This window comes from Mustela lutreola, chromosome X (assembly GCF_030435805.1).
Source record: "Mustela lutreola isolate mMusLut2 chromosome X, mMusLut2.pri, whole genome shotgun sequence".
NCBI lineage: Eukaryota > Metazoa > Chordata > Mammalia > Carnivora > Mustelidae > Mustela > Mustela lutreola.
Window position 1 is genome coordinate 5,908,199 of NC_081308.1, and position 144,179 is coordinate 6,052,377.

Below are 144,179 nucleotides of genomic sequence, written 5' to 3' on the forward strand. Positions count from 1 at the left end.
TTGTAAGAAGTCAATGGTAACTACTGGTCCTTTCACTGTCATTTGGGAGTCAAGAAAAAGGTCGCAAAGGACAGTTTAGGACACTTTGTGCAACTTGTCTCTAATGCAGACACAAGAATGAGTGAACGTGGGTCACCACCTGAAGAATTTCAGAACAAAAATTTCCTGAGATTGGAGGTAACAAACCCAGAAACGTTAGCAAAAGGGCTGAACATCTCCCTCTGAAGCATGGTGTACTGCAAAACCTAGCAGTCGGGAGGTTTCCACCGTGGGCAACACACTGGATGTTCTGGTCAAACACTCAACTTCTCTCGGTCATCAAGAGAAGAAAGTCTCAGGCAAGATAAATTTTAAGGTTCTCTCCAGTGCGGAGATTCCAGGATCCCAAAAACTCTTTACTGCATTGGCTACATCTCTATCCGCAACTAACTAAACACTGTGCCCATGTTGAGTGTCACTCTCTTAGAGTAGCGATGGAGCTGCTATTTTCTCAAGTGGCTTCCAGCACCAGAACTCTGACATTTTCCATTCATCAGTATGGCCCAGTGTAAGAGGGTGACTCACTGACTGCTCCTTGGGATCTGGCCTTGGACTCAGCCAACCAAGTTGCCTGACCTGTTTTGCCTCTTCTGGGGATAGTCTTGTTTGATGAGATGGACATGCTCTGCAAAGATTCCGTACAAGGACACAGCAACAAATGATCAGTTTTCCTACCTTGTTTTTCCACATCTGCATCTAAGTCAGTAAGAAACAAGCACGGCACTCAATGATTCTTGGCTTGGGTACCAATGGTCTCTAGGAAATGCATTCTCAGGGCCAGCGGAGGCTTGGTTTCACTCCTTCCCCCATAAGCAAGGAATGGGGGAGGGGTATCTTTGGCTTCAGAATCCTGTTTGGCTGGTTGAGAATTCTACTTTGATCATTTTTATTCATTCCGCAATGTTATTTCTTAACAGTGATGCTCTTTGCATCTCATTTTGGGACTCCACTCACACTGATCAAGATAATGACATTCTCAGCAAGCAAAAGATACCATTTCTGAGCTTAGTATTTTTCTAGGACAATTTGTTAAAGCAGATTTTAGGGGAGGCTAGGAAGTGGGGGAAGCACTCCAACTCGTGTTGCTGTAGCAACTTCTACCAAAGCTAATGGTACACTTGCTCTGCTTCTTAGTGCAGTTTTACTTCTTAAAATATCGATTTTTATGGTACAGAGATTTAATTAGCCAGGTCTGTAGAGGGGGAGGATTTTTTTTTCCTTTCTCTCTCTTTAGGTGCTGGAAGGTCAGACTGAGACAAAGCCTCTTCACAGACACAGTAACTGGCGTCTCAACAGCCATTCCAGGGGCACCTGGATGGAGCCAGGTGTGACCTGTATGAAGGCCTCCTACCTACCCTAGAGATCAGCACCGTGAGCCCTTTGCTAAGAGTAGTGAAGACAATCATTTGGGGACTAGCGGGGGTCGAAATCACGATGCAGTTCTCAGCACACAAGCTAAGAAGTTACCTGGCACACTTGCTCTGTACCACTTTGCATGGTTCATTCCTTTCGTGGAACCCTTTTAAACTGGCTGCACAGGTCATGAAGCGTTGCAGGACCAGTCTGGGACAACTGTCCAATGTAAGCAGGCACAGAGCAATCACTCTCTGCAGGGCAGTGGGAAATGCCCTCCAGGTGGCTGAAGGCAGGTGCTGCCAGCAGAAGGCATGGGAGTCGCAATGCAAGCCCTCAGGAGCTTTGCACAAATGGAAGCAAAGTGTCAACCAAGGACATAACATGCCCCATGAAAATATACATCCAGCTCCTCCCCATCCACTGTATCCGTCACATCACTGCCAAGGAGATCTTCAAAACTGGGGTTCCCGGTCCTCAACAATCAGCAGAAGACTCCCACCGCCTGTAGAATAAAGCTGCATTCTGCATGGAACTTGCAGCCTTCCTCCACGAGGTCCAACCACGTCACCACCGGTTCTCTTGCACAATCCTCCCCCAACGTACACACACACCACGCCCGGTCTCCAAAGCCATCTGGCCATCATCGGGCCTCCAACTCTTGCCATAGTTCGCACATCTGCCTCCACCATGTTATTTCTAGGTTGGCCTTCCGTGTTGCCCGGAGACCTCTCCAAACTGGCAAATGCGTCTCAGCCTTCACAGACAGCTTGGGACCCCACTTCTTCCAAGAAGCTGATCTTGATCCTTCCTTCCTTTGGCCCCTTTTACCTCTCTTTTAGTATCTGTCATCTACTTGTGCGCTGGCCCTTTTGCCTTCCAGCTACTATGAATTCCCCAAAGGTGGAGACGGAGCCTTTTCTACTCCACGTTCTCCCAAACCCTACATGAGTGGTCTGCACAAAGTAACCCTCTAGAAGTACCCGCTGGGTGCACACACCTACACACACAACTCACAGATGTGGGCATGTGTGAGTGTGTGTTACATGAGTGCCTAACTCTAAGACCCAGGTAGGCTTTGGCCATTGTGGGAGAGACTGGACTAGGTTTGGAGCCAGGTGGAACTCAGCTAGGAAGACTGCATGAAGAAGGGATTTTGAGCAGATTTCCTTGTTTTATAGGAAATAATCTGTTCTTCAAGAAAAAAAATAAATAAATAAAGCCCATTCCAAACCCAGAGGAGCTAGCATGTGTATAGGCTAGAGGGCAAGAATCGAGGAGTCATGTGAAAGCTGGTCTGCCGGAATGCCAATTGTTCCCTGAGATGTTAAACACATTTGAGGAGAATGAAAGAAGATTTTTAAAACATCCTCTTCTCTTTACCTTTCTTTTCCCCATGAAGGCAGCGTAACAGAAGGAATCAGGGTTTGGGAGCTGAGTGACCTATTCATAAAGCCCACTGTAACTGTTCACAGGTGTGACACAACTTGTTTAATTTCTGCAAGCCTCAGTTTTCTTATGTGCCAAATGGGAGCAATACCTTAGAGTGCGGATTCAATGATGCAGAGAATTGCCTCGAACGCTACACACGGGCAGACAACACTTACCTACATGTTACTCTACTGTGTCATAACTTAAACACAAAGAAGAATTTTACTCCAGGGGTTCCTGGAAGGCTCAGCTGGTTAGCAACCAATTCTTTGCAGATCATGGTTGTGGTCTCAGGGCTGTGAGATGGAGCCCCATGCTGGGCACCACACTGGGCTGCAGCCTCCTTAAGATTCTCTCTCTCTCTCTCTCTGTCCCTCCCGTCTCCCCTCTCTCTTCTTCTCTTAAAAAAAATAAATTTAGGGGCGCCTGGGTGGCTCAGTGGGTTAAGACCTCTGCCTTCGGCTCAGGTCATGATCTCAGGGTCCTGGGATCGAGCCCCACATCAGGCTCTCTGCTCAGTAGGGAGCCTTCTTCCTCCTCTCTCTCTGCATGTCTCTCTGCCTACTTGTGATCTCTGTCTGTCAAATAAATAAAATCTTTAAAAAAAATAATAAAATAAATTTAACTCCAACTCAAAGCAAATCTCAACAATACCTGTACTTATTAAAGGAAACTCCTTTACTATCTTAAATGTCTCTCTCCTTTCATGAACTCTGTTTCCTAAAGTGGTGGCTATGATGGGTGCATTAGGGGGGCTTAGTTGGTAGAGTGTCTGACTCTTAATTTTGGCTCTGGTCATAATGTCAGGGTCCTGGGATGAAGCTCCACATTGGGCCCAGCGCTTGGCTCAAAGTCCACTTGAGAATCTCTCCCTCTGCCCTTCCCCCAAGTCGCGCCTGGGTGTGTGCTCATTCACTCTCTCTCTCTCTCTAAAATAAGTAAAAAACCTTTTGGGGTGCCGGGTGGCTCAGCCGTTTAAGCATCTGACTTCAGCTCATGATCCCAGCAGCCTGGCATCAAGCCCTATGTCAGGCTCCCTGCTCAGCTGTAAGCCTCCTTCCCTCCCCTTCCCCTTCCGCCTAGCTCGTGCTCTCTTTCACTCTCTCTCTCAAATAAATAAACAAAATCTTTAATAAATAAATAATATTTTTAAAAAGTGGTGGCTATGAGCTTCAAGGACTGTGAACCCAGCTTGTAATTTATAGGTGTTAACTCAGGCTGACCTTGAGGCAAAAAAAAAAATTTTAAATTAGCTCAAAGAGGTCTGGGTGCCTGGGTGGCTCAGTGGGTTAAAGCATCTGCCTTCAGCTCAGGTCATGTCCCAGGGTGTTGGGATCGAGCCCCATATCGGGCTCTCTGCACAGCAGGGAGCCTGCTTCCTCCTCTCTCTCTGCCTGTTTCTCTGCCTACTTGTGATCTCCGTCTGTCAAATAAATAAAATCTTTTAAAATAAAATAAAAGTAGTGGTCACAGTGGGCCTAGTGACTCAAATGCAAAGAACAGAGCATGGGAAGGGAAGACACTGTAACTTTATGGTGCAGAAGGCTGGCAAGTTCCGTCCTCAACCAGTGAACGAGGCCAGCATCAGTCATGATGGTGCAATGCGGACGTCATGGACCTCCGAGGGTTCCCCGCCCCTCCCATAATGGGATGGGAACAGCCCTTCTCTGCGGTGTAAAGGCAGGAGAGCTAAAGAAATACAGAACACCAGGCTTCAAGTGGTTCATGTGTGAACAAATGAAGTGATCATTTGGACAGTGGTAGAGTTAACCTCTACCTTCTGACCAGACATGGTGCAGAGAAACAGTCCAGACAAGGCTGTTTGGGGCCCTTACAGAGAACATCTGCATAGGCAGGAGGGCTGTCCTATCCCCTGGAGGATACTGAGCAGCATCTCCACCCACGAGATGCCAACAGCAACCCCACAGCATGAGACAACCAAAAATGCCCCCAGACACTGCCAAACGTCCCCTGGGGTAGGAGGAAGGGGCACATCTGTCTCTGTGCCTCACACTTTTTACCTGGTTAAGAAACCCTCATAAGAAAACTGACCTGCCTAACCATCAAAGTCAACGTCATGGAAAACAGACAACTAAAAACAAGATGGAGGTGGGGAGACCAGTGTAGATAACACGAAAACCAAACGCATTCTGGACACATGACGAGCCATCACTTCCTCAGTGTAAAACAGACTTCTCTCACAGATGTTCTACTCATTAGCTCATTAGAACAGCTCCTACGTTTTCAGGGATATACCAATCCCTGAAGTTACCCCGAAGATGCAGCTTCTGAATCTGCAGGTCTGGGTGGGGCCTGAGTATTCACACTGCTAATGGGATCTGCCTCCTCAAACCACACGTGGCCCACACCTAGAGTAGGGCTCACTGGAGGAAGCAAAGTCTACTGATAGAGGAACAGAGAATCAGAATTCTCTTCTTCATAAAATGGTGCTTACCAACTGGCTTTTATTTGTTTAACATACATAAGTTCAATGGTTGCTGATCTATCTGCTGTGGGTTTATTATTTAAAAATATACATATTTAAGGGCACCAAGGTGACTCAGCCATTTAAGTGTCTGCCTTCAGCTCAGGTCATGGCAGAGTGCTGGGCTCTGATCCCGCTTAGGGCTCCCTGCTCAGCGGGAAGCCTGCTTCTCCGTCTCCTGCTCCCCCTGCGTGTGCTCTCTAGCTCTCCGTCAAATAAATGAAATCTTTTTTTAAAAAATAAATTAACAGGGGCGCCTGGGTGGCTCAGTGGGTTAAGCCGCTGCCTTCGGCTCAGGTCATGATCTCAGGGTCCTGGGATCGAGTCCCACATCGGGCTCTCTGCTCAGCGGGGAGCCTGCTTCTCTCTCTCTCTCTCTCTCTCTCTCTCTGCCAGCCTCTCTACCTACCTGTAATCTCTCTGTCAAATAAATAAATAAAATCTTTAAATTAATTAATTAATTAATTAACGAATAAATAAAAGTTAAAATAAATAAATAAATACTTGAGACTAGAAGTGCCTGACTGTTCATCTACCATGACTGATGCTTCTTTCTTTCTTTTTAAGGAAATGAGAATAGCACACTTATTACCTACAGCAAGTAAGCTCCGATCTTTAAATTCAACTTAATCAACTGCATCAGTATTTAAAGTTAAAATACTTGGGAGCGCTTGGGTGGCTCAGTGGGTTAAAGCCTCTGCCATCGGCTCAGGTCATGATCCCAGGGTCCTGGGATCAAGTCCCACATCAGGCTCCCTTGGGAGCCTGCTTCCTCTCCTCTCTCTGCCTGCCTCTCTGCCTATTTGTGATCTCTGTCAAATAAGTAAATAAAATCTTTAAAAATAAATAAAGTTAAAATATTTGGAAAGTGTGATGAAAGTGTCAAAATAGTTTCCACAAAACACCAAATTTTTCTAAGTTCTTTCTTTTCAAATATCTTCTGCATTAAAGAAAATGTGGCGGAAACGCAAAATAAAATGAAGGCACAGCACAATCGTTTAAACTGACCTGCTACTGACCTTTTTAAATATTTTATTCCAGACCTTTTCCACCTGCAGAAGGTGGTTGTTTCTGCCATATAAAGTAGGGTATCCTTTTTCCCTGACCTACTAGCAGGAGTCCTGCTCTACCGTATCGGAAACATCACAAACATGTCAACAACCCGACGACGGTCCATAATCACACGTAGCATGCCACCCTCCGACGCGCGAGGGCGCGGACACGGAGTGCTCCTCAAACACTGCCCACAGACAACGTGATCAGCCACACCCCTCTTCGGTGTGTTGATCACAGCTTCACGAAACTCTGAAATGACTGGAATGCATTCCTCCTCCTCACCCCGAATGATCTGGCCTGGAGCACCTGGAGTGGTTCTAGCTGTCAACATGCTGACGGGCCTGCGATGTTCACGATGCCCATCCGCTATGCAGACGAGCGAGGTGCACCCTGTCCATAAGGGAATGGGCCAGTCAGTCCTTGTCTGCACTCTGGCTCTCTCTGGTCAGCCGGTGGGTTTGCTGCCCCCTCTGACTCTCAAAGTTGGGAGGGATCTCCATACCCAGCCAGCAGAAGTATGTGTAGTGCCCATAATTTAACTGAGTAGTTTCCTCACCACATACCACTTTTGATACAGCATCTTTGGGTTTTTCCCTCAATCTCCTCCTCACCCCCTACCACCAGACAGTCTGCTCTCTGTGAATCCCCCAGATGTTCATCTTCACACCAACACCTGAAACTAGGTTCTCCAAGACAATGCAGTTTTGTTAATAAGCAGCATATTTTAAAAACAAAACAAAACAACAACCAAAAAAAAAAAAAAAAATCAGCAGTGAAACAGAAAACTGAACCAGCTCTGACATTCAGACCGTGCTGCTGACTCTAGGCCAGGGCTAGTGGAGGAAAAGGGAAGAAAGGCACTTTCTGCACTCAACAGATTTTCAAGACCAAAACCCATACCCTGAAGCGAACCATGCAAGTGTATGTGAAGAAGGACCTGCTTACAGGACTTGACAGAGAGCCATGGGGGTCATTTGTTCCTTTACTTACTTTGAGGAACACTGCACAAAATACCAGGGCAGACTTCAGAAAGGTTGATTCTAAGTTTGGGTGTTTAAAAAGGATAGGATTTGGGTAGCCCAAGGAGAAAGAGGGGAACATTCAGGAAATAATAAATCCTCACCTTTCATTTCTGTTCCTTGCCTGAATTATCTGGAATTGGACCACACTGGGTGGTTCTACCTACCTGATATAAAATGTATCTATGAGTCAAATACAAATAAATGCACAGATACCCATCACTCCACTGCTTTTCTTTGCTGAATGAATCGGTTTTCTTCATTTTTAAAACTGATGGAAATGAATTTCCACATAAAGAGGGCAATCCCAGGTCTCCTGGACAAGGTGTCCAAAGTGCCAATAATCAAGCCTGTTTCTCAATGGCCCAGGGAAGGAGGGACCACCTGCCCCAGGATCACCTGGGGAGCTTGTTATGCGTGTGGATTCCTGGATGCCATCCCAGACCTGGTGAATGTGAATCTTGGGCAGGGGCCAGAGAATATGCATGTTTAACGAGCTCCCTTGGGGATTCTTGTGCTGAAGGGAAGGACTACAGGTTTCAGTGTCTGGAGATGAGATCAACAACTATGGTGCCGGGTGTCATAAAATGCACCTCAAGGTTCCAGAGCAAGCAGAAATTGCCCGTGGGTCTTTAAAGAAAGCCTTGAGTTAAAGGAGTATTTGTAAGATCTCTACTAGGGTCTGCCAACAGTGTATCTGCTGTTTGACAGATGCAATAATCCCTTTTTGATGTGCTTCATAAGAAAAGGCTGAGGGAAGGAAAACAGGGCATGGGGAGGCCAGAACGGCACTCAAGCCAGCCATCTGCAGAGAATACAATAAGGAGTTTTCCACTGCCATCTTCACAGCTTGGTCCTGCCGGGAAAGTCCTCTGCTGAGTGCTCCACTGTCCTTGGGCTGGTGACAAGGGACACGCTGGTGGGATGGCCTGCTCATTAGCAGGCTGTTTCCTAGGAGGAGAACACCAGTGAAGTAGCTGAGAGGACTTTTTTTTTTTTTTTTTTTTGAGAAATTATTTATTTGTCAGAGACAGCCAGAGAAGGAACATAAGCAGGGGGAGTGGGTGAGAGAGAAGCAGGATTCCCACTGAGCAGGAAGCCCAATGCGGGGCTCAATCTCAGGACTCTGGGATCATGACCCGAGCCAAAGGCAGACGTTTAACAACTGAGCCACCCAGGAGCCCCAAGAGCACTGTCTTACAGCAATCCCATGAAGCAGTCCGTGAAGGTGCTGAGATGAGAAACCCAGCCTGGTGGCTTCTTTGTGGGAGGCAGAAGGTGCTGATGCTGAAAGGCTACATCAGAAGTATCGGGCTTCTTTGCTCTCCTCCGGAAAGGAGCTTCTCAGAGGAATTACATTAGGAACATACGTTGCAAGATAACTTCCACTTGCAGGGTCTGTTTCTGAAGACCATTCTGTGGAAGGTGTGGAAAAATTCAAAAGGAGCCCCTGTTCATTTTCTCACAGGTCAAACTGTTAAAGGGCGGTGACGTCCCATGGTCTCCTCTGCAGCTGCCTGTCCTTCTCCGCCTGTTGTAAGGACACTCTCCCTGGGTGTAAGGCCTGCCCTTATCCTGCATGATTTCACCTGGATCTTGACCTTAATACCTGAAAGTACATTTGCAAAGAGACTGTTTCCAGATAAAGTCACATTCTGAGGTTCCAGGTGGACATGAATTTGGGGGGGGGGGGGGTCACTATTCAACCACTACAGAAGGGATGGGTGTTTGTGAAATAATTCACTACATATAAGGAAAACTTCCTGAGTTTAGGTATGACCAGTTTCTTCTTTAAATGTTTGGAAGAATTCACCAGCACACTTACCCGGCCCTGGAGTTTTCTTTGCGCGAACATTTTTAGTTATGGATTTCATCTCTTTAAAACACAGTACAATTCAAATTTCCTATTTCCATGTTTTCTCAGAAATTCATCCTTTCCATCTAAATATGGACATACATTGGCAAAAGGTGGTTTTCTTTTTAATGCCCAGCATGGGTGGAGTTCTCTCCTCTTTTCCATCGCTGAACTTGGTTTCTGTTATCTCCTTTTCTTTTCCTGATCAGTCTTTCCAGGGATCTATAAATCTTAGGAGTGCTTTCAAAGAGCAAGCTTCCAGCTCTTGGATCCTGCTTGTCCCTGCCTCACGGCACGTCTGACTCATACCTGAGACTTCCCTTGTCCCCACACAACTTACCTTCCCTCTAAGATTCTGGAGAGAACCCCTGAGTGAGCATTTTCTTTCCAGATGCTTCTTCAGCAGAGGTGGACAGTTTGGAACTTTGTTGTAGCATTTTATGTATTTATTTAGTTATAAAAACTTAAATGTATATAAACTAATGATAAATATATGACATTTACTTTAGATCTTTCTTCATATAATTATATAATTAAAATCAAACTAAAAATTATACTATATAAATCACATTACATATATATCACATATGTATATGTAAATATATATATTATGCATACAATATTATTATAAATCTATCTGTAAATCTTACTATAATATAATCATATAATTATTTAAAATATAAAAATTATGTTAATTTAAATTATATATAAATTTGCATACATATTTTATATTTATTACTATTTAGCATATAAATTATTCATATAAATTTATGTATTGTGCAAATTTACATGTCTGTATTAATTTAAATATATTGATTTTTATACTGTTATGATCCTTTATATAAAGATTAACATAACCTATGCTGGATTACTGTCATGCCTTTTCTGCTGGTTTTAAAAAAATAAAACATTTTTTCATGGGCTATAGGCACTAGGCTTCCCATACTGGGAAGTCTGTGCCACCTCCCAAGAGTGTTAGGAAAGTATGACACTATGTTTCCAGGAGGTGAAATAAGTGGTTATTCTGCCGTTGAGGAGAGGAGACATCATAAACTCAGCAGCACAGCGTGCGAGGCCCTGTGGGAGCTCGGTAAATGTTTAATGATGATCCCTGACGTTATTTATCTCCATGCACTTTTATGTGGCTCACTTTGAGATGCATTATATTCCCAAATCCAAGGAAATTAACAGAATTTCTGTAAGAGTTCAGGTACACATATCACCAACAGGTAAGTGGGGGAAAACCCCAGGGAATTCTGTCCTTCTCTGCCCCAGGAAAGTGCAGATGGTGCAGCTTGGCTTTGCCTAGCCAGCAATCACCCGCCTCCTAGGAGCTCCTGACACTATGGGCTCAGGACTCTCTCTGCACCGTCTACACTCAGGAGCAAACCTGGGCGATTTTACTCTTGTATTTCTGTACTGATGTATGGAATCCAATAAAAAATGTGAAATGGTGTGAAAAAAGTCCTCAATGGATGATGACGTTCATTGCAAATGATTTATCACTGGCAAGAAACTGACTGATCTTCATCAGATGGGAACATAGTATTTGCAGGGCACTTTCTTACAGAGAAAGGTAAGGAAATGCAGGGGCAAGGGTGGGCTCTGAAATGAACATGAAGTCCTTCTACCACAAATATCTGTCCTTCATGTAGGTTTGGGAGAATAATTTCATATGATCAAAAAGAGAGAGAGAGAGAGAGAAAAGACCATGCCTTGGTTTTATGACAGAATTGTTTTTTTTATTCTCCCAAATTGAAAATACTCAAATTTTTAGGAGAGCTAGCACATTTGAAACAAGAAAGAAGAAGGCGGGACTGAAGTGGCAGATTCCTGATATCCCTAATTATAGATGGGAGGAAGAGTAGTTGTTCACTTACCTGAATAAAACCAGCAACAACAATAAAACCACAATGAGCCTACACTATTCCCGCCATTACCTACTCTTCATTTCAAATGAGAAAATGACAGAATTTTCCATTAAAGGTCACGGTTTTGCAGCATCATTCCTCATAGAGTACGATGCCCATTGGTGGAAGATTTTGGAACTGTGGTTACAACCTGACCTGTAATTTCTTTGTTCATCGTTAACTACAATGTTGTCAGCCCCGTGCTGACTTATCCTGGGACAGAAAAAGTTACTCTTGGTTTCCATGATGGTTTATTTCTCACTCATAAAATGTTCTAGAGGCAGTCTTGTCCAGATGACTTGGGCCACCTACCAATCTATGGCTTGGCCTTCTTCAGCACATGGCTTCTGGAGTTGCCATGCTTATCAAGACCAAACAAGCAGGCAAGGTCATAGGAGATCTTCATGGGTGGGTCCCATGTACAAGACTTCTACTCACATTCCAATGACTGGTCCTCAGTTATGTGATCACAGCCAACTGCAAGGGAGGCTGGGAAACGGAGTTCCCAGAAAGAAGACGACAGTGATCAGCTAGCTAGTTGTTGCTACACCCAAGGTTGACTGGCAAAATGCCTTCTAAGCAAGAGGAAATAACAAAAAGCAACACACTAAGTGGATCTTCCACCATGCATTTGGAAAAAAAAATATATTTAACTCTCCTCTGTCCATGTCACTGGTAAATTACAGTTCTTTGTGGTGACCATTTGAGCAATCATGAGGTCTACTTTAGACTCATTTCTCAAATGAGCCAAACAGAGGAGAGATCATCAGAAATACGTAGAAAGCATAAATCAACATAGAGCTCACTTTGAAATTTTCAAAACAAAAATTCAAACTCTGCAAACAAATAATGCAACTGCATATTTCTATGAAGAAGGAAAAAAATCCTGAATCTGACTTCACAACAAACTCACAAGTTAACACAAAATGCACTGCAAATGAAAGAGCTAAAACTATTCAATTTCTAGAACAGAGAAGAAAAAAAATCTTTGGGAAACTGAATAAGGTGAGGATTTCTAAAGACAATGAAAGGCAAAATTATTTTCTAAAATTTTAAAATTGACAGTGTCGAGGTTAAATTTTTTTTGCTCTTTGAAAAACACAGGTAAGGGGCCCCAGGGTGGCTCAGTTAGTTCAACCTCTGACTCTTGGTTTCAGCTCAGGGTTGTGATATCGAGCCCTACATCGGGGGGGCTAGGAGCTGGGCATGGGGCATCCTTAAGATTCTCTCCCTCCCTCCCCTGTCGCTGCTCTCCCGAACTCATGCTTGCTCTCTCCCTCTCAGAAAACAAAACAAAATAAGAAGTGAAAGACACAGTTAAGAAAATGAAAAGGAAATTTTAGACTAAGAAGTTCTTTGCAAAACATATCTGACTTACATCCAGAATATAAATGTAACTCTTACACTCAATAATGGGAAGACAATCCCATTTTTAATGGGCAAAATATTGGAATAGGTATCTCAAAAGACAAGGTATAAAAACAAGCAATATGAATATGAAAAGATGCTCAAAATCATGACTCATCAGGACAATCCACATTAGAAGTTCTTACATACTTACTGGGATTGCTAAAGTTACAGACTGCCAATAACATGTACTGAGCAAATGCAGAGCAAGGGGACCTCTCCTACACTGCTGGCAGAATTGCAACGTGGCTCTTACAAAGTTAAATACACAGTTATCACATGACCCAGTCATTGTACTGCTAGTTATTTAAACGAAGTAAAAGACCTGAATGGGAATTATCATAGTGGTTTTATCCGCAATCTCTAAAACATCAAAACAAACCAAATTATTATTCAACAGGTAGATAAACAAATGGTGACACACATCTGTAAAACTGAATGCTTTTCAGGTATGAAAAGGAAAGGACCACTGACACGTGAAAAAATATGAGCATTATGCTAAGTGAAAAAGCCAGATGCAAAAGCCTCATACTATGTCCTTCCAACTATATGACATTTTAGAAAAGGCCAAACTGTGCACAGAAGGACTCCACAAGTGGTTTAATGCTCTGCTGTGGCTATCTTTAAGCTCTGGAAAAAAGGGCTCCACATTATCACTGTGCACTGCACCGCGCAAGTGATGTAACTGGTCCTGCTTGGCTTGGCCAATGCAGTGTTTTTTTAAAATATGAGCAAATATAGATAGTTCTCACACATAGGTATTTCCAACGGGCCTGAGCGTTCCCAATTTTTTTTTTAAGATTTTATTTATTTATTTGACAGAAATCACAAGTAGGCAGAGAGGCAGGCAGAGAGAGAGAGAGAGGAGGAAGCAGGCTCCCTGCTGAGCAGAGAGCCCGATGCGGGGCTCGATCCCAGGACCTTGGGATCGTGACCTGAGCTGAAGGCAGAGGCTTTAACCCACTGAGCCACCCAGGTGCCCCTCCCAATTTTTTTACACCCAGAGCTACTTGAAACATTAACATCAATTACTGCCTGACCCCAGAAGACATTTGAGTTTTCCAAACTTGCAAAAGCATGTTGGCCAGCGGCTCTCAGAAACCACTAAAAACAAAAACAAAAAATAAAGACATACATGTAAGGAAGAATGGGTTAGCCAAATTTACACTCACTCCCCTTCACTCTCTATTTCAGTGGGTTGAACTACAACCACATGTGCCAAGGCTTCCGGGAGATGTGAAAAGCTCAGCTTGTCATCCCCCAGGATAAGTCCAAGTGTTCCAAAGACCCACTGAAATTTTTGCTTTCTGTCTGGAGTTGTGTTGGCACTCACCCACAAAGGCCCCGGTGTGGTATGCTGAGAGAGAAAAATGTAGTCTCCTATGCGGGAGAATCTTACGGCTGTTGGCTTCCGAAAATGTGTCTTGTGGTAAATGGCTTCTTCATACCCCCACTAAGTCTCTGGCTCCCTTTTCTGGACATTTTATATATAAGGTGACCACCAGTCCCAATACCTCTAGAATCCCTGCAGTCAGCACAGGTTCGTGAAATAAAAAGAAACCATGTTGTTAATTCCAAAGAACAATCAACACCTGGAAGAAACAAATCATTCTCAGTGCTGGGAAAAAATGCCTTCGCTATATTTGACAACAAAATGGAAGGGTTCATATTCAAATTGGCAGAGCTAACTTCCTGCTGAAAGCCACAGAGTGATCCCCAGAGTGACATACATTCCTGTCAGTGAGAAGTGCCACTGACAATGGTATAAATGAGTTTCCATTAGAGCCAATGATGGAAGCCATCAGGAAGTAGAACTGCACTGCCAATTGCTTAAACACAGCTCCAAAGGCAATTTTTAGTGCTTGAGGAGAGGAGTGCTTTTTCATCAGGTGAGCGTTTTTGAACTGATGCCAAGATTGATGCAGCAATTTCAGTGGTAAATTCTGATAGCATTTCCAAATTACCTGATGTTGTTAGCCATTCATTCTCTGCAGCCCTGCCCCTCCGCATCAGAAGGCACTTCACAAGCACAAACTCATTACTCCACCCCACACGACTGGGAGGTAGGTGGGTGGGAAGTTGTTATTTTCCTTGTTTCACAGATTTCTAAAGAATGTGAGGGTGCAACGGGTTGACATGTGTTTTATTTTTGAAATCACAGAGTTGCTATAGCGCCATCTCCACGGATGAGGGGAGAGGAGTTATAACTGAACATATTTCCATTCAAGGCTCATCTCCTCATTCTTCAGATTCACGGCAATTCAAGTCACACAGACAGCATTTTATAGTCCCCAGAAGACGGGTGAGCAGACCTGTCGGCCTCTGAAGACTGGCACCAGCAGACCTCGAAACCACGGCAAGGGCAAAAATTATACGTATTCTTTATGCCTTTAAGGAAAAATGTGTGTGAGAAATGGACAGAAATAAAGATTTCCCTATGTTCCAGTTGGTATAGAGCAAACCTGGAATAATCTAAGAAGGTTAGACAGCACTGCATTATACAGCAGAAGGCAGATGGTAAGGTCCAAGTCTATTATTAGAATGAGTGTGTATTCATATATGTGCACGCTCGTGTCCGTGTGCGTGTGAGTGCACATGCGCACGCGTCCTGGCAGCCATTTAAACTTACTCTGTTAGGGACTATCGAACTGATCCTTATTTCCCAAAACATCTTCTTCCAAATCATTAATTGGTATGATAAATGATTTTTCCTCAAAAGCATTCTTTTCACTAAATAAGTCATATCCTGTGTTCCAGTTACTCTGGTAGCATAAAAAACCATCCCAAATTTGTTCACCATCTGCAGTTTGAACAGGGGCTGGTGGAAACAGCTCATTTCTGCTCCTCCTGGTCTTCCCGGGGGGCGGGGGGAGGCGCAAAGGCTGAAGGCTGGCATCCTCTGAACGCTTACTCGTTTGTTTGCAGGGGCATGCTGACTACCGGCAGAGACCTCAGCTAGGACTCTTGGTTGCACAACTTAGCCATGACCTCTTCGTGTGGTGTGCGCTTCCTCACAATGTGGTGGCTGAGTTCTAAGAGTAACAGAAACAGAAATGGAACAGAGATGGCAGCCATGCTGGATGTTATGGGCTAGCCTAGAAAGTCACACGACAACATTTCTATCCCAGTCTATCTTTTTGAGGTGACTGGGTTCGGGAGAGAGGGAACAGATGCCACCTCCTGCTGAGGGACGAGAGTTCAGAAACAGAAACCTGGCTAGAATCCATGGTCTCCACCATGCTCACAGCGTGGTTATCTGAATGCAACATTCTATTGCATTTCCAAGATGCAAGTAGTTGGAGACAATTGTGGAGCCACCAAAAGAGAGAAACATCACCCAGAGCTCCCTCAGGACCCACACATCGTAAGACTAAAGCAGCCACACGTGGGGGAAAAAATGTTATTTTCTGTACAGCCACCCTCAGCATTAGTATAAGGCAGTGCAATCTCAAATTCACCAGAAAACTAAGCATGAACACAGATATTATCGTCTCACAGTACACATCCAATGTCTTTGTCCAAAGAAATTAAAATGAGACACTGCAGTTGATTTTACAAACCAGTATTTCCTTTCCTGCATGCTGGCACTAAAGCAGCGAAGAGTGATTTTTGATTTGTTATGTGCTAAATATTTTAATTACATTTTGAAGCAAGCAACATCCCAGAAAAGACAAATAGTCAAAGACAAAGGTAATTAATTCTTGAAGGTAACCATACTAATATATGCATTTTTCATAGTGGAAATTAATTATTCTCAAGACAACTTTCTTTTCCCTTGTAAATTAGGACATTTCTCCCCTAATTAGTTGAAATTGCCTGTAGGAGATTATCACCACCGAGCTATGGAATTTCCTTCAGCAGGTAATTCCAGTTATCAGAATGAGTTTAAAATAGAAAGCAGAGTCTTGGCTAGGTTTGTTTCTGCTCAGTGGGGTGTAGAATAAGAAATATAACTGTCTATGATTAGGTAGGGATTTGTACCCTGCAGTCATGTGTTCAGTGGAAGCATTCACTAGAATATCCTGGACAAGACAGCAATAGAAATGTGCTTTTCTCATCATACTACCACTCGTTACCATGCCAAAACAGTTTAGGCTAAGATTGAAGGGTCTCTTTTCTTGTGTGCTGAGATCGCAGGAAAGAATGAGCCATGTGTTCATTTGGCATGTTGCTCAGATAACATTTAATCTAGAGCTATCTACCAGGTCTTCCCTCTGCTCCTGAAGGCAAAGCATCACTTATCCTCCTTAAAAACCCCAGTAAGAGCAAAAGTATGAGTGAGATAGCTTCAGTCCATTTGTAGAAACCAAGCAGCTCTTGGTCAGCATTTTCTCAGCACTAATCATCACCTGTGGTGGACTCTGAAGCCCAGTGAGTTGCTAGTCAATTCAGACTTGGTTGATACAAGAGAAGGAGAAGGAAAAAATAAGGAAATGAGGGAAGCCAAGCCAGTTCATTGGCATCATACAACATCTGAGGGCAGGAACCACAAAGCCTTATGAAAGCAGATAGTAAGCAAAAAGTATGTTAGGATGAGTGTACATTCATATATATGTGCATGCATGCTTGTGTAGTCATGTATGTGTGTGCATGCAATACTAAAATTGGGCTATACCCAGCCCAATTCTCAGTGCATTACATCATAATAATAAATAAATGTCCCAAGAATTAACAAATAGTGAATTAATGTGTGTCACTTTTGTCTGATTTTTTTAGCAACTGTTTTGGAGTTTAATTATCCACTCATTCACCAACTATATACTAGGTGATTACAGACAGTCTCCAACTTACGATGGCTTGACATACCGATTTTTCTACTTCACAACAGTGCAAAAGAGATCCACATTCTGTAGAAACCATACTTGGAATTTTGAATTTGGATCTTTCCCCAAGCAAGCAATATGTGACACAATCCTCTCTTATAATGCTGGGTGGTGGCAGTGAGTTACAGCTCCAGTCAACCATGAGATCACAAGGGTAAACAACCAATACACCCACATACACTCTGTCTCCACACAGTCATTCTGTTTTTCACTTTCTGGACAGTATTCAATAAATTACCTGAAACAGTCAACACTTTATTATAAAATAGGCTTTGTGTTAGAAAACTTTGCTCAACTATAGCATAATGTAAATCTTCTGAGCATGTTTAAGGTAGGCTAGGCTAAGCTATGATGTTCAGTAGGTGAGGCATATTACCATTTTCAACTTATAATATTTTCAGCTTACAATGTGTTTATCAGGACATAACCCCATTGCAAGTTGAGGAAGATTTGTATACAATGATGAAGAGAGTGGGCATCATCCCTGCCTCATGGAACATAGATTTCAGCAGAATTACGTAGCTTCTACTCAAAGTTATTTATAGAAACAGAGATCAAGTGTATGAATATTTATTTCAAACCAATTGGCTGTAACTTGTGTTCAAGTTGCTTGACAGAATTTTCTCTCAAGTTGGTTTCAATGTAAAGACCTAGAGACTGCTGGAGTCAGTTCCAGTTTTAAAAATCTTTTATAGAATATCTATTTTTTTTTAAACAAGACATAATCTCTTACAAAGCAAAGAGCAGAATGCTGTAACACCTGCAGGCTGTCTTCCTACATCAATCCTGCTGCAGGATAATGGAAGAAAATGAAGCTTTCAGATCCAAGGCTTTCCTTGCTGGAGCTGTATGAAGTTAAATGAATGTGGATAAAACCAAAAGAAAAACTGTGTGCTGCATGATTCTGTTTATGTGGTTCAAGAACAGGTAACACTAACCAATGGTAATAGAAATTAGAACAATAGTTACCTGATGTTAGGGACATGACTGAGAAAAGGGCATGGAGGAATGTTCCAGGGTGCTGGAAATATTCCATAACATCATCTCAGGGGTGTTTACACAGATATAGACATAGGAAAAGCCACCTGGATAGTATACTTACAATCTGCATGTAAGTTACATCGTAGTGGAAAAAACAAAGCATATGGAATGAAGACAGACTCTATGCATTGACATCTCCAGGATATGCTACTGTTCCATGATAAAGCAAAGTGCAAAGTTATACGTATAGTATGTTATCCTTCATGTCTGAGACAAGGGGATTAAGAATATATTCACATATTTGTTCTTGGATGCAAAAGAACCATAGGTTAGATAAACAGAAATTAATGTGACTGGCTACCCACAGGGGGTTGGGGGGCATGGAAAAGGATGGGTGAGAGGAAATGGGGTAGAATGGATAGGGGGAAGCAACACCTCTCTGTATAGATCTTCTTATATAGTTTTGACTTTTAGAACTAGTTTAATGTTTCACATACTCAAAAAATTAATAAATAACTAAAATCAATCATGATAGTGGTGGTATTGGGGAAAGGAATCCAAAGTGGATGAAGCAGTACCAAATGAGCTTAACTGTATCACAAATAACGTAGCACACTGAAAAACGGAAAGAACGGACTTCAGTAAACTTGGAAAACAGTAGTGTGACTAAATGCTAGAAGACTGAAAAGACAAAAAGAAAGGTGCAGTTCAGTGCGACTAAATACCTGGTCTGACTCAGTTCAAGCCCAAGGCAGCCCCAGACTGGCCCAGTAACATGAGGGACCAAACCATACACATAAGACACAAAGAGAGCCATTACAGATGACTAGACTGAAGGCAAATGCTACTCAGCCACAGCAGTAGAGTGCATGCAACACATATAGAAGATACCTCTGAAGTGACAGGTTCTGCTAAACAGGGGACATTGCACTGCAGGGCACTATAGGACCTCTTCTTTAAAAGGCCACTACTATCAAGAACAGGACAGAGAGCTGACATTCCTAACAGAAAAACAGACACAGAGAGTTAGATAAAACAAGGAGACAAAGGAATATGTCCCAACTGAAAGAAGAGGCCAAAATCACACAAAGAGAGCTAAACAAAAGGGCGATAAGTAATATGTCTAATAGAGAATTTAAAGTAATGGTCCTAAAGATACTCACCGGACTTGAGAAAAGAGTGGAGGACACCAGTAAGATCTTCAACTAAGAGGCAGAAAACATAAAAGAGAACCAATCAGAGATGAAGAACTCAACTGAAATTTAAAATACACTAGATGGAATAAAGAGTAAACTGGAGGAAGCAGAACAGATCGGCAACCTGGAGTACAGAATAATGGAAAGCAATTGAGCAGAACAGGAAAAGGAAAAAATAATAATAAAAAAATGGAACTAGACTTAAAGAACTCAATGACACCATCAAGTGTAATGACATTCACATGATAAGGACCCCAGAAGGAGAAGAGAGGAGAAGGAGGCAGAAATTTTATTTGAAGAAGTAATAGCTGAAAAGATCCTGAATCTGGGGAAGAAAACAGAAATTCAGATATAAGAGGCACAGAGAGCCCCCAACAAAATCAACCCAAGGAGTTACACAGCAAGACACACAGTAATTAATGGGGAAAAGTAGTGATAGAGAACTTTTAAAACAGCATGAGGGGCACCTGTGTGGCTCAGTCAGTTAAGTGTCCAACTCTTGCTTTTGAATCAGGATCACAACCTTAGGCTTGTGAAACTGAGCCCCGAGTTGGACACTGCACTCAGCAAAAGCTGTGCTAAGAGGGAAGGTTACAGCAACACAGGTCTACCTCAAGATTTCGAGATGTACTATAAGGCTAGAGTCAATAATATAGTAAGGTACTAGCACAAAAACAGACACACAAATCAATGGAACAGAATAGGAAATCCAGAAATAAACCCATGATTATATGCTCAATCAGTCTCCAATAAAGGAGGCAAAAATATGCAATGGGAAAAAGATAATCTGTTCAACAAATGGTTTTCGGAAAACCACATGCAAAAGCTACATGCAAAAGAATGAAACTGGGGCGCCTGGGTGGCTCAGTGGGTTAAGCTTCTGCCTTTAGCTCAGGTCATGGTCCCAGGGTCCTGGGATCGATTCCCGCATTGGGCTCTCTGCTTGGTGGGGAGCCTGCTCCCCCCTCTCTTCTCTGTCTGTCTCTCTCCCTACTTGTGATCTCTCTGTCAAATACATAAATAAAATCTTAAAAAAAAAAAAAAAAAAGAATGAAACTGGATCTCTCTCTCACATCATACACAAATATAAACTCAAAATATTCTTAAAGCCCTAACTGTGAGACCTGGAGCCATTAAATCCTGGAAGAGAGCACAGGAAGTAATTTTTCTGTCATAGGCGTAGCAACAATTTTCTGGATATGTCTCCTGTGGCAAGGGCAAGAGAAGCAAAAATAAACTATTGGGACTACATCAAGATAAACAGCTTCTGCGCAAAGAAACAAGTAGCAAAACTGAAAGAAAACCTAGTCAGATGGGACAAGATATTTGCAAATGACATAACCAATAAAGGGCTAATATCCAAAATATATAAGGAACTGACACAACTCAACACCAAAAAACCCCACAAATAATCCAATTAAAAATGGGCAAGAAACATGAATATTTTTCCCAAGAAGACATACAGATGACTAAGGGACACATTAAAAGATGCTTAACATCACTCATCATTAGAGAGATGCACTTCAAAACCACAATGAGATACCACCTTATACCTGTCAGAATAGCTAAAATAAAAAATAAGAGAAACAACAAGTATTGGTGAGGATACGGAGAAGGGGAACACCCATGCGCTGCTGGTGGGAATGCAAACTGGTACAGCCACTCTGGTAAACACTAAGGAATTTCCTCAAAAACTTAAAAATAGAATTATCATACAATCCAGCAATTGCACTACTAAGTACTGATCCAAAGAAAACAAAACAAAACAAAACAAAAAACCCTATGTTTCCTGCAGCATTATTTACAATAGCCAAGTTACAGAAACAGCCCAAGTGTTCATCAAAAGATGAATGGGTCAAGAAGATGTGGTGTGTGTGTGTGTGTGTGTGTACAATTGAATATTACTCAGCCACAAAAATGAATTAAATCTTGTTATATGTAATAATATATGAACCTAGGAAACATAATGCTAAGTAAAACAAGTCAGAGAAACAAATACCATGATTTTACTTATATGTGGAATTTAAGAAATAATGACAACAAAAAAAAACAGAACAAAAAAAAAAAAAGAGAGAGAGAGAGAGAGTGAGTGAGAGAGAAACCAAAAAACCAGCCTCTTAACTACAGAGAACAAAACCAGAGGGGAGGTGGGTAGGAAGGTGTAGAGTATATTTATTTCAATGAGCACTGAGGAATGTACAGAATTCCTGGATCACTACAGTATACACGTGGAACTAACATAACACTGTATGTTAACTATACTGGAATTTCATTTTTAAGTTGTGGAGGCATGTCACACAGACACAGGAGCCTAGTTAAAAGATTTCCCAATGACCAAATGTGGGACAATTTCTGCAACAGCCACAGCCAAAAATATGGACAGTAATAAGTTAAAACTCACAGAATGAAATTATTATTTTTTTAAAGATTTTATTTATTTATTTGTCAGAGAGAGAGGGAGAGAGAGCAAGCACAGGCAGACAGAATGGCAGGCAGAGACAGAGGGAGAAGCAGGCTCCCTGCCGAACAAGGAGCTCGATGCGGGACTCGATCCCAAGACGCCGGGATCATGACCTGAGCCGAAGGCAGCTGCTTAACCAACTGAGCCACCCAGGCGTCCCTCACAGAATGAAATTATTAACCATGAATGCATTACTAATAGACCAAAGGGGGGAAAAACTATAGCTCTTCCTTATCAGAGTCCCAATTTAATAAATGAAGAAGGAATGAGGGAAATAGAAAATCACTATTTGCTTATACCATAGTAATACCTGTTCCAGAAGGAATAATCGATGAATGCTAAAATTAGTGGATTTTTTTAAATATAAGAAATAAGATATCTCAGAGTGTGTGGGCAGCTCAGTTAGTTAAGCCTCTGCCTTCAGCTCAGGTAATGATCTCAGGGTCCTGGGAACAAGCCCCACGCCAGGCTCTACTCAGCGGGGAATCTACTTCCCTCTCCCTCTGCTTCTCCCCCAGCTCCTGCTCGCTCTCTCTCTAATAAATAAAATATTTTTTTGAAGATTTTATTTATTTATTTGACAGAGATCGCTTCTTGGCCTTTTGGCTAAGATCAAGTGTATTTATTTGACAGAGAGAGAGCACAAGCATGGGAAGTGTAGCAGGCAAAGGGATCCAGTCATGTCCCACAAAAGGACATAAGTGGGAAAAGTACTGAAATATGAATAAACCCTGCGGGCTAGTTAACAGTAGTACACCATATGTAAACTCCTCCATTTTCATTATGGTGCTATGGCTATGTAAGATACCAACATTTCATAAAGCTAGGTGAAGGGATACGGGAACATTTTATACTAGTACTGAAACACTACTACAACTCCCAAATTATATGAAAATGAGAAGATAAAAAAATGCTTTTTCTCTAATGTACATGGTTAACAGTCTCTGGAGAGGCAAGTGCAATATTGGAAAGGACGGCACTTGCAGTGAGATCCTGGATCTGGTATTTATCTAGCCATGTGACTTCAAGGTAGTCGCGTACAGCGACTAACCCTGATTTAGACCTCCAGCTGTTGGGTATTCACCAGGATCTCCATTTTACAGATGGTTCAGCTGAGGCAGTGTATATACAGTGTTCACCACCCAACACATGGTATTATTACTACAAAGGATTGAGGAATGCGGTTATACAAGCGAACTCATAATTTACATTATTTTTGCAATAATTTCAATGATTTTATTAAGAACTTCCACACCCTCTGAGAATCCAGGGAAGAGCCAGGGATGCAGTGAGTGGAGAAGAAAAGGAAGATGACATACAGGGGAAGGTAGAAGGTCTTAAGAGAAAGAAGTAGGAGCTTAAAGAAGGATTTTCTCTTCACTGCAATAAAAGTTAATTTTCATTATCATAAACAATAAGCCACTGAACAAAAAATAATGTAAGAACTACGTTCCTTTTTTTTTTCCTTTTCAAACTGGGATTTTTCAAAAAATATATATCTTCACACAATGCAGTTAACAGAGTAATGGTTAATGTAAAAATTGGATTCTGCATGACATTTAATTACTGTTTCATCATTTCTAATCAATCACAGTAACTGATAATGATAAGGACAAATCAATGTCCCTGTAGAGGTCACCCAAAATGTAACCTCTTACCTGGTACTATTTGTAGAAACAAGAGTCATCCTGACCAGGGTAGAACTTAACTATCTGGAAGCAATTTTAGATCAACAGGTGACAGATGGCTAGGTAGGTGACAGATGGATGGATGCATGGATGGACAGACAGACAGATAGATCACCATTGCATGTATGTGTGCGTATTACTGTAAGAGTCATATAAAATTCTTGGGTAGAGTCATACCCAACTAATAAAAGTCTGACCTATCACCCTGATCAAAATTACTATATCAGAAACATTCATGCATTCATTCATGTAGTTACAAAGCATATCTTCATGTAAACACTCAGTGTGCACAGGTCTAAGAACAAGGAGCAAAACTAATTCCTGTTCCATCAAGGTTCCATTCTAGTGGAGAAGACCGAGAAAGAGATAAAAATACACATTAGAGCAAGTTGAAATGAGCACTATGAAAGAAAAGGAAGCACAGTAAAGGGAGAGAGCCTGCACAGAGAAGCTACCTGAGCTACAGTGGTCAGGAAAGTCCTCTTGGGAGAATAAAGGGCTGTGTGACTATCTGGGGGAAAGCGTTCCAAGTCAAGGGCACTGCAAGGGCAAAGGCTGGAGGAGTAGACTAAGCGTAGTGAGCCTGACCAACAAAGAGAAAGGCATGTTGCTTGCTCGCGTCGAGAGAAGAGTAGATGAGATAGTCAGTGGTCCCACCACTCTTCTAGCAAGCCAAGGGACGCCATATACATCACCAGGGGATGTGCACATGCATATCGTCACTGAAAGACTCAGATTAAATTCCTGGGTAGGCTTGCTCAGGAGAACCTGAACAAACCCATAGGTAGCCAGACTCCTCTGTTTTCTCTCTGGAGTCCACAGTTTCCTGAACCCCAAGGTAGCCCAGAAACAGGGGTGCACAGGGCTTAAGGAAGGAGAAGCTCTTGGTTTACTGAGACTCTCCAAGTGTAGCTTTTTTTTTTTTTTTTTTTTTTTTGCTTGCTCTGTATTTCTGGCTTTTTACATTTGACTTTCTTATGGTATTTTCAGACAACACAGCTCTGTTTGTGGAAAAGGTTCAGGGCCAGATAGAATGGAAAAATGTAGCTTGCTCTGTTTATTTATAGGCCCAGCTCTTTTAAGGCACTGATGCTCACAGATCTCCATCCATACCTGCAAGTGGCAAAGGGAAATGAGGTTGGAGCCAGGCCTACCTCCCGAAGCGTCCAAAATGTATTTAAAGCTATTTTGGAGCCAAGGACATTTTCCTGAATTCGTTCCAAGCTAGAATGAAGATGCTGACACATGATATTTTTGCAAAATATGCAGGTTCAGAAACGGACAGACTTAACACGGATGTCACTTATGAAGAGCCACTTGGTGAATCTTTGTTGCACAAAGCCGCCACCTACAAGCCAAAAACAATAGCGTAAAGAGTAATAATGAAACAAAGCTGGCGTGGAAGCTCTCTTGAAGAAGGCCAATTTTTAGTTCGATAGCAGTGACTCTTGGAACTCAAAAGGAAAAATAAATTCCTACCCACACAATCTGCATTGTTCCTCGCCTCCTCATGCTAATTTTATCTCACACTTCAAATACATAGTCATTTTTTTCCCTATCACAAGTGCAAGGTGTTCATTCTAAAAATAAGTTGTCTGCATTTGATTCCACAGTTTCTTCTTAATGATTGTTATTTTTTAAGACTATTGGTTTACCTGAAGCTATCGTAAAGAATTAGAAATATTCAATTCCAAAATTCTCTTGAGATGTGTGTGTTGTGTATGTACACACATTTGCTGTCCACTAGCTCTGTTCAAATATGTGATCAAATATTTCTAGGAAGAAAAAATAATAATCAGACTTATCTGCTGCATGCAGATCTAGAGCTAGAAAGTCCTTTTATTACCCCCTATCAAGGGCCATGCATAACTAAGAACCTCATCAGACCCAAATGCCACTCAATCAGCCAGTCTTTTTTTAAAAACTGGGCTGTACAATAAACTCTCCTGATTATTCACTGCACAACACAAAAAAAAAAAAAAAAAGTTCAGGCGGGGCACCTGGGTGGTTCAGTGGGTTAAAGCCTCTGCCTTCAGCTCGGGTGATGAGCCCAGGGTCCTAGGATCGAGCCCCGCATCAGGCTCTCTGCTCAGCAGGGAGCCTGCTCCCCACGCCCCCCCCTCCGCCTGCCTCTCTGCCTACTTGTGATCTCTGTCTCAAATAAATAAATAAAATCTTCAAAAAAAAAAAAAAAAACATTCAGGCATATAAGTATCTTTGGAATGTTTTGGTTCCACTGGGTGACAAGTTACGTGGAAGCAGCAGCAGAGTCAGACGTAGAAAATACAGGAGGGAAAAGAAGGGAAGGAGAGAGAGGAAAGAACAGGGGTTAAGCCCCAGCTCGCACCAGAAGCCCCTGCAGGGTGTGTTACCACACGGAGTACTGGGCCCACAGCCACAGTTCAGATTCCGGGGCTGAAACCGGAGACTGTGTTTCTAACAAGCTCCCAAAGGATACTGGTGCTGACCTGCTGACCCAGCTCTGACTTGTAATGAGAAAGACGAGAGGGATGAAAACAGGAGGGAGGAAAGAAGGAAGGGGAACTGAGGAGGGCAATGCAGGGTGACGCAGGGGACAGCGTGGGAATCTGTCACCACCATGGTGCGCTGAGAGGGCCAGAGCAGATACAACAATGCACTCGAGCAGACCTCGTGATTTGGGGATCCTGCCCCTTCAGCATCCTGGGCTCGGCAAGTCACTCAGCCCTGGCCAGTGAGAAGGCCATGGGACATACGAGGCTTCTAGGAAAGCTGCCCACTAAGCCCTCTGTCCCTTTCTCCTTCTTCCTGCCCAAAGACCTGAGCCAGGAGGTGTTGCTGCCGTTCTGTCGACAAAGGCATCCTCCGGTGCCAGGTGGTACAAAAGATGGCCCTGATGGCATCATGGAGCCACAGTCCCAGCAGGCCATCAGCATGTCCTCTCTCCAGCATCACGGTGCGCAAGAACCACCCCTCTACTCAAACATCTCACCAGTGGGTTTCCCACACCCTTCAGCGAGAGGATGCCAGCTAATACAAAACTGGCCAGCTGCTTAGTAGGTGCCTGCCACTGTGTGCCTACTTTACAAGGATTCTCTCAAATCATAATGATTTAGTTTGCACAAAACCTGGGAGTTCTCTGTGATGGTCCATCTAGAAATGTGCTAAGCTACTACCTGATTCCAGACAAAGCAGCACAGGACCCCAAGGTACAGGACCCACAGGCAATTACTGTAGCACAGTGGCCTGTACGAGAAGTAAGAACAGCTTGTGGTGGAAGACCCAAAGCAGCCTCTAAACAAAACCAGGTGGAAGGACCAGGAACGTTTTCTGGAGACAGAGGCCTCTGAGCTCAATATTAAAGGATGAATAAGAACTGAACATATCCTGGGGGCCCTGGGTTAAAGTCTCTGCCTTCGGCTCAGGTCACGATCCCAGGGTCCCAGGATCGAGCCCCACATCGGGCTCTCTGCTTGGTGGGGATCCTGCTTCCCCCCACCCCCACCCCTCTGCCTGCCTCTCTGCCTATTTGTGATCTCTGTCTGTCAAATAAATGAATAAAATCTTAAATAGATAAATAAAAAAATAAAAGAACTGAACATATCCTGAATGCTTTTAATGATTGCTCTTTGAATGTGATGGCAACCCCAAGTGAAGAGGAGAGAGGGGAGAACGTTCGCTGGACGATGGCAACAACAGAACGAGACGCGCAGCAACTACATGAACCACCAACAGAACGAGACGTGGCCAAGTAAGTGCACACATAAGCAGATGATGGGTAGATGGTGCTAAGGAACAATGTGTCTTGTCGGCAATGGCAAGTCAACCACAGTGAGCAAATCCCTGCCTCCCAAACTCGTGACCACACTGGGCTACAATGAGACAGTCCTCGTGGGAAAAGTGACCCTAAGGCCACCCTTCTGCCAGTAAGAAGCTGTTAATTTGACCCTCCTGCCATGACTTCTGAGAGCAGGAAGAGATTCCCACAGGCAGGAAACCCCTGCAAACAAGCTAGGGGGTTAGTTGATATGTTCACTTCAAAAGTCCTTGGGTTGAAACTGTCCTAAAAGAGTGGTGATCACCGACAAGGAAGGCTGGAGGAGAGAGATGCAAAGCTCCCTGGTCAACGCAGAAAGGAGTTCAGTCAGTCCCATCTAGGGCACCAAGAACATCTGTTGCAGGGTTTCCCTGCCTATAGTTCCCCCCAGTTCTTGGTCACGCCGCTATGAAGAATGACGAGGTAGACCAGACGGAGTGGTGAGCAGGCAAGCAAAGTCTACTGGGTTACAGTATAAAGCTCCAGGAGAGGTAGGGGGTTCCAAGAAGGCTGCCCTTGGAGTTTCTAAGTTTAGGGGGTCTTATGAGCTCTGTTGCAGAACTATCTTAAGCAATCAGGGTGTGCTGAGTCGTGCCAATCGGGGCTTTGGTCACCTGTCTACCTATTAGACTAATGTCCATGTGCTGATGGTCTTTCTTTTCGGCTGACACTTGGGAGCTTATGTCTTAACTGCCCCTTGTCCATGATAACTGACAAATGCTTTGGGGTTAGTTGCCTTATTTTAGGATGGCTTCACAGAAGTCATTTCTGCAAAAGCGGTAAAGCAGAATGTTTTAGTACGGTCCTGTCTAAACTACAAAACAGGTGGTCAGGGCTGTTTGATCTTGGCTGTCCTGACGTACTTCTTATTTTCTTGTTGGAGACCCCGGTCCTGACTGCCTAACTGTCCAACTAACTCCTAACACAGGGCCATTTCGGGGTGAAATGGTGCCCACGTCATTGCTCATCTGAGACGTGGCTGATTCATCAGGCTTTTAAGTCACTTTAAAAATCTTCACTAGCCCATTGATTATTAAACAACATATATCCACAGATTATTTCATTATGATGGATTCTTTTATAACCTTTTTTTTTTTTTTTTTTTTTTTTAGATTTTATTTATTTGTCAAGGAAAGAGAACACAAGCAGGGGGAGCGGCAGGGAAAGGGAGAAGCAGGCTCTCCGCTGGGCAAGGAGCCCCACGCAGGACTCGATCCTAGGATCATGACCTGAGCCGAGGGCAGACATTTAATGGAATGAGCCACCGAGGCTCACCGAAACCATTTTAATGTGGATGGCTACAAATAGAATGAGCCTTCGGATGGAAAGTCGAAGAATGTATCCTACAAGAGACAAAGCAACTTCCAGCCCTAATTGGGCCCCAGGGCTCACAGTGCCATAAATCTTTAGCTCTGCGCCTGCTGCTTTTATGCTGTTACTATTTTGTTAACTACATTTTTCAAATTAATTGCTTTTCTTAAACACAAGTGAAATGGATGCATGCCAATGAAAGAGTAACAGTTGAGGAAAAGGTTGAAGATTTTGAATGTCTTCTATGCAAAAAATAGGAGTGAATTTGTGCATCAGCTGGGAGACAGTAACTCTTATTTGTAAATAATACCAAAATATTTCTTTCTAACATAAAGTTGAGAAAACCGTGCAAATCTCTGTCCTATGATAGGTGGTTGTTGTTGTTGTTGTTGTTAAGATTTTATTTATTTATTTATTTATTTGGGGGAAAGAGAGAGCAAAAGCAGGGAGAGCAGCAGGGGGAGAGGAAGAAGCAGGCTCCCTACTAAACAGGGAGCCCAACTCAGGGCTTGATCCCAAGACCCAGGGATCACAGCCTGAGCCAAAAGCAGACACTTAACTGACTGAACCACCCAGGTGTCCAGTCCTGACCCACAACAGAGACTTAGCTATAGACTTTAGTAACTGTCTGAGCATCATGTTTTGGTCTTGAACCTTAAAAATAAAAGAAACAATTTAGAGACTTATGTTGCATTTGACCCCCAAAATTATGTTACTAGGTTGCATCAAATTGCGGGTAAAATATATCCCCTTCCTGTACACTAGCACACAGTAAAACAAACAAAGGACTTTGAAAACTGTTACAAAGTTTTTTCTAGATAAACTAGAATTCCTTATCTGGCACTGTATTCAAATCAGGTGACAAAACTTTGTTCCTGCCCTGAGGACCTGATCTCCAATATTTATTACTGGCTATCTGTTGCCCTGAGGAGTGGGGGCAGCTTGGGTTATTTATTTGCCTGTCTATCTGAGGACCCACAGACAAGTTCTAAGAACAACGAGATCCTGGAAAATAAGGAAGTAGGCTTTAATATTTCATATTTAAATTTTAAAATTCTAAATAATTTAACGTAATTATTTTCTACCATTGACATCATTCACAATACGCTGGGAACCAAGATAAATGCTTTACACATATTATGATTTTCAATCCTTAGAAACCTGGTAAAGTCAGCACTGTTGCCCCTGTCTTTAAAGATGAACAAACTCAAAAGACACCGAGAGGTTCATTCCTTGCCCAAGATCACAGAGTCAATAATGGAAAAATGAGAATGCAAACTCAGCTGTGTTTGATTCTAAAGTTCTGGCTCTTAACTGACATTTTATAGTTTCTGAATATTTTCACCTTGGGTCCGCAAACTCCTGCCCAGGGGCCAAAGACAGTGCACACAACATAAGGGGAGGTGTTGGGAGGGGGAGAGGGATTACTCTGATTTTTCTTACAGAGCCTTATCAGCCACAGCGAGTTAACTAAAGGCTCAATTACCTGTGTAAGGAGCAGAAAGATCTATTATATGCAGAAAATCTTCATCCTAATGAAATCATTAGCTTCAAGAGGAAAAGGAGTTGTAATTTAAACTTCGAGAGCCAGGAGTATCTGATGGCTTATGGCATTACATAAGCCTATTCTAATCTATTCTGCTTCTGAGAGGAAAAAAAAATTCTGTTATCCTGTTTTAAGTGTCAGATGAAAACTGTGTCACCCAACACAGCCTGACTTACATTCTAGAAATTAATACGGGGGGGTTTTTTTGGGGGGGGAGGGGTTTGTTCAACCTACGTTGTAATGTACGCCTTGCCAAGTGAGCTTTCTCTCTTCAGTAATATTCAAAGCCCAAGTAAGCAACAGGACAGAGACAGCCCGGCATGTTTGACCACCGAGAGAAGAAGGAAAAACATAAGAATATTTCGTGCCACAAAATTAAGTTGTGAAAGATCCCAATGTAACACATCAAGAGACTCTTAGTTGTCGGTGGAATTACAAACAAAACAAAACAAAGAGATCAATTCCTGCTTCTGCTTCCACAGCCATTCAGTTGTTCTCCTGTAAAAGGTATCGATCTGGGCTCATAGCTACAGCAATCACTCGTCCATTACAGCCAGCATTTATGGCTGAAAGTTCTGCTTCATCTTTCCCAAACCCCGCTCCCCAAAAAGTGCTGTATGAAATAACCCTGGTGTCAGGAGGGCACAAGTAGCTTTCCTGATCAAAGGTGAAATGGCTCTCCCGTTTCCCCTCACCGATGCTGTGCACGTGCAACATTCCTTGCAGACCGGCTCCCGAGCTCCCCACCCTTTCTGGCCCCCGACCCCTTTCTTGGGTCATTACAGAGTCACGGCTCCACGTCCTGTCTCTCACAAGGACCAAATCCCAAATGTGGCCTAACTGGGCCTGCCCAAGGAATCGCATGCCCGAAGTTAAACAGGGGTCATCGCTCATGGAAACATCTTCAGTACATTTCATTTATTTTTTTAAACATCTTATTTATTTTTTTGAGAGAGAGAGAGAGAGAGAGCACATGAGGGCTGGGGGAGAGGCACCCCTCGGTCCATTTTAAAGAAACAGTCCACTTGGCACTTGCAGTCTTGTAACATAGCATATAGCTTACTTCTTTGTTTTTGCCATCCATTGTCTCTCTTCCCCTGCCAGCACCCAGAGCCACGATCCTTGAGAGTCTCTGTATCCTTTACGCACTGACAAATCCATCCCAAGGGACAGCACCGGGCCTGCGAATTCCCGGCAATAGGTGCTCCATAAACATGTGTGGAATCAATGTGTGTTAAATGTGTGGCGACTTCCCATTCGTAGTGTAGGTATTTTCAGTAGTGCCGCATATAATCAGAATACGTACTTGTGCCTCTCTGGGGAATGATGACAGCTAAGACTGCAAAAAGGAAATAAGAGAAACAAAGGGCCCGCTGCTAATATCAAGAAAATACGTCATCCTCCATCCACACAGCAAGACAACAGATGACTAAGTGAAAATGGCCAAGGTCAGGTCTCGAGGACAAATGCTGGGATTTTCAGGTCCAGTGCTATCTTCATGCAGGCAATATCTGGGGTCAGTGGAATGTTTTATCAGTCCCACAGAGGCAGCAACTCCTGGTATCATCGCTCATTTCTGTAGAGTTTACAGAGTGGAACTCTCCATATTCTTTGGGTTTTGAGACCTTCACTTTCGTTACTTAATAGGATGCTGCACATAGCGCGGCATTGTCAAGAACATACTAGCAAAACGGGTTAAATGGTAGGGGACAGTCCTGTTTGTGTTTCTGGGTCTAATAACGGCATCCTCATCTTCACATCCTTAATGATTCCTCATGGACCGCAGGATAAGAGCTGATTTCTTCGTGTGGCAACCTGTCTCAGTTCTCTAAAACATTCTGCGGCCATTTATCTCCACATCTGAGTTTTCAGACCCTACCCCCTTCCAACTTCCTTTTCACATGGATCTTTAAATATGGGGCTCCATCCCCATCTTCATGAAAAACTGAAAGAAAAGCACATTCAATAGGTCAGATTTTCATGAACCTCTGACCAATAATGACTGATTTTTTTAAAAAATGAGCAAGACCTTCATACCTGGCACTGAGTTTAAAAAGAAAAAGAAAAAAGGTAAGAAGGAGAGAAAAGCTTTTATTTGAGTTATTTCACTTTATTTTTATTGTTTTTGTTTGTTTGTTTGTTTTTAAGTAGGCTCCATGCTGGGCCTGAAACCCAACATGGGGCTTAAACTCACCAACCTGAGATCAAGACCTGAGCTTAGACCGAGAGTCAGTCCCTTAACCCACTGAGTCACCCAGGTGCTCTAAATTGTTTTATTTTAATATTCAAAAATTCCATCACCATGAATATAAAGCAACAATCACTCAGTAAGTACAAGTGCACCTCACCCAAGAGCAGACAAGGATGGCAAATAAACACACGGAAAGACCACCAGCATCTTTAGCCATTAGGGAAGTACAAATTAAAATCCCAATGAAATACACTATTAAATGGGTAATTTTTTAAAAGATTTTATTTATTTATTTGAGAGCAAGAACATGACGGGGGGGGGGGGGGGGAGGGATGGAGGGAGAAACAGAAGAGAGAGAGAGAGAAAGAGAAATAGACTCCCTGCTGAGCAGGAAGCCCTACAGGGACCCGATGATCATGACCTGAGTTGAAGGCAGAGGCTTAACCCACTGAGCCACCCAGGCTGTCCTAAATGGGTAAATTCCTTTTAAATGATAATACCCACTGCCAAGGGCAAATTGTGAACCAACTAGGACTGTATCACTGGTAGTAACATAAACAACACAGCGACTCCACAAACCAGTCAGGCAGTTTTTTACAAAGCAGAACATGCAGTACGCACATGACGTAGGGGTCACTCCCCTACATACGTGTGCAAGAGGAATGAACACGCTGGTCCACACAGAGACGCAGTTACGAATGTCTACAGGGACATGATTCATGATCAGCAAGCCTGGAAGCAATCCCGAGTTCCTCCACCGGCAGGTGGATACACGAGCTACGGTAAAGACATCCACTGCGGGATAACACTATCCAGCCATACACACAAAAGGGCTCTGAGGCACGCGAAGGAGAACCGGAGAAGCCGTGAAAGCACTGTGCTCAGGGAAAGAAGTCAAGCAGCAAAGCCTCAAAATCTATTCACTTGTATGAGACTTTAGAAAGGCAAAGCTATGCACAGAGATCAGACCAGTGGTTGCCAGACACTGGGACAGGGAGAGGCCTGAGTGTAAGGGCAAGACAGCACTTGGGCAGGATTGGGATGGTGACCCCACAGCGACTCGCCACTGTCAATACTCACCAAACCGTACCCTTAAAATGGGTGCATTTTACTGGAGGTAACTTACACATCAGTAAAGCTTGGCATAAAAAATACTTCATCCATCCATAGAAAGAAACACAAGAACCTTGTTATCGAATCATCAAGCCAGAGCTTGTACTTGCCATGTATGTTTATTTGTCTATTTACAAATGATCTACCAGTACCCATATCAGTAAGTGATGTCTCACAGCAGAGATACGGACTTGGGAAAACATCTGTTATTAATGAACTTGGACATAAAATCATATTTCCCATAGTTTTCTTGGTAATTTGAATTTTTTTCCTTTTCTTTCTTTTTTGCTCAGCTTCTTGGCCGATGGGGACAATGCTGTGATGTCACAGTATGACAAAGAACAAATACAAGCTGACCATTTCGTGGGGTTCACTTGTATATGAAGGAGTACTCTTTACTCCAGTAGGTTCTGTCTCTTCAGACATCTTTTTAAGCTACTCAAAAATGTTTCAGTGTTAGTTTTACATAAACTCGATGTTGCCTCTAGATTCACTTACCTGCCTGCGGGTAAGGTATAGTACATGCCAGTATGTTGGGTATTTTCCCAGCAAATTACCTCCCATCTTCCTTCTGACTTGGGATAGCTATCACGCAGCGTGAAAGTGAGCACTACTATTGATCTGTATGGCTGTTAATAATGCAGACTTTCTGATATCAACATTTACTTTTGATTCTTAAAAAATGTTCTAATATTTTCCTCCCGTGTGCAACAAATTGCTATAAACATCCTCTTTGGAGGTTTATATTCACCCACTTTACAGAGCCCTACTCTGGTTGGCTTCTTCTGAATGTACCTCAAGATCTTCCACAAACTCAATTTCTTTGCCAAGTCTTATATATCTTCCCGGACCCATCCAATCTGACATGCATTAGTCATGCCTCTGACGACCCTTTTCCCACGTATCTTTCCATTTATTGAAAGCCATTTTTCCCCCCGTCTATTATCAGTCTAGGACATTTCTTAAGAACATTTAAAGAAAATTCTGCCGTATTTTTTCAGGGATTTCCAGAAATGAGTGCAAATAGTCTGCTAGCCTCTTCTGGGTAATTAATGTCCTTAGTCCCACTTTTCCAGGCTAGGAGTTTTTTCGGTTTCCTTTCCTGTCACTTAATGGAGTGTCAGGATTATTATGCCCCCCACTTTGTTTGATGACCTTCATTGTGTGGAGCTCATTAAAACTTAGGGATTCCCCATAGTCAGCTCCTGACAGGACCTATTTGCCACTTCCCATTGCTGTGTTTAATCTTTAAGTTTTCTGTTTAATTTCTAAGATGTTTTGCTGTAAGTCTGAATCTGTAAGTATAAACCAGGGTTTTTCAACTCATCCCTATCAATATTTGGGGCCAAATACTTTTGTATTGTCAAGAGCCGTCTTGTGTATTGCAGACTGCTGGGCAGCACCCCTGGCTTCTGCCTACAAGACATCAGTAGCTCCCCCCCCCCCCACACCCCTGCAGCTGTACCAACCAAAAAACATCTCAGACATTGCGGAGCATCTTCTGGGAGCTGTGATCACCGTGTCGCATTGAGAACTGCTACTATGAAGTGACCCTCTCCATTTCAAAAAAACCCTGGCACCAACAGCCTGGCTGCTATCACCAATGAGAATAATGACGCTGTTAAATTTGTCAGCAGGTTGCAAGTAATACTCAGAATACAAAAATTTCTTGGGAAAAAGGAAATACTCCTTTTCCTAGGGAAGGCTAAGAAAGTCTTTCTTCCCACCAAGAAGATGTGGTAGGACACTGTTTCAGGCATTTACTCCACTTCTCCAGAAAAGTGTCTCCGAAAGAAGAGCCATCCCTCCCAGAAACGAGCTCACCTTCCCCTCCACCTGGGGGGAAAGGGGCAGGCCGCACCAAAACCCTTCATGTTTCTATCATTTGAACAGTGGGCGGAACAATGCCACTGCCCATCTCGCAGAAGCGATAAGAGGATTACAGGAGTTAAGGTAGGCAGAGCATCGGAAACATACTATGTCGTAGTAACGGCTTCTATAAGGAGTAGCTCTTAACATCATTACAGCCAGAAACTACCACTACTCATTCACTTTCTCGTGGTCTCATTTCATATCGGTTAGTACTCACAGACATTCCCTCCAGACATTCTGCTAGAGCAATGTCACTGTTCCCAAGGTTAGAGGCTGTAAGGAGCCGATGAGGATAATGAAAGTGCAAATAAGATGACAAGGCACCAGAAGGGGGCACCCAAGTGTGCCTAGAGGAATCCAGGAGGGCTTCTTGGAGGAAGTGATAATTCAGCTGAGACCTACACGACAACAGGCTATTTTCTAGGGGGCAAGAAGAATGGAAGGCATTTCACTAGGAGATAAGACAAAGACTAAGACCGAAAGTCCTAGGGCACAAGGCAATGTGACATTTTTAGGAAGTCACTGTCAGTGAAAAGAAAATGAGGGAATTTGTGGAAAATGAGACTGAAGAGCAAGCGAGGGCCAACTCACGCCAAGCCTTGCATGGAAAGTGTAGCCTTACCCAGAATGCACGGAGAGCACAAATGTCATGGGATGTTAACAGCTGATGTGTGGGAGGGGCAGGGTCAACCAAGACCATGGGAAATACTAGGTCAAACCTAAATGAGTTCTTGACTTCAGGATTTCCCGAAACATTTAAAATGCCAAAGGTGGTTATGAGTTTCCAGAAAGAAAAATTCTAAGCAGCAATTCCCAAACAGAACAGAGCTCTGAAAGGGATCCAGACTCTGAAATATCGCCGTGCAAATGAGAAGACATTAGAGACTGTTTAGATAAAGGAATTTCATTGTCAGATCTCCACATGAGACATGTCACTCTAACCCGACCACGGACGGATTAAATGGAATGGGAGTAAGCGGGGAAGCAGGAGAGAAACAGGGAGAGAGACCCCTGCAATATTCCACAAAGGATAGCAACAGGCCCAGTCAAGGCTGGGGGCAGCAGACGTGGAGAGGGCAGAATGCCCTGGAGTGGTCTTAGGAGGCGGGAATGATGTGTGGTGGGTAATGACTGGGTTGTGAGACAGAGGGGGAGGTACAGGCAGATCACCAAATCTCCACCGGAAGCAGCAGGTGACACGGTGGAACCGTCACCAAGACAGAAATGACAGGAATACCTGGTTGGAGGAGGAAGTGAGCGAGCGGAGTTCCAGCACATGGAGACTGGGGCAGTCTGCCCCTCAGGCTGCAGACGGGAAGCCAGGAGCCATCCACAGAGAAGCCCGCCGCAACCCCAGGTATGCACAGGGCTGGCTGGGAGAGCGCTGCCCAGAACGAGGAGGGGGTGATGCAGCCCACACATGCAGGACAACACCATTTCCACGACAGAGAGGAGGAGGAGCCTGCGAAGCATGTCAGCGACGAAGTGACGTGAGAAAGCAGAGCGTGCTGCCATGCGCCCCCATAGTTACAAAGACAGGAACAGCTTCAGAGAGAGGGGAAGCTCGGAAGAACAGCAGACGTCCCATACCAGACGCTCTGACAACACCCCTCCTGGGGAACAAGTGTGGGAGCCTTGTTCAGCGGCTCTCAAAGCTGAATGTGTCTCAGAATCCCCTGGAGGCTTCTGCAAACCCATACTTGGGGAGCCCACCCCCAGAATGTCTGATTCACTAGGTCCTACCTGATGCCAATGCTGCCGGAGAACACACCTCGAAGAAAAGGAACCCTAAACTTCCTTTAGAAATGAGGGCTGAGGAAAACAAAAATGTTTCATCGTTTGCTCTCTCAGGCCCTCTGATTCCAGAGGATGGAAGTAATTCATTTTTTTGCATTCTTATTCCAATTTCACGAGCCCAAATCTACCACATTTCACCAAACATAGCGGGGTTGACAAAACGTAAGACACATTGTTTATTTAGGTAATGCTAAGAAGGAGAAAAGGATACCAGTAATTATGAGATGTGGTTGACTGTAAGCAGCACGCTGATTTTAGAAATATGAAATCTTGCCGATATGTACACTTCAGAATTGGTAAAACGTGGCCAACCTTCTCTTCTGGGGCCATCTTGGAAAAGTCTAATTAGAAGCCTGTGCCCCAGCAGGAAATACAATTCTATGCCTCCCCTGCTTTTCATCTGGTGGTTTACACAACATATCAACATAGACCTCCCAGATCCAAGGGCTTTGCTCCTCGTAAGTAACTGGGTTCTTCACCTGTACCCCTCACAAGCATCTAATGCCACACTGCCCCGGTTCTTCAGCAGCTCTCAATACGCACATGCCAATGTGCAGGGACATTTCATAATGAGTCCTGCATTTCCCACATTTACCAAGGAGTATCAGTAGCTATACCCAGAATGTTCCAGCCCAGACAGCCTAGTACAGAGAAGATCCATTCAAAACACGCCATTGCCATAATCAGCAAAAGCTCAAAGAAAAAGAACACCTTCACACTTTTTTTTTTCTCCTCATCACCAGGAGAAATCCGCCTAAGTGTATATATGATTAATTCATTATCTCTTATAAATAATCATTACCATTTATTAGAAACGAACTGCATGACAGATGTTTCTACCTGTATGTACTTTCTCAAAAGAACCACTCAAGGTAGATACTTTAATTGAATATAAGTCTCAGATGGTAGTAGACCCAACATTCAACAAACAATAAAGCATTAATTTCCAGAACATAAAATTTCTGTACACAAGCTATTTGAATACTCCCTTAGCCAGATCCTGGCCAGTCCACAGACAAAATACCTCAGCAAACCCAAAAGCACAAGTGACCCTTTCACCTTTTGTGGTACCTAAAAAAAAATGTCTCTCATTCCAGTGTACGAGAAACACCATAGGAAGTCAGAGTAAAACCCCTATCTCTATTCTTTCAGGGGTCCCACACTGCGACAATTCTCCTTACCCCTTTGGTACCCCTTGGCTCTCAGACATGCAAGTTGATCTGTCGACTTCAAAGGGATACCCCAAAGCCAGGTATTTCTGGTGACATTATGCTAGAATAAATAACTACATTTTATCTCCAACATGCCCTTGTACGATGGAACAATTTATATATGTTCTGAAAAGCTTAAAAATGGGTCCACGGAGGTAAGGTGATCAGAAACAGAGCTGGCCGTAAGTCTATCTGTGGAGACCCTTCTAGGGTCTAACCTTGAAGCCATACTTCCTCCCAGGAGACCCACACCTAGAAGGAGCCACAGCTAGAATGTTCTTACCCAGGGAGCTCCTTCCAGAGAGGGCCAATCCGTGACACACCATTAACACAGCAGACAAAGGTCAACCAAAGAAATACCTTATACAAACAGTCGCCAACATGAAGCCTTTTTCCTGAGGAGGGTGCTTTGAAACGACAGGCGGGCAACCTGATCCCTACCTGAATGACTCAGGGGAGAGTCCAGTAGTAGCAAATCTTCCAAGAGGGTCAAAATTGCCTGTTATTTTTAAAACCTGAACCTTAAAATAATTCCAGACCCCTCAGCCCCATGTTGCATTGCCAGATAAGTTATACACATGGAATTGATTCCAACAATCTGCCAAAGAAAGGGCGGGGGGGGGGGGTGTCCTCTCAAATTTGGCAATGTCAATTTCCATATGGAAAGAGTTACTGGAACTCAGCAGAGATGGAGGGAGGGCGAGGGGGGGAGGCGTCCCCTGAGCCAAGCCCTTCTGTGCTATCAGGCACGCAGCACCCAATGCTGCCAGAGCAGGAATCCCTTCCTGCGGGGTAAGGCAGACTCTGGCAAAAGCTTATTTCATCCTTTCAGGGTGGCGTCCCACGTTCGGGGTTTTTGAGGTTGCGCTTGCACTGGCTCTTGTTCCGTATATAAGAGCTTCTTCTAAATCTGAGAGTCATGAGTCTTTCGTATTAGAGCTCTGGTATTTGGCAAGTCATCATCAATAATCGTTTGAGCCTGAGCTACCTGCAGGATTTCAGTGCTCCCACATGTGGGAAAATGCTGACCCAACATCTGTTTTCCAGTAAGAGCCTGTTTTGACAAAATTTGAAAGTACATCTGTGTTGCCCCCAGGTGCTGGAAGGTCAAGCGACAGATCCCAGGTCATGCAGAAAACGCGGCTCCCTTTTAATTAGCTGCATTCTTCCTGGAAGGTTTCAAACGTAACTGGGCTCCAGGAAACCAGAGAAGAATGAAGTCACTACGAGAATACCCACGTTTCTCGGGTCTGGCTGGCTGGAAGACATTTCTAAAAAAGTATCATTCCTACAGTCTGCTTCTGCGTTTAGATATGGCTTTCAGGTTTCCTCTGAAATTCAGTAAAACCGCGCAGGCTCACTGAAATCATCCTCAGCCTTCCCCAGTTCACTGCAATTGCCAAATGTATTTACAAAAAGCTGATCCTATCCAAATCCTCAATACTGGACACTGTGGCCTAAAGACGAGCAGCAGCTCCTGGGAGCTTGTTAGAAATGCAAAATCTCTCTCCCCTACCTCTGAAAACCTTCCACTGCATTTTAACAAGTTCCCCAGGTGATGTGTATGCACCGATGAAGCCAGTGGACAGCAAACTATGGGTGTGCAAACCAAACTGGTACTGCCTATTTCTGTAAACAAAGTCCTAATATCGTGTTTATTTATTTGAGAGAGTGAGCAAGAGAAAGAGCACAAGTAGGGGTATGGGCAGGGGGAGAGAGAGAAGCAGACTCCCTGCTGAGCAGGAAGCCTGCCGTGGCGGTCAATTCTAGGACCCCGAGATCAAGACCTGAGACGAAGGCAGATGCTTCACCGACTGAGCCGCCCGGGCGCCCCGCAAACCAAGTTTTAGTGAGACAGAGCCAAGCCAAGGCCGTCCATTTGTCTACGCTTGCTCTCGCACTATAATGGCAGATTGAGAAGCTGCAGATACGTACCCCCTGGTGCTTCACAGAAAATGCTTACCCACTCTTGATCTAAACCTTTATTGTTGGGGGAAAGGGCGATGAAGCTAGACTCCTCAAACGTTGAGGGCATAGCAGGAAGGCACCATGACGATAAGGGAGGCAGTCTTTCCTTTTGATAAGATATCTGCTTGACTCATGACATAATGAAAATCATCAGGGAAATTTCTAGCCTCCTTCAAGTTAACTTCCCCAATGTCCAGCACCATTTTTTGCCCCCATGAACTGCCAAAGAAATAGGGTCTGCCCTTACGAAATTTACAGGCAGAGAAGATGTAGTTAGTGAACTTAACATGGCATCACCTGTACAACTAAGGAATGCATTAGAAGGACACAATTTTTTAATACACAGTCCTGCTTACTTAAGGTATATGTGATAGGGTTAAAGAGAAACCCCTAGAGAAATAGCAGGTGGGAAGCTTTTAACAGAAGCCACCACCGCCCCTATAGGAAGGGCTGACGGACAGACTCCATCTCTCCACACTTCCTTCTTTTCCCCTCCCTCTGCCTTTGCCCAACACTTGATTTTGAAGTCTACCCCTCAAGACATCTGATGAGATGCCCCCTATAGTTCTGGAAGACATGAGAAGACTTTCAAAAGGAGCCCCACCTCTGGGGACCGCCCCACATCACTCTCACTGAAGGAACCTGGCCAACACTATACATACAGGGTCCTGCTTAGGACAGCAGCTGAGGGGCACCTGGGTGGCTCAGTCAGTTAAGCATCTGTCTGCCTTTGGCTGAGATCATGATCTTAGGGTCCTAGGGTCAAGCCCCACGTCAAGCTCCCCGCTAAGTGGGAAGTCTGCTTCTCCCTCTCCCTCTGCCCCTTCCCCTGCTTGTGTTCTCTCTCTCCCCCTCTCCAATAAACAATAAAATCTTTAAAAGAAGAAAAAGAAGAAGGTGGAGGAGGAAGGGGGAAGGGGAGGGGGAGGAGGAACTGTAGCTGAGGAAAAGGGGCAAGTCCTAAGGAGGAGATCCCAGTGACGTTTGCATATCCACAGGCATGGTGCCTTCTGGGCACCTCCCCATGCAACACCACAGCCCACACTTAGCCTGCAGAGCCTGTTGCCACCTTGCAGAGCTCGGTGTCTCTGCTTAGATGCTAATGGTCTGTGGGGAGGTTAGCCTGTAGCAAACTGTAGATGATCCATCCTGATGCGCGGTTTTGGTTATTCTCAAGTAATCGCTGCCTTAGAAAAATAATAAGTACTAAAAAAATTTTTTTATTGCAAAGTCTAAAACGTTCAGGTAAGAGCCGCAGAAGTCACACCACAACTTGGATGGGCAGCAAAAGCACCTGGTGGTAATCCGTAAGTAATCATACCTCCCTCCCCCGATGCGCTCTCTCCTCGGACCCCCACTAAATGGGCAAGGAAAGAAGTCACCCTTGTGTCCAACCCAGAGCAAAGCAGAGTCTCATCTAATAATCCACGCTAGGGATTCCCAAGGTGTGGTTCCCAGCACCCCCTGGAAGCATGTGGGAAATGCAGAATCTCAGCCCCACCCCACACCTGCTGAATCAGAAACCCCAAGGGAGGGGCCCTACCGTCTGAGTTTCACAAGGCCTCCGGATGATTCCGATGCACACTCAAGTTTGAGAATCACTGATGAGAAAATCCCTTCAAGTAAGCAAAGGCACATTACATTCTAATAGATAGCATGTTCCTCTCTTTGATTTTCTCTCCCGTGTGTGTGTGTGTGTGTGTGTGTGTGTGTGTGTGTGTGTGTGTGTAAAAGTCTGGAGGCACCGGGGACCTTTTATCAGCAAATGAAGGGGGAGATCCACAGGTGTCTGTCCTCTGCCCTCCACTGTCCCAGGTGCTATCCCTCGTCCACCTGGTGTTGCTTTCTCAGCAGACATGGGAAGCTGAACTATTACTCAGAGCATCAGTTGGCAAACTTTGTCAGCAAAGGGTCAGAGTGAACACTGTCAGCTTTCACAGGTGTATAGCCGTGGTCACAACAACTCAGCTCTGCTGGTGCTGTCCAAAAGGAGCCACAGACATAATGAATGGATGAGAATGGCTGCGCTCCAACAAAACTCTATTTATAGAAACAGGTCACGGACCAACGTGGCTCACACACTGAACCTGTTTGCTGAACCCCGAGTTAGCTGCTGTAACCCCGTGAGCTGCCGTAACAAACAAGCCCATCCATCTTGACAGCTTCTTGGAAGTTTGGTCTTGTTCCTGTTAACAATCCAGGGCAGTCCAGTATTCCGAGTGGTCAGAAGAGTTTCCTCCAAGGATAATCTGGACCCCTGGGATCCGGCCCCCTTCTTGTTCCACTCTCCCTGACCTCTTCCCAAAGGGACACTTACACCCCATCCGCAGGGATGAGTCACTACACCCCACCTCAAGGCAAACTAGTCTGAAGACGGACACCCACTTCCCAGCAACATCTCCACACTCCCGAGGGGAAAACACGGATTTTGGTGAATATTTAGTCATTCTTTTCCCAAAGAGTAAAACAGAGTGGTGGCTAGAGAAAGATAAGATGTTAAGGAAGAGCTTATATTTTATAAGGTAAATGTGATGTGCATGTTTCTATAGGTGAAAGCGAACCAAGTTACAGGGACAAGGTGAGTAAGTATAGAACCGGAGAGGAAAAACCACCACTTGGAGCCTTCAGTTCTTACTGATACATAGGCAAGAGGGCTGAGGTAAAGAAGCAGAGGACGTGTGCTCAGAGAGTAAGATGCAGGAATCTGCAATGTCCCTTCCATTAACATTAAGCCCGAGTTGCTGTGGTACTAAGATGAAGTGGAGAAGACCAAAAAATGGGAGGTCAAGTTACCAAAGGTTGAGACTAGACGGGTACTGCCTTTCTAAGCAAGCCTGTGATAAAATCCCATTTAACCAATGAAGTAGGTTGTCCAGTCTTAGCCATGCTACAGCATCTTACCACTTGCCAAGAACAGCCTCAAGGGGACCAGACAGGTCCACCATACCCAACACATCCAATCCCACTGACCAATTCATAAATTCTCTGAGATTGTCATTCCTTAACATTGCAATAGCCGCACAGTTAAACTCTCCATCTTTTGGAAGATAACAAAATACATCAAGGTTACATGACCCAACAGTTGTGAGCTTGGTATTTTCTCAAATGAGCGGAAGACTTACATCCATACAAAGACATGCGCACAATGCTTATAGCAGCTTTCTTCGTAACTGCCAAAACTTGAGAGCAACCAAGGTATCCTTCGGTAGATGAGTGGGTAAATAAACTGTGGTACGCTCAGATGATGGAAACTCAGTCCCCAAAACAAATGAGCTATGAAGTCATGAAAAGACATGGAGGATCCTTAAATGCGTATTACGAAGGCGAAAGAAGACAAGCTGAAAAGGCAACATATATACTGCACAATTCCAATGCGATGACATTCTGAAAAGGAAAAACGAGGGAGTCAGTAAGAAGACCAGTGGTTACGGCAAAGGGTTGGACGCGACAGGGAGGGATGAACAGGCAAAGTACAGAGGACTTTCAGGGCCACACAGGAGAGTCTTAGTGGAAATCCTCTGTAGGAGACAATAATATGCTTATGTGTCAGTACACAGTTGTGCAAACCCATAGAAGGTACATCAGGAGAGAACCCTAATGTGAACACTTTGGACTTTGGGTGACTACGACTGTCAGCGCAGACGCACTGACTGTAACAGATGTTCTACCCTGGGGATACTGGTGATGGGGGAGGTTAAGAATGAGTGCAGGCAGGGCGTGTGCGAGAAACGTCTGTACCTTCTGCTCAACGGTGTTATCAAGCTAAGACTGCTCTAAAAAATAAAGTCTATTAAATATGTGTGTATCAGTCTTTTCCTTCATTTATCAACATGCACATAATTTTTTTTTATCTGTCAGGTGGAGCGGTCGCTGGAAGGCACTGTGGCCTGAGGGAAGGAAGGTGAAGGGCCACTCTGAGAGGAGGGGAGCCGGGGAGCACTAAGATGCACCCCTTAGCCTCCATCGCTGCCCGAAGTAAAACATGCACCAGATAGTGCCATCGACGCACCGATCGGCTTCATAGAAAGCTGGATTCGGCGTCTGTAAAGAAGTGAGATGAAGTCTTCACGGCCTGTAAACAGACCTTCCCATGTCCCGTCTGGGATCTGGGTACAGTTCTACATACCAAAGGCCCTTGCCAACTGACACTGCGGATGCATGACAAGCTGTACTTTGAAAAAAATCATATTTGAATTGCACAACTTCGAATAAACTAGTAATAAACCAAATAGCCTGTCTCTTGGAGAGGCGGAGAGACAGAAGGGTCAGGAAGGGAAATCATAAAATAAACAACAAATCACCGCTATGAAAATTTATACGGCTCACTCCACCTCTGAAATGAGAGTTCAAAATAGAAATACCCACTCCTTAACACTGGTTATGAAAACAAGATGTGTCTAATCCGTGAGTTTACTGGATACCATTATCCAACCACGCTGTGTATTTTTCCATGATAGATCACGGTTTCATTTGTTGCCTCCTCCTACACAACACATATGTGAGAGAAAATCTCATTTAGATGATGTTTTGTCTAGAGCGGCTTCCTAATAAGGCAGATGCAGAGGCTGCAGTTTCAAAGGCTCACATCCAAAAGCCCAGGGCTCATTACCTGTACCTGGGGGAGCACGACACAGATGTATCCCATGGGTGTTTACGCAGGACACAAGCACAAAGTTCTGCCCGCTTGGCCAGCGCACCCGAGCAAACCGCCTCCCACCCAGCACTGCCCCCAGCACCTCTAGGAGCTGGCTGGGTGGCCAGGCAGCAGCTGTGGAAGCAGCCTGACCACCGTGCCGAGTGCCATCCTCAGACAACGCCAACCTGGGGGCCGGTGGAGACGACCAGCACAATGACCATGTAACTGCAGCGTCCACACAGCGGAGGAAGGCCTGGCAGGAGCAGAGAAACTAAAACACCCGATCCTTTGCAGATGACACAGTACCTGCCATGGGGTGGGGGGGCAGGTTTGCAAAAAACAAACAAACAACACAAACTAAAGCTTTAGTTCCATACACCATTTTCCCTTCACTTTTTTGTGTCTCACCTTTTCATTAAAAGTGCTCTCTTTTTCAGAGAAATAATTAGTGATGAAGATTCAGTACACTTTATATTTTTTTAAGATTTTATTTATTTATTTGACAGAGATCACAAGTAGGCAGAGAGGCAGGCAGAGGGTTGAGGGGGCAGGGAAGCAGGCTCCCTGCTGAGCAGAGAGCCCAATGCGGGACTCGATCCCAGGACCCTGAGATCATGACCTGAGTAGAAGGCAGAGGCTGAACCCACTGAACCACCCAGGCGCCCCAATTCAGTACACTTTAAAACAGTGTTTAAAAGAGAAAAGGGGGGAGAGCGCCTGGGTGGCTCAGTGGGTTTAGCCTCTGCCTTTGGCTCAGGTCATGATCTCAGGGTCCTGGGATCGAGTCCCGCATCGGGCTCTCTGCTCAGCAGGGAGCCTGCTTCCTCCTCTCTCTCTCTCTCTCTCTCTCTGCCTGCCTGTCTGCCTACTCATAAAATAAATAAAATATTTTAAAAAAGAAAAGAGAAAAGGGGGCCCAAATGGATTTTGGCTTATGTAAATTGACTTCTCTGAAAAGGAAGTCACTGCAATTTGGACAGGGTAGTTTCTCCCTGTAAAACACAATCCCATTTTGCTGACTTACATGAATATTTTCAAATTTATAAAGGTTATATGTACATAGAAAGGAGAGGGCCAGCCAGCTGGCTTCAGTCGGCAGCGTGTGCAACTCTTGATCTCAGGATTTTAAGTTCAGGGGGTGTGAGGATTACTTAAAAATAACAAATAGAAAAGAAAGAAAAGAAAAGGGAAGGAAGGGAGGGAAAGGGGAGAGAAGCGAGAAAGGAGGAAGGAAGGGAGAACATTATTACATACTATCAAAATTGATGCCTGCAGTGCCTGGCTCTACTGGTAGGGCACAGAACTCCTGATCTCAGCGTTCAGTTCAAGAGCCACATCAGGAATACAGCTTACTTTGGGAAAAAAAAAAAAAAAATCCTTAGAATGAAGGAATCTTCCTGCCTAGTCAAGTTTTTGCAAGGTGCTTCCTAATTTTGCTTCTCCTTCCCTGGCTGTAAAACTTGAAGCCAACAGAAACTAATTCTAGAAGAAAATTCTAGGTGAAATTTAAAGCAAAATAACATGAAAAAACTTCGTATTCATTAGCTAATAACATAGAAATGGACAAAAAATAAATAACCTGTGGAAGAAAACCATAAATCAGGAAGAATGCTTCCTTCTCTTACAAAGGAATCACATTCTTAAAAATATTTATCAACAATGCCACCACATTATTCCTCATTCTAAACCTAAGTACTCAACGTCACTGCCATTGTATTAGTTTCGCAGGACTTCCGTTACAAAGTAGCACAAAACAGATGGCTTAAAAAAAGAGAAAAAAAAACAAAAACAGAAATTTACTCTTTCCCATTTCTGAAGGTGAGAAGTCCAAGATGAAGGTGTTGGCAAGGTTGGCTCCTGCACCAAGTGCCAGCCTCATCATAAGGCTCCCCTGCCAACAGCCTTGGCTCTGCTCGCCCACCCCACCCCTTTCCACCCCAAACCCACCTCTGCACTTCCACTGCACTGAGCTACTCCTCGACTTGAAATTCTTGATTCCTCTTCACCTGTTAAAATCCTTCAAGGGTCAGTTCAAAGATCTGTCCTCTGAGGAGACCTCTCCCACCCACCACCCCGTGATTCTCTCCGTTTCAGCTCTCTGCCTCCTGACTGCCCTGCAGCACTGAATGACTTGGGTTATGGCTACCATCTGTCTTCCTGACCACAACGGAAGTTCCCTCAGGCCACAGCTCTGTAACCCCATAAAACTGAGCTCACAGTGAACACTCCAGAAAACACCTACTGGCCGACTGAAGGAAGCAACGGATCAATGTGGCTGAGAGGAGTCTAATGCAGTTACGAAGTTCACTCAAATAATGACACTTTCTAAGAAAAACATCCATGATTTCTTTCCCTCAGTTCTTGGTCTTTGCACTGCGGAAGGACTCAGCAGGACAAATCAACAGATTAATAAAAATAGCCCTATTTGGATATCCAAATGGAAAGGGACCGCACCCCTTACAACGATGACTATGGACCTGAAACCATGAGTTTTTAGGATAGCTGTATTCTCCAGTGAGTGTTACCAACAGGTGTTTCCATGACAATACAAGCTCACATGACAACAACATGAGCATAATTGGAGGAAAAATGTCAAAGCGAGACAGGATACACCTAGGATTCCTTTGATACTAAAGAGGTCTTAGCAAGTTCTTGGAATTTATAGATATCACCGATCTTTGAAGTGCTGGGTGGGAAGACAGTCATGCCACACTTTTCCTGCTTCTCTCTGCCTGCAGTGCCCTACCTTGTCTTGCCTGTCTTGCAAAATCTGCAGTGTTTCAAACTGCACCTTGTATCCTATGCCATCCAGCCTGGAGGGTCACCTGCCCTGCCCAAAACAACTTCCTGGTGCTTAAAAGCTATTCCCCTAATTCACTGCTTTGAATTCTCAGATGCGTGGTTCATGCATTTCTGTTGCAAATGCCTCACCTTGACTGCAAGCTCCTTGTAGAAGAGAGACTATATCATGGGTCTTCGTATCTCTGTAGGAGCTGTCATGCATCTGTATCTCCTTACTCTGAAATGTTTCCAACTTCAGCTAAAAGTAAACAGCAGAAGCCTGAAGTTTTCAACCATTCAACTCTCTCCCTGCACCCCACAGGCTTAAAGGACTGCTGAGCAAATCAGACTGTAAATCTGAGACAGCAAGCCATCTCTCCACTGCCTAGCAGACCTAGCTAGGCCAGGTCAACAGCAATGAAGACAAAAAAAAAAAAAAAAAAAACACCATGATAAACACCATTAAATGTGAAGGCTGAAATTTTCCACTAAGGCAAAGCAAAGCTTTCCCATGACAAAGTTACTTTAAAATCCTGTTTTTATTTCTGACACGTAATTATTATTACATAAGCTGGGCTGAGTGAATTTATACTTTTTTTGAAATATAGTCAAGAAAAATTATAACTGTAATAGTAAGTGTAAATATTTAGAAGGATTAGGATGTCAAGCATTCTACTCTAGTACAATGTGCTGAAAAATTGGTTATAATACTGCACTCAAATGTGGAGACATTTATTATTCATTTGTGGATATATATGTATATATCTTTACATATGTATTACCAAGTATACGTATACATACGTATACTTATATACGAATATACATGTATATACATGTACCACAAACACAAACATATGCTTCGGTTGTTCTGCTTACTTATTTAAGATCAGTTTATTCCTTGGATTATCAGAGTTTGGGCAGTGGCTTCACTTCCCACCTTTATAAAATCCCACCTTTATAAAAGCCGTAAGTCTTTGAGAAATTCCAGCTAGGCTTTCCATAGTTGAATCTCTTACTCCCGCAATTTTATAAAGTGTTTTGGGTGGGGTTTTTTTTGTTTCTACTATTTGAAGTTGTCTCTGTCCTCATGTTCTTTCTATGGGATCCAGTTCCCCCTCCCCCACCACCTTACAAAGTGAGTGTCCAAGCCAGTCAGGGTTTAACCATCCTTGTTGCTTGGGTTCATGGCCTTCTAGAAGAGTTGGCCATGTTATTTAGAGTTTGAGCCATAAGACAGATGAAAAATACAACTGATGACTGGTGACAATATCAGATTTATATCAAGAAGCCCACAGTGTCTTTCATTGGTATGACAAGGTAAAGTTAAGAACAACAAAGAATACCACAAAGCAATGCAACGGACAGCTATGAACTCATTAAGGAGGCAAGAAATGAAGAAGTCCTCCGAAGCAGAAGGACCATGTCTGATGAAGGAGGAGGTTATGTTTAGGCACGCAACCTTGAAATTAAGAGAGCCAACCATGGGGTGCCTGGGTGGCTCAGTGGATTGAGCCTCTGCCTTCGGCTCAGGTCATGATCTCAGGATCCTGGGATCGAGCCCCGCATCGGGCTCTCTGCTCAGTGGGGAGCCTGCTTCCCCCTATCTCTTGCCTACCTCTCTGCCTACTTGTGATCTCTGTCAAATAAATAAATAAAATCTTTAAAAAAAGAGAGAGAGAGTGCGCCAATCTTGTACCCTTCCTACACATAATGTAACTTTTCCTAGCATCAATAGGAACTTAAATCATCCTTGATTTTTATTGTAACCATCACTCCTGACTTCAAAGCTCTCCATTACAGAAGTATGGTGACCCCAAGTTATAAAATCAAGAAAATCAAGATTGCATCTTGCTTTATACGGCTTCCCCAGGTCTCTCTAGACTGGAGACATGCAATGCTTAATATGGTACACAAATATCTTGATGTGGCTTCTTCCCCAGAGGCACAGTCAACCTTCCTTTTTAGTCAAATCTCCCCTGAAGGCTTCTGTGCCATAAGCGAGCATTTTCCATGCTCTGGATGTTCAGCAGCCCAGCTCCTCTCCAGGGGCCTCCCACCAAGGAAAATGCAGCAGCCATGAAGCAGAGCCAGCTTCGTTGCAGGACCTCCGCATGCAAGCTCAGCCTCCTGTCCCACCAGTGTCAAGTTCCCTGGTTCTCTGACTCATCCGGGCTCCACGTTTTCATCTCCCCCCAAATCACTTCCTGTGCCATTTGCTGACAAGCCATTCTGGACCAATCTCGGCACATCCTGGCAGAAGTTTGGCATCTGACCCCCTCCCACCCACCCAAGCACTGCCTGTCACCACAGCAGCTGAGGGGCACTTGCTGTCCTGCAGCCCAGCCCAACAAGCCCTGCCTCATGGGGCCAATTCCAGGACAGAGGGGAAGAGACGCTGTGCAGCTGCCCAAGGAGAAACCATCACAGCTTTCAGCACGGAGTGATCAGCAACTGGCACGCTCATGCTTTCAGACTTTAGCTTCGGTATGCTCTGATGATCTCTTACTACAGAAAAGCCCTGTGGTTTGGAGGAAAACAGTATGACGGCCACACACATGCACACACACACACACACACACACACACACACACACACTTCTCCTTCCAACTTATTTCCAGGAAAGTCTGAAAGCCCTTTGGGTCCCAGAAAGGATGAATGTATACTTATGTTCCATTTCAGTAGGTTGACCTTCCATGTGATTCTGACTTCTAATACCGTTAGGATAATAGGGAGAATTTCCAAACTCTGTCCTTTGCAGGAAGGCAGACAGCTCCACTGTGGGGCACAGAGGTTTGTCTCTGAAGCCTGGTGCATCTTCAAAGAGATCCTGAGAAGAAATCACTCTTGATCCCCTGTGACCTGACACTACACATGGCTGTGCTGGCAGTTCCCTTTGTTCCTAGAAACCCCAGGGTTCCTGAATAAACAGCGAAAGAGCTTCTCTCACAGTAGATCATTTATCATTTGTAACAATTTAGAATCCCTAAAGTCAGCTTTAGAAAATAACTTTGTTTCATTTTTGAATTTGAATATCAGAGTGGCAAACCTTTGAGGAATCCCCTTCCAATCACTCACTTCAAAATCATCTTGTATCTTTCAGGAAGAATCACGCCCTGAACTACACAAACACACAGGCAGGGCTCACACAGATGTTGATGGCAGCATGATTCACAAGAGCCAAAAGGTGGGCACAACCCAAATGTCGATAAAGCATGAGTGGATACACAAACCACACAGGATATATTCCATGCACTATTACCCAGCCCCAGAAACAAACAAAATATTGATAACGTGCTACCGTGTGGACAAACCTGGATGCTCAGGGAGAGATGCTCAGTGACAGGAACCAGACACACAAGGATAAATACTGTGTGGTCCCACTGACAGGCAAGACCCAGAAGATGCCAGCCCACGGAGACAAAAAGGAGGCTGGTAGTTGCCACAGCTGGGGGGAGGGGAAAAGACGGAGTCATAGCATCTAATGTTGGAGTGATGAAATGTTCTGGAACTAGACAGAGCAGCTGATTGTCCAACCTGCTGAATATACTACACCCCAATGAACTGTTTATGTGAATTTTACCTCACTTTTTTTTAGTTCATGATTTAAAAGGTATGACACAGGTTTTGCTACATTATCTCTGTCCTAAGAGAATTTATGTTTTCTGGGGGTTTTTAAAGATTTTTTTTAATTTATTTATCTGACAGAGATCACAGGTAGGCAGAGAGGCAGCCAGAGAGAGAGGAAGGGAAACAGGCTCTCTGCTCAGCAGAGAGCCCAATGCGGGGCTCGATCCCAGGACCCTGGGATCATGACCTGAGCCAAAGGCAGAGGCTTTAATCCACTGAGCCACCCAGGTATCCCTTATGTTTTCTTTTTTGGGAGAAACCATTCAGCCCACACTGTGTCACCTTCTTAAAAGCCTCTCAAAGGATTCTAAGAGTAAGTGGTTTTAAGGGGGGGAAGATTCCCTACCCTATGGACCTAACACCCGAAAGCAAAAATAGTTGCAATTTATCTACCCCAAATCAAATAAAGGGAACAGAAATTAAGATGCACTGGTGGACCATTATAGGTGGATTAAAGCACAGGGATTTGAAATTTTACCAGGTAAAGAAAATGATATGAAGATACAGTCCCAGGCTACTGAAAATACAGCCTGCGGAGACCAGTAGCATCAGCATCACCCGAGAACTTCTTAGAAATGCAGGATCTCAGCCCCACCCAGAACTAGAGGATCAAAATCTGCCTTTTAGCATAATCTCCATGCATCCCCACTGTCCATAAGCAGTCCACAGCCCCCTCCTTGACATTGTGCTATTTTTTTTTTACTATGTTTTCATTTTAATTGCAGTGCAGTAAACATAAAGTGTTGTATTAGTTTCAGGTGTACAACACAGTGATTCAACACTTCCATATGACACCTGGGGTTCATCCCTGTCACCTATTTGCACCCATCCCCACACCCACCTCCCCTTGGGCGACCATCAGTGCATTAAGAGTCTATTTCTTGGTTGTCTCTTTCTCTCTTTTTCCCCCTTTTTTCATTTGGTTCTTAAATTCCACATGTAAGTGAAATAATATGGTATTGTTCTTTCTCACTGACTTATTTCCCTTAGCATTAAACCCTTGAGATCCACCCATGTTGTTACAGATGGCAAGATTTCATTGTTTTTTGATACCCAAATGATGGAAGCAGCCCAAGTGTCCCTGGACTGATGAATGAATAAAGAAGATGTGGTATAGATATGCAATGGAATATTATTCAAAAGTTGTATTATTTTTGCATTCAACAAAAAGGCCGCTATGTCCTCCAAAAGATGTCTTCACGAACCTGGCAGCACCCGGCTCCTGCCCTCCCTCCACGCCACCTAAGACCGTTCTGTGCTGCACACCACCCTCTCACCGGACCCTACAGAGGGCAAGACTCTGTCAAGCAGAGCTACACAACCTAGGGACCTGCACAGGATTTTCTAAACTCATCTTGACCAACCAACCAAGAGTTTCTTCTCCCTGGAAGTGGTTCTTTCTCCTTCCTCTGCCTTGCCCACTGATACACAGACCGGTCAGTGCTACTTCAGGCCATCTCTTACTCACAGTTCTCACAGGCAGAGTTAATGGATTGGGGCAGGCTGAAGAGAAAGACAAACAGAAGGTTTCGGAGCCCTCGCTAGCAGAAGGATGGCATTTCCGTGTTGACATGGAAAAAGCAGTAAGAAAGGCAAGTCTGGTAGAGAACCCAGAACATGAAGCAATGCTACAATTAGGTATGAGTGCTGCCCTGTAGGAGTTTCCGCTCATGGTAATTACCCCATGCCCTTCTCCCGGGAGGCTCTGCGCGTTCTGACAAGCGGATCACAGCACTGTTACGTGTGCAGATGCAAACCCAGAAATGTGGGAGTGTGCAACTGGATTATTGCATTAAATGACCCTTGGGGCTACTTTTGATGGCAGAGACTCTGAATGCTTTGTGCGTAGTGTCAGGTGCATAGAGTGAGACACATGCTTAGCTGCTCTCCAATCGCGTGATCTGACACTCAAGATTACCCACAATCTGATGTTCCTTATATCAGGAAGTAAGTAAATCAACTGGCATCTGGGAAAAACAAAGAGCTACATCTGGAGAAAAAAAACAAAACAAAACTCAGTGCCTGCTTCAGGAGAACAGATGCAATAATCATGTGTATGTCTATATGTATACATACATCATGAAATTATATGTATACATATCTATATTATGAAATTATATTACATATGATTATGTAACATTATATAATATTTATATACAAATTATAAATCTAAGCTCACATTTGTTAAAATTCTACAATTATAACAATAATATGACTATTTTACTGCATGTAACAAATATAGAATTCTATTAATATTAATTTTAACATAAATATATGTTAACGGTCATCCCTTTATACATATTCTATAATATACATTACATATTATAGAATATAATTATACTTTATGTGGTATAATTATATCTATATTTTATGTAACATTTGTTATATTTGACAACTATATGTAATATATATTACAGAATACATATACAATCTGTACGGTCACTAATATATTTTACTAGTACATAACATAGCCTTAAAAATTACCGAATCATAGCAACGCGTCTATATGTCCCAAATTAATTCCTGACCCATCACAGGCAGCCTACCCACCCTCTTAAGCCCCAGGCTAACACGGAGCTATCCTTAGGGTACATTACGAACTCATTCTTGAACAAGCTCACATTCTTCACCTGCCCCCACCGTTCCCTTTAGCTCACAGAAACATGTATCCACCATCCACTTTTACATGTTTAAACATAATTTTTCCACTATAGTCATCCATTAACTTGAAACCTCAAAGAGACGCAGACTCTTCATCTGAACACCATGAATGGCTCTCGAAGACTGAACCCAGTGTAGAAGAGAGATGATCAACTAGCAGATGAGAACTGGGGCACAGCCCTCTACATGTGCTGGCTCAGGAAGGTCCTAGACGGCGACCATGAGGAATGAGCCAGAGGGTGGAGTGAGGCCATGATTTTGGATGACCAGACACATACAAGACCAAGTGCACGTGAATGGTCATTAAAACAGGAATGGTTTCTCCATGGGCACCATTTTGTCACGTTATATCCTATCTTCACAAGCCCAACATGTGTTCATCTGGGTGGTCTGGGGCTATAAAGAACTCACCTTCCAGATACACCAAGGGAAAAAGAGAGGGCATGGAGCCTTGCACATGAAGGTGTTGGGGGGCTAGGACTGCAGGTGACGTATGCCACTGCAGCCACATCCCACCAGGCAGAAGTCAGGCACATGGCCATTCCAGGCGCATGCCAGGAAAACTAGGAAATGTGGCCTAGCGGAGCGCTCAGGAGGAAAACAGGTACAGCGAGCCTCTGCCACAGACTACCAGCTAGGGACCACAAAGACAGGTAGATCGTGTAGAAAACGCTCATGGAGTAAAGACCTTTTATGAAATGGTTTGACCCAGTTAAGGAATATCTTTAGAACTACCACCATCCTCTCAACTCTGGGCTTGAATTATAACACTAATCAGGTTGGGGGGATAAACTAAAACCAGTGAAATGCACACTAGGAAATATATGATGAGTTGGAATTAACTACTCTACAGATGCAGTGTTAGCTGCCAATGCCATCAATGACAAAAAGAGAAAACTTTAGCTCTGAGTGCCCAGGCAAGTATGCCTGATTTGATCTCGATTCAGACCCACTTTGTCTTTTAATGTCCTGCTTCTCCCAGCATAGTCCTTAATGCTAGGGGTTAGCGAACTACAGCCCACAGAAACATCCTGTTAACTACCTGGGTTGGTGTGGTCCAAAAGCTAAAAATGGCTTTTACATTTTCAAATGGCTGAACAAAATCAAAAGAACCATAAAACATCAAGTCCCATTAAAATTAAATGAAATGGAAATTTCACTGTCCATCCATGGAGTTGTACAGGAACACAGCCACGTTCATCTGTTTAGATGTCGTCGATAGCTGCTTTCATACTACAACAGCAGAGTTGAAACCTTACAACAGACTGTATGGCTCACAAAGCTGAAAATATTTACTATCTGGCCCTTTACAGTAAAAGTTTACCAACCCCTGGTCGAAGCCAAGCTGGCTACTTTCTGCTGTCAAAAACTGTTGTCAAATACACAATGTTTTCACTTCGCAGGATGCAGTATGTTCCGTCCAAGCTTTTCAGTGTATCTGCCGAAACCAAGTAACAGGTTGGCAATTCTTCCTCTACTTCCCTTGCTTTTGCTGTTCTTATCATCAATCTGGACTACACAGGAAGCTCGGAATACAGAGCAGACACACTGCACAGGGAGGGCAGGAAGCCACCTCTGCTTTTTGACGCACGAACTGGAAAAGAGTTTGCTAAGCCTCAAAAGGTTTAAGCAGAAAAAGAAATGCTCAAGCCAGTGAATGATCTGGAAGATTTCCCACCATTTCTTCCAAGTGCTGTCCTCCATGACTATTTTCTACATTTTATTTATAAACACCACTGGTCCCCAACTATAGCAGCTGGGATTCAAAACTTCCTTTGCCGGTAATTTATCTCACTATTTTATACACACCCTACATAAGCTTCCTAGGGCTGCCATAACAAAGTCAAAGCCAGCATTACTCAAGTCGGTCTGAATTCAAAGCCCGAAATAATCCCCACTAGTTGCCCATCTTTCCAGCACTTTCTCTACCCTAGGATAAAAGGCCATGAATCCACTTATTTCCCTCTCCTTCCCCACCACTATACAGAGACCTACTGGTTCTATCCAACATTTTCTGATCGGTGGGTCCTTTCCCTCCACCCAAACAAACTATCTACTCTCTTCTTCAATGTTCCTCACATCCAGACTCTAATTCCTAAACTCAACTTTGTTTCTCATTTACTCTTATGTATAATTGACATAACCAAACTGAGCAATAGTGCAACTAATAAAGACTATACAGACACACTTACATCTGCTAAAGTTCCGTAATTTATCACATTTTTCCTTCCTGCATCTAACCAACAGCCTGCCCAGCAGACCCCTCCGAGCTGGCCAGACCCCCGGGCTTGCTTCTGCAGCAGCTCCATTACCGCCCCCGCAGGCACGCTACAGTGTCCCCAGCCTGCTTGGCAACTCAACTTCCCCAGCGAATTAGTCAGATTACCATGGTTTAGACAACTTTTGTTGTTCTTGGTAAGCGGCTATAACTGGATGAGGCCACATACTTTTCATGAACAGTTAGGTCATTTTTGATCCTCTGGCCACTATTTACAAGAGGTCTACCAAAGACTAATCTCTCAGTTTTGCAAGTTTCCACAATGCCTACATCAATGGGCAATCACTTGATATAAACAGCAAATAAAATCCTCAAAGCTTCAAGGTGCCCCCCAAATTTATTATTATTAAGTAAATACACTATTACAACTCATCCCCTGTAAAGTCATGAGCCAACTCCTATTAAGTAGTTATAAATTCTGTTATAAAGTGATTACTCCTTTCAAGAAGGAAGAGGAAAAAAAGGCAACATTTGCTGCTAAAATTCAGAAACTGGAAGTAATGCCAACAGCTACCAAATGGTAGGCAGGTAAAACAAAGATCAAACATTTTGTAATTTAGCCAAGACCCTAATCCAAGTTAACTCATAACAATGAATTAATGGGCACAGAAGGTTGTCATGGTGACCTCATTTGGGGTTTACAGCGTCTAGATGTCAGATGACGCATACGAGACGTGACACTGGAATACTGCTGAAATAATGAACAGCGGGCATGTCTGAGATTCCTGGCATCTCTGACCTTCTTAAATTTAAATTACCGTTTAAATCCACCTGAAAATATTCAAGATAGCACTCAGTCCTCTTGATTTATGCTAACAATTTGATTATCTTTCCCTACTCTTCCCAAAGCTAACCACATTTGAATATACTGAACGGCTTAACCACCTCAACAGATTTCTGATCAAAGCAAGTGTGAAATAATTTTCCCAGCTTTGTACAGCAGAATTCTTTATGCAGTAAGTCAACAATACGGAGAGGAGATAATGCAATTCAAAGGGCGTGAAGACAGGGCTTATAGAAGAGGCATTTGCTAATATTATCATGTGAAATTGTTTCTTTTGTTTTCTTAAGTCTCAGCTGGGAGGCAGCAGCAACTGAAACAATGTTCTCCCAGTGTAGCAGGGTATTTAAAATGCTTTAGAGAATGAAATTATTTTCTAATCATGAAATCCACTAGACTGTGGAACAGCATAAGAGAACTCACAGAATGTCAGCAGCTTTGGGTCATGCTGAACTCAACACACCGGGGAGTATGAGGTGCCCTGCATTAAATCACCTGAGGCCACTGCTGTAACTAAAGCAAGCGAGCAGCCCTGGGATGAGAGAGGGAGCACAGCAGCCCGATTTCTGGCCTCCTGGTTGTGCAGCTAATGCAGACAGAACAGCTGAGGAGCTTACCAAATGGGGGAGCGGGGGAGGCAGGCAGGGAGGTGACACATGCTGGAGAAGAGTAGGAATGTCTAGAGTTTAGAGTAGAATTCAAAATGTTCACCTGCAAAATCTTCTTAAGTCTGGACTCTCAAAACAAGGTGCTGATCATGAATAATTATAATCCCGACTTGACCTGCAGTAAACTGCAAGACTTTTACCCTGACAGCGGAGACGTGACACACTGAGCATCAAATGAACGGGCAATCCAGACACTCTACTGCACGTCCTTCACTCAAGTGTGGGTACGTAAGTTCTTCCTCTTGCTCAGCTCTGTGGTCCCAGAATGGGATCCCAGCCTGGGAGGAGAGAAAGAGGCCTCAGGTCTGCAAGGTGCGCAGCATTCCCCTTCGAGCCCCAGATCCCAACTTCAGCCCAAAGGAATCAGCAAGGCCTAGAGAGGGCTCTTCAAACACAGAGGGCAGCCCCACCAGATTCGATGCACGTTTCTAACAACCTCCCCTCCCCTTCCCATCTTTCCAGAACCAGCACTTAATTAAATCCGGCACAGGGAAGGTCTTCAAGACTCATCACAAGCTCATCACCCTTATATGCTACCTTTTGATTCTGGTCTCTGGTGTTTTGCTGCTACACATTTTCGTTAGTACCTGTCTGATGACCACACATCTGAGATGCAGATGGGAGGGAAGCTGTCTAGGTTAGAATCACAGCTCCTGGGTTACCGTGTGTCCTGGAGCAAGTCTCTTAACTTCTCCGAGGTTCAGTGAATGGAGAGAACCTTAGTGAGGACATCAAGGCAGGGCCAAGAAGGAAATGGAGAGAAGCCCTGTAAGGACATCATGGGGGCGAAGAAGAAAGTGTGAGGGGGCAAGCAGAGCACTGAGACTGCCTGGTGTACGAAGCATCCAAGAAATGTGGAGGCTTCTGTTCTCATTTTACCAGCTTGTCCTATGACTCATATATACGAGCAATAAATTGACCTCAGTGGACTGTAATTCCTTAAGGCACTCAAATCAGCCACTGCTGCGTTTCCATGGCTCTCTCCCTGCTAGATACATAGTTTAGAGTCTCCTTGGTTCAGATGATGCGAAGCACAAGTAGAGAGAGTATTATTCTTTTAGGTTTAAGAGAAAAACTTAGTAAAAATTTGAAAAAAAAAGTATGGGAAGAAATCTGAGAAAAGCTTAAGGACTAAATGTTACATCTGCAGGAAAAACATGGTTATGCATTAAGGTAAATACTGTACCACAATTCACCTGATCGTTTGAGGGCTGCCTAGAAGAACAGGGATTTATTAGCATCTGGTTATTTTTTAAAGGCCAGAGAGAGAGAAAGGACAGAGGTAGAAGAAGGGAGGGAGAGAGAGAGAAAGGAGAGAAAGACAGAAAGAATGAGGCAAGAAAGAAGAGAGAAAGAAAAAGGAAAGGAAAGGAAGCAAAGGAAAAAGAGAACAGTATCTTAAAGCATCAGCTGGTCTTTCTTTACAGACCACAAAGATGGTGGTGGTGTGGAGCCGGTATGTTTTGCCCCATGCACGAATGTGTTGCTGTTCCCACCATCTGAACAGCAGTCCGAGACCTGAGGACCTGGAGACACAGCGGCCCAGGAGCACCTCCATGCTAGAAGCGGCTGCCCTTCCCAGAAGCCTGGAACAGGCTTCTGTGGCTGCTCTTCCCAGGAGCCCTGGACATCTGTTAGCTCAGCCCTACTCCCTGCTTGCCAGGCAACAGACACCTCCCACCCAGAGCAGGAACAGGAGTGCTCTCAGAATTGCTACTCCTGTTCTATAGAGTTAGGTTCAAATAACGTCTCCTCCACAACCAGTATGCTCCTCTGGACCCATTAACTGTGAAGCGGCAATCTGGCAATCTCGGATCTGGAGACTCAAAATCCTTTCTGGTTACATAGAAACATTATAGCGAAAAGTGCCACAGTAGGAAAAGAAACAAAAACCAAAGCACAAGAGAGATTACCACAGATAATGTATCGTGACTAAACATAATCACACAAACACAGATCCACGCACACTTGTGTGCACGCACATGCATACACATCACCATGAGTATGCATATACATGTGTGCTGCACAGCTATGTACACGCATGCGATCTCACAAGTACACACACATGCACGCACGTACACACACACAGGGGCCCACTCATATACGTGTGTGCTGCACAGCTATGTACATACATGCGATCACTCAAGTACACACACATGCACGCACGTACACGCACACAGGGGCCCACTCATATACATGTGTGCTGCACAGCTATATACACGCATGCGATCACACAAGTACACACACATGCACGCACATACACACACATGGGCCCACTCATATACGTGTGTCCTGCACAGCTATGTACACGCATGTGATCATACAAGTACACACATGCACACACAGGCGCCTGCGCGAACACACACGGGCCCACTGTTAAACAACGAAACTCTTAGACTGCAGTGGCTCAGATGGCTTTACAGCCTGAGTAAGCGAAACAAAATCTCAGCCTACAAATACCTCAGTTACAAAAATCAAAACCAAGAACAACCAATTGCAAGCAGCCAACGAGGCTTGAAGCAGGAGCCAATCAATAGTTTCCTTGCTTTGCTCTTGCCTCTTCTTCAAAAAAGTGTCTCCTTGAGTGCCTGTCAGGGGAGCTCTCCCAACTATTTCCAGCTTGGCTATGCCTGATTTTACACAAATAAAGCCTTAAAATTTTTAACATCTCGCAGTTTATCTTTTAAGCACACACGTGTACACACATATCCACACCACATGTATACATACAGCCACACATATTAATGTGGCAAACTCTTCCTCAGCAACTAAGAAACTGAATGAGCGGCAGATGTCAAAGGCTTCTTGCAAAGCAGAGGTCACTCTTTAAGATAACGAGCTCAGACAGTAACATTCTAAAGACTAAGACTGTGAACTCGGTTCTCCAGGATCCTCCTGTCACTGATGGCTGCCCAGCAATGAGCTGTTGTGTGTGTGTGTGTGGGGGGGGGGGGGGGGACACCCATCATATGTTCTCCGTCCCAGTGACAGCCTGGCTTTCTCAAGCTCTTAAAAAGCACAAGGAAGGGGCGCCTGGGTGGTTCAGTGGGTTAAAGCCTCTGCTTTTGGCTCAGGTCATGGTCCCAGGGTCCTGGGATCAAGCACCTCTCAAGCCCCTCATCGGGCTCTCTGCTCAGCAGGGAGCCTGCTTCCTCCTCTCTCTCTGCCTGCCTCTCTGCCTGCTTATGATCTCTATCAAATAAATAAATAAAATCTTTAAAAAAAAAAAAAAAAAAAAAAGGGACCACTCCTGCGCTCCCTGAGCAACAAAGAAACAAAATTAGATCAGCTCAGGAGCAGTGAACAGGGACACCTTTCTCTTCCCCTCTTCTCTTTACCCCAGGAACCAGTTCCTTCTGCAGGCAGGCAGGTGCCCAGGTGCTGCCCAGGTGTGGAGAAGAGTGGGAAGGCCGAGGAGAGTACATTCTATTACCTTATTCCCCATCTGCAGACCAGAGTCCGAGCCACTGGAGGTAAGCAAAGAATTCATCCTTAAAAGGCTGCGGGATGCCTAAGGAGATCAAAACCCTGGTAAGCACACTGCCTTGCTCCTCCCCCTTCAAGTCTTTCCTCTTATGTAAATGTATTCCCAAAACAAAGGCCGCTGTGCTTTCCCTGAAAGAACACCAAGGGAACCTGCTAGCAGTCTTCTGGGTACTTCCGCAAACATCTGGAACATCCCTATTAAAACCCGTATCTGCAGGGCCCCAACAGGAGGCTGGGAGTGAGGCCGGATCCCCTGGCAGACCCTGAGCAGGGCCTTCAGCAGGCTTCTCTTCCTGATTTCTGTCAAACCGTTTTACGGAATCAGACAGATCATCTTGTAAACAAAACCTAATTTTCAGAGTCAAAAGGTGAAAGTGAGAGAGTTTTCATTTTGTTGACTGGTATGGTTTTAAGCAATGAGACAAGGAGAAAGCTATGTCCATGTAGTTCTGGTGCCCAACATCCAGCGTTCTGTGACGCTTCCTGTGATTTTAACACCATTTTTAAAAAAGATTTTATTTATTTACTTGACAGAGATCACAAGTAGGCAGCTCCCAAGACCCTGGGATCATGACCTGAGCCCAGGGCAGAGGTTAAAGCCACCCCGGTGCCCCAACACCATTCTTGTTCTGCATCTTCAAAAGTTAAGAAAATGAATCTTGGTTCATGACAGGTTAACATGAAACCACAGCTATCCATCAACAGAAAGGGGAAAAGAAGCCGACGAACAGAAGCACTGCCTTTTCAAAACCGTGCGCGCACACGCATGCACGTGTATGTACGTGTGAAACCCTTTGGGGCAACACACCGTTTCGACACTTTCTCATTTCAGAGATGATGGGAAAGGTTTTATTTCACTTTCCTCCAACAGTTCATGATATTTTAACAATAATCGATAATCACGATGAAGAGATAGTTCGTACTCACTGTACAAGGTAAAAACCTGGAGTGACACTGGTGTAGGAAAGGACCTCGTTTTTGTTTTAACCGCGTTCCATGAATGCGCCGGCTGAGCCACGGTGACTGGATTCGGTTAGATGCCAGTCCAGGCTCATCAGGCTCGGTGCCTAGTTGCAACGCAGCGCGTGCTCTTTGACCCGCCCCTTACAACCACATTCGGGTTCAATAATGCGGTGATTTAATGCAATGCAACCAAGAGATCACAATGAGGACAAAAACAGAACAGAATGGAGCAGGCATCAGGACTCCCTGCTATCTCCCACCTCACAAAGGTGCACACAGCTGCAGGTCAGTAAATGCCCAGGGCCCCAGCCAGCCCCCACAGAGGCTTCCCTACTCCACCTGCCCCGCCCATAAGTCTATTACCTGCCAATCTCTCACTCCAGCCCATGAAAAAGACACAATGTTTCACCTAACTGTATCTCTGCATTTCTGGCTCCTGGGCAGGGTTTCAACAATGTATCTTTGCCACTATAAAGGAAACACATGTCACCGTTGATCCAGCACAGGGAGGGGGAAATGAAGCTCGAGGAAACCAGAGAGGGAGAGAAACCATTAGAGACCTAGTGTCAGGAAACCAACGGAGGGTCGCTGGAGGGGAGAGGAGTGAGAGCGATGGGGCGGCTGGGGGATGGGCATGTGGGAGGGTATGTCCTGTGATGAGAAATAGATAAATAAATACCCCCCTCCCATAAAAACAGTTACAGCAGCACCAAGGAGACTGAACAGTCCATTCCACCAGTGTCCATGTCTGCGCAGACACAGCGGCCCACCGCACCCTTCCAGAGTGTCCGATCACGTCGGTGGGGAAAACGTGTGGGTCCTAGAGCTAACTTTCACTTTTTTTTTTTTTTTTAATTTCGGATGTACGTTTTTTGTCACTTGCATCTTAAAACCTTGCTGGAGCGTTTCTGAGCTCTCCCGCCACTCTGAGGATTCCGAATCAGGAAGCACTGAAAGGTACTCAGGGACACAACACATACGGAGAAGTACTTACTCAGGTGTCAGATGGGAAGGACCCCGTAAGAGCGCTTTCTCGGAGCACGGACATCGTCACAGCCCGGCCACAGGGCGGGAGGCTCTGCAGGCACCGGCGGTGGCCTCAGCTGGGTCCCCAAGCACCAAGGACCCGTTTCTGCTTCTGTGTAATCCGCGGCAAGAAAACTCGGTGCAAAGCGACAACGTGACCATCAGGCGCCACACTTTCTGCGGCCCAGCGATTTGGGAACGGCCGGCCTGGGTCGCTGTGGCTCAGGGATCCCCGTGAGGTGGCCTTGCAGACGTGCAGCGGGGCTGCGGTTATCTGAAGGCCTGATCGGGGACGGGGCTGGGGCGGGAAGATCCCCCGCAAGACGCGGGGTGGACGGAGCTGGCCAGTCCGAGACGGCCGAGGTCCAGAGGCCGCGGCTGTGCAGCGCAGAGACGTCTTCGCCGAGGCTGCTTCTGTGGGTTCACGACGCGGGACAACTGTCCTCCGCCGCGCGAGGGACCGCAGGGGGAGCAGCCCCGTGTAGGACCCGGCCTCCACAGGACCACGATCCCACCGCGGTTTCCAGCCTAGGCGGCCCGTCCTCATACTGTCGGGGTCAGTGGTCAGCCACGTGCAGAAAGCTGCCCAGGACGCGAGGGATGACTGGGCGCCGTCCCGGAGGGTGCGCGTCCCAGGGCTTCCCGGGAAACAGCTAGAGAACGGCCAGAAGCCCACGGTCGGCGGGGCGGGCTCCTGGATGGAAGACGGAGGGTCGCGCCCGAGGGTCGGGCTCAGAAACGGGCTCGTGGTGAAGCAGGGCGGCCACCCGCGCCAACGTGAGCTCCCGCGCGGCTGCATCCAGCGACGGCGGCACGTGACGCGACCACGACGATGGGGCACATCAGAAGCCACGCAAGCCTTCGGCCGCCGATCGCCGGGAAGGACTCGGTCTGGCCGCGGGGCGCACCCGGCAGCGTCCCCTCAGGCGGGCAGCGTCCCTTCAGACGCACAGTGTCCCCTCAGGCGCGCAGTGTCCCCTCAGGCGGGCAGCGTCCACTCAGGCGGGCAGCGTCCCTTAAGGCGGGCAGTGTCCCCTCAGGCACGCAGCGTCCCCTCAGGCGGGCAGCGTCCCTTCAGGCGGGCAGTGTCCCCTCAGGCGCGCAGTGTCCCCTCAGGCGCGCACTGTCCCCTCAGGCGCGCACTGTCCCTTCAGGCGGGCAGTGTCCCCTCAGGCGTGCAGCGTCCCCTCAGGCGCTGCTGCTCAGGCCCTCGCGCCCGAGGCGGCAGCTCGCCCAGAAGCGTCCGGCTCTGCGCGTGTCTTCCACGCGGCGCCTCTGCAGCCTCCGGTCTCCGACGCGGTCTGGAAAGGGACAGCGCGCCCTGGGAGGCGGCAGCCCTCAGCCCTCAGCCCTCAGCCCCTCGGGGGCAGCGCCGCGGTGGAGGGTGCGGCCACCCGGAGGCCCCTCCTTCCGGGCCAGTGTCCCCGCAGGGGCGTCCAGGGACGTCGGGGGACGCGGTTCTCCCTGGTGGCGGGGCTGCCGTGAGGGCTGGGGTCAGCGGGCAAGCCCCAGGCACCGCGTCGCCTTCTGAGGTGCACGCAGTAAGGGAGCGGGGAAGCAACCCGGGGCGCTGAGGCTGCTGGGAGATGAGGCGGGCTCGCTCTGCCGCTGAGGCTGCTGGGAGGTGAGGCGGACCCGTCCTGCCGCTGAGGCTGCCGGGAGTCAAGGTGGGCGGGGCCCAGCCACCACCACCTGCTGGTCCCTGACCGCACCTGGAGCGCGAGGCTTGCCACCTGGGCGGATGGAGACTTAAACTGTTTCTCGGGTCCCCACCAGGCTGCCGTTCACCGACGCGGTGCTGGTTCTGGAATTCCCCGGGGACTTGCACTGGTCTGGGCCAAACGGTCGCTGTCACTTACGGCATGGTATCTGTGTTCGAGGTCGAAGGAAGAAGTTAGGGTGCACGTCCGCTATCCCTTGCATCGAGAAAGCAAAAAGTCCCCTGCAAGCCCCTAGAACATGTCCATGCATGGCTGATTGCCCAAACAGAGGGGAGACCAACCTCAGCGACAAGGGAGGCGGACAGGAGAGAAAAAGGGCAAAGGCGACATCACGATTCGCCCCGTACCGGGGTCGTCCACAGACCCCTCATTCCTCTCGGTTTTAGGACATGTGGCTTTCTCACAATGACACGTCAATACAACTTCCCCAAAGCTTCTTTTCCAGAACGAAAGTTCTTAAGTTCCATCATGGGGGGGAGGGAGAATGTAGATTTGATGGGGGGAAAAGGAGATTACTATTTCCACCATTTGACATGCACAAAGCAAAATGCTAAAAATAAAAAAAAAAAAAATTAAAGGCTCTAAGAAAACTTTGGAGCCCATGTGGCACCTACTGAACATTCCAGACTCCATCTCCTTCATTCTTAGGAAGAGAAGAATGATTTAATTTACCACGACAATGTGCTCTATTAAAACATCCATTTTTCCAGAAGCCGCAGAGAGCCTTGGGACATCATTCCAGCTAATGAAACTAAAGTTTCATTCCAGCTAAAGTAGGAGACTCCTAGAGACTGTGGGGAAACTCCTTCCTCCTGCCATCCCTCTTTCCCTGCATCCTTCCTAACCCCTTTCCATTCATCCCTCCGTTCCTCCTGCACTCCATTCCTCCTTTCTTCTCTGAGCCTAAAACACACACATTTGGGGATGCCATCTTGCAAGTAGGAGGCAATGAGCATGAGAATTAAAAGGACAAGCTCAAGAAACAAGAGGAAGAAGACAGTCTGGGACGCTGGGGAGAGTGTGAAGTCACGGCAGCAGCCTTGGACTGTGTCTGGATCTTTTGTAATGTGAGAAGAAATTAATTCCTGCTTGGTTAAAACTGTGAGCCCATTTTGTCACACGTAGCCAAATCCCACCATAACTGATAGGATTAGCCCAGTATTGCCCAAACTCATCGGGACACAGAAACTCTTTTTCCCTGTAGAATCATTAACCACATCCCACAGAATTGTTGTTCTGTTGAGCATATTTTAGGAAAGACTGACCTGGTAGCATCTGAACAGATTTAAGTGGGAGAAGGAGAGCAGCTCCCCTACCACGATGTTTTAAGGGCCCATGTGCTACTCCTTGGGTGGGTGGGTGGAAGGGGTGCCGGGGAGAAGGGAAGGAGTTTTAATGGAAAATAACTCAAAGAATGAGAATCAGAAATCCTGGAAGCATTACGTCAAAAGCGTATTAGTCACCTTTATCTTCAGAACACAAATATGTTCAATGTTATGCCCTACTGTGAAATTTATAATGTAGCTTTCATTACTAATTTGCCTTACTTGGACAAGACTGAGAATTTTTAAAACATCTTCCACGAATGACATATACTTCCCAGCTGGTTGCTACTCCTGCCTTCTTCCACCTACAATAATTCAAAATAAGCACCAGCTCTTTATGATTATTATTTTATGAATACCAATAGCATGGAAGTCAGGGAGACAGGGTGCATGTGCTGAAAAGAAGATGAGGGCTTCGGCGCTGTCCTGGAGCTGTACTGTCCAAGAGGGCAGCCACTGGCCACACGCAGCGACTGAGTACTTGAAACATCGCTGGCCTGAATTGAGAGATGCAAGCAGTGTAAAATCCACGCAGGATTTGGAAGATCTGGAATGAAAAAAAGAATGCAAAATACCCATTAGTAACTTATTTATTTATTATGGGCTGAAATGCTATGATTTTTGATATATTGGATCAGTTACATATATTATTAAAATTCGTTTCATCTGTTTTTTTATCACATTACTTTTCTTAATGACCCTGCTAGAATATTTAAAATTACCACTATGGCTGGCATGGAGGCCAGCATTCTATTACTACTAGACGTGTTCTACTAGAACTCTGTCCAGGCGCTCTTTTCCCATTACTGGAAATGGGAGGGAGGGAGGCTTTGGAGTTCAGTTTTCCCCACCCAAAACCTGGGGGGTGGGGGGTGATTGCTCCCAGTTTCAGATCAATGAACTGTCATAAAAGTTACGCATTTCCTCTTTCCCTCTTTTGTGTCTTAAGAAAAACAGTCTCTTGACTATTTTCCTGGGGAGAACACTGAACTTGGAGTCCGAAAGCCTGATTTGAGTCCTGTTTCTGCCACTCCCTGGCCAGGGAGTTGCTAATTTTTTAGTATCAGTTTCATATGGGAAGAGTCCATATTTGAAGTGTGTTAAAGAAAACCCTACCTGAATGTGAAGCCGGCTCTCAGTACACACAAGGTGCACTTGAAAGTGAGGGGGTTTAGGGGTGCCTGGGTGCCTCATGCGGGTTAAGCCTCTGCCTTTGGCTCGGGTCATGATTGCAGGGTCCTGGGATTGGGCCCTGCATCGGGCTCTCTGCTCAGCAGGGAGCCTGCTTCCCCCTCTCCTCTCTCTGCCTGCCTCTCTGCCTACTGGTGAACTCTGTCAAATAAATGAATAAAATCTTTAAAAAAAAAAAAAAAAAAGAAAGAAAGAAAGAAAGTGAGAGGGTTTATTTACAGATGCAGAAAACAGTATATGGGAAGATTATTTTAAATAATGGAGGAGAATTTTCCCAGCAGCTTGCAGCCCACAGCCTAAAGTATAGAGGCACATAATATGCCTCCCACAATGTCCACATTACTTATTTTCAATCATTGCGCTAAAGGCTGAAGCGATTAGCACTTAGGTTCCCAGCAGGAAAGGAATCTCAGTAAGAAAACAAATACCAGCCAGGTGCTGTTTAGGAACTGAGAATACAGCTGGAAAAGAAAGAAAGAAAAAAAATCAAACGTGACTCCTTCCCCTCGTGGCGCTTCTTTTTCTGCAACTCCAGAACTTCCAGCATCGTACAGATCTGTGCCATAGCAATTAGGAACAAAAGCAGTGAATGGTAGGTACACAGGTGTCAAAGTTTCCATAAACACAACAGAAAGTTCCTCTCTGTGAAAGACAGAACTTTGGAGAAATTAAATGCAAAATGTCTAAGAATTCTGCAGTGAGCTTAAGTCCTGTGATCTAAGTAAGTGGCAAGTCTTAATGACTAAGAAGACAAAAGAGGTCAAATTAGAACAGATACTCAGAGCAAGGCTAGAAGCCAAATGAGAGGAAAGTCTAGGGGACCCGAAGCAGAGAGCATAGGTAGGGACTGTGGCAATGTCCCAAACTCGGGCTTTACCGTGTTTTCAGACCTTGCACAGCACTGTGCCCAGCGTCCAAATTTGCAGGTTCGGCTCAGGAACCAACAGGTCACATCCAAAGCCACTGTCTAGCCATAACTGGATAGTCTTCCTAAAATCCTTTATACATTGCTACTTTATTTATTATTAAGCCACTGGCCCTCTATGTACTGTCCCCATTCATGTCACTCAAGGAATCACCCTCTTGTGTCGATAAAGAATCAAGTTACAATCACTGACACCTGTGTTTTACAGACTACTGAGTCCTGGGACGGCTGGCATCAGAAACACGCAGTGTCCCGACCACTTGGAAGGAGCATGGGGCCCAGACCAGCCCCTTCCCCATCTCCCTTCTTCATTCATTCAATACATATGTATTGCATGTCTCTGTTATGGGTTGGATTGCATTTCCCCAGAATTCATATGTTGAAATCCTAACCCCCAGGACCTGAGAATGTGACTCTGTTTGGAACTAGGTCCATTTCAGATGGAATTAATTAAGGGAGGATGAGAACAGAGTCTTCCCTGGAGCATTTAGAGAGAGCCTGGCCCTGCCAACACCTTGATCTCAGACTTCCAGCCTCCAGGACTGTGAGATAATCGGTTTCTGTTGTCTAACCCGCCCAGTGCGGGGTGCTCTGTGCAGCGGCCCTCGCCGACTAACACAGCCGGCTGCAGGCCAGCTCCGACTGCCGAACCCGCCCCACTGGGTCCTTGCTTAACTTCTGGACAGCCCACATGGGCGTGACTAAGATGACTTCAGATGGTGACCAAGGACAGCTCTTACCCACGCCGCATTAGAGATTCTTCTTTATTTCGCCGCTCACAAAACTGTGAGCAGGTAAAGACTTAAATCAAACGTGAACGGCTGCGGTGCTAGCATGCATTCCATTCCAGGAATGAACGGCCGACGGGCATTCCGCTTCTCCCATGACAGAGCCTCAAACTGACAAGTCAGCCCTACTTCCATTTTTCTTCCTCGATGCACGTGGTCACTGTCCAGCATGATGCCTTTTCATCGAAAATACTTCTCCAGTATTCCTTCTATGTAATATAAAGTTAGATCTTTGCAGTGCAAGCCCATAAAACCACACCTGACATATAACCTACTGAGGCAGGTGGCGAAAGATCATTCTTTTCGTTGTATATTGTTGGGCATTTTTTGGAAACTTTAACAAGAGTAGAGAATGATATGAATGAAAAGTAAAAGTAGAAAGTTGGGATGCTTTATGGGCTGACAATCCCCAAAGGAATGTACTAAGGTATAGGTTTTTGTTTTGTTTTAAGATTTTATTTATTTATTTGACAGAGATCATAAGTAGGCAGAGAAGCAGGCAGAGGGTTGAGGGGGCAGGGAAGCAGGCTCCCTGCTGAGCAGAGAGCCCCATGCGGGGCTCGATCCCAGGACCCTGAGATCATGACCTGAGCCGAAGGCAGAGGTTTAAGCCACTGAACCACCCAGGCGTCCCAGTACATGTTATACAGATTAATAAATGGATAAAAGATATTATTGTAGAAGTACACAACTGCTTGCCTGGGTAAAGATGCTGGGGGGAGTCTTTTATGGCTTAATCTGACTACAAAACTTTAGAATGTATAATATAGTCAATGTCAAACTAAAATGATTTTTTTTGATAGTACACTTTGACCATTCATATTTTCCCATTGCCTCAAATACTTCTCTACCAGAAAAATAACTTTTCTGTGTATGTAGTTGGATACCAAAGAAATGATAAACAGATAGATGATAGACAGGTAGATAGATAGATAGATAGATAGATGTAGAGAGAAACACACAACTGTATCATAGGAAATAAGGTAGAGAAAACTTCTAGATTACATAGTCAGTTAGGGTTTGTTTTTTGTTTTTGTTTTTACAGTTAGTTTTTCAAACTGTCTTCCCCAAGTCATAACGTGCCTCTTTTTTCTGGTGGGGCACTTGTCACTCTGTCAGGACAAGTCCTCCTCGTTCTTCATGGGACAGAGCTGCCCCAGCACGGCAAGTGTTTGGCATTCCTGGACCCTGCCCACTGCACTTTCCAAGCCTCCGTCGTTGGGATGACACAAACGCCTCCTGCACACTTCTGAGCTCTCATCTTCATCAGTAGTTGCTACCAAGCTAACCAGCAGGTTTTTCCAGTCTGCCCAGTGGTGTCCAGCTCAGGTGTCACAGAAAAATCCGGATTGGGTGGCATTGCTTAAAAATGCATTGTTTGGGGGGTACTTAGATGACCCAGTCCGTTGAGTGTACAACTCTTGGTTTCGGCTCAAGTCATGATCTCAGGGTTGTGGAATCGAGCCCATGTCTGACTCTGTGCTCAGCCCAGATAGAGTCTGTTTCACATTCTCTCTCCCTCTACCCTCCCCCCAGCTCATGGTCTAAACAAGTAAATAAATAAATCCTTTTTTTTAGGAGAAAAATGCATAATTCTCCCACCAGCATTGCACCGAAATGCCCAGCTCTCTTGAATAACCAGAGCATTTGCTAGCAACGGGGCACACATTCGCACACGGCCACTGCCTGGGGGCCGGCCAGCTCCCCTCCACTTCACCTGGCCTGCTTTCCCTCTTTAGGGTACCTTTGTGGCCCGTAGCACATCTAATTTGACACCTAATTGTCGGATTCTGCCTAGAGCCCAAATTGATCACGGATGCCTGGGTCCCCAGAGATGTGATGGGGATGAGAAGGTGCAACCAGGACTGAGAGCCCTGCTGAAACTCTGCGTTAATCCAAGGGTCCACTGACAGACAGCACCAGCATCCCCCAGGCCTGCTGGAAGTGCAGAGCCTCAGGTCCTGGCCTGGATCATGAGAGCCCCCAGTGATCAGTAAACATGTTATAACACCACTGATGGAAGCTGGTTCTTCCCGCGACTTGAAGCAGCACCTCCAGGGGGATGACTCTCAGGCAAACTTTCCCTGATAGGGCACACTGTGTTTCAACTGGGATTACATAAAACTGCGGTGACTTTCCATCCAGGCTTCCTGCCGGCTCTGACTGGAGGAAATGTGCTCACAGTTTTGAGTCTGCAGGTTTTCTCCATTTCCTACATTCACGGAAAATGTGTCTTGTAGGACGCTGTTGTCTTCCTCGGGGCTGCCTAAGTTTTCTAGGAGACAATTCAGAACGAAGCTGCCACCATGTTCCTACAGAAACGAAAATCCACTTTTTGGACTTTAAAAAAAATTATGATGTATTACCTCTGTTTCCCGTTTCGTTTTGTCTCGTTTTTCCTCTTTCTGGAGCTCCTACTGTTTACATATTGGACATCGTCGAGCGGCCTTTCTCGTTTTCTTATCCTTCCTGTTCTCCATTTCCTCGTCTTTTTTCTCTACTTTCTGGAGAGTTCCTTAATTTCATTTTCAGTAGTAAGTTCTTTCCGTGCTTACGCATATCCCCTTGGCACATACATTTTCACGTCTCCAACACGGTCTTCCAACTGCCAACACCCAGCAACTGTCGGGCCTGGGGACTTCTATGGTGACAGTCTTCTACTGGGCTTTTCAGAGCAGCAAGCTATAAACACCAAGGAACTATTCTGCCTTGGGAACAGCCTCCAACTAATAACTGAGTGACTCTTTCCACTCGGCACACTCCTTGGACATCCAAGTTGCTGTATCGATAGTCTGTTCCTTCTCATTTCTTAGCTTATTCCATTAAACGGATGGATCACAGTTGGCTTAACCATTCGCCTGGAGAAGGACACCAGACGTTGCTTCTTTCCACTCTGGAGATATTACAAGTAAAGCGTCCATGAATATTCATAGATGGATCTATGTGCGGACATAAATTTCATCTGTCTGGGACAAAAGCCCACATGGGCGATTACTGGATCATGTGGGATTTGCATGTTTCGTAGTGCCTGGTTTGGGAGCTAGAGGGCTTTGGACTTCAGCCAAGAGCAATGGAAACGATTCGCCAACTTTGGGACAGATAGGACGCAATCAGCCTATTACTAGATGAAAAGTAACAATTTCACGTAATATAAAAACTAAACTGGACATGAAGAGTTCAAGCAACACTGCGATCATGAGTAGAAGGAGAAAGGGCGTGACCAGAAGAGAGTCGCTGGGAGTAGACAGGAGACGTGGATCCAGGGAGCAAAGTTCTTTGGAGTCTTACAGGGTTAAGCCCGTAGTTGGAAAAGGATACCCTTGCAAAATATGACCCTTTGGACTTCTTCAATCCCCAGGAGGATATTTGAGGAGAAATATAAACAAAGCAAAGCAGAAAAGTAACTTGTGCTTAAATTTATTTTTAATTAATGTGTCCATTTAACATTAAAAACGATTCCCATAAACAAAACGAAGGCTTAAATAATAGCTGAGAGAAAAAATCTCCACCTCATTTTTTTCTCTGTCTGCAGCCTCTGTGTACTGCTTTTAATAAAATAAAACATGATGTGCTCCTGTGGGTAAATTATGATTTTTCTCCTAATATATTCTAATTCAAACTATTTTCAGAGCGCCCAATCTGAAAATTGCTCCCATATCTATAAAAAGCACATGTATTTTGAGAAATAAAAGATGAGAAACAAGAAGAAAAAGATACTTTAAAAAAAAAAATCTGCAGCCTGTCTGGTTACAGCTCGAGCCAAGAATCTGATGTCCTGAGAAAATAATTCTTTCCGACAGTTTTAGAAAAGGAAGAACCTAGATAAAAATAAGCCTCTAGCAAATGGAGCCTGGACAAGAATGCCTTCCCCCCCCCCAAAAAAAAAATCCAATTAAAAATATATATTATCTCACTTGCATATCTTATTTTGGGGTACCTTAAAGACAAATTATTATTAAATCCTTTCCAAGAATTGTCCAACTTTATCATAACCCCTATATCTCCTTGCAGTTTCTTTCTTTTTTTTTTTTTTTTTTTTTAGATTTTATTTATTTCAGAGAGAGAGCATGAGAGGGGGAAGGGTCTAAGGGAGAAACAGACTCCCTGCTGAGCAGGGAGCCTGATGCAGGACTCGATCCTGGGCTCCGAAGGCAGTCGCTTAACCAGCTGAGCCACCCGGGTGCCCTCCTCGCAGTTTCTTACTGCCGAGGTCAAGTTTGTGGTAGGTAGTGGCATATTTTTGTTTTGTTCCATTTTGTTTCTTCACAACAAATCCTGAGAGGTGGACAGGAGCCCCACCATTCCATTTTTCAAACTTGGGTGTTCAGGAAAGCCAGTTTCAATAAAGAAAAAGAAAAGGAAAAAAAAAAGGCAAGCAAAACCAACAAGGAAACAGAAAACCTGTAAAGATACATTGTCACTCCATTTTGCAAAGGCAGTAACACCCTGGATGAAAACTGGTGACGTAAAACAGCTATGAGTGGCCCCGGTCTTAGACACTGTGGACCCCTGAATCTGGGTATTGCTTTCCCTGTCTGAATCTTTGTCTCCAATTGCCGCTTTCTCCAGTCTGTTCCTCTGTTCTGCTACACAAGGAACGCAGGGCTCTGTTCCAAGGATGACTTTAACGAAACATGAGGCCAAGCTTCATGGGGTAAAGCCATCTCAAAACTCGGAAGCCACTTCTCATGAGGCTATATCAGGTGCGTCTCCTAATACCCCAGAGCAGGCATTGTGGGGTTTTCTGCCATATTTAAAGACCTCAACATACTCCTTTCAAGGCTCCCAATGGTGGAGAGACTTTGTGGAATCAGATACACATTAGAGTCCTCTAACTCACTTATAAATCCCAAATTTCCCAGACTCCTCTCCATATGAACACATTCATTATTGAACCATAGCACATACACATGTACTCTGTTTCTAATGACCTGTGCCCTTGAATTACCATTATCGGTGTTAAGGTCCTTACGTATGCATAACCTCCAGCCAAGCAAAGGAGAAAAAGAACAATTCCAAGCTTAAGAATGACTGCATACATGAAAGCTTTTAAATCTTTATCCGTTAAAAAAAAAAAAAAAGTATCTTTAAAACTGATCTTTTGGGGGCACCTGGATTAAGCCTCTGCCTTCCGCTCAGGTCATGGTCTCAGGGTCCTGGGATCATGCCTCACATCGGGCTCTCTGCTCAGTGGGGAGCCTGCTTCCCTTCCTCTCTCTCTCTCTGCCTGCCTGTCTGCCTACTTGTGATCTCTGTCTGTCAAATAAATAAATAAAATAAAATAAAATAAAAATAAAAAATAAAAAATAAACTGATCTTTTGTTCAAAAGTAGACCACATCCATGGTTGTCAGATTTGTTGTATTTGAACTCATCTCTTTGAACCTTGCATCATTTTTGTCTTTATATTTAAGTAGATCATGTCCAGTCCTGGTGTTGTACTAAACACATCCTCAGATGTTGGTTAAAACATATAAGTATGTGCACCATGGTAGCCAGCCTCCACAACGGCCCCCAGTGATGCTCACCAACTGGGATTCATACCCTTGCATAACCCGCTCCCACGCTGAACCAGGACTGGCCCTGCACCAAGAGAATACAGTGCAAATGAGAGTGTGTGATCTCTAAGCTTCCACTCTGGGCTTTTGCATCACCCACTCTGTGAAATGTCATCCGCCAGGCTGGGAGAATCCTTACGCACCATGTGAAAAGGCCAGGCAGAAAGGGATGAAGGTGTCAGGCAAGTGAAGGAGCTGCCTTGAAAGCAGATCCCAGCCCCAGTTAAGCCTTCGGATGATGGCAGCCCCTGTCAACAAGGGACAGCAGACTCCTGAGAGACCCAGAGCCACAGCCACTCAGCTAAGCCACTCTCAAGTTCCCAAGCCATAGAAACCCAAGAGAGGAGAAACTAATACCATTGTCTTAAGCCTGCTACCTTCTGGGGGTAATTTGTTACATTCAAAACCATACTAATTTGAACATACGTATGTATATACATAAAGAGCACAGATTCCCCAGAAAAGGACTCAACTCCAACCAGAAACAATTTTTTCAAGGCGTCTACCCTTCCAGCAGATGTCAACCCTTCCAGCAGATCAGATAAAATATTTTTTTTTTACTGTTAGTCTTAAAAATATCAAGAACCAAATATGGATATTTTGCACATCAATTAAATATTTACTTCTGAGAACCACTGTCCCTCTTCCTGCAAAGTTCCTTCTTCTGATTAGGCTCTGATAAAGGGAGTAGAGATGGTCTCTATGGCTCTCCAGAATTTTCCATGAACGTCTACATCACTTGCCAGCAACCCATGTGAGTTGCGAAATTATATTTTTAAATAATCTAAGTGATAAAAAATATTAATCAAACTGATACTACATTGAGGATGATTTTATTTTTTCTGCAAAAGAATGCTTGATAACTTAATTGAGTTCAAGAGAAAATATTGAGATAAAACTGTAAATGCTCTACCAAATATTTGCATTGGAGAAGGGTTAAACTCACGTCTTCTCTTTACTCTGTGCATGTAATGGACTGAATATTAAAAGGCACATGATGAATTTAAGACTATACTGAATATGCCAACAGACAAACATATTTGTTTAAGAAACAAATGATTTCTCTCTTTACAGAGTCCTACCAACCAGACTTGCTATACCTTGCTACATGTTTCCAATCTTACTAAGTCTATGCCAAGATGAAATTCTTATACGTTTTAGCCAAACGTATCAAATTATATTCATGGAATCAAATATATGAGAACTCACAGATAGGCGAATAACTCAGTTCATGAAATTATATGGGCAAATCCAATATTCAGATGGCGTCTAACGGGAACACAGTCTGTTATGCACAATAAAATTTAAAACAAAAATTAAGAAGGTTCTCCCACTGTAGTAGGGAGTTTCCCAAGCATGGAAAACTGCCTTCTGTATTCTGGGTAATTACCTAAAATATGAAATGTCTATTTAATAGTTCTTTCCTCAGCCAGACATTTCTCTACCCACAGCCACCACGTTCTCATTCCCAAGTCTACTCTCTAATTTTATAAGGAAATATCCTGGGTGGGGGCGGGGGGAGGAGGAGAGAAAGAAAATTTAGTCAGTAGCTATCCTGCTTTCTTGTTTTTCCAGATTTTATTCTTTACGTCACAGGAAAAGGAGTGGCTTTTTGTTTTTCCTTTTTCTTAAGTTTACTGAGCACTTTTTTAAAAAAAGATTATTTATTTGAGAGAGAGAGAGCATGAGTGGGACAGGCAGAGGGAGAAGGAGAGAGAATCCCAAGCAGACTCTGTGCCGAGCCCAGCGTGCAGCTCAATCTCATGACCCTGAAATCACGACCTGAGTCGAAACCGAGAGTTGGACGCTTAACCTAAGGTTCCGCGCAGAAGCCCCTACTGAACACCTTCTCTGACGGCTGCCGATCTGAGCGTTCAACGATTCCGTTACTACTCCTCGTTAACTCCCCAGTAACCGTGTGGGTGGTCCCACCTTTCACAATGAGATAACTGAGCCTGAGAGAGAATAAAGAAAGGCTGCCCCAGCCATACAGGTAGTCTGAGGCGGGACAGGGATCAAGACTGTGACATCTGACACCAGAGGCGATAGCCTCCAACACTGCTTTCGAGCCATGTTCATTCTCGTGAATAAAACCAGCCATCAAAGGCATCTGTTCTCAGGGGCTTTATGAGAAGCTGTTTTATCATCTATTCGATGGGGTAGAACAGAGTGGAATTCATAAGGAACATGGGAATTCCCTGCACAGGTGTTCTGTACGTTACACAGAGTCCCTCAGACCTTCCAGAAACCTAACAGAGATGGCAGGGACACCACTGTGTGTGATTAATATGCAAAGAAGTACAACAAAAGGGGGTTTCCTTGACTTACAAGACTAATTGAAACCCCACGTGCTTGTCTAATTCGACTACGGCAAGAGATTTTCAAAGCAAAGCGCCTTTTAAGGAAATGTGTGTAGTCACAGATTCGGACCGATGGGCTGGTGTCAAATCAAGCATCATCAGGACAGGCTTAGTGCTTTTAGTCCCATATTCTGCAGCATTATGTATTCCACTGTCCATGGTCTTCACCGGTTTTCAGACAAAAGACACGCAGTGGCCAATCAATTCCTAAAATATCAATCAGTCATGCAACTTGGTAGCAAATACATAACTAGGGAAAACTTAGCAATTTGTACCTTGGAAAAGGAAGCTTGCTCTGCTCATGGCAATCTGTCTGCTGGAAACTCATACGGTTGTGGAAGAGTCAACAATAAATTCATTTCTTTTTATGCCAGGGACTCCGCTATTCATTACTAGAAAGATTTATAAAAACTCACAGAGAAAGGGATTCTAATGAATGTCAAGAGTTAACGTGATTGCTGAGGAATTATAAAATCATCATTCTGCTGTATGGATGAGGGAGTCTGAGACAGATCATTACACCTACGCAAGGTCCTACCTTTATTGTGTTCGTGTCTTTGTGGAATCACTCAGCGAGCACAACCCAAGCCAGCAATCACACTGTGCGGCCGCGTTACTCAGCCCATGCAGGTGATAGCAGTGTTAGACCATGGCAAAGCCATATCAGATCCAGGTCTCCTGACTTCAAGTCAAAGACGTCCCGAACAACCGGAAAGGTACCTATGTCCACGAGAGCAGGTGCGCAGCGGAGCCTGCCTTTATCCCTGATGGCAGTGTCCACGGCCAAAGCACCATAGCCACAGCCACATCATGGAGGCCTCATTCGTTCCAACAGCCACTGGGAAGTCCAGTAACTTCAAAACCACCTAACAGGGAGTTCTGGAAAGGTAAAAGATATGCCTCGATTTCTTCCAACTGATAGCAGGTGGCACAGGAGTCGGTTACGGAGACCAGAGTCCGGGCTCCGTGGAGATGGACTGAAGGAGCCAAGAAGGTTGTGTTAGAAGGTTTCCGTTGCGACGTTTTACCGTTCGGCAGACACTCTCCTTCTCATCCTTTTGACAAGGACCATAGGAAAGAGAGAGGAGAAATGAGAGTCATCGTGGCAAAAGCTGAGGTAAAAATGGCCCACGTTCGGAGATCGACCGGCACAGGCACGCGGAACGCAGATTCTAAAGAAAACAACTGGTTCCCGGCTGGGACTCAGAGCATCCTGACTCGTGATTGGCAACCATATTAAAGTCAAATAGGAAGACAAGAGGCTAAAAATAGCACCGCAACAACTCAACAGCACGTTGGATGCGTGTAATGTTGCTGCTCTTCGTGAGGAGTCAGCCCTCCGTTTCTCCCTTAGCATGCCTTCTCCGCGAGTCTGTGTGCGTCTCTCTCCATTGGTGAGCTCCGAGGGTGCAGCCATCAGCCATACCGATGAATGGAAGCGCGTGTTGGGAGGAAAGAAAAATAACAGGTGGGTAGGAAAATTAATTTGAACATCTTGGGGATTTAAAAAAAAAAAGTCGGGCGCCTGGGTGGCTCAGTGGTTTAAGCTGCTGCCTTCGCGGGATGCCTGGGTGGCTCAGTTGGTTAAGCCGCTGCCTTCGGCTCAGGTCATGATCCCAGAGTCCTGGGATCGAGTCCCACATCGGGTTCTCTGCTCAGCAGGGAGCCTGCTTCCTCCTCTCTCTCTGCCTGCCTCTCTGCCTACATGTAATCTCTCTGTCAAATAAATAAATAAATAATCTTTAAAAAAAAAAAAAAGTCCCCCCCTCCAAAAAAAAGTATTGAAATTCAAAGACAGAAACTGCTCTCAGCGGAACCCAGCCAACAAGAGAAATTGCAGTTAGATGGTTGCATCAGGGAATCTACCTGAACAAGGAAGCAAGGAGTTAAAAATTAGTTTAAGCAAAGCAATATCGAGAGGGTCCCACACGTATCAAGCTGGAATTCTAACAGAAGGAGAAGGAAATGAAGACGTGAAGACAGTGTTTCACAGCCCAGATCCTTCCTGAATCATCCTGGAAACCTTTCACAGCTCAACGAGTTTCTTAAAGCGAATCAATGGGAGTTTGTAAGTGCGGGTTTCCATGATTCTCTGCGCTTTTCCTAAATGACTAACCTCTACCTAACTCTTCAGACTTTGCAAAGGTTTCTTCACTTATGGTTTCACTTAATGCTCTCAACAGCCTTGCGAGACGGGTATCATTAGACCCATTTCTCATACGAGAAAACTAAAACTCAAGAGGGAAGTATGGAACCTTTCCCACAATCCCACAGTTATAAAAGAGCCTGGGTGCATGCAACAGCGTTAAAAATTTTTGGGGTATTTCTTCCTTCAAAAGGTGGAGCCCAGTTCCCGTCCCCGGAGTGTGTGATTTTGCTTCCAACAAATAGACTAAGTGTGAGATGAACATATCTGATTTTTAAGACAAAGTCATAGAAGGCAAGATGGCGTCCATCTTGCTCGCTCTTGGATCACTTACTCTGAGGGAAGGCAACTGCCATGTTGTGAAGATACTCCAGCAGCCTGTTAAACGAGTCCACTTGGTGAGGAAGAGGCTTTCTGCCAAAATGCTGAAAAAAAACATTCGCCTTCTACCAAAAGCCATGGGAGTGAGCCACCGTCCAGCCTCAATTAAGGCTTCGGATGACTTCAGCCAGGGTTGGAATCTTCACCACAATCTCATGAGACACCTTCAGTCAGAACCACCCAGCTAAGTGGCTCCCAAATTCCTATCCCCCAAAACTATGAGATAATAAGCACTTGTTTTAAGCTAGTAGGGAGTGATTTGTTCCATAGCCATGGACAACTGCATACACCAGGAGACACACCCAAAGGTCTTGACCCTGAAGCCTGTGTCCTTTTACTTCCCACCACTACTTTTTCCATGACTTTTTGTACAAAATCAAGATATTTTGGCTCACTCAATGTATATTGTCCTGTCCCTTCAATCTTTGTCAATTATGTCTCCTCTTCCTGTGCCTTTTATAGGAGTTCCTATATTCTTTTTTTTTTTTTTAAGATTTTATTTATTTATTTGATAGCTAGAGATCACAAGTAGGCAGAGAGGCAGGCAGGGGCAGGGGTGGGGGGTGAGAAGCAGGCTCCCTGCTGAGCAGAGAGCCCGATGCGGGGCTTGATGTCAGGACCCTGAGATCATGACCTGAGCCGAAGGCAGAGGCTTAACCCACTGAGCCACCCAGGCGCTCCTTTTTTCAAAGATTTTATTTATTTATTTGACACAGAGAGAAAGAGACAGCAAGAGAGGGAATGCAAGCAGGGGGAGAGGGAGAAGCAGACTTCCCACTGAGCAGGGAGCCCAATATGAGGCTCGATCCCAGGACCCTGGGATCATGACCTGAGCCGAAGGCAGGCGCTTAATGACCGAGCCCCACAGGCGCCCCAGTTCCTATATCCTTGAGGCACCGGCCCCCCTTTATAGACAATGAGTCCCACACAAACAGGAGACAGACCAGTTTTAGTCACCAGTGCATCCCCAGGACCAAACTGAGTGTGTAGTAAGCAGCAATACTCAATATATATTTTTGAATGCATAAATATCCAAAGCACACATGATACAACAAATCTGCCGGTGGAACATTACTCTCATTTTATCTTGAACGAGAGAGAAATGAATACATCTTATATCAGAAGGAAGAGGGCATTCTGCTAGAGTTATCTTTTCATTTTTTTTATTGATCCAAGCTCCCCGTTTGAAGTGTGTTTTATTCTGATAAAGGAAATACTTTGAAGAACAGGATATATGACTGTTTTCCAACGACATCCGAAAATCCCCAGGGCACGTAAAAATAAGAATATTTTCCTAATCAAAAGCGTCTGGTTCAATCCTCCATGAGTTTTCTTCACTTCCTTTCCAGACCGACTGGAGGGTTCGGGCAGCAGGCCCTCAGACGGGAGTGGCCGCGCCTGCCGCTGACCTCACCCTAACCCCCGGCTGCAGAGCGGGGCTGGAAGCACAGGCTGCCGACAACATTTGTACAGGCAAGTTAGTTATTTGTTCACACATGAACAGTAAATCAACATGTAGCCGTAAGTTGCAACAGCTTTTGATTCTGTGGGAAATGGCCAACCACCCAGATTTTGCTTCACAGCCAGGAAAAAAAAAAAAATTAGTAATAATGTGTGAGAGGAACAAAATGCAGGAAACATCGATCAGACACGACTGAAAAAAGAAGTCCAAGAAAGAAATAATGGTGCTAACAGCAACGCACCTTAGATCAAAGAGCAGACGTTTTTATAGTAACCACTAAGACAGGAGGCAACATCACATGCACATTTTTAATTCAGTCCTCGCTCCTTTCTTCGGCATTTTATCATCTCAGCCACTGCGGCCCGCTAGATCTTTCTGCAAGGAGAGAAATGTCCTGTGCAATCTAACACAGGAGCCCCTGGCCACGCGTGGTTGCTGAGCGCTGAAACGTGGCTAGCTAGCTGGACTGAGAACAAAAAAAAAAGTAATATTTATTTTTTTATTATAATAACTTTCATGAATTTATAACTTTTTTTTAAGATTGTACTTATTTATTTGAGAGAGAGACAGAGATAGTGACAGATAGCAAGAGAGCATAAGCAGGGAGTGGAGGGAAAAGCAGTGTCCCCGCTGAGCAGGGAGCCCGATGTGGAGCTCGATCCCAGGACCCTGAGATCATGATCAGAGCCAAAGGCAGAGGCTTCACCGGCTGAGCCACCCAGGCGCCCCAACTCTGATTAGTTTAAATTTAAACAGCCACATGTGTCTAGAAGCTACGGTATCTAACCACACAGCACCAGAACTATTTCCCACAGAGTCTTGGAATATGGGCACTCGGGCTACCGGAGGAACTTAGGTTAAGACAGGCTGAACAGCATGACTGCTTGCCAAGGACAGCAAGAAACTCGAAACTCAAAAAACTCAAGCTATTTTTAAAAGGTGCTCGGGAACCCTACTGTTCCACTATTTTCCGGAGTTTCTTACGATCGGCTCCGCACACAAGACATGAGAGAAGAAAGAGCAAAAAAGAAAGCCCGCCCAAGTCCTGCAACCGAAGTTCCTGTCCCAGCAGAGAAAGAGGGCTCGGTCCGTTCTACGAGAAAGACCACCGCAAGCACCTTCGGGGGGCAATGGGGCAGCAGAGTGACGCAAAGAGCTGCCTGGGACAGAGATCGTTGTCAATTCACAAGGGGGTCTAGCCGGAATGCAAGAGAGCCTCAGAGGGTGAGACAGCCTGAGGGAGATGCCCAAGGAGCACAGTGGCTCTCTCACTGTTTCCTTCTGTCTGGGGAGCAAGTCCAAACTCAGCGGCCTGTAGAGCAAGCAGCAGGCAGCCCCTGTCCCAGCCTCCCTCCCATTACGCAGAGACCTCCTTGCTCACTGCCCCCCAGGACAGATCTGACCGTTGCCTGCTGGCCATTCTGCGTCTTCGGCGACGGGCTCTTCTCCGGCTTTCTGCGGGCCTCCCAGACTGCACGCGACCAAACGGTCCAGGGCCAGGCTGGCGAACAGCTGGAACCTCGTCCCCTGCTGGCAGGAGTGTGACCTGACACGACCAAGCCTAAAACTGTTGCCTAGGGACCTACTAAACCAGAGCGCTCCCACTCCTGGGTAAAGGCATACCCAACGTGGACATCTTTTCACCAAAAGACATGCACTTCGATGTTCATGGTGATGTTATGCAAAGTGCCGTGAAACTGGAAACCCCGCAAATTCCAAACACAATGCAGGGGGGGAATGCGGTATTTTTCTTTGGCAGATCATTCGTGTTCGTTGCTGTGTAGTACTCCGCCATAGAGATACACCGAGTTAACCCACTGATTCGGACAGCAGGATGGGCTGAAGCTACTAGATACAAAAGAGCATCATTGTATCGTCATGTCGGACAGAGGCTTCCTGCATTGTGCATCGTTCCGCGTACAGAAAGTACAGAAATGAGCAAATTAGTTCAAGCTGTTCAGAGAGGCAGAGGTGGTCATGACTGAAAGGGGATGAGCGAGGGCCCCAGAGGGACCTCCAGAGTGCGGAGAACGATCTCTCCGTGATCTGAGCCTTGATCTGATGGGTGTGCTCAGTTGTAAAAAGTCAGTAAGCCGTCCACGTAAGACACACACATGCACTTTACTGGATGTATTCTTCCATAATTTTTTTTTTTTTTAAAAAGCTCTATCCATCTTCCAAGTACAACTCAGAACTCACCACTTCCATGAACCATGAAAATAACCTACAGCAATCTTTCATGTTCTCATCATTTAAAAAAAAAAAACCCTCATATTATTTCAAGCACATACATTTCAGTGTATCAATCAGAATGTAAACACTCTACTTTTTTAACCCCCCCCTCCAAGTGTTTGGCACAGTACTGGTCACAAAATGTGTATTTTATAAAGTCTTGTAAACCAAGCACATCTTTTCTGCTGTTATTTAAAATTGCTTCAGTGGCAAAGACAGGTATTATCTCATACTTTCTGTGAATTTTCAAACAGCTGAGTTCAGTTAAGCACACATTTCTCTGCACATATAAAAATGGAAAACATTGTAACAAGAAAGACTCTGGAATTTTCCATCCACGCAGCTGTTGCTACACAGCGTCTGTGGTGTAACCTTCTCTTAATGGAACTCACTCCCCCAATCCCACACAAGAGAAATGATTTCATTCCTCTGCAGCCCCATCACGAAACTGGGCAAAGGCGTCAGAAGTAATCAAGGAAGGAAGAAAAGATTCCCTAAAAATGTGATGAAAGCCATGAAAACTATTACGGCGTACTCCATCCAGAATTTCAAAATTTATGGTAAATCCTATTTTTTTTTCCCATTTCCAAATGACAGTTGACTAATTAGTATGCTTCTTCTGTCGCTCATGAACTTTGAGCACAGAGGACAAGGAAAGTACAAATGCAGAGACAAGCCGTAAATGACAGCCGTCGTGTCTGGGCGCCCGGCGAGAGCAGAGTAGGAAGGATCCTCGCTGACGAACACCGCCAATTCGGATTAATCAGGGGGACTCTTTCCCTCACAGCTTGTTCCTCACTTCTCCTTTCCTTCCAACCAAAGGCTTGCCACACGCCAAGAGCCTGGCCTCTTGAAATGTTCTTTTTGCTTGGTTTCATCAGCCCTGCAGAAGGAGGGGGAAAGTAACCTCTGGTTTGCAGAAATGAGAGAAAGGACATTACGGATTTCCTTAGAACTTTCACCTCTGCTCTAAATAAACAGTCACAAACCATCTCCCCATTCCCGTAGTTTGGTGCGGAAGTGCGGTGCCGTCCGGAGACGGGTTAGTGTGATGTATTTACGGACACCCAGACAGAAAGCAGAACAGAACAGCCAGCCAGTACCTTCTTTAAAAAGACTCTTATCAAAGCTTCCGCAGAGCCCCACGTGGTAGATCACGAACTCAGAATCCACAAGATCCAAGAACCAATCCCGCCACAGCTGTGTGGGGTGCCGGGTCTTAGATGACCCGTGACTTTTCACTCGGGAGCAGCTACAAAATTCCTTCTTCTTGGATTAGAGAACTTTCCAAAAATAGTCAAATGTAGCCTCTCAGTTCTGAGGAGTGAACTAAAAGCAAAAAGTCAGTCACACAGATGCCCCCTCCCGCTTCCCTGTCCCCTCTCTGTACCTGTGTCTCTCTCTCTGTCTCTCTCTCGGTCTCTCTCCGCACCTCTCTCCATATCAGACCCCTTACTAGTTCAGGCAATCCCATAAATATTACTCTTTGGACCCCGGGGGAGAGAGACCGACTCTGCCCACTGCTTCACACCACACAGGACCCTCTCCCTTACCCAGCAGCGCTCGTCTGTGGTTCTACAAGCTCTCCAGGTCTTGGAACAGGTCTTTCTCTTTAAACAAATGCCCAATCCCAACCCACTTTCAATCTCTTGTCAGCCCAGCAATTTCTCTGCTTAGGCATCCCCCGAGAAAATGGAAAGCCTACGTCCACACGAAAACTCGTACACCGACGTTCGAAGCAGCACACTCCTGACAGCCAGAGTGTGGACACAGACCAAACGTCCCTCAAGTGATAACGGATGGATAAAATGCGGCACGCGTTTTATCGATGGCACGTTAGTCAGCCGTGAAGAGGAACAAAGTACTGATTCGTGTCGGTGGGGGGATGAAACGCACCAAGTACCCAGAAACTACCGGCTTATTTTATCTGCCTGTCCCAACCAGGTGCAAGCTCTTCGAGGAAGAAGGCTCTATCATTTTCTGGACCCATGTCCAGTGGAACATGTGGAGTAGGAGTCTTTGGTCACTGTATTTCGAGCAAAGAGTAGCAAAGGTTCCTGACTTCAGTGTGAATCCCGAGAGCATCTAAAAACGTGAATGCTCTCTGGGCGCCATCACCAGGCATTCCCTCGGGGCTCCCCTTCACCAGGCCAAGAACTTGCCTTGCAAGTTACGTTCATGGAGGGGTTTGTCCCACGAAGCTGGGGACCGGATGCCCGGCGCATTCTGCTGCATCTACAGTGAAACCCGTCCGGGACTCTGAATGTTTTCCGCACAGCCTTCGCTACGAAGATACCAAAGCAATTGGGATTCGAAAGCAGAGATGTGACTGCTGAGGTGGCAGGTGGCTCAGGGGGTGGGGGCAGGTGAGGTGGTCCTGTCGGAAGATCAAGGGCTCCCTCCAGCAGGGAGCAGGAAGAGTGGCCATCCATCCAACCCGCAATGGCCTTGCATCCTTACACGCCTGGGAAGCCCACACCAGGCTCCCAAAATCCAACCCCCCCCCCTTTGCAAAAAGAGATCCCCGTGCTTGCCACGGCACCTCCACAAGCCATCGGCTGCCCTTCGGTTGAGACATTTTTCCCCCCTAAATACTCATTTCCAAATGCTTACTTTGCAGCCAGTGATTCTACAGGAAGCCATTAGTCATGAACATGAAGTGCATCTCGCTACCCTTATCTCCAACCGCTTCTCCCACCCCACCCATTAGCCCACCAGCCACACCTGCCAGTTGGCTGGTCAAACCAACACAGCCCTATCTAGGGCTGTGCCCCTGCAGTTCTCTCTGCCCAGAACTGGCTCCCCGCCTTGAACCACAGAGCCAACCCCCTCCGTTCATCCTGATCCCTGTTCCGATGTTGCCTTCTTGGGAAGACCTTCTTTGGCCATCTCTGTTTCCAGAGAGCTAAGGAGTCGTATCAAATCCTCGACAGCACCCACGCCTGCATGGGGTGTTTTTGTGATTGTGTAATCCTGGAGTGTTACAGAATGGGCACCAACTGCAGCTCACTTAGTCACACAAAATAGAAATTCCTTCTCCAACCACTCTGCACACTCAAGGAAATGCACCAGAGGGTCTGGCCGTAAAGGCTAGGGAGAAGCAACGCTTGGATCTGGGCTCAAAAAGTGCACGTGAGCACGGCTGCCTTTTTCTCTCCGCTTCCCAGTGCCTCCCCAGGCAGCCTGCGCTTCCCTTCCACACCAAGTCTCCACATCTGCCATGGGCCCCAGCGGGTGTCAGCTATTCCAGGTGCTTCCTCATTGGAGTCCAATGAGCGAACACTCTATTCGGACAGCACTCAGGGACAAGTGAAACGGTTCTCTCCCAGAAGCCCTTGCAGCCCATTGGCTCTCCCATATGTGAGTCCATGGAGGCATCTTTGGGACCAGCAGGGAAGGAAGGCGCTTCAGCTGGGATCCAGCCCACCCACACATCTGATACAGAAATGGTGGGGCGCTAAATCCCTCAAGAGGAAAAGGGGTTCTGTAGAGCAGGGAAGTGGCCAATCACTGCCGGAAAGACCAACCACAAACGTCCAATATACTATGCATACCTAATGACTTACTATATTAAAAAAACCTAAAGTCAGTTTAAATACAGAGTAAAAGTTCACTTCTCTAAAGCCATTTCTTACCTCAAGTTGTAGCTTCCTTAATTTTTAAGGGCAATGGAAATTTTTTATATCTTGACTGTGGTGATACTGACGTGACTGTTTAAATTAGTAAAATTCATAAAACTGTAGCCAAGTCTACAGACTTTATGTAAAGGGCGAGATAGACAATATTTTTGACTTTGCAGATCAAAGTCTGCCATTGTAGCAAGACAGCAGTTATAGGCAATATGTAAATGAGGAGGAGAGGCTGTGTGCCAATAACACTTTATTTATACAAAAACAAGCACTGGGCCAAATTGGACCCAGGAGCTGTATGTAGTTTGAAGACTTCTGAACTCCACATTTGCAAAAGAGTGAATTTTACCATATATACATGATACCTCACTGAACAAACCAAAAAAAAAAAAAAAGGGTAGGGGTAAAACAGAAAAAAATACACTTCAGAAAGAAAAAAATGGTGGTTTGTACAACTTACTTGAAGTAAAGACGTTCGTTAGCAAGAGAATAGACATGGATGGAGATATTTTATTGTTTGTCGGAGAGACTGCTGATGGGAATTGTGCAACCGATGAGCCAGAAAGTTCCCAGAACGTTAAACAGGGAATTTTAAACTTGACTTTTGAAGATTATTGTATCAACTCACTTGGGAAACTCACCTAGAAGTCAAGTACCTTCCGTCTTTCCTTGACAAAGACACCTGCAGCGGGGTAAGCCCTCTGTCAGCACCCTAGCCCGACTTATTTTGGTGTGCTTCGGTTTGGGCCAGCGGGAATACTTTAAGACTTGGCCTCCTGCACTTGTGGTTTTTTTATTGTTTGCTTCTTTTATGTCAAAGCGGTCTTTATCAGACACAGATTGTAGATAAGAGCCGGTTCTTTCTTCCCCGTCTCTAAACAGTGGCATAAACAAAGCATTTCTGAGGCTTTAAGCCCACCAGGAGAGAAAGAAAAACCAAACTACTGGGAACTTGTAAGTGATCACTCTGGGGGGAAAAAAAATAAATTTTAAGCAGGGGAGCTCAAAATCAGCACTCATCACCTGCCGTTCAAACACCCAAACCTGACGTCCGCCAAGTGACGTGGGGGCGTTACCGTCCTCTGTGTGGAAATTCACACGAAGTGTGAATTATTCTTTGTATAAATTCTTTTATTCTTTGTATAAAAGATATACAATCAGCCTCTCGCATCTGGGTTTTCTCAAGATGTAGAAAAAAGAAGAAGTCAAAGTGTTCGTCTCCTGTTGCAGTAGAAGAAATAGTCTTTTCAATCAAACACAGCTCACAGGAGGATGAGCCAGAATTTTTCACGAAGTCGCTGACGACACACCAATGGCAGTCCCTTGGGGGACGTGTATGAAGAGGCAGACGCTTGAGCCATGGCTCCAGGAGGACAAATGAGATGTGAGCTGCCCTTGAACATGCGGGGCCCAACTGAGAACACAGACGCACACACAGATTTTAAAAAAATGTGTTGTTACCATAGAATCTCCCAATACTTGAACAACTCCAGGCACATTTAATCTATAAGAGCTGAGGTTAAACGTGAATGCAGTATCATTTCTCTTGGAGGCAACGCTAGGAAAATAGGATCAATCTCTCTCTTCCTGGTGCCATGTACGGAGCTGACAGCCATGTCCTACCCGGCATCATGGCTGCCGTCAGAGCCCTGGTGAGGCCCCAGATTGTTAGTGGCCCGAAACGTTCATCAGACACCCGTCAGACTGATATGCTAAAATTAAGCACAACTGGCAGAAACCCAGAGGCGTTGACACAGGGTGCACAGGACAGTCAAGGGCCAGATCTTGGTGCCAAACACCGGTTACCCAAGCAACCGGAAAGCAAAGCACAAGTCGCCCAGTGGCCTCTGAATGTTCCTAGTCCGCAGTGAGCAGCCTGGAGTATTGCTGATGGGCCAGAGATCTCGCTGCTCACCGTGTCTCCTCTAAGAACCATGAAGCTGTGGTGGGAAGACAGCAACAATGCAGAGTCACCAACCCCAGTGCCAGGCTGTGCAGCAAAGAAAAGGAACCCACAGCCAGCTTTTGGACAGGTGGTAACAAAACCATAAAACTACAAAAGAAGAAAATATGATCAAAAAGAATCACACAAGAGAAAAAAAAAAAAGATAAATTCATTTTCTCCTTCTCCTCCTAACTCCTGTGTTACTACAGATAGGGCTACAGAATTTTCTCTTTAAAAAAAAAAAAATGCCAGGGCACCTGAGTGGCTCAGTCGGTTAAGCATCTGCCTTCGGCTAGGGTCCTGATCCCAGAGTCCTGGGATCGAGTCCCGCATCGGGATCCCGGTTTAGCTCCTCCCTCTCCTTCTGCCACTCGCCCTGGTCATGCACACTGTCTCTCAAATAGATAAATAAAATCTTTCTTTAAAATGCCAATACAAGGGATGCCTGGGTGGCTCAGTGGATTAAAGCCTCTGCTTTCAGCTCAGGTCATGATCCTAGGGTTCTGGGATGGAGCCCCGAGTCTGGGCTCTCTGCTCAAAGGGGAGCCTGCTTTCCTTCCTCTCTCTCTGCCTGCCTCTCTGCCTACTTGTGATCTCTGTCTATCAAGTAAATCTAAAAAATAAAAAATAAAAAAAAAATAAAATGCCAATACAAGAGAATACTCATTTTTGTTCATTTTTTGGTGATGGTTTGGCTTGGTTTTTGTTAAATATCATCAGATTAATATTACAAAGAGGAATCATCACTAAAATAAAGCTACAAGGGACCGTCAGAGTTAATGTTAGTAACAATCCTGGTCTCCGTAGCCATCAGAACATTTTAGAGACAGAATTGCGATATGGTTGAAACAACCAAGCCAGGAAGATAAGTTAAAAACATAAACTCATTTTTTCCATTGAGTCATTTCCTACAATCAGACATAAATATCCCTGACACTCTGCCTTGGACGTAAAATGGATACATTGAGAATCGCTCCTACAATTGACTGGATTCCCTGCAACTTAATTTTGGGACATGAGACCTAATATAAAGAATTCTGACACTGTACAGATACCTCCGAAAGATCACCTAGGGCTCTCATCTCCAGCCAGAGTCCCAGGCAGCACTGCCCAGAGGGTCTGATACAGGAGACGACCACGGGACCAGGAGCTGACGCAGTCATTCCACGGGCTCTCTTGGATTCCTGCTCCAGCCGGGAGGGAACCTGGCAGTGAGGAAGCAGGCACCTGCGGTGGGACCGGTCCTCCCAGCAACACTCAAGCCTGAGGTTCCCAAACCTTGCCACCATTAACTCTTCAGGGCTCCCGCCAAGAATAATTTGGGATGGACCTAGGGGACAGGGCTGGATGCTGTCTACTCGGTTGGTAATCACTCAACGAACAAATCAAACTGTTTAAGAGAAGAGGATGAACCTGCGGTTAAACTTCATCCATTCTATCGTTGGTTTTCCATGAACTGTGTCACTACAACGTTTATTTACTTAATATGACAGCTCATTCCACTTCTCAGGAGCTGCCGATCTGCCCACATCAGGATAACTGTATCAGTCTTTCTTTTTTTTCTCCACAAAATAGAATCGCACACCGCAAACATGTGTGGCATTTATAAAACCCCTATCGTCGTCTTGACAAGGAAAATAACCTCAGGCCCAAATGCCTAGAAGGAACTCAGTGATGATTATGATTCCATAACTATATGATTTGTTGAGTCTTTATATGCAAAAAACTCTTTTTTCACCAGCCATTAACTGGATGTGGGTCATTTGATTTTGCAACCATTATGCTACGTGTTTATTGCTTATCTCTAAGTGAAAGACAGGGGTGTGCCTAAATGATCTGCCTGATTGAACAAGAGGTTTGGCAATTCTAATCCAGGGGTTGGCAAATGACAGCCTGCCACCTGTTTTTGTTAAAAAAAAAAAAAAAAAAAAAGTTTTATTGGCATACGGATGTGCCCCTACATCCATTTAGATATTGCCTACAGTCCGCTTTCCAGCAACAATACAAAGTTTAGTTGCCACAGAGACCACATGGCCTTCGAACCTAAAATATTTGCAATCTTGGCCCTTTTCCAGAAAAGTTCGCCAACCCTTGATCTTGTCATTTGAGACCACCAAAGTTAGAACTCAGCCACAAAGGGGCCAGATAGATGAAAATGCTACGTGTTGACAAAGGCACCAAACATAGACCAGTGTGGACGGAATTGCAATGCATGGAAGCAACCGAAGAAATCACAGAGAAAAGACCTGTAGGCTTTACTATATTTCATTTAAATGTGTTTTAACGTAAAATGAAAAGCAAGGGGCGCCTGGGTGGCTCAGTGGGTTTAAGTGTCTGGCTTCGGCTCAGGTTATGATTCCGCTTCTGCTCACTCCTCCTCCTCACTCCTTCTCTCAAATAAATAAATAAGATATTTTAAAAAAATATTTTTGTTAATAAAATGAAAAGGAAAAAATACTGCAAGAAAGACTACAAAGAGGTTAATGTGCTCGGTATCTCAAGAAGTCTCACAAATTTGTAGAAGAACTCCCTGGAAGAAACTTACAGGAATGGATACAAATTGCCACTTTCAGAACAGGAAGTGTACAAAACCGATAAAATGTGAAAAGACGCTCAACCTAACTAGTCATCACAGAACATTCAAAGTTGTAAGGAAGTATCGCTACAAATTGGCAAAAACGGAGTGAAGCCCTGAGTAGAATCACATCTCAATCAAGATACGGAGACGAGGTACGCACCCTTGTGCTCCAAGTACGCAAGGACATTTTGAAGGTCAGTTTGCAACATCTGTTGAAATTTTAAATACGATGACTTTTGACCCCATAGTGAAAATTCTGCACGTTCACCCTAGCGACACACTTGCTCGTGTTCCCAAGACTGTATGTCAGACAAAGTCGGAAAGAGGCACACCACGCTCTGGGGGCGGAGATTGCCAGAGCACGAAGCAGACATGAACGTACTAACGTTGAGAGCCAAGATTATTACTACCCAAAAGAAGCGGCCTGCAAAGCAATATATCCATGAAAACACCACTGAGTTGTTTGTTTGTTTGTTTGTTTGTTTGTTTAAATTCTATCTTCAGGGACACCTGGGTGGCTCAGCTGGTCAACCAGCGGATTCTCAGTTTTGGCTCAGATCATGATCTCACAGTTGTGAGATCAAGCCCCGCGTCAGGCTCTGCGTTCAGATTCTCTCCTCCTCTCCCTCCTGCTCTCGCTCTCTCTCAAATAAATACATAAAATCTTCCCCCAAAATCATATCTTGAAACTCGTTATGGGTTGTATCAGGTCCTGCAAACAAGGTATGTGGAGGTCCTGACCCCCAGGGCCTGAGAATGTGGCTTTATTTGGAAACAGGGTCTTCCCTGAGGGAATGAAGTTCCAATGGGGTCCTGGGGGTGGGTCTTACCCCACTGTGACTGGTGTCCGCACAGAAAGGGGAATTTTGGACACAGACAGGCGCATACACAGGGCAGACAATGTGCACACACAGCGGAAGGGGGCCATGTGACTGAGGTGAGGCCTGGATAAGGTAAGGAATGCCAAAGATGGACAGAAAACAGCAGAAGCTGGCAGAGACAAGGAATGATCGTCCCCAGAGCCTTCACTGGGAGCACGGCCCTGCTGATCCCTTGATTTTGGACTTGCAGTCTCCAAAACTGCGAGATCATGAATTTCTGTTGCTCTAAAGCCACCCAGATCTTGGGACTTTCTTGCAGCAGTGCTCGGAAACAAAGCCACAATCCATCGCTTGTCCCCACAAACACCCAGTCACTTCTGGAGGGTCAGCAGATCCTTATCTGTAAATGCATAGAAGAAGACAGAGAAGTGACTCCCATGAGAAGTGATTCCAACCCGTCAGAATGTGCAGAAGACCTAGGAAGGGAGCCTGGCTTTTCTCTCTACAGTATTTGATAATCCAGCAGCCGACTTGAGTACTTGTTTCAGTAGAAATTCTTTTTAAAAGGTGAAATGGTGAAGGGTATGCCCAGTGTGTCTACCTTCTCCTGGGACGAGAGCCCGCCTCTTCTGGAACCTGCCCCTCTCCATTCCAACAATCTGGCTCGTACAAAGGCATCCACCATCCACTGGGGTCCTGCGGGGACACTTTGGGACCAAGCTGGGTCCCTAGGGTCTGATGGAATCCCTCCCTGTCAGCACAGCTGGAACCCTAAGTCTGGGACATGCTGGCCGCTGTAGTCACTGCTTCTCAGGAGAAGCCGCTCTGGGGGCCGGGAAGAAAGCCAGTTTCAAAAGGGAAGCAGAGACGACGGACGGACATCTCCGTAAGAACTGGTGGCCTTGGAGTCCCTGTTTCCAGCCACCCCAGAAACGGGCTTCACTTCTGTCCTCACTGACTTGAGCCAATGCTTTCTGTCACCAGTGCCACTTGGAACTGGGTTTCTGCGACTTACCTTCGAGATAGTCCTACCCAGAAAGGAACAAACACAACGTAGGACAACAAATGCATGTGATTCTAAATACCCAGTGAGAAAATGGTCAACCTTCTCATTATCAAAAGAATACAAATTTTTTTTTTAATTTTTAATTCAGTGGCATCTATACTGTATGTCCCTTGAACTAAAAATCTCAGCCTCAGGATGGTAGAAGGATAAGCATATTTTATTCTCTTTCATTTATCCTTTCTTGTATTTGCTAAATCCTTACCAACAAGATTATATTACTTCTGCATTAAAAATTAATTTTCCTTCTCACCCCCCCCCACTTTTATTTTTAAAGAAAAGTCTTACAAGAAATCAAGTGTGAAACATTCAGGACCAAGACACTGAGGTATTTTCAAAGAATTGCAAGTATTTGCAGGGAGAAAATGAGCAAAGACCACAGGGTGAGTTTATGGTTTAGAGCATGTTATTTTTGGCTTCTTAGCACACGTCAAATATAGCATATTTACTACGAATCTGGGTCTAACATGTGTGCCATTACCATGACTAGGTTCTATAGTTAAACACTCGAATATATCAGGTCCTGCTAACTGGTGTAGTAGCTTGGACTTTTTGCTCACCAATATTCGAGGACCCTCCCTGGGGAAGTATTATCCTTCCTTAGGGGCACCTGGGTGACTCAGGGGGTTAAAGCCTCTGCCTTCAGCTCAGGTCATGATCCCAGGGTCCTGGGATCAAGCCCCGCATCAGGCTCTCCACTCAGCGGGGAGCCTGCTTCCCTTACTCTCTCTCTGCCTGCCTCTCTGCCTGCTTGTGATCTCTGTCTGTCAAATAAATAAATAAAATCTTTAAAAAAAAAAAATCCCCACTCAACAGGGGCACCTGGGTGGCTCAGTCAGTTAAGCATCCGACTCCTGGTTTCTGCTCAGGTCATGATCCAGGGGCGTGAGGTTGAGCACCGTGTCGGGCTCTGCACTCAGCATACAATCTGCATGGGGGCTCAGATCAATACGGAAAACTTTCAAGATAATAAAAAAAAATCTCCACTCAGGTGTTGCCAGGTGATTCGCTGCCCCCAATGAAGGTGAGAAAGATGATGTTTCAAGGGAACGTTTTATGATGTGGCGTATCATATTCCCCATCTCTCCATTCCGTCAACCTCAGTCCCCAAGTGCCCACAATGAGAAGGTGCCCCAGCAGGTACCACTAGCAGTGATCCAGGGCAAGAGAAAGAAATGAGAGAAGCTGTAAAGTCACGGCCTTGCTTGTTATTGGGCCGTCACAAAGCCTCTCCTCGCTAGCACAATGGGAACCCAAGAAAAGACACCACCCAGAATCTTTGCAAAGAAAAGGAAGACAGCTCGGACTGGGTTGCAAAACACATTTTAACTACTGTTCTAGCCTCTTGCTATTTTTACACACTATAATTATTCTTCTCGATATTTTACTAACTTAGCAAAAGGTTCTAGTGCTTTTTGAGGCTGATGAACAAGCAAGCTAAGAGAAAAGCCTGGCGGGATAAGAAGCTTTACCATTTCTAGCACAGGTCACACCAGACACAAATGACACGGTTCTCATCGTAATCAAGCACAAACAAGGCCACATCGCTTCAGCACAAGATCCCTGCCCCCATGAGTCCCTCCCTCTGCCCAGCGTACCATCCCCTCTCCGTCGCAGAAGGAGAGGAGAATGTAATAGGAATCGCACAAGCAGCTCATGGTAATTTTTCCCAGATCTGTTTTTATTCCACTTCTAAGCCTGAGTTTAGACCTACGATTTTTGTCTCATGGAAGCGAACTTATTTTGTTAGATTCAGGCTCAGCGTGTGAAGTGTGCATGGGGGGGGTGAGGGGGGGCAGGGGGCCAGCAGGAGGGAGGAATTCCTTTGCATCGCATCAGGGATATGCAAAAATAAAGAAAGAGCCCCTGGAGTAAACGAGAACATTTTTTAATATAAGTTGATGGCAACCGTCTTCAGTGATTTTGTGCACGAAAGGAACGCAGAGTAGGGTAAAATACTTTCAGAGAGTAGACTGAGATCCTCGTCACCCCGGGCCAAAGAGCTGCTCATGAACTCAAGGACCTCACCACGGAGCAAAGCACACCACACACAGGCGGGTACCCTCACACTCTAGTCACCTTCCAAAGGCGCCACCTGCGAATACCATCGTCTTGGCAGTGAGATCCCACCGTGTGAATGGGTGGGGGCAGACACCGATTTGAAGACCACAGCAACCCTGGTATAGCTCAGTGCCCTTGTCTCTATCAAATCCTGGCATCGTTTTACTCAAGATGGCAGCAGCACTGAACACAAGATCCTACCCTCAATTTCTAAAAGCAACAAAGGCCTGGGTGCCTGGGTGGCTCAGTTAAGCGTTTGCCTTCAACTCAGGTCATAATCCCAGGGTCCCGGGATCCAGCCCAGCATCAGTCTCCCTGCTCCAGCCAGCATCAGTCTCCCTGCTCGACAGAAAGCCTGCTTCTTCCTCTTCCCCTCCCCCTGCTTCTGTTGCTTTTCCCAGTGTGTCTCTCTCAGTCAAGTAAATAAATAAAACCTTAATAAATACATAGATAAAAGCAACAAATGCTTTAGAAACAATCAGACTGGTAATTTGCAAATTACCAGACTGATGATTTGTGTCTGAATGTCTATCATTTGGAAAGCAGTTTTAATGATAGACGCTTTCGTTGGAGAATAAAATGGAATATACATTTCGCATCGTTATTTGTGAATTAATTTATATGACCAAGTCCTCTGTGTGTTTTCTGCTGGTATAGGTTTTGTATTCTAGAACACTCCCAAGGGCAATAAGAAATGTAAAGTTTCCATTGCACGGTAGCATACACTAAATTTCACTTACTTTTCTTCCAATAGAACATCTAGACTTTGGACAAGTTAATGAAAACCAAGACACGGAAGTCATGTGAACAGGCCATGGACGGCAATCCCCCAAGGCTATAAACTTTCACGTTTGAAAAGTGGCCCCCATCACCAGCCCTCACCTAATGCCACGGGAGTTCCCGGCTACTTAAGCAATTACTTCAGTTACAGCGCAATTACACTTACCTACCAGCGCGAACAGGGAAAAATAACAATGAAAATTGAAATTCAACTTAAACACTGACACTCAGGCACAATTCACGGACCGCAGAACGGAAAGGACATGAATTGTTTCCAGTTTCCCTCAACACTGAAGCGAAGACCATGAAACAGGTAATAAATCAAACTTTAATTTAGAAATTTCCTGGGATTATACTTTCATTGGTGATGTTTTTACTCCAGAAGCACTTCGAAGCCTCCCTCATCAGTAAAAGAAACGTACAAGCACTCGTCGGTCTGCAGGTCAGAGGTAATGGGTCTGACTCCCCAGCCCACCCCTCAAAAACCTAGGTGCACCTGATTCTGGGATTTTTTTTTTCTTTTACATGATTCTGAACAGCTTTCACGTTTCCAGGCATTTTCCAATCACATGGAAATCCATTCTCCTAAATTATATCATGCCATTCTCTCAGGAGATACTGTCTTAATTGGGTGAGGAAAGGGATTTACTACTTCAACAGCTCTTTGTCAAAACTCCTTTCACTTTCTCAGCATCAAAGCCTCCGTCACTGTTGCCTCATCTCTTTACATCTGTTAGATGCTGTTGCTGTTTTTCAAACACATGGCGCGTGAAGTGTGACCTTACATTTCTACATCACTCCGGACGAAATGTATACCCTGGGTTCTCTCTGCCTCTGAAGGATGGAGGACATCCCACCTTCACGTCCGTCTGCATGCATCCAGGAGGCTTTGAAGCGGGTAAAGACCCACGCACCAGTGGCCCTATTCATGCTTTTTCTTCTCCTTTATTTAAAAAAAAAAAAAAAAAATCGGTATCTTTCGTATTTAGTAGGTGAACCATCTTAACAAAGGTAAATTATCCGCTTACAAATACTTTCTTGTTCTGTCCAAATCCATGAGGCTAACAGACATGGAGATATTCAATTTAAAAATTATCAACAAAAACCCTATGTCTCTCTAGCAGAGATCAGCCAACCACACCGGTTGGCCAAATAAGGGGCTGCCGGTTTTTATAAATCTTTTTTTTTAAGATTTTGATTTTAAGTGTATTTATTTTAAGATTTTATTTGAACCCATATGGCGCTCAAACTCACAATCAATCTCAAGACCAAGAGTTAGAAGCTCTACTGACTGAGCCAGCCAGCCGCCCCTATAAATAAAGTTTTATTGGCACTTGGCCACACCCACTTGTTTACATATTGTCTATGGCTTCTGGGATCAAACTGACAACTTTCCACAAAGACTCAATCCCCCACAAAGGGTAAAATAATTTCATTCTGGCCCTTTACACAAAACACTTGCCAATCCGTGCTCTAAAGAGGTACTAACAGGGGCACCAGGGTGGCTCGGTTGGTTGGGCGGTTGGTTGGCTTGGGCTCAGGTCATGACCTTGACACCCCAGGATGGAACCCAGCGGGCTCCCTGCTCAGTGGGCGGTCTGCTTCTCCCCATCACCCTCCCCCATCTCATGCTCTCTCTCTCTCATTCTCTCTTTCAAATAAATAAATAAAATCTTAAAAAAAAAAAAAAAGAGGTACTAACAAATATAATACAGGCCACGTATGTCATTCCAAATTATTAAGTGGCCATATTAAAAATTAAAAAGGAAAGGAACGGGGCACCTGGGTGGCTCAGTGGGTTAAGCCGCTGCCTTCGGCTCAGGTCATGATCTCAGGGTCCTGGGATCAAGTCCCACATGGAGCCCAGGATGGAGCCCTGCATCGGGCTCTCTGCTCCGCAGGGACCCTACTTCCTCCCCTCTCTCTCTCTCTGCCTGCCTCTCTGCCTACTAGTGATCTGTCAAATAAATAAAAAATCTTAAAAAAAAAAAAAAAGGATGAATTTTTTAGCAAAGGTTCCAGCTTCATCAAGTGAAACGGGACGTAACAGACTTCCTGCTCATGCAAAGCACATCCCCAGTAATATTGGGGACATAAAACATCATTTGTGGAGTCCCTGAAATGCACATGTTAACTGGGTGTCCTGGTTTTCTCTGGCCACCTGCGCCTCAGGCCCTGAGTCTTCCTGCTCAGTAAAACTTCACCTGGGAGGCAGCAAACGGAGGGGACTTTTCCCGGGGTCTCTGCTCCGCTCTGATGCCTCGAGTGAGCATTTAACGGATTCTGGAAACTGCTGGTGCACACACACTCACTGGCCTTGGAGATGAAGTAATGCTAAGTTGATCGAGCCCAAGGGCTGCCGGGCGTCACACAGAAGGCGCCAGCAGCATCCCTTAGTAAGGGTCTACAATGCCCCTAACCAGCTCTTTAGAAAGTTTTTCTTTTTTTTAAGATTTCATTTATTTGATGGAGAAAGAAAGACAGAGAGAGAAGGAACACAAGCAGGGGGAGTGGGAGAGGGAGAAACAGGCTTCCCTCTGAGCAGAGAGCCTGATGCTGGGCTCCATCCCAGGAACCTGAGATCATGACCTGAACAGAAGGCAGACGCTTAACAACTGAGCCACCCAGGTGTCCCTGGAAGGCTTGCTTGAAAGAAAGAAAGAAAGAAAGAAAGAAAGAGAAAAGAAAAGAAAAAAAGGTGTGTGTTGTCCCACCAAGACACTAGGAACACCTTACACAGAAAAAGAAAGTCTGCATGATCAGGACTCCCAGTTAAGAGCGGACGACAAATCAATTTTCTTATTCCGACAGGGGAGAAAAATAATAATGACTATCTCCTTTTTGCTTCCAGGAAAGTAGGCCAGCACTTTTTTTTTTTTTTTCCAGTGCATTTTGAAGTGCAGAGCTGGGGAACAGGCACTGTGAGATGACCAGAGTGATTTTAGAACAGGAGAGCTGTCTGGGAATCCACGTTAAGAATCCAAGTTGTAAAAACCAAGCCCTGTGTGTTGTTTCCTATACTCAAAAACTTGGCGGCACAATTCACTGTTGTTCATCATGGAGGCTTCTGACTGTGTGCTCTTCTGAAGGCTGCTGTGGCAGAGCTCAAAGCACAGGGTGAAAACCAGCTTGGGTCTGTGGTCAGGTGAGAGACTGGTGGGGCGGCGGGACAGTCGGAGGACCCAACACGCAAGTGAATTTTTTGGCAATCAGAGCCTGATCAAAGCTGTCTACACAGTTTTAACAAGTAAGAATAGACGCCAACCCCCAGCCCCCCCCCCAAGAAACGAAGGAGAAAATGATCTAGTGACAGCGACAATTACGCACTTTTCCTTTTACTCATCTTGAAAAATCTTCTGGGAGAAACTTTCTCACGGAAAGAACAGAGAACCTTTATGTCATTTTCTTTCAACTTAATTTCCTTGCAGAGCTCAAGATCCGAAAGCACTCTGCCATCAATCCATGATTCAATGATTGCTCAAAAGCGGTTTCTGTGCAGAAAGAGGGTGATCTGTTAGGGGGCACAAACACTTCTTTAAAACCGTGTGCACACCAGTGTGGCCAAGCGAACATCAGAATCCAAGAGGCGGCTTGAAATAATTCCATTCCCACCGAAGACACCAGATTCTTCCAAGTTCTCCGTCCTTCTCTTCTGATCCAACCATATTTTCCTATCGCTTCAGTTACAGGCAGAAGCATGAGGAGCCCTTGTAAAGTCTCCAGAATTCAGTGGACACATCAGCTTCTCAAAGGCTCTCCATCTGGATCGGTACCATGTGTTCATCTGATTTTCTGGACAGCTTGCCCATTTTATTTGGAGATTCTTCTCTCCTACAAACCAGAAAGCTCACTCCAAAAGGAAAAGCAGAAAATGCAATGAAAAAAAAAAAAAAAAAAAGAAGACTCCCAGGTATCTTCAGTTTTAAGTTAAGCTATATTCATTCCAGAATTCCTCAGGACGTTGAAATGAAATCACTCTGAATGTACTTAACACCATCGGAGTGTATGCTTAAAAATGGTTAAGATGGTAAAGGTTGTGTTACGTATATTTTACCACAATAAAAAATAGAAGTACCCAAAAAAAAAAAAAAAAGAAGAAGTAGTAAAACCCAAGAGCCATCCGTAGACAAAATGTCATCCCCAACAGTGTTGAAGGTACGTCTTGCCTTCTGTGTTCCCAGCACCTAGTCTGCTTTTCCTCCGTGGCTTGAAGTTCCAAAAATTGCTCTCCCTACTAAGCACTTTTTTTTTTTTCAGTCCATCTCGCCATTCAGTCCTATCTCTGAACAGGACCGTAATTTAAATACACCGATAAAATACAGGCTGATCTAGACTGTTTACCTTGAGGTCCAGTTATTTTGGCTTAAAGTGCAGACCAACAAGACTTCCATTTAATGTTACGGCACGTCTCCTGGGTGTCTCAGTCAGTGAAGTGTCTGCCTTCGGCTCAGGTCATGATCTTGGGGTCCTAGGATCGAACCCCGCATCGGGCTCCCTGCTCAGTGGGGACTCTGCTTGTCCCTCTCCCTCTGCCCTCCCCCACTGTTTGTGCTTGCTTTCCCTCACATAAATAGATAAAATCTCAAAAAAATAAGTAAAGAAATAGAAACAGTATGGTAATAACCAGTTACCTCTTCCAAATTCCAGGGCTACACTCCTATTTCTCCTTTTTGAAAGTCATCAACAATTTCTACGTACTGGGAAATGGGTGGTGTTATTTTCATCAGCCATCAAATTCTTTCATGAGGATTTAAAAAATTTTTTCCTACTGACAGCTAACTTACAAGTATGTGTGTTTTGCTTTTTTTTTTTTTTTTTTTTTCTGAGATTAAGCATTCCTTACGAAATTTCACACATTTCCTACTTGCAGCATTGGTTGAGTTTGGGGATGGTTTTCATAGTTGTGGGATTTATTAGGAGTGAGGTCTCTCGATGATGTCTACACATGACCCTTTGTGGACTTGGAGGAAGACAAAAGAGTTCAGAGGGAGATTTTTACCAAAGGGACATGTAGTGGGTTACACAGAAGCCTCAAATATATAGGTCCAAGTCCTAACTCCTGGTACCTCGGAATGCGACCGCAGAAGGGATTTGTCAGATGTAACTAAAGGTAGGATCTTAAGAAGAGATCATCCCAGATTTGAGGCGTGCCCTAAATCCAATGACTGCTGTCCTTGTAACAGAAAGAGGAGGAAGGTGTGAGACACAGAGACCCAAGAGGCCAGTCAAAGACCAGGGTAGAGATAGGAGTGCTGAGTTGACAAGCCAATGATGCCACCAAAAGCTGAGAGAGGGTTCCAGACACCTTGATCTCAGAATGTGTGGCCTCTGGAATAGTGGGAGAATAAATTAATTCATGCTGCGACAACCCCCTTGGGCCCGCTTCCACTAAATCTATGTTCATTTGTTACGACAGCCCAAGGAAACAAATACACGTTCATACAATGGGGGTGGCCTTCCAGAAATATCACCATGGCTTCTATAGAGGAAGATGGCTTGATCCAAAGGTTTCAAGTGTTCAAGGGGACTAGTTAGGAAGACTGGCAATAATCCAGGTGAGAACTGCAAAAACCCAGTGCAGAGGGAAGGCGATGGAGGCAAGGTTATCGAGGCAAAGGCCTTTCACTGACATTGCCAGAGACAGAGGTAGGCAGGAAGGCCAGCAAGGAGGCAAGGACAAGAGCTACTGAGGAGGGGGGAGGACACAGGTGCAGGTGTAACCTAGAAAGAAGGGCAGGTGGGCCCCAGAGATGGCAGGGGAGGTGGACATGGACACGGATGAGATTCATCATTGCCAAGTTAAGAAACAAACAACGTTGGACCTGATGACCTCCATTAGTCGAGGTCTTCTGCTGAGAAAGCATGGTGGAGAAGGGCCAGGACAGAGCCACGCCAGCCCGAAGAGCTTGGGTCTGGAAGGGCGGGGAGAGCTGAAGACGACCTCGCAGAATCGCTCGCTCTCATGGGGGCCCAGCTGGGGTAGAAGACCACAATCGATAGTACCGTGAATGCACTCCGTTGTGCAATTTTTCTTCGGCAGCCATCAGAGTTTGGATGTGGACCAAGGACGGCAGATGGCTGGGCTGATTCAAGATCGGGCTTCCGCAAAGAGCAGTACATAACATTTCGGTTTGTTTCCAATATGAGCTCTGTTGGACCGATCAACTTCAATAAATTCTCTACTATAAACATCGGTTACCAAAAAAATGCTCCCTAATGAATAAATACGTTGTGGTATAGTTGTATGTTGAATGCTGTGATAGCCTTGAGGATGAACGAGCTATAGTTCAGCGGAGAGAACATCATACACATAATGTCAAGTGACAGATGCGAGACCCCCCCCAAGATATACGGAACACAGTTGACAGATGCGAGCCCCACCACAAGATACACGCAATACAGTTCCATTAATACAAATCCATTCAGTGTAAGCATGCGTACATGCGGTAAAACTATAGAGAAAAGCAAGGAAATGATTATCCCCAAAGTCAAAATAGTGATAAATTCCAGTAGGGAATGATGGTTGGTGATCATGTGGGTTTCCTGAGCAGCTGGCAACATTCCCCTTCTCAACTTGGGTGATTACTAGTTGGTTTTTTTTTTTTTTTTTCCTATTACTCATTAAAATGGATGTGAATGCTCTCTTATGCCCAGAGGTATATGTCATAATAAAAATAAAAGGGAAAGAGGCAAATTCTCTGGGACATTAATAATTCAATTATCGCTTGAATTCTCTACAAAATAGAGACTATCATCCTAATAAGCCAGGAAATATTTTTTTACGGGCAAGTATTAGCAACCCAAATAAAACTAGGCAAAGGGGGGAAAGAAAAAAAGGAACATACTGGTTCATGTAATTGAATAGTCTGTGTGTAGCCTTCAGGCATGGCTAGATCTAGGCATTCAAATGCTACCTAATAGGGTCTCTCTCTATTCCTCAGCACCATGTTTCTCAGTGCTATCTTCAGTCCTAAGCACTGATAAAGAAGATGGGTTTTATCAAATCTAGGTTTACATGTTACCAGTTTAGCAAGCAAGCAAGCAAATAACCAAAGAAACCCCTCTGTCAGCAATTGTAACCAAAGCCCATATCTGGCTCTTTCTGGATATCATGGGTGACACACTCTTCCCTAACCAGTCACTGTAGCCAAGGGATGTGACACGTTGTTTGGCCAGGCCTGGTCCCCAAATTTATCGCCAAGAGCTCTGTATGTCAGAGTGACAGCCAAGCGTTCCATAAAGAACCTTTACCTGTTTTAACCAAAAGACAGGGACTGGCCATGGAAGTAGGCAAAACCCACCGATGTGCACTATGAATATTTCCACCTTCCTCTGGTGCTCTCACCAAGCAGTAACTTCCCTTCACTTCCCACTCCTATATATCAAACAAGCCATCTCCAAATAAACAGCAAAGACAAACAGAATAAAATACACAAAAAAGACCCAAGAATTTAGAAAGCAGCGAAAAGCCTTGACAGAATGTGTGAATGATTCCACTTTCCCCAACCTTTGGCCTCTCATTAATTACCTACTGGGAGTCTGAGCCAGAACTTATACACGTAATTATATAATTTCTATCGACTCACCGATAATGGGTTCCGGCTAGCATGGTTCAGTAGAAGAGACTGTGACATTGTGCTTGGCAGAGCAATGAAGGGCGCCACACTGACCCGACTCCCTCAGCCTTTGCCCAGTGTCCTGCCAATTCTGTCCCGGAGCCTCCGGGGGCGAATGGAACTCAGTGAGCTTTTTAAAGTGAATAAAGGGGGAAGATCCTGGATGCCTGAGAGGGTCCGGGACAAAATGGATTTCCTCCAGAAGGAAAGGACGCACTTTGCCCATAACTGACCCAGCCAGCCAGCGCTCCAGGACCACTCACGGGAATCACAACCATGCGTGTCTCCGCATTACATATGTTGTTCCCAGAATCCGCTGTGCTCCTGCGGACATTGCCAAGGCTGGACTTCAAGGCAGATCCTCACAAATCTAAAAGCATCCTGACATCAACAAAGTCTTCCTGGCCACCCCACAGGGGAATCAAACGTTAATCAAGGCCGTTGAAACCATAGCTGCAGCAGACTTCGGCTCCTGGACATCTCTCTCCTCCCTCCCTCCTTCTCTCTTTCTTTCTTTTAACATCTCCTTTCTGAGAGCAGCTGGAGGAAACCCACAGTATCAGAACCGCCGCCTCCTCTCCCCTGGTCAAGCAACTAAAGAGAGAGAACTCTCCTTTTAATAATTACCAGTTATCATTTCACAATCAAAGGCTTTGTGGTTTCCGTCACCTACGATCAATGAAGATTAAATTAACATCTTGAAAAGCCGCATGATTATTCCACAAACACACCTTAGGCTCCCTCATCGGGGCCAAGCACTACGGTAAACTCTGGGGACACAGACATTAATAAGACACAACTCCTGCCAGAAAGAGATGACTCAGGAAAAACTCGTCTGGAGTAGCATTTTCAGCTGACCCTCGGGCTGTGCGGTGAAGAGGGAATATAGAAGTAATCTCTTTTTTTTTAAATCTCTCATCTCCCAGAACAGAGAATTAAAATTGCAGCTGTCCTGTGGGGAGATGACCCAGGCCTCTCAGTTCAGAGCTGCCCTCCCCACCGTGAGCTCTCTCCCTTCTGCAGGCTCTGGGGCTGTAGGCACCACCCCGCCCCCACCCCCAGGACACACACCCCAGGCTGCAGGAGGGGTGTGAGCCCTTCCCTACCCTCTGCCCCTCCTCCACCAAGCCTCTCAAGTGGTCTCCCCAACCCTGTTCCAGGCGGAGTTGTGTCCCCCCCCCCCCCCACACCCCAACTCTATGTTGAAATCCTAACTCCCACTACTTTAGAATCTGACTGTATTTGCAATCAGGCTCTTGAATGAACTGAAATGAAATGGAATGAAATGAAATGGGGGTGATCAGGCTGGGTCCTGATCTAAAATGACTGGCATCCTTGTAAAAAGTGGACATTGGGATCTAGACAGGCACAGGGGGAAGATGATGTGAGCACACAGGGCGACGTGAGCCACCAACACGCCGAGGAGAGAGGCCTCGGGAGCAACCGCGGCTGGCGACCACTTGGTCTCACAGGTGCAGGTTTCAGAACCGCCAGGAAATAAAGGCCTGTTGTCTCAGCCACCTACACTGCGTTACTTTGCTAAGACAGCCCTAGCCCGCCTGTGGAAACCCCATCCACCACTTGCAAAATGCAGAGACCCTACAGAAACCCCCAAGTTGTCAGGGTGCCTCTCTCTTTTCCTCCCAGTTTTGAACAAGAAGACTCCTCACTCTCCAGACCAAAATGGGACATTTAGCACACCTGGACTCATGCAGGAGTACCCCCCATCCAGCAGCCCCCAAAGCCTGTCTTCTTCCTCCTCCACTGAGGAGGCCCCTCCACCCCCACCCTTTCGAGCTCTGGCTTGGAGAAGCCCAAGGAGCTCTTGCTGACTCTGGATTCACGTGATGGGAACAGATTGTGAACTATACATTTGCCAATTTTTCCCCTGTGCCAGACCATTTTTAAGTGATTGTGTGCACAGAATGGCATTTAAAGGCCTTAAATCTCTCCCCGGGGAGAGAAAAGAGCAGAAAATAGCCTCCAGAGCTCACATAAGATCAGCCAGAACAGCTGAGGCAGACTTTGGGTGGGTTTTCTGTTTGGTTTTTGTTGGTGGGGAGGGGGCGGAAGGGGGTTCCTTTTCTAGTTGGTTGTTTTTGTTGTTTTGGCTTTCGGGGCCAAAGGAAAGGAACAGAAAAAGGAGAGCACCTAGTTAACCGCCAACTAGTCAGGAGAGTCACTTCTCGATGGGGGGGTGGGGAGGAGGTGGGGGAGGCTGGAGTCCAGCTCCTTGGAGTGGAGGGGGAGCCAGCATCAGCGGCTGTGTGATGACCCTTCAGCCCGGGGGGGGGGGGGGGGGTGGGGGGGGGGGGGGGGGGGGGGGGGGGGGGGGGGGGGGGGGGGAACACCCAGCCTCCACCCCAAACCCACCCCCTTTCCTGGACAAGGGCTTGGGTTTTTGTTTTTTCTTTTAAAGAAATGTTTTTTTAAGCAGCACTTCCTGTTATGTTGGAGGAAGGCTTGGGCCGTTTTATTATTAAGCAATTCTCTTTTTTAAGTCACAAAAAAAGGAAGAGAGAGAGAGACCATATTTCCACCGGGCTAGAATTGGCCTTCCTCAAGCATCCATGTTTTAAATCTCATATTTTCTTAAGCCCTAATTAAGCCTTCCAAGAGCTCGCTCTGTTTAATTTGCATTCTGAAACAGAAAATCTAATGTGTTTTAACATTGTCTGCTTCAGCTGAAAAGGAAACTGTAAATTTATACAGTCTGGTTTAAAAAAAAAAAAAATTGGCAATTGCATCTTAATGAGTCTCTAGCATGGGGTTGGGCCGAGCCCCAGGCCCCTTCTTCCCCCACTTGCCATCGCCCTTCCCCTCCTCCCACCGGTCCCCTCCTCGGCCTTCACCCCTCCCCCTCCCGCTCCCCCTCCACTTCCTCTTCCCATCCCCCACTCCGCTTCCCACCGCCCTCCCCCCCCCATCTCCCCCCTCCTCCCCCGCCCCAGCCCTCCTCCCCCCAGGCGTACGGGTCCTCTTCCACCTTCTGCCCCGCCTCCTCCTCCCCCTGCCCCGCCCCTCTCGCGGTCAGCCTCCCGTCCCCCACGTCCCCTACCTCCCATCCCCGCCCCCCCCCCGCCCCGCCCCGCCCCTCCCATCCCCCATCTCCACATTCCACTCCCCCCTCCAGGCCCGCTCCCTGCCCCGCCTCTCCCCTCCCCGCCCTCCCCCAGCAACCACAGGCTTCCTCCCCCTCCTTCCCTCGTCCCTCCCCGCCCCGGTGACCCCCCCCCTCTCCCGGCCCCTCTCGGTGGGGGCCGGGTCTGGAAAGGTCACGTGGCCCCCTCGGCCCCTCCGGGTGGGGTGAGGGGGCCGGCCGCCCGAACCTGTTCTTTGTTAAGAGGTCACCGCCGGCGCCCAGCTCCGCCGAAAGAGCTATACCGAGGACCTTCGAAGAGCGGCGCACTCGCAGCGCCCCCGCCCCCACCCCGCCCCCCACCTCGCCGGCCGGCCGGGCCCTCGCTACTTGTGCTTCTCCCCGAAACGGGCCTAGCTCACCGGCTCCTCGGCGGGGGAGGGGGGTCCTAAGGCCCTCGGGGTGGGGGTGGGGTGCGGTGCCCAGCGGGCTGAGAAACTGGAAAGGGGCGGCAGGGGAGCTGGGGGGCGCTGGCCCCAGCCTGAAGGTGGGTGGAGGTGGGGGGGAAGGGGGAAGCTCCTGGAGGGAGGGGGCCCTGGGGAGCGCTCTGGGCGGTGGAGGCGCAGGCTCTGCGGAACGGAGAGCCAGGCCCAAACTCTCAGGGCTCTCGTGGTGCCCGTGGGGGTAGGGGGGCGCCCAGGACGGTGTCTCTGAAAGTGGGCTGCCTGCCCGCAGGGGATGGCGCACGCCCGAGCTGCCCAGGACCGCCCCGTCCTAAGATTAAACCCCCTCGGTGAGAGCTCGCGCGGGAGGCCCGGCCAGGCCCCGCCGTGCTCCGGAGAGCCGCTCGCCCCATAAGGCGAACCTCGGAGCGGCTGTTACTGTGCAACCCTCGCGAGGGCGTCGCCCGGAGGTCGGGCTGGGTGCTCCGGGCACCTGATGAAACCTCTCGCTTCACGGAAGCTTCACCGCGGATGGGGTACAAAATGTTTACTCCTCCTAAAAGAAAACAGAACGTAGCCAATTTTCCGTCCCCAAACCTCAGAAATTCCCAGAGAAGACTCCGTGTTAACGTGAGCTGGCATGGCCCTGCCTGTCGTGTTTTTCTGTGCAGGAAAATTTCCCATCCAAAAATGGGAGTTGAGGGTAGAAAGGAGGTGAATAATAAAATGGGACTTTCAGGATGGAAATAGCTCCGCACTCTCATTCTGTTACCTCGCCTTAAAAATATTTTTCTAGGTCACTAAATATTATTCAAAGGCGTACTTTTAATGACGGGTTAAAATCGTACCGTATGGAATTTTATATGCCAGAATGTATTCATCATCTCCCTCCTGCAGACCGTTCCTCTTGTTTAACCCTGAAGACACCTATCCTAAATTATCCCCTCTCGTGCAGTTACGTAAGTAACCTTTCTCACTGTAATCCTCGGTGCAAAAAAATGGATACAGTTTCCTCCCGCCATGGGTAAGTGTGTTGACTTTGCTGGCTTTGGGGTAGCTTGGAATGTGAGGCTTTCTGGTGTTAAGGAAAGAAAACATTGCCCAAGTGACCCAGCCAAGAGCTGTTTCTTGTCCTTTGAGACCTCAGATGAGGGGAGAAAGATGCTCAGGGCACCCGGAAGGTGTGACAAAGATCCAGACATCCAGGGAGCCTGGATGGGGAGATTCCCAATGCACTGCCTACCAGGTTCCCTCGGAGAGCCTGCAAAGCCTGCATGTTTCTGATGAGGCGTGGAAATGTTCCCTTCTGTTACTTCTCTGCTAAATATATCCTTTTCAAAAAATTTATATATGCATGCACATTTTAGTGGAATGGTGGCTATCACTGATTCCATAGAGATTGAAGGACTCGAAAGGACCAAATCTCGGGGTGGTGGGACAAGACAGAGGCATCTCATGGCAGGACAGGCGTTCCCTCCTGCTAATGACAGACTTCACAGGCCTGGGAGGCATCATGGTGATCAGCTTGAAGGATCCCCTCTTTTTGTTTCCATCACATGAACCGTCTGGGCGAATTGTTTCCGAGTTACTTCACTCCCATTTTTGTATCGAACGTAATAAGAAATGCGAAAACGATATACAGGCTTTCCTTTAATGAAATGTCACCGCCCCGAAGTTCTCTGTGCTGGATGATGATAATTCCAGAGACATCCTCCTCGTTGTCAAAACACGTAGTGGGGTTTTGTTCTTTTGGTCAACAACTTCCATGTTAAAACGCGATCAATTGTATACATCTACTCAAGACAGAAGAAAGCATGGCCACGTTATTCATAAAAGCCAAAAAGTGGAAATAGCCCGAAGGTTTCTCAACAGATACACAGATGAGATACGGTCCGCCCATACGATGGAATAGTATTCAGCCATAAAAAATAATGAATTCCCGATGTGTGCCACACGGTCGAGCATCAGACATGTTATTGCTGAGACAGGAAAGGCTATGTATCGTGAGTCCATTTATACAAAAATGTCCAGAAAAGATTGATCTAGAGAGACAGGAAATGTGACCCAGTGGTTGTCTTGGGACACAGAAGCAAAGGGATGGGGAGTGAGAGCCAATGGGTACCAGGATTCCTTTGGGGGTGATGGAAATGTCCAAAAATTAAATCATAGTCACGATTATACAATCCTTCCTATACTTAAAAAATAAAAAAAAAAAGCAACAACTCTGAATTATACACTTACAGTGGGTGATTTTTAGGGCATGTAAATTATATCTCAAAAAATTTTTTAAATGCAATAGTGCAACAGAATTTTTTTTCAGGCACTGTCTCAAAGTGGATAGGGAATCCTAGCACAGACCTATTAAAGATAGGTAAAAATACCTTCAAAATGGGCCACCCTGAAACTAGCAAATGCTAGCGTGAATCTGTACCAGACATTAGCATTTTCCTGGACATTTTTCTCTGCGATCCTGCCCCTTCCCAGACCTACGTCTTTATCACTTTATGTTAGCATTTGGGCTCTGTCCTGGCCCTGCTTTGCTCTGCTGCTTTTCCCACGTAATCCAAAAGTGATCGATTTATGCAACTATCCCCCAGTTCTTCAAGAGACAATTCAGGCTCTCCCCTACGTTCACCAAACTTGGCTGAGCTGTTTGCATCTCCTTCTCTCCCAATAAACTACCATCCACAGGCAGAAGCGTATTTCCCAGGGAAACCCAGGACCCACACACTTAGACCTATGTGGCCGGAACCAGCTGCTCACAAAACCATCTTACCTTTGCCACATGTGATATACTTATTGTGTTTATCCATTTTCATTTCATTTTTTGCAATGCTGGGCATCACCTACTCCACCAAATTCCCAACCAAGCAGTTATGTGAGGAAACATCCCTCCTCCCCCAGTTTGAAAAACATGGGTCCACTGGGGATCTTAGGCAACGACCGGAGACTGTTTGGGTTGTCACAGCTAGGGGAGGGGTGCTGCTGGCATCCAGTGGCTGGAGGCCAGGGATACTGCCCAGCACCCTACAGTGCCCTGGGGAGCCCCCGTAGCACAGAACAATCTGGCCCGAGACACTGACAGTGCCAGGATGGAGAAATTTTGATCTCAATTCTAGTAATGTCTCAAGGGTCCTCATCTATTCGATGGGTCTTGGCGCTAACTCTAAAGTAAGGTGGAGGGGGGGCCCCTGGGCGGCTCAGTGGGTTAACCATCTGCCCTCTGCTCAGGTCGTGATCCCAGCGTTCTGGGATCAAGTCCCGCATGCCCTCTCCCCTCTGCCCCTTCCCTTACTCATTCTGGAGAGACAGTTGTCCTTAATCAATAAAGGTAACCTTGCTCCTGCCTCCTCTTCCGTCTTCTTCCTTAATATCTTTACCTTCTCGATCAGTAACGCGAAGCAGACAATTGGGGTCCCCAGCCCAGGATAGCTCAGAAGAGTGGCCCTGACCACGTGATCAATGCTGAGCCGAGGGCTGATTCGTGCTCAGTGGACATGCATCTGTCCGTATAACCTGTGGGGAATATTTATTGTATCCCTGTGACTCCCCACACAGTCCCCCTAATTTGAACCCTCTTTCTCATCCTACGTTGGCCCACGGAGGTGTGTGGGTTTTTCTGACGGGTGTCTCCCGTTTTTCTGGCTTTGAGTTCGAATGTTCTGAAACGAAGGCCAAGTCTTGCCCACCCCGCTGCCTCCACTGGGGCCCCTAGCCTGGGCCTGGGAAAGGCAGGGCCTAGCTCCCTGCATGTGCCTTGGCCCCCGTGAGTGTCCACGTGTCGGCCCTGCCTCCTACCATTTGGCACTTTCCACGCACATCCGCCGTGGGCTCTCCCATGCAGCTCCCCCCTCCTGCCCTGCCTTCTGCTCCTTTGGAAAGTTCCTCTCCCTTCCCTGGCATTGCTCCCCCATTCTTTCTCATTAAGAATTCAGAAACTGTCCAGGATGTAGCCCCACGCACCCCACGCCTAAATCACATGCACCCTGACTCTCCAGCTTGCCCCACACCGGAATCTCTCCTGGGGCTTTAAAAACTCCAACCACGAGGCGCCTGCGAGGCTCGGTCAGGTTGTGATCTCTGGGTCCCGAGACTGTGCCCCAAGTTGGGGGCCTGCTTAAGATTCTCTCTCTCACTCCCTTTGTCCTTCCCCCGCCCCTGCCCACTCAGGCGTATGCTCTCTCTCAATAAATAAGTAAGTAATTAATTAAAAACTCCTACCACCAGAGTCCCAACCCCTGAAATTGGGATTTCTTTAGTCTGGGATAGGGCCCCGAGGATCTCAATTTTTCAAATCACCCCCACCTGAGAACCACTAATTAAAAAAGTAGACAGAAGTTAAGTTTCCGCTTTGTTGGTTTTGACAACCTTAAAAAATGTATACTTTTTCAAACTCCCCTCTGATTTACTTCATGCCAACCGTCCTTTGTTTCACTGAGCGGGGAGAGAGTGCCAAGCCTGTTCTCCCAAGGACTCAAAGAGGAAAGCCACAGCAGAGCCACCGGAACAAGGCTCACAATTTAGTTGGGAGCAAAGCATGACAATGAGTGCAATGAGATTAGCAAAGGCTGGGGAGCCGCCAGCTCTGCTCTCATGACCTCCGGGGCTCAGGAGTTTCCTGTTCAGGAGTGGCACGGAGCACTGTGGCACCTCCCGAATTTCCTTGTGCCTCCTTGTCCGGCAAATGCACGTTCCTGACTTTGGGGCTCATGTCATCCTTCCCCTCCCCGCGCCTTCAAAAACACCCTGAAATCCCTAGAGAGCGGCCCACGGGTGAGGAACGGGAAGGGGCTGGGTCAGGGATGCTCTTGTCTGTTGTGCACCACAGGGAACCTTCGAGCCGCATTCCATCCACCTGCTCAGCCCTGCACAGAGCTGTGCCAGGGAAAACCAAGGATGATTGGCAGTTTTTAAAAATAAACAGAGCATCAATGGATGGATTTTTTTTTTTTTTTCAACCTTCACAGAACTATGTTAGGAATTTAGGAGAAGGAATTGGCCGTTGGAATTTTTTTCCTTTGAAGTGTGTGAGTCATCCTCTTTACCGTTCTCTGACCTGCGGGCAGCGTCCTACTGTGTAAAGCTGTGTTGGTATATGACTTACACTCAGACCTACCACATAATTTGTCGGGCAGAGGGCAAAAGGCACTTTGTGCAAAAGTAAACTGTCTTTGATAGCCCCCTGCCCTGTCGTGACTTGTACCATCGTACTTCTTTGACACTGTGATACTCATAGGACTAGTGTGGACCCACATAAGGGCCCAGGGACCCAAGAAGCAGCAAGTACAGTGCATGTTTGATGACCCCAACTGCTTTGTGCCCTGGGGCAGAGGGTAGCTGGAGCACCTCGGTGACCGTCAAGTCAAGCTCCAGGTTCATGCCCCATTCTCCCATTGGACGGCACTTTCAAAATACAAAGTTCAAGGATACAATGACAGAGGATTTCCATAAGGTGGTTGAATGTTGTGTGATGCGCAGCCTTAGCATCGGGCCATGTGTGGTTGAGCTATCACACGGCCACAAAGCTGGGCCTGCTCACACTTCTAGAACCAGCTAATACTCTCTATAGTCCAGAAAAGGATACATAAATAAAATATTTTCCAGATCACAAGGTTGACCCAATAACCAGTTCCACAAATAATTTACTCTTTCAAGGACAGAATAATGTTTTAAGCACTTTTGCGCTTCTCAGTGGCCAAAATTTTCCTTTTCTACCCCCAACATTGTTAGCATCTATACAGCAAAAACATGCATTGTACATTTTTTAAAAATCAGTGCCTTAAAAAAAAAAAAAATCAGTTCCTTTGGTTGTTCCTGCCATACCTTTTTTTTTTTTTTTTTTTTTTTTGATTGATTTGTAAAATAGCCGAAGAGAACTAAGGAGATGTGATTTCTGTGATGTCCAAGAAAATGGGCATTCCACGAAACCAGGCTCTCAGAATATAATGAAATCGGTTGCTGGTGAGTTTAGCAAGGGCTGAAGCGGTCTGGATTACAAATGGCAAAGCATGATGGTAAAGGATTGTCAGCAGATGTCTCGCTTCTCCACACACCAGTGCTTCCTGGCATGGGAACCGTGAACTTCCTTCACCAGAATCTGCCCAGCACCAGGTGGCCAGAGCTCCAGCAAGGACGTCTTGAGAGCCTGCCTCTCTAACAAACAGCTCAGGTGGCCGGAAGGCACCCGTACTTTGAGAACCACCACCAAGGTCCCGTTGTCCTGACCGACTGTCCCTGGGTCATAGACACAATACCTGCTCCTTCCAGACACACTGTGAGCTCCCTCTTGTTCTAGCTGCTGGGCTCATTCTTCCACATCACTGGGCTGGAACAGCCCAAAGCCATAGACACACCTTGTCTGAAGGTGTCCACACCGGCCCCAGAGGTGTGGAGTCATGCAGCAGAGTTCTGAGGGCGTGGGGACCCGTCTCCTGACCCCACACTCACCTCTTGGGCCATGCTGGGCGGAAGGTGCACATGTAGGAGTTAATCACATCCTTCCCAGCATCTGGGCTCTCTGAAGCCAGGTACAGAAAAATACAATCGCCCTTTGTTCTCTGTGTTTGCACTCTGTCCACACAATCCCGTCTTGCAAGGTAGGAGGGAACCCTCCCAGTGCAAATCCCTCCTGCTCAGGAAACACCTTCCTGTCTTTTCTTAGGAGGCGAGGGTTTTTTTTCAACTTTAAAAAACCATCCCCATATACAATGTTTTTGTTATATCCTTGAGACAGCCATCTGCTAATCTGATACATTTTTGCTCAAGTGTAATTCTTCCACTGTCATTGCCAATGACTTTCTTGGGGGGGAGATTAATTTTCATTAAACCCTATACATATTTTTTTTTTCATTTCTGAGTGTCTAAAACACCATCTTTCTGTCTCCTCTGTTTATCAAGTCGTGCACTTATAGTGACTCGTTGGCTCCAGGACAGTAAAGAAAAAGAGCTGGTCCTTGTTTTTTTCCTGCAGATGATTTTTCTTGAAGGATCACATCTGGCAAAACTTTGCCTGCCTTCCTCGAAATTTTAATTTTGGCACAGGTGACGTGTTGATTTCATTCTTTAAGCTACGAATACATTTTTAAATGCAAGAGCTACAAGGACTCCTAAGCCCAAAAGAAAACTCCTTAGGGCAAAATAGAAAGAAAATAAAGAGATGGCACAGATGACTGCCTAGAAGCTTCATAAATTCTGCAAGATGGTGATAACGGTCGATAACCTGGCAAGAGTTTCAGAGAAATGCACAGGAAGCAAAAACCCCACTGCACCCGTAACAGCCCGGTGTTTCATTGTGCAATATCCCACAAGTCTTTAGAGTCCTCAGAACCACTGTGAAAGCTACACATGTCACTGGAGAGGCCCCAGCCTCCTGAAGGCCACCCTCCAGCCAGGCTCCCTTGTAGGTCTGATGGGACAAAGCTTCCTTTGAAACAACAACCCAAAACACTGGGGGAAGGGTGAGCAAAACTGGGCTCTTCCCTAGAGTCTTGAGGTATCTGGTCTTGCCTTTTCTCGTTCTTCTCCTCCTGGCTTCTTGCTCTCCAGTGTTATTTTGAGTCAGCAATAAGGACATGCCAAGGGACTCACTCCTCAGGAACACTCGTGATAGGGCAAAGAAGCAAAAGGCAACATTTGGCCTGTTCTTTTTATTAAGAAAGCTTTGTTGGATTTGAGGATGCACTGTTCAAAGTGAAGGACTCCTCGGAGATGCTCTGGGTAAGAGAGACACATGGTAAACCAGCTCAAGGTCAGGCAGATCGGGTTCTGCTTGGCTTGGTTTTGTAGCGAAGCCCAGAGGCTCTCCAGGAAACCCTTGAGCAGACATCAGCGGGATGTCTCGGAACGCGGAGTCACTTTTCGTAAGGATCCGAAGGTGCAGGGGAGCGGCTGCCAAGGACAGCTGCCAAAAATAGCTGACTTTCAGGGCTGCGGAGAAATTGCAAGGCCAGCGTAAAAGGACCCGTGTCACACCAGTGAAAGCATCGATGCCCAACAGTGGGCTCCTCTTGGTTACAAAGCGCAGACATGCGTATTGGGAAAGACACAAACAGAAAGTTCCGCACCACAGTAGTGTAGTATTATTGTGCTGCGTCTCTGTCGGGGGAGCCAACCGGCAGGGCGGCAACAGTTACCAGGGTCTGAGGCCCTGGGCTTACGCTATATACAGTCTGCAGCTCGCCGGGCTCTGTGAACCCAGGAAAGGGAATCTAGTTCCCTAAAGTGACAACAAAATCGAGCCAGGGGATTCATTAACCTTATCCTGACTTCCTCCAAAAGCTACACAGTGTTTGCTCCAGTGAGGAGGAAAGCCTAGCAGACAGACCCCAGGGTTGGTGGCATATCTCTATTTGAAAGAAAATCAGTGCCTCCGAACGAATGATTTTGTTAACCTCGAGATTCTCCGGTTTTACGCAGTTGAATGACCACTTAAGAGGCAGAGCACGATGCTAGGTATGGAGGGAGGGGCGACGGGAAGGAAATGCCTGAGAAGCCAGGGCTCGGGGAGGGATCTACAGTCCCGTGAGTACAGACTGCACACAGTTACAGCTCCCAAGACAAAGCAGTCAACGGGGCAAAGGTTTACAATGACTGGTGTCCAAGGAGGCCTCACCTCAGGAGCTTAAAATCGTTTTGCATTTGCTCGGGTGTTGAGTACCTAAAATGAACCACATTGTGTGGGAAGATTCGGATGCAATGTAGGTGCAAATGTCCTAATTCTCCCCATCCTCTGCCCCACAAGTGCATTCATAGTCTTCCTCCTTGAGGGCGACTTCCAAAGGATCCCCCACTTAGTGGTAAGGATGCATCTGGAACCCGGGCTGGTCCCACAGGAAGCTGTGAGAGTGACAGCAGGGAAAGCAGCCGAGGAAGAGGAGGTAGAGGAAGGGGGGGAAGCCACCATTTATTAGAAATCCACTGCCTGGCACACACATCACGGGCACAGCCTCGAATCCACCAGCTAGCTACCCCAGTGTCTCCAGTCTACACACAAGACGAATGAGGCCCTGAGACTTGCCTGTGGCCACAGATGAATGTACGTTAGCACCTGGCTTCAAACCCACATCAGATGGGCTTTGAAAGCATCGAATCCTTGCCTCCCACGCCCGCGGCTCTCAAACTTGACTGTGGGCTTGTCCGGGCAGTTTCCTGGGCCACGTTCCCAGCAGCGCCGATGCGTCAGGCCTGAGTGGGACCCAAATTTCCGTTCCTAACAAGCTCACAGGCGAGGCTGAGGCTGCTGGTCTGAGGTCACACCCGAGCACGGACTGAACAGTAGAATCTTGTTCTGTGCAGATCCCTGGGACTCGCTCCCAGGCTTTCGGACGCCGTGGGTTTCAGTAAGTTCAGAGGCTGTGCCTTGAATCCCTTCCCTGGGAAAGTTCTAGCGTGGCCAGTCCCCGCACTCATTGCCAGTTGGGAGGGCTTTCCAGGTGCAGAGCGAGCCTGTGTGTTCTGGGAAGTGCGAGTCATTGGGGAGCACCTACGTCCAGGAAAGGGGAGAGGACACTGGATGAGGCAAGACCCTTCTGTGAGCTTAGCACAGGGATTCCACGGGGAACGCAAGCCGCTGAAAGGTGGTGTCATGGTTTCCACAGAAACCAAACAATCATTTATTCAAGAGCAGGAAAAGTGTGCTCCTGGAGTAGAAACTGGGCAACTCAAGAGGTCTTTTCAGAAGCTGCCCCCAGCCCACAGCGTGCGGCCGCACATGGGCACGTGCGCGTACACACACACACACACACACATACACACACGCACACTGCATTGCAAAACAAATCAATGCATAAAAACTAACACCATGTTTTCCCTCTTTGCAATCTCAGCAATTGGTAGATGCATCCTTCTGGCTGCCAGGTGGAAACATGTGGGGGCCCTCTTCGCTGCCCTGATTTTTGACACATCTCAGTCCGGTCCTTACCACTCGCCCTCACGACTGTGTTCGAGATCCAATCACTTCATCACCTCCAGGCGACTGCCCTGTGGGAGCCACCATTTTCTGTGACTGCACAGCAAGACTGGGAAGACAAGGGCCTCCTAATTTGACTTCATGCCCCGCCCTTCCACTCCTGCCCCATGCAGAGCCTGCAGGATCCTTTCAAGAAGAAGTCAGATTGGGGCGCCTGGGTGGTGCAGTTGGTCGAGACTCAGACTGGGTTTCAGCTCAGGTCATGATCTCAGGGTCATGCGATCAAGTCCCGAGCGGGATTCCATTCTGGGCATGGAGCCTGCTTGGGGTTTTGTCCCTCCCTGTCCCTTTGCCTCCAACCCCCAGCTTCCATGCTCTTGCTCCCTCTCTCTCTCTCTAAAACAAATGTACTAATGGAAGTCAGAGCGTGCCTTGGCTCAAAAACTATCCAGAGCGTCCCCTTCGTTTCAGAATAAAGCCAAAGTCTGAAGATCGTCTGCAAGATCCTGTACAATTGCCCAGCCCTCTCCCCGACTTTTGTCTTAGACTTTGTGGAAGGAAGAAAAATGACCCCCTGATATTAAGATACAGAGATTATTTCTGGATTCTCTCAGTGATTCTAATGTAACTACAAGGGCCCTTAAAAGTAGAAGAGGGAGGGGCGCCTGGGTGGCTCAGTGGGTTAAGCCTCTGCCTTCGGCTCAGGTCATGATCCCAGGGTCCTGGGATCGAGCCCCATATCGGGCTCTCTTTTATGCAGGGAGCCTGCTTCCCTTCCTCTCTCTCTCTGTCTGCCTCTCTGCCTACTTGTGATCTCTGTCAAATAAATAAATTAAATAAATATTTTTTAAAAAGTAGAAGAGGGAGACAGAAGACAAGGTCACAGTGACCGCGCGTGAGAAGGACCAACCCACTCCTGCTGGCTTTAAAGATGAAGGAAAGCGTCAGAGGCCAAAGAATGTGGGCAGCCTCTAGAAGCTGCCAAAGGCAAGGAGAAGAATTGTCCCCTAGAGCGTCCAGAAAGAAGGCAGCCCTTCAGAGCTTGACTCTAATCCTCTAAGACCCGTTTGGACATCTGTCCTATGTCGTCCTAAGCCACCAAGTCTGTGGGATATGTTAGAACCACGACCCTGCAGGCAGGGCAGACCCTGCCTCCTGCTCACAAGCCCTGGCTCACACGGCTGACCTTGCAGGTCCTTGAGCACGTCACACAAAACCCGTCCACACGTAGGGTGACCATAGCACGGATTTTCCAGAACCAGATTCCTGGGCACTCAAAGGCGGCACTGATCATTTGTATGGCGGGACAATGGGCGTGAAGGGAGACTGCCTTGGACAAACAGATATGTGGTGACACCAGCTTCAGGGGCTTTGCCTGGGGTCGTCCCTCTGCCTGGACCGGTAAGCCTCTCACAGATGCTTCTGAGTCCTTGTCCAAGCATCATCCTCTCAGGGAGACCAACCCTGTCCATATTTAAAGAGTCTTCCCAGTGTTGCCTGAGTGGCTTAGCCGCTTAAGTGTCCGACTCTGGATTTGGGCTCAGGTCATGATCTCAGAGGCCTGGGATAGAGCCCCAAGCCAGGCTCTGCGCTCAGCTGGGAGTATGTGTGAGGATTTTCTCTCCCTCTCCCTCTGCCCTGACCCTTGCCCACTCATTCTCTCTCTCTTAAATAAATACATCTCTAAAAAATAAATAAAAATACAATACAATGGCTGCCTGTCCCTACATTCATATTCTCCAGAAGCTTTTTACCCTGGTCTTTTTCTTTTCTTTTCTACTGTTTGTCTCCCCCGAATGCATCTTGTGCTTATCTGACTTCTCGTAGACCTTACTTTTGTCCATGTCCCCTGGCTGTGGAACAGAGACGGCCACTTGGTTACTGAGAGTTTGATTTACAACGTCGTCTGGCGCGTAAGAAACGCTTGACTAGATATTTGGTGAATGAGTGTGTGATCTGGGTGTCCAGAAGTTAGGCAGGAAGACGGACACAACGGGCAAAAGCGCAGATCAGAAGAGCTGAGGTTTAGACCCTACTTCCCGAAATATTTTGAGGACGCTCTAAGCATTTTTCTTTTTCATCTACAGAACGGGAGCTCTGAGATCATGTCACACTCTCAAATCTAGGACCTACTTAGGGGGTCAGTAAATATCTCACGTACAGCCTCAAAAGGTTGCGGTATACCAACCCCGTACATAGAACCAATCGGTGAGATACATTCCCCGTGGTAAGATCTGAAACAAAATGACCTCATATCTGAGCCCCTTTTCAGCCAGGTCTCCCCGGGCCGCCTCGAGGTGAGCCAGCCGGCTGGCTACCTGTTTCAGCCTTTGCTGAAATAAATTCACCGTGTTTGCACCTGGTCAGCAGGACAGATTCCCTTCCAGTTTCCCCTTGTTCTTAGAAGCTGTAAAACCCGGGCCCAGCGGCAGGAAGTAACGCAGACCCCACCCCCCACCCCCACCCCGCACCCTAATAAGCGATTATGGTTATTATTGGTAACGGCTTTCCAAAATGCTCCCCCACACCCCATTAGCGGCTCTCCTTGCTCGCTCACCTGAGTGAGCCGATTTCAAGAGAAAATAAGAGGGCTTTGCAGCAGACGTCGTGCCAAGGAACACAAAGTTAAATGTTTTGCTCCAGGGGTTAGCAGGAGGAAAAAGCAAGGTGCTTTCCATAGCATGAAATGATTCCATTCTGGGAGAAGTCAAGAAGATCCACACACATCGGGGCCAGCAAGGGGCCTCGGTCGCAGCACTAGGGATGCGTGGGGCCAGGCACTCTCTGCTGGCGGCGGGGAGGCCAAGCGGTCTTGTGCATTGTATGATGTTTTAGCAACATCCCTGCCTCGATGCCCCACGAGGCACCAGCACCCAGTTGTGACAAGGGAAAATGCCTCCAGACGTTGTGAAATGTCCCCGGTAGCAAGGCTACCTCACTCTCCGTTGAGAACCACTGCAGTAAGTCAACAAGCACAGCAAACCCAACCAGTTAGAGTCAGGAGACACATCAACTGGGGTCTCAGGAAGGGAGTAGAGGAAAGAAGAGAGACCATAGGAAGGGCCTGATGGGGGTTCCAGGAGCAGGGTCTGGGCATAGAGCCCCTCTCCGCCACAGACCTGCCAAGACCTCATGCAACAGCAAGCGAAGCTGAGAACATCACTTAGTTCTTGGCCAGAGAAAACAAAAGCAGTAATGAGGTTTGCTGACATATCAGATTCTCCATCGCACGTACATGCCCGTAAATGTCTATCCGCCCGCTGTACAAGATCGCTTTGAGCAGGCGCACAAACCCAAACAGGGAACCAGGGCTTGCCTCGGGGGAGGGGAAGTGGATTCCAGAGACGAGAGAGCGCGCGGGAGCCTTGCTTTTCGCTACTCGGACATGAGTAATTTTGTATCATGACCATGCATGACTATTACGAAAGAGAGAATTTTGTTTCATCACCAGGAAAGTAAGGAAAGCTTAAAGCACACAACCCACAAAAATGGACATAAATGCTTTTTCACAGAGGAATATCAAGTTGGCTGTGTTACAGGAGATGAGATTTTTGTCTTCCTTGGGGTATGAAAGGCAGGGCATCTCAGAGTCAGTCCATGTGAGTAGGTTTTCCCTAAACTCCATTATACCTGCTTCTTTCAGTCCATCTTTTGTCATGAGCAGAGCTAACACTTCTTGATCCTCTTCCTGGTCATTAGAACCTAAATGTGTCTCCACAAAGGCATAGTGATACCTCTTAACCGCTCAGGACGATTTTAAGGTCATTAACATCATTTTAACGTCACGATGATTTTAACGTCACGACTCCATTTCGTAAGAGTTTTCTCTCTCCCTACTTGCGAGGTTCTTGCTGTAAGATCCATTTTGATTACGACGGCTAGACGTATTGTACTTCGTGTTCACAAACAGTAACTATATGGAGAGGTTCCCGCTGAAAGCTCACAATTTTCATTGAAAGAAGATCTCCCGCTAGAACGGACACGCGTGCTCTCTTTCTTCCCTCCTGCCTTGCAGAATGCAACTCCTAGAAGAGAGCAGACTATTTTGGGGTGTGTTGTTTTGTTTCTTTTTGCAATATTTCTCGATAATAGAAGTCCTTGCCAGAAGCTTCCTGCCCCTCCTCCTCAGTATTTCCAATTCAGTTGCTAACTACAAAGGAAAAAATGCAGACTTTTACCGTTACAGGGCAAAGGTTAACCATTCTGACTGCACCAGCAGAAAGACTACTAAAATGGCCAAAGCCAAACCTTTTTGTTAGTTAAGGATTCTTAAGTTTTTTAAATCCCTGAAAGTACTGCAATTCTGGAGTAGTTAGAAAATAATTTTCTGGTCACTACTCTTGCATACCCACTAGATTTAAATTCGGAATCTTTAGAAGGTCTGTACCCATCAGCTTTTTCTGCATAATTTGATGACTTGAAACAACTACCATTCATTTTGGTCAAGATTCAGGGCTGGGCTCAGCTGAGTAGATCTTCCAGTCTTGGCTGGGCTCATGCTTGGAGCCCAGCCACAGACTGGCTGCTTCTAAAATGGTTTATGTCTGTACCGTAGAGACTGTTGTCCTCTAGAAGGCTAGGCCGAGTGCTAAGAGAGACGAGGGGCCCGAGACCACTTGACAGGAAGGCCTGGAAGTGACCCGTCCTTGTCCGGGTGTCACATTCTATTGGCCAGAGCAAGTTACCACTCAAAGGGCTGGAGCACAGATCCTGGCTATTGATGGAAATAGTTGCCAACTTGGGTTGCACAGGCAAATGTGTCATGTAGGATGACACATGTGTCATGTAGGATGGTGGTCATTTGTACAATCTGCAATCGCACCGATTTCTCTTATAGGGTCGCTATTAAAATTTAATCCTTTGGAAAAGAATGGGGCCAAAGGGTGGAAAACCAGAGATCTCCATTGGATTCTAATTTGACACGAGACTAGATACCTGAATGTGCGTTATTTAATGAGCTTTGAAAAGTCTGGCTAGGGGCTCCTGGGGGCCTCCGTTGGTTACGCGTTACCTTCGGCTCAGCTCACAATCCCAGAGTCCTAGGATCGAGCCCCACATCAGGCTCCCGCTCCACGGGCAGCCTGTTTCTCCCTCTCCATGGCGTGTGTGCTCTCTCTCGCTCTGATAGATAAATAAAATCTTAGAAAAAAAAAAAAGTCTGGCTAACTATCTGTCCTCAAAATACAATCTTGAACATCTGATTCTTCCATTACTCCCAAAGCTATCTGTTTTGTGACTGGTGGAATAATTATCCGTCTCCCGCGGGAGTGGAAAATCACATGATCTTTATAGAGATAATGCTATTATGCCAATGGAGAAAAATTTGATTTGATCTAAGTTTTATATAGCTAAAGCTCATTGACGTTGCACAAAACAGCCTCATTATTTTCGCATCCCATTCAAAATGCAAAGGGCAGAGAGGAAGGAGAGGCAAGGCAAAGTTATTAAATGGGAGAAAAAAAATGGGAAAGAATCCTTAATTTCTTATTCGTGAGTGGGAAGCACCGACAAGGAATAAAGAAAAAGATGATCAGTGGCATCTTCCCTGGTAAGAGACCCGTACTCTCTCCAGCTCCCACCCCATCACCACATCCCCAGCCCTTCACAGGATCCACTACACACACAGACACACACACACACACACACACACACACACACACACACACACAGGCGGCACGACTTTCTAAATCAGAGGGGGCTGGAAGAGCTGCACCAAATTATGTCCTGACCAGGCTGTTAATATTTGGAGCCCATTTTCAAAAGACAAAATTATCCATTGCCCCCTATCTTTGGTGTTAAAATGAGAAAAAGAAATAAGAAAATAAGAAGAATTGCCTTGGATGATGGGAATGACAATGACACATTACCGAACACATACTGAAAATACAGCCCATCGAGTGGACTAAAAATATCTTAAGGAAAGACAAATTCAATAAAGAAATAACATTATGGACCCCCTGTAGGTACTTCCGCCTCTTCCCTTTAATTAATGTAACAAATAATTCATTGAGCACTTAATAGGAACAAGGCATTGGGCTAGTAGTGGAGAGCAGATTAGTAAAACATCGGCTCCTTCTTTCAAGAAAATTATTATTTATAAGGAAAGAGACATGCTTCCAAAAAACAGCAATACCAGGTGGAAATAAATACAGTCAGCCTTCACGATCCGTGGATTCTGAATTTGCAAGTCTGCCTCCTCGCTAAAAGTTATCTGTCGCCCTGAAATCAATAAGCTCGGTGCTTCTGAAGCCATTCAAGGACACCTACACTGCAGTGATAACTTTTGTGTTTCCTGACGTGTACCGTCCCCGCTGAGGCAAAACAAGGTGACGCTCTCCCTTGTTTCAGCTCTGAGACTGCAAACAGGCTCCCTTTCCCCAGCCTGTCTACTGCCATGTTTTTTTTTTCCTGGCTTATTATTTTTGTGCTTTCAGTTGGTGATCTCACTGTTTAAAATGCCACCTCATGAGGAAATGCTGTCTCGTGCTCCAAAGCACAAGAAGGCTGAACGTTGCCTTACAGAGAAAATATGTCTTAGATACCTTCCTCCGGGCATCAGCTATAATGCCGTTGGCCATCAGTTCAATGTGAACGAATCAATAATATTTATAAAGTAAGATGCCTTGGGGTGCCCCAGGGGCTCAGTCGGTTAAGCGTTTGCCTTTGGCTCAGGTCTATGTACCAACAGGTTGATGAAAGTCTTAGGACCAGAGGAGTACAGGAACCTGACCCCACAAATCCCCTAGGAACAAAGGTTCAATATTTGCTAATTCAGTGTTCATGAAGACTGTATAGAACACAATACTGCAAATAATGAAAACCAACTGTACTTCCTGAATGAATGAATGAATGAATGAGGATCCACAAGAGGGATCGCTGAAGTGCCGCGAATGTCCAGTTGAAGGAAAGGGGAGGAATTCATTGGAAGAGGCCACAAGGGAGCTGAGACGGTCAGGTGTGGAGAAACGGACTTGCCGGTGCACGCCCAGCAGAGTGGAACAGTATGAGCAAAACCATCGATGTGGAAAATGTTGCTGCTTTTCCCACTTAAGAGCACAAGTCCCCAAGTCTTAGAATTGCAGTTCTGTGACTTATGGGGTACACAGTGTGACTCAGCGAAGTTACTTAGTTTCCAGTGAAGCAGGTTAAGAATAGTATCTATCTCATAGGCTGATGTGGGTGTTAAAATCTGTTACATCTTGGGGAGCCTGGGTGGCTCTGTTGGTTAAGGGTCAAGGGATCGAGCCCCGCATTGGGCTCCCTGCTCAGCAGGGAGTCTGCTCCTGCCTCTCCCTCTGCCGCTCTCCCCTACTTATGGGCTCTTGCTCTCTGTCCATATAAATAAATAAAATACTTTTAAAGTAAATAAATAAAATTTTCAAGAGCCTCATGGTTGTTAAACATTTAGGACAAGTCAGCTGTGGCTGTCATGACTCTTCATGTTCCTGGGACAAGGGCTATTTCCGTCGGGCTCAGTCATAAGGCAACATGAGGCGAAACTGCGGGAAGCAACACTGGATGTACACATCCACCTTGGGTCCCAAGGACGTTGGGTTCTAGATAACAAAATCTGCAGAGCACTAAGGAGCAAGCCTACATTTTTCTGCAGGGAACAGACCGGACAGGTTATGCTCCGGTGGGAAGGGGAAGGCATGGGAGAGGGAACAGAGGGGCAGGGGCGTAGCTGGAGCCTGGGAGAGCAATGGGGAAATGGACCAAAGGGGGGGCGTGTTCGGGAGGAAACAGAGAAGAGAGCGTTCGTGACATCTGCAAGGAGTCAGCTCCTAAAGGTGCGGGTGCTGGTGGTGTCTTTGCTTCCTCATCTGGTGCTGGTTCCGTGGGGGCAGTTCGGGTGTGAAAATCGGAGAGCCGTTATCTTACCGGTATGCTTATTGACTGTCGAGTTTGTGAACGAGTGATTTAAAGGATTTAGGCAGGCAGAATGGTCGGAGGACGGATCCATGTGGATTCACAAGATGGAAAAGGGGCAGAGTTGGGTGGGGAAGATGCTGAGCTCCGTTGGTCTGTCGAGTCTGAGAAGCTTCATAAGCAGGGGTGGTTTTGATGGAGAACTGATCGCCTCATGCCGCCTCGACGTAGCCTGGGAGACCTTCAATCTCAGAATCAAGAGTCTGGAAACAGGGCTATAATCCTCGAGGTTCTTAAGTGAAGCGCCAAGAAAAGGGAAGGAGCGAGGGGGGTAGGGAGGGACAAAGAAGGGGAGGGATGGAAGACTGGCCTTAGGCAGTGAAATGCAGGGTATTTATTAACAAATTGGCTGACTTTTTTGTCTTCTCACGGAGCATAGCAGGGGCTTGGAAGCAGGCTTCTGGGCTCTGTATAAATCTGATTGCCAGTTTTTCCTACAGAACACGAACGTACCACAGCCTGACTGAAATTCTAATAGAACACTCCAAAGTTCTGCAAGTGTCTTAGCTTTGCTCGAAAACACCAGTCGTCCAGTGGGGAGTTAATAGATGCCCACAGAGGAGGTTTTAACTGTCCTCAGCCTTCCTCCGTTAATCCCATTCATTCCCCCTTTGAGAAACAGCCTGGGATAGAGTTGGGGAATAAAACCAAAAAGGTGAAATCCTTCTTCTCATATAAAAACAAGCCTCTTTCTTACTTGCAAGTGCAAAAGCGAGTAATCCAAGATGGCAGCGGTAATGGGCGTCCTCATCTTCATTAACCCACGTGTGCTCGTTAAATAGCAGGGGGTACCCAGGGCATTTATTTCAATAAAAACAATTAAGTATATATGTCTGGTCCGCTCAGCCTTAATGATTCCCTGTGGACAGGGCTGCAGGCAGGGTACTTCTTGGGTTTCAAAGCAAGATTACTGAACAGAAATGACTGTCAAGTCTTATAATTTGGGTAACTGCCAAACAGACCATGGATAAAAGCAGAAAAAGAAAAGGAAAATAGGAGACTGATTACCAGAAGCCCTTTTTTTTCCCCTATTGGAAAAATTACCTCTGAGGCCCCAACACTTATCTGCTCTGGCTGTGCAGCCTTCAAAACGGAACGCCCGCCATCACACCGCATGGGACCACATGCCCTATCTGTAAGCCTGAGAAACCACTTCTGAACCACTTTTCAGGTGTCACGTCCAAGAGGAAGGATTAATTAGAAGAAGTGCATAAAGCAAAAGAAAACCCATCAAGGAGTCTACATCGGCCATTGTTCTCTCTAGAGCTGAAGAAGGTTGTGCCTCTGCCTAAGTTCTCACCAGACTGGCTGAGCGTCTGCGTTTCATTCTGATACTCCCAGTCAATAAAACATAACGTGTGCCCTAAAGTTAAGGCATATTTAAGATATTGTACATTCTCGATGAGCCAGGACGTACCCAAATCAAAATTACGTTTTATAAAACCTGATTTCAAAAAACAAGTAAATGATGCTGAAGGACGAAGTGTCTGAGACTTCACTGAACATACAACTTCCAGAGGGTATCTTGGGGCCGATAGATAGCAATCAACCCCCAAAGGACGGTAGGGTCCTTGTTAGCCTACCCGAATGCCAACCCGAATGAAACTAGGCTCCGTCTGCTGAACCTGCTTCAGAAGGAGGAGGAATAAAACATATCTGGGACGGTTGCCACAAGGCAAGACCGAAGGAAACCAGAAGATTCACTTCAGGCCCATAACCCACCCCCGAAAGTTTAACTGCGCTTTGAAGTCTAAAATGATGCCTTCTTCACAATACAGGTAGATATAAATAAAAGCTAATCAAATAAGAAAATAAAATGAAAATTAAGTATTCCAAATGACCAGGAATCATGATTTGGCTAGTGGGAAGTCCAAAGTCTATAATTTCTGCTCATCCTGTTGTGAATGAGGCATTGCCACGGTCACACACCGGGGTCCAGTTTGTGTCTGAGGCCACAGGACTGGTTGGGTGCAGAGCCCTGAAAGGGCATCAGTTGCCAACATGAGTCATTGAATGTAATGGCCTTTGTCATGGACAGTTGCTTAGCCATTGACCCCAAGATGTAGATCTGGTTATAACAGGCAGGGTTTGCACTTGACATTTGGAGGCAGATAGGTCATGATTGCTGGGGGCCGCCCTGTGCACTGGCCTCTACAGTTTAGATGCTGATGTGTACTCTCACCCATGTTGCGAAACCCAAAAATGTATCCAGACGTTGCCAAGTGTTCCCAGAGGGTGTGTGGGGACAACAGTCCCTCCCCAGTGGAGTCACTGGGTTTGGAAACAGCAATGTGGCCCTGCCTACCCACATCTCAGCTTCAAGCCCAGCCAGCCACCTGAGGACCTGCTCCTCCTGAGGACCTGCTCCTCCTCCACCTGAGGACCTGAACCCCCCAATAGTACACCCAGCTGCCATTCTTCTGCAAAGAAGAAGATTGGCTCTTGGAGTCCTATCTCCAGTCCTGGATATACATGAGACCTACTTCTGATCCCCTCATAAGAATTATTGGATCTCCCACTCAGCCCTTTACTCCAGGTCTCCAGTCCCTGCGCTGGGGTCTCCGGCAGGCATCCGCCCAGGAACCTGAGAACCTCACCAACCACTCTCGTATCTCCACCATCCTGGTCTTACTTCCACTCGCAGGCAAGGCAAGGGGATTTAATACCCACCACCTAGACTTGCTTCCGCTTAACTTAAGGATAACACAGCAAAGGAATCTGCAAACTGACAGATTAAGACAGATGACATCTCATCACTTGCCTTGAACAACTGTGTTTCAATTAAGGAATCAGTGATTAAGGGTTCAGCCTTATCATGAGACGTTGGCAACCAGTGTCTGTTCAATGCAAAGCCAGTCCCGTGACGACCTGACAGTCTGGGAAGTCTCCAGTGTTCCTTCCTGCAGGAACCCACTGGAACAAGGGGCTCATCTGACGGTTCAACATTGCGTCTTCCACACCTGGAGGAGAATCTGAAATAGCGTTGAGAGTCAATAAATATTTGTTGAATGAGTTCATTTACTTCTCAAAAATATGAGCCCAATGAGTATTGGTTAAGGGCATATTGTATGTTCTGTGCTGATTTAAGCTGAATGAATGAATCAATCAATCAATCAATTAATCAATCAGTGATTCTTTGATAAGGTGGTAGCTTTCAAGCAACAGAGACCACCGTTTTCATATTAGAAATTGCAATCTGCAGAATTCTGAGATGCCTTGACATCCCTGACCCTGGCATATACGTATCTTCTCCCAAGTTATTCAATCACATATTAACTTAGGTGTTTCCACATTTGCAGGAGCACTTAAATCCCAAATCAATTGACCTTAAGGAGGAGAGATGATCCTTGGTGGGTCTGACCTAATTAGAGACTCAAAGGTGACAGGGTTTCTTCTGGAAAGAGATATGAAAGGTAAGGGGGGAGTGTGTGGGGCAGAGTCTCCGTTGCTGGGTTTAAAGATGAAGCCATGTGGCAAAGAACGTGGTTTCCGCGAGCTGAAGGCAACGTCCAGCTGACGGCCGGTGAGGAACCGGGGACCTCAGCTCTACAGTTGCAAAGAACCACGTTCTGCCCCAATCACACGAGCCTGGAAAAGGACCAGACCTTCTGTTGAGAACCACAGCCGCAGCGTGCAGGTGAGGCCCAGCCCTCTGGGGTAGCCTGTGAGATCTGAACAGAGAGAGTAGCCACAATGTGTCCAGCGGACGGAGAGGGAGAGGATGGAGGGATAGGGCCGAGGTAAGAGCCCATGAGGAGCACCGGGCTTGAGAGCAAACTGGGGAGGGGTCGCAGGTGGCAAGAAAGAGACTCTGAGGACGTTAGCCATGTGTACGTGATAATAAGAGAGAGAGAAAGTTCGGTTACACTGGACTGTGAATGAAAACCTGGTTTGGGCAATTGCACAGTTTTTATTATTTTTATTATTTCTGAGACACCAGATTGACGTTTTCAAATGTGACTTCTTGGGGGGAATGGCTCTTCGTGCGGGCGCAAACGGCCCAGCTTCCTTCCTCCAGGTGACACTCGTATTCTCAGACCGGCCTACGGGAAGGTGAAAACGAAACTCTTTTCCCCATTTTTGGCTTCTCCCAGCTCTTCCTTGCCCTGCCTCGAGGCCTCAGGTCTGGGAAAATTCCTTGAGGTTCCATAAACGCAAGTCAATGCTATAAAAAAAAGAAAAAAAGAAGCCTGTCTCCCTCTTGAAGATTGCTGCTGGGTAGCTCACAGCACAGCAGAGGCTGCAGAAATGGGCGGGGGACAGGGGTTCGGGTGCTACTGCACAGACGAGAGATCATGTGTAATATCCCTCAGTGTGCAGGACAGCCCCCCAACAAAGGATATCCAGCCCCCAATGTCAACAGCACCGAGGTGGAGAAACTCTGATGTGCAACCTTCGTTGGGCAAGGATTGAAGACCAAAGGCAGCACGGGGAGTGATGGAAACCAAGCTCCCAGAGGCAGGTTTCTGTGTTTGGAATAGTTGATGTTTTCTGGCAGAAAAGAGAAAAGCACCATTACTTCTCAGGTTAAAAAAAAAAAAAAAAATGATGGCCATGAAAAGCGCATGGTGATTGAGCTGTTTAGCGGCCCACAGAGCAATCGTGAGTGAAAAGAGTGCAGAAAACTGCAAGCCAGTGTCGGCAGCCCCCCTCCCCAGAGCTGTGCCCCAATGATTCTCCGTGACGCGCCTCTCCTCAGTGGCTGTTCCAGGCCTCCTGGGGCTGCAGACGTCTCGCTGACCTGGGTGATGTTTGCAGGATGGATACAAAGCCGAGCCAGTGTAGAGTCCAGGGCTGGGCATCCACAGGCTTTCTAGGATGTTCTACAGAATGGAGAGTGGGGATGAGTGGACAGCAAGACTGAAGACAGCAGACATGGGCTGGCCATTGAGGTTCCAGCCAACACACGCTCTTTCCCTAAGTGGCTTCCCAGATACATGGCTCATGGGCAGATGACGGCCAGGGTCTGCTCCCAGTGGGAGATGGGACACGGAAACCAGTGCCACAGTGCAGACACACACTTTCTGGCTTTCCTTCTTACCTGCCTTGTCCAGGAGGAGTGCGTACATCTTCAGTTTCTATGCAACAGGATTAAAAGAAACATTTAAGTCAGTGTATAAAGAATTATCAATTTCGTCTTCTCTTTTCCCTTTGCTGCGGCAGAAGCAACCAGCCTTCGGACAGCTTCGCTAGACGCTCCTTCATCCCACGTCTGCTTGCCCCGTGAGGTGGCCGCAGCTCCTCCTTCGGCGGTCTCTGCCTTGCGACAAAACATCCTGCATGACACAGCAGTGATGGAGGCCAAAATCATTGTCTTCCTTGTCTTTTCTTTAAAGTCTCTGTCCCCAAGGTGGGGCCTGAACTCACAACCCCGAGATCGAGTAGCACACTCTACCAACTACGCCAACGGGCGGGGCCATGCTCTTCCTTTTTAAATGTTAATTTGATGCCCCTAGTTTTACAACAATCCTTTGATAGAAACGACTTGAGCCTCACGGATTTTACCATGACCCTTTCATGATGGTTTTGAGCTTTCATGGGCCCCATCTCTCTCTCTCTCTCTCTCTCTCTCTCTTTTTTTTTTTTTTTCCAATTCAGCGAAATTTAACATTTTTTGAGTTTCCAGGCAGGGCCGTGTTCTGTGCTGTTGGGAGGGGGGTTGGTTTAAAGCGGAGTCAAACACCCATCTGCTCTTGAAGTGTTTTCGTCGTTTTTCTCTGCCACGTGCCAGTGGAACCAATGGGTTGGTTCGGTGAGATGATTAACTGAGTGCCTGCTCTGAGCGGAAACACAGGGAAACCCACCCGGAGGAAAAAAACAGGTAAGAAATATGGATATCAGGAAACTAAGACACATGACATGGGATAAGGGGCACAACAGCACATAGAATTTCTCTGTATTCGGGGGAAGGGCGCCATGTTTAGCACCAAGCTTTACAGCAGCCAAGTGAACAGAGAAACATGATCACTCGTGTATCTCCACTATAAAAACAAGAGGAGAAAAGACATGAGAACACTTCAACTCTTCCGGAAAGAACGTTTTCTCTCTTATTCTCGTAACATGGACACATCTGTGGTGTGACGCTGGTGATGTACCCGAAAGACACGGAGGGAAACTATGTCCCTAGGTACGCACGCCAGAGGGTTCAAGGGCAGCCCATGGATGAACATGGAAGAATCTAGAAAAAGGACGCCTCAGAAGACCTTCAGGAACGGGCTCTGGATATCCAGAACCAGAAAGCCCAACACTGCAAGCAGAGGGTACAGCCAAAGCTAAGACTCGGAGCTGGAAGGAAACGGAACGTCTTTGGAAACATACAAGCTGGCCTAAGCCTAAGTCTCAGGGCCACCGGTGAAGGGAGATAAGCTAGAAAGTCAGGATGAAGCCAGATTGCGAAGTTTCCTGAAGGCAGCCTGAGGGGTTGAGATGAGACATTATTTTGGATGTTGTCTTTTGTATGCAATGTGGAGGCCTGAGATGTTTCTGAGAGCAGCCAGGAGCCCTGAGGTTGATGGGTTAGAAGAAGAGGAGGTGGCAAGACCCAACCCGCGGCTGGGGAGTCACAGTGTCAAGATGAGGAGGACATGGACCGTGGACGGGGTTACTGAGGAGGAGAGAAGGAAGAACTATGGGAAGGTGGCACTGACTGGCTTTGGTCCACTGACTGGCTTTGGTCCATCCTTGGCAACGATTCTTGGCTTGGAATATAGACACTCTGCAGAATTTGCTCGATGAGGAACTATGTGTTCAAGACAGGGGGAAAGGGTATGACCAAAAAAAAAAAAAAAAAAAAAAGGTTCTGGGATTTATAACTTGAGAAGCCGGAAGGATTCCAGGAGCCTTCCCTAGACTAAAGAAGACAGAGACGTCTGAAGTGTTTTTACAATATGCAGATGGAGGTTCCAATCCGGGTGCTTCAAGGGCATGGACTGCAAAAGGGGCAGAAGCAGTGATAGAAATATTCTGCACCTTGATTGGCTTGCTGGCCACACAGGTGTGAACATTTGAACCCCGCCTCCCCCCCCCACCCCGCACCGCCCAGTGGCACAAAGAAGAGCTATGTGTTTTATTGCATATTGATTATAAATTAAAACTTTTTTAGAACAACTTGACAATTTCCAGCAGACGAAGGGAAAGAGACTTAGTCCTGCCCTGAAGGAACCCAGACAGGCAAATAAATACCAAAAAAAAAAAAAAAAAAAAAAAAATCTAACAATAGGCAGAAATATAAGGTGTGGATTATAAAGGTCAGGGCAGGGTCCTGGCTGTGGTTTGGGGAAAGCTCAAGGGCGGTGATACTGGATCTGAGTTTTGAAGAATAAACATCCTGGAAATAAAACTGCCAAAAGGAGAAGCAGGAACCGTCATTTGCTAATGACTCATGGCAAGATCGAGTTGAGACACATTTACGGCGACGCGTTCTAAGGCGTCACACAAATGTGCACGAGTGTACGGTTCCCAAAGGGGCTGGTGGGCAGTGTGGTCAGAACGCGGGCGGGCACTGGGCTGTTTTCAGGGTAAGTTCCAGCTATGCCTTTTATTGGTGTGTGGTACTGGGAAGCTTCCTGCGGGTACATATGCTGATGTCTGTACTACCTGGTAGGGGCGACAATGAGGTCAGTCAAGGAATGCACACTTAGTTCACGGTATCTAGGCTTGGCTCGATGACTTGCTTAGAACTCACGGTGGGCAGAGCGCCGTTCCCTACCTCTTGACCTCAGGCTCAGCACTGTGCCTCGCTGTGCCGACACGCGACATGACCCAAGAAGAGCCTTGAGACGGGTTTGCACGGTTTTGCGGTCCGCTTGCCTATCTCCCGTCATTGTAGGAAACACATCCTCCAGTCACATCCCTGGTTTCTGGAGAAAGAGGCAGGCCTGGAGTGAGTGAACCCCATCTGCAGCTTGGGGCTAACTCCAGCTGTGCCCAGACTGGATCCCTTGAGTCCCTGCTGAACCGTGGGCAGCGGACACTGTAGGAGAGATGAAACGATCGGTGCATCAAGCCACAGGAGTTTCGTGGGGATGTTTGTTACACGGTATTGCTGAGGCCATGGCCAACCGATGCAGGAGGTGATGACAGTCCGTCACACAGGGACAGGAGGATTGCATGAGATGATCCCGGTAGAGGGTTTAGGACACTGTCTGCTGCCAAGCCTTCCTCAGAGCCTCCTGCCCACCTCTCAGCGTGCAGGCTGCCCCCACATTCCATCCGCCGGCCCCCGGCCCTCTCCTCCTGGTGCACGTGTTTCACTTGCTCCAATCCTTGTCCTGCCCTGAACTCTGCTTCCTCTTCTCACCCCTTTCCACACCTTTGCAGCGGGTAAGCAGTGCACGAGACTAATTAAGCCGTGTTAGTACCATGGTGGGAAAATAGGCTTTCCACCTCAGTTCCTCCCACCTTCCTGGGAATCCGGGATCTGTTAGTTCTGTTTGTTTCAAACATTTATTGGAGTTGAGGGCTTCTTTTGTCTCCCCACGAGCAATGAGTCACGGCGAACAATAGGAGAAGGGTGCGGGATGGGCAGGCTGCTTCAGGCCGGGAGGCAGGCGGAGGAGGGCCGCTGGAAAGGGAGGGCAGCTGCTTTGAAGCTGCTGGAGCCCTGAGGCAGCCTGGCCCCTCAGAACACACAGGTCCCATTCACGTCCTCCAAGCGCTCCACCTACACTCGAGGCCAAAGGCCCCCACCTGGACCAGCAGATGCTCCCTGCGGAGCCCGGGAGCTGGTGCTGCAAACGCTGTCCCAGCAGCGGGAAGTCAGGGGGACGGGAAGCCCTGCCTGGCCTCGTCTATGGGAGTCTCCACCATCCCCATCAGAGCTCACGGCAGGGGTGGGACGTCCTGCGAGGGGGCACGGGGTCTAGCCGGAGCAGCGTTGCTCAGCGTGGGCTCTGCACACATCTAAGTCTGGTTCCTTCTCCGGCGGGGGCTGCCCTGCACAGTGTAGGGCGTCCCGTGGCATCCGTGGCCTCTGCCCGCCCGACGCCAGGAGCGCCTGTCCACCCCCGTCGTGACAACCGAAAATGTCTACAGATATTGCCAAACGTCCCCTGCCCCTGGGTGCAAAGTCTCCTCCAGTGGAGAATGCTGGCCTGTTGACGCTTGCCTTCGCTGAGCAGGCAGTGCCCGGACTTCTGTCACCTGCCGGTCACGGTGCTGGGATACGGGATTGCGGGGAAGAGAGAGGGACAAAGACGGGTAGATGAGGAACCCCAGTGTCGCGCACTTATGGTCCCAGACCTAAGTGGGGAGGAAGGTGGGGACGGTCCGAATCATGAGCTCTGTGTATCCCCAAAGCCGGAATAGGCGTTGGTGTCCCCATGCTTCCCCCGTTCTTCTGACAGCTCGTCCCCCTCGGGAAGCAAGCCCCGCGTCCTTCTCCGGCTCCCTGTCAATGGATTTATCCCTGGCAAATCAGAGCCCCTCACAGCCCAGAAGACCCCAGAGCCGTCCAGTGTGGGCCCTGAGGCTAGTTCTCCATAGAACTAGCGTGTTTTCCCACCCCAGCTGTGTCCCCTGGAATAAGCCAGGAATCCTTACAGAGCCCTGATGCTGCCGCCGGACCCCACCCTCCAGCGTCTGCTTTCCTCGGTCCGACGCCGGGCTGCTGTGAGGAGCCAGGATGGGTAGAAAAGCCCTCATCTCACCCAGGAAGGCCTCTCCCGTCTCTGGAATTTTACTTCTACTTCTGTCTGTTCCCACAGACAGAAGGCCCCACGTGTCTCTGGTGCTCTTAAAAATGGGCGTGATTTGCCCATTTCATTCTGGTTGTTGTGATGGAGGCAAAAGCCCCTCCCTGACCGGTAGCAAAAGTCACCATGAGAGTGTTTGAGGAGGAGCTCTGAGCCCCCCCAGTCTGGGCTTACTCTGGACCCCCAGGGGATTCTGAGGCACATTTCAAGGGTTCGAATCACTGCTAGAGGTGGCTGGTCCCTAGTTCCGTTCAGGTGTCCCAGGCTCTGCCCACCTCGGCCCCGACTGCGTGCAACGGGTCACCCCCACGGCACTGGGCCAGGTTTGCTAAGATGCAACTCGGCCCCTGTGCGGGGCCCTGGCCTCCCGGGACGGGCATCCCCCTCTCAGCCCACTCCCGTCTCATGGTCGGGGTTAGACGTCCGCCCAGGCTTCCGCTTGGTTTCTCGATTTTGTGCCGTGATCTGCTCTGAGCTCCGCCTCACAGGGACACCTTGGGAACACCTAGTCAACTTCCTAGAGTCTCGGTGGGTCCCAGAGTCAAAGTCCTGCATCATCAAAGCCCAGGGACGCCTGTACCCGAGCTTCTTCCCCACCACGGCAAGCGCATTGGGTGTTGCTGAACTCGAATGGGCACGCTCATATGGTAAGGCTGGCCTCACCGCTGCAGGAGCAGCTCCAGAGGCTGTCTAACTCTCATTCCCTCACCCCAGGGCTGGCCTCTGCCCCTCCCCCAGGCAGCCTCCGTGACAAGGGACTCCAGCCACACTGGCTGCCCCACCATTCTTCCTACGTTCCTACCTATTCCAGGATGAATTCAGTCCCTTTCCAGAGAGAGCTTTCCTGCTGCCCAGAAAATAGAACACGTCGGAGGCCAAAGGGGTTTACGCCAGTGATGAGGAGGGAAGAGAAAGAGATACAGCAAGACCTTGCTTTTAAGCAAGGTAAGATTCACTGGGGAAGAGATTGGGCCAGGAGAACATGGAGACAGAGACACAAGAAAGCGAAATGACTCACTGCGGTGGAAAAGAAAGGAAAACACAGGAGGAGGAAACCGTACGAGTCGCGTTGGAACGGAGAAGGACAAGAAAGCACAAGTCAATGTATCTGGGGGGAATTTGGATTCCAACAAAGTTTCTCAACGAGTCCTAAAAGGAGGAGGGGGTGCAAAAAAGAGATAATGGAGACAGAATTTAACCTATAAACTTGTGTGGAAACTAGCATGTTCCCATGGGTCTCGAGCATGGGAATTTGCTTTTGTGAGTTATTCCTAGAATATTTGCCTGGCTTCTTCACCGGAGGAACAAAAGACCAAGGTCTTCAAGGGGGATCGTGGCTGAATTTTAATGAGGCCAATTGTATCAGCCCGGATTCCTCCTTGTAAACAGTGGGACTTAACTCCGGCTCATCTAAACGGAAAATGAATGTATTAAGGAATATTAAGCAGCTCGCAAAATCTCCAAGAGGGTGCATCAGACTTGGAGCTGACAAGGTCAGCGACGGGGCTAAAACACCACCCAACAGCTCCAGCGGAGCCCAGCCTGCCCACAAACCTGGAAACAAAACGGCCGCCGGACCTCCCTTGGGAGCCTAGGGCCTGCCTAGATCCAGGAAAGAGACCCATGTCGCTGGCAAGGCGTCTCTTACGTCTCTCATCCCTTTCACAGCCGTTGTCAACCCCAGGCAACTTGACCCACGGGGGCCATCGGGCAATGTCTGGAGACATTTTTACTGGTTATCGCTCTTTGGGGGTGGGGGGCGGTGGGGAAGAAGTTACTGGCTTCTGGTGGGTGGAGGCCAGGGAAGCCAAACACCCAGCGCGGCACAGGACAGCCTCCCGCCATGAAGAATCACCTTGCCCAAAACGTCCATCAGGCAGGGGTCGAGAAACGGTGACCCGCAGAATCAAACCTGCTGTTTCTCACTGGCCACCCCAAAATAAGGATCACATTCTCCAGCCCTATTTATAGCAAAAGAGTGACCGCGGGACTAAGTGCCAGCCATTGGGTTACAGACAGGCATGGTGTGTGCGGCTCAGGGCGTGTGCCCTGTCCTTGCCAGCACAGACAGTACCAACGACGCACACGTACGGCTCACCGTGCTGGCGGCTGGGAAGTCCAGGGTCAGGGGCTGGGGAGAGCCCAGCTGGGGAGGGCCTGCTGCTTGGTTTGCGGGCGGTAGTCTTCCTGCTAGTGGATCCCGCTTGTTTTCTCCCCGCTCCCCATCACATGCAAAGGACCATGATAGCCCGAGTGCCACACAAGCCACAGCTGTGGCTTCTGGAAGCAATGCTGAGCAAATAACCCTCAGCCCTCGGGCAGGATGCCTCTGAGGCATGTCCCACGGTGGCCGAGGCGCCCGTACTTGGGCTCCAGCCGCCCAGGGTGTTCGGAGACCTGCTGCGCCTCCTCTGTCGGCGGCTGCCTCTCGGGATTCGCGCACACGTCAACTACCCACACCGCAACTGTCTCAGGCTCTGCTTTGAGGGGGCAGGTCCCGAATCTGGAAAGTCTTATAATGTAAAAGCCCAGCTCGAGGCACGAAGGCAACGTAGATCAATTAAGATTTTTAAATAATGGCAAGGCAGCAAGGCAGAGCATAGAGTGTCCAGTGCGGGGCTGGGGACGGGAACACACAGGTGTGCCCATGGTCTGAAAACAGGGAACCCCGTTAACAAGCACACACAGACTCTGGACGGTCAAATCCAGGTCCCAGATTAAATGTAATTAAGTTTTCGTGTGTGTGTGTGTGTGTGTGTGTGTGTATGTGTTTGGTTCATAAACATAGTATGTGAAAGCAAAATGAACTGCTCTACAAAACAGAAACCTGACCCTTCACAGAGTAATGTCTTTGTGGCCAAAAGAATGACAGGAGGAGGCCATGTGTGGGATAGCACAGTCTAGCCTCAATTACTAACTGGATCAGAGTTCTCGAGCAGAAAAGATGAAACATTGATCCTCAGTGGAGGAGGCAAGGAGAGGGTCTTTGGTTTCCCCATCCCTACTCCCTGTGTCTGCGTCTTCAGCCCCTCCGTGGGGAATCTGGCAGGTCCCCCCTCCACATCCAGGACGATATCCCACCTTTTATAGGAGAAATGATTTGGGGGAGAAACGTCGTTGGCCATAATGGTCACTGAAATAATTATGAAGCCCCCCACCAACAGACAGAGAAATTAGAACTTGACATAAGTGCCAGTGACAATGGCACTTCAGAACCATTAGCTGTTAGCATTAAAAGTTAATGCAGAAGCGCAAGGTGGAAATGACTCTACCGTCTGTCGTGGGCCAAGATTTTTTTTTTTTTTTTAGGCTCGATCTGCTTCTATTGTAACAGACAGGGACGTCGGTATTGCACATAATAGAACGCACCCGCTAGACTCAGAAAGATCCTTCAAAAATCTGCTTTGTGTCACCCTTCTGCGCCTTCAGGTGGATAATTTCCAATTTTAATTAGGAAGCCTAACAAATTCTTGGTGTGGCTGCTTTACATTTGACAGAAGTCATGTTGGTTCATTTCAACCATTTTAATCATTGCAATCTTTTCTGTTCAGGGATGATCACGCCCAGGTTCGTATGCACACTAAGAATATGCAGGGACAGTTTTATCTGAGTTATCAGCGCCGTCCTAGATTCCTGCAACGGTGTCAGCTCCAGGCATGAAGCTCCCAGAGATTTTGTTGGGTATTTGCAGAAATACAGCAAGCTTGCTTTTCGGCTCTTCATCAGTGCCAAGGAGGACAAAGCAGCTAGATTTTACTATCAGGAGCATTTCCAACCCTGCTTTGCAGAGGAAGCCAAATTGAGAAGGGAACCCTTTACAAGGCCGGAAGCGTGGGGGCTGGGGAGGACCATGAAGTCAGCTTCTCTCCGCTTCTGCCTCCCAGACGGACTTACTGTAGATCCTAACGCAGCTTGTGTCCCTCTTGAAAATGACAACGGACCCACAACCTTGGCCTCTCGTCGGGCACTATGGCCACGGACGATGGCATGTTCCGATAACTCAGCGTGGACAAGGACGGGTCACGGCTGATTCACAAGGGAACCCAGCCTCGCGCGACCACAAGGCTCCCCTGGCTGAGCCTGACCCTGAAGGCTGACCCGTGAGCCGCGAGCTGAATGCATGGTGGTTGCTTGAAACCAACTGTTTGTCCATTTAAGATAGCGAAAGCCGACGGACACAAATACTTTAAAAGATTATTTTTTTCCTTAGTCTAATGAGTATATGAGGATGTTGATCTGAAAATTATATCCCAACTACTCAAAACACCAATATTTTCGATGATGAAAATTCAGTGCCTAAAAGTAATTTTTTAAAAATTAAGTGATCCTAAGAGTACCAAGCAAGGAAGACAAATGAACGTTACCACCTAAAATGCGGGGACAGGCCTCATGGGATTCAGTCATTGCTCAGATGAAACAGTAAGAAATGAGGTATTTCTGTAAATTGTCTTCCTGTCCTGAAGCAGCAGTATGGCTTTGATGTCATTGTTTTAAAATTGACGTTGAGTCTACAAACGGTGAAATGCGTAGGTCTACATGGTTGCTTGGGTCGGTTTTGGTGAATGAGCGCGTCTCGTAACCCAGCAGAACACAGAACATGTCCCCATCCAGACGGTTTCCTTGTGTTTCTTGCTAGTTACTCCTTCTCTATGCGGAAGCAGCCATAGATCTGCCGTCCGCCACTGCAAATCAGATTTGTCCTTCTAGAACGTCGCATAACCTTGTCGTTGCTACTCCTCTGTGACTGGCTTCTTCCAGTTGGCGCAATGGGTGGGAAATCCGTCTGTGTGTTCTCGTGGGTAGCGATAGGCCATTCCTTTTTATGAGTGAGGGGTGGGCCATCTGATGGCTAAGCCTCTGCTGCATTTGCCATTCTCCTGGGCGTGGACTCCTGGTTCGCTTCCAGGTTTCGGTGACTGTACCTAAGACAGCTTCTTGCACAAAGTTTTCGTAACTGTAATCATTCACTTTCTCTTAGGTAATTATCTAGAGGTGAGATGGCTAAGCACCAGAGAGATATGTGCTAAATGTCTTTTTCTTTTTTTTAAGACTGATTTATTTATGAGAAAGAGCACACTCATGCTTATGGGTTGGGCGGGGGGAGGGTCAGAAGGAGAGGGAGAGAAGCAGACTCCCAACGAGTGTGGTTTCTAAGTGGACCCAATCTCCCTGAGATCATGACCAGAGCCAAAATCAAGAGGCAGTCAGCCAACCAACTGAGCCACCCAGGCACCCCAATACATGCTAAATGTTTTCCCGAGGCAGTAGCGCTAGGTTTTTTTTTTTTTTTTTTTTTTTTTTTAAGATTTTATTTATTTATTTGAGATAGAGAGAGAGCACAGAGGGAGAAGGAAAGGAAGAAGCAGACGCCCTATCACAGGACCCCAAGATCAGGACGTGGGCTGAAGGCAGACGCTTAACCAACTGAGCCACCCAGCTGCCCCGGCACTATTTTTTTTAAGTGAACGCTACACCCTCCGTGGGAGTCAAAGTCACAATCCCAAGACCCAGAGTCGCATGGTCTACCAAGTGAGCCAACCAGGCACCCAGCGGTGGCACTATTTTAAACACCACGAACCAGCACTTTCTGAGAATTGTGGTTACCCTTGTACACCCTGAATGTTTTCATAACATCAGCTGTTCCAGTGCACAGATACTGGTGTCTCATCGCGGCCTACATCACTTGTTTTTCAAGGTTTTCTTAGCATGTGAGGGTTGAACAACACATGTCTTCCTAAACCATAATGACCGAGGGTAACAAAGTCTCAGTATGGAAGCGGCCAGTTCAACATTTTGGAAAAGATTAAATCAGAAGCAATAGGAATCTAATTTTTTTTAAGATTTATTTATTTTACAGAGAGAGCATAAGCAGGAAGGGCAGAGGGAGAGGGAGGGAGGGAATGAGGTGACCTCTATGTTGAGCACAGAGCCCAACGTGGGGCTCGATCCCAAGAAGCTGAGACCATGACCTGAGCTGAAACCAAGAGTTGCCTGCTTAACCAGCTAAGCCACCTGGGCAAACCCAATGTGAAACCAGCTCTTAACCCAAGGACCCATCCAATGACATTACATTTTTGTAATGTAATTACAACATCTAGTTATGTTTCAAATTAGTGGAGCTTATCAAGTGAGTGCAACATGGCCTCCGAGTGTGCCATCGTAAGAAGAATGGCTAGGACACATGATAGTAATGAATAAACAGAAATGGGTGTGTGTGAGGTGAGTTCGGGCAGAGACCAGAAAGGAGACCATGAACATCCATGATGAACATCCACCTGTCTCTTCATCATCCTTGATGGGCCTGATTTAGTCCCAGGGTGATGGTTGCCGCTGGAAACTTCATTCCTTCAAGTATCTGCTGAGCCCCAGCACCGTGCTGAGAATGGGGTGTGAGGTCACGGCACTGCAAATATGTTTTCAGTAAGTTCAGCGTATGATTACCCTACGACCCAGCAGCCCTACTCCTGGGTGTCTACCCCAAAGAGCTGGACAGAGGTCCTCAAACCAAAGGGTGCACACCAGCGTTCCCCGTGGGAGCTACTTCCAGCAGCCCCAGATGGGAAATGACCCAAGTGTCAGTGAATGGGCCCACGGAGAGATAACTGTGGAGTTGAACTGGAATGTTACTCTGGTATTAAAAAGAATGAGCGACAACACGACTGCACTGTGGCTGAGAGGGAGAAGCAGACTCCCCACAGAGCAGGGAGCCCAATGTGGGACTCGATTCCAGGATCGGGGGATCATGACCTGAGCCAAATGGCCGACACTTAACCGACTGAGCCACCCGGGCTCCTCAAAGGGGTGGGGCTTCCTTTCGGGGTACCACGGTGGCACAACCCCGTTTGTGTCCTAAAGGGTCGCTAGTACTCAGTTTCGTGCTTCGGGTGTGTTTTACGGCAGGCGTTTCCAAAGGGAATGTGATGGCCGGGATTTGTTTTAGGAGACGGGGGTGACTTGCAAACTGAAAGAACAAGACCAGCGTCATGGAGACCAGGAAGGACTGCGAAATTCAGGAGACAAGAGATAGGGGAGGGGGAGAGGGGGAGGGCAGGAAGGTCACGGATGGGAAGTCCGGACTTGGTGACCCAACTTCCGGGGACCGGGAATGCCGAGAACTCCAGAAGGAAGCGCAGATTCCTGGTTTGAGCCGCAAGGTCATCAGGGGTGACATTTCCGAAATATTTTGCTCTGTTCCCATTTGCCGTCTCCGTCTTTAAGCCTGGGTCATGCGTTGTCACTGTTTCCATTTTATACGGAGCTCTGTTTATGCCAAAGCACTGTGGCTTTTAGCCGATGGCCCTGGGGCCCAGGTCCCTGTGGAGAAACGGCTCTCGGCCCGTCCAGAAGGTTAGGCTATCCTTTGGACGTCCTGTCCATTTCTAGGATGATGCTGGCTCCAATGAGCTTTTGGGGTTGCAATTTCTGGTACGAGCTATAGATACAGAGAACTCTGCATTTTACCGGATCAACCGATCACCGGGTGATACAAGGTATCTTGGGCAAAGAGTCGTTATAATGATAGAATCAACCAAGGCTCATTATTCTGTGTAGTTCTGCTGGGCACCAGGATAAACACTTTCCATCCGTGAGTGTCCATGACCCTCAGAGGACCCCGTGGCAAAGGGAGAATATGATCTGCCACCAGCTGAGGAAACAGAGAGGTTCTGACATATCACAGCCGCCGAGGGAACGGGGATTTGAACTTACTTCTCTCGCCAAATCTCCTCACCTCCTTGCTCTCCAGAGGAGAAGACAGGTTAAACGTGATGAGAAAGGTGATGAGATTGGAGAAGCTGGGTTCTGCTCAGTGAAGCCCTAATCCTAAATATTCCAAAGCCTAGAGCCCAGTTACAGATGATCTAGGGCTTTGGGTTCTTGTTTCCATTTTTCTTCCCTCCCTCAGGAATCAAGAGCAGGGAGACATCCTATTGGAGTGTTTGGGTTTCCACGGTGTCGACCATCCAGCAAAGCCGCTTTGAATCAACCGGACCCTGGTGGCTTGAACGGCTTGCTTGCTTTCTTTCTTTCTTGTTTAAGATTTTATTTATTTATCTGACAGAGAGATAGAGAGAGCACAAGTAGACAGAGCAACAGAGGGAGAGGGAGAAGCAGGCTCTCCGCTGAGCAGGGACCCCGATGCGGGGCTTGATCCCAGGACCCTGGGATAACCTGAGCTGAAGGCAGAGGCTTTAACCCACTGAGCCACCCCGGTACCCCCTGAATGGCTTTTAAAACCGGAGTTCAGCAAAGGTTTTCTGTAAGGGCCAGAGAATACATATTTTAGGGTCTGCTCTCCATATGGTCTCTGCCACAGCCATTCAACTCTGCCATGGTAGCTCAAAGCCGCCACGGACAGTATGTTCGCGAACGGGCGTGGGTGAATACCAATAAAGTTTTATTTGCAAAATCAGGCAACGGGCCAGGTTTCCCTCATGGGCCATAGTTTGCCCGACCCATGTTCTAAAGTCAGGATTTGGGATCGTGTTTTTATTTCCTTGGTCCTCATCGCCAGAAGTAATCGGGGAGGGTTGTGTGGACTACCAAGGACAAGATTACGGGAGAGTTCAAAGTGCAGTGTCTGCTTGAGGCCAGTGCGGGATCAAGATCTTTACTGTCCTTTTGCCGTGACTGACTCCGACATCACGACGGTGATGGCCTCGTTAGGTTCCGCTCAGAGATGCCTAGCCCTCCCTCCAAGCAAAGGAGAAGAAGGAAAAACCATCCAACTAATTAATTCTTTGGTCCCCAGCAATTACGCAGGCCAGGACTAGTGAATTATTTAAAGCTAAAAATTAATTATTCAATGAGAGTTCCCAAGACGCATCTCCGGCCATGCAGTCAGAGGGAAAAGCAGGCCGCATTTCGACTACAGGATTCAGAGGCAATGAAGCAGGGGCGTGAGCTTTCTGATGCTGGTTGCGTCTGGGAGTGGATGAGCCAAACAGGCTGCTGCGGGCATGGGGAGTAGGGCACAGACCCCCTAAGGGGACCGCGCGATTCACCGAGAAAAAGGTATAGACACAAATGTGTAAATGATCTTAACATATACGTCCCTCTCCGTTAACCAACCATGACGGAGTGATTAACTTATCTTATGTTTGGCATTTCTTGTTTCTGAAATAGCAGAAACTT

General features: G+C 46.4%; 1 long non-coding RNA gene across 2 annotated transcripts; it reads right to left on the reverse strand.

The window, feature by feature from the left end:
- Positions 1-15,166: 15,166 nt before the first annotated feature.
- On the reverse strand, positions 15,167-107,880 carry LOC131821597 (uncharacterized). 2 transcript variants are annotated; one of them, XR_009349948.1, is made up of 5 exons: positions 107,327-107,880; positions 77,822-79,854; positions 66,822-67,009; positions 63,385-65,285; positions 15,167-15,587 (listed from the first exon to the last, which is right to left on the reverse strand). It is a non-coding gene; the product is annotated as an uncharacterized LOC131821597 (long non-coding RNA). The 2 variants fall into 2 exon arrangements; XR_009349949.1 differs by lacking the exon at positions 15,167-15,587 and adding an exon at positions 31,301-32,302.
- Positions 107,881-144,179: the final 36,299 nt, after the last annotated feature.